General features: G+C 36.9%; 1 protein-coding gene across 3 annotated transcripts; it reads right to left on the bottom strand.

Moving 5' to 3' along the window:
- Positions 1–447: 447 nt before the first annotated feature.
- On the bottom strand, positions 448–77,680 carry C6 (complement C6). 3 transcript variants are annotated; one of them, XM_050793436.1, is made up of 18 exons: positions 77,495–77,680; positions 67,542–67,704; positions 66,014–66,170; positions 64,244–64,388; positions 60,153–60,294; positions 44,155–44,293; positions 39,425–39,625; positions 34,641–34,881; positions 30,421–30,543; positions 19,907–20,073; positions 18,359–18,584; positions 17,295–17,466; positions 16,891–17,002; positions 13,224–13,356; positions 12,063–12,251; positions 8,124–8,214; positions 7,400–7,641; positions 448–1,217 (listed from the first exon to the last, which is right to left on the bottom strand). In XM_050793436.1, the coding sequence occupies exons 2-18, from the start codon at positions 67,682–67,684 to the stop codon at positions 1,036–1,038; spliced, it is 2,805 nt and encodes a 934-aa protein (XP_050649393.1). In that variant the 5' UTR covers positions 67,685–67,704; positions 77,495–77,680; the 3' UTR covers positions 448–1,035. The 3 variants fall into 3 exon arrangements, with proteins under 3 accessions (XP_050649393.1, XP_050649391.1, XP_050649394.1); XM_050793434.1 differs by lacking the exon at positions 77,495–77,680 and adding an exon at positions 77,144–77,248; XM_050793437.1 differs by lacking the exon at positions 77,495–77,680 and adding an exon at positions 77,048–77,137.
- Positions 77,681–144,179: the final 66,499 nt, after the last annotated feature.

A 144,179-nucleotide genomic window follows, 5' to 3' on the forward strand; every position in this document is an offset into this window, starting at 1 on the left:
ACACCCTCTAGGTGATTCTAATGCACTCTAATATTTGAGAACTGCTGCTCCAAAGATGCCTCTCTTCTCCAATTCAAATTGACACCCTAGCCATGCTAATAAACTGGTTTCTTCTTTGTATGGCCTAATGAAAAATATGACTTACCTTAAACATTATTCCTTCAAAATTCTCTGACAATTTTCCATCCATCACACACTTCAGCCTAAAACTTTCTGATGCACTTTAGGTGAGGCAAAGGGAATCTCTCTTCTACTTTCTGAGAGAATAGAACTCCAGAAGTTTATCCTTAACAACTTTATACAAGATAATTTCCACTGGAGTTCGATCATCCTTACAGTGATGTTTATTGTTATGGAATATTTCCTTGCATAAGATGACAATTAAGGATGGGACTCACCCTTCCATGTTGTGTTTTCTCCAAAACAATTATCACCATGAAACATGCCACATATTTTACCTGTTTATTTCATTTTTTGTGTGTCTACCCCTGAATGAATGTATGCTTCACGAAGGCAAAGGCTTTTGTCTGTTTTATTATCTGCCGAGTTCTCAGGACTTTGGTCAGTACTTGACATCCTGTATGTACACTCAGAAATTATTTGTTGAATGAAGACATGAAAGTTGGGCTTCAAGAATGTGTTTTAGAGGTTCTGGAGATTTCTGTTTATTAACTCATTGAAGAAAATTATGGGTTTTATTCTTATTTCTAATTGTGAGAATGCTTAATGTCACAGGCTACATAAGGGTCTCAGAAGTCACATTATTTTTGTGCAATGTGAACAGGAGGATTTACCAGACTGCTGTAGAAGTTGGTACCTAGGGGTATGCTACAGGGCCTCATGAGCTGGAACTGAGTAAGACATGCCCAAACAGGAGAGTCAGGGGAGAATAATGATCTCAAACTAACACAAAATAATTTTTGTCAGTAACTTTGAGCATGCCAGTCTGCTGTTTGTACAAGAATTCTCATTTGTAGGAGCTGGTTCTTCTGGATGGTAAATCTGTTAATTGTGCTGGGCCTAGCAGTAATTGTGCTAGGCCAAACACTTTCCAGGATGCAGTATTTCCACCTTCCTGTTTGCACATCTTATAGCTCCCACTTCACAGATGTTCAATGTTTTCTCACTTGTTGATGATCCCATCTTGACACAGTAGAGTTGGTTTTCACCCTTGAAGCACTGTGGGGGCAATAGGCAGACACATTTGGAAGTGGAGGCTGTAATGAGAGAGAGAGAGACAGTGTGACTCACCACAGTACATTAGGGTTTGGTTTCATCTAAATCATCCCCAGGGTGGCGAGCTCCTTGATGGTGTTAAATTAAGTTTGGTCCAAAGCTTTCTCTAATGAATGAGAAAGCCAAAAAATAAAAATTGAAAACAAAACAAAACAAAAACAACAAAACAACCCACCAAAGGCAATGACCCCAAAGACCCAACTGTGATTGAATAGAGAGATCTGTATATAAGAGACTAGAGGGCACTAGTAAGCCAATAAGCTTAAAGAGTTGGCCTATTTTGGGCAGTTCCCCCTGTCTCACTGTCCACATCCAATGAAGATTTGCGCTATCTCTGGCACCTCCCTCTCACTCACTGCCTACATTCAATCAGGCACTAGTCCTATCAATCCATTTCTCCAATGTCTTCAGCCTGTCCTTTTATTTTATTTTCATTTTTAATGTTGGCATTGCCTAAGTACCTTTATAGTTATCATTTGTAGATCATGTACTGTGAAGCCACACAATATGCCAAGCATTTTATATGCTTAATTTTTTCGAACCCTTACAACAAATGTATGAACTAGGCTATCATAATAATTCTACAGAAGAGGAAACTGAGCTCAAGGAATTTAGGCTCTTTGCCTATGGCCACACAATTTAGTAAATGGTAGAAGCAGGATTTAAATAATACATGACTCTCAGGCCTGAGCTTTTTAACATAACTCTATATCACATTTGTTTCTTTCTTTCTACAATATTATTGGGTTATACCTGGGTATCTGTATTTTTAATAGGCAGTTAAATTGGGTGATTCTCCTATGAGGCCTGCTTTTGGAATCACCAAAGCACTTCATAATTCATTTAAGTCTTATGTTCATGAAATAGGTTTAAAACAATCATTTAGGGATAAAGTTACCAAAGCTGAGTATATTAAATTAATTTTGAACAAAGGTTTATAGGCTTATATATTCTACATGCATGTTTTAGTCAAAGGTCAAGGTTCTCCACAGTTGGGCCTCAACTTCCATTTTCAACATTGTCTTTTTTACTTTCTGCATTTCAAGTAGATTAACTGTCTGTTTCCCCAACAAGATCCCAAAGGTATTCCAGTTTTTGTCCTTTCTCCCATGTCATCTGCCTCTTTTGCCAGACTGATGTGCTCTTTCCTACTTCTCCCCACATGTCTAGTTTCTACAAGTCTTGCCTCCTCAATGAAGCATTTCATAGCAACATAACCATATTCTGATCTTTTGATCTTTTCTTTTCTTTTTTTTGAGACAGAGTCTTACTCTGTCTCCCAGGCTGGGGTGCAATGGCACAATCAAGGCTCATTGCACCCTCGAACTCCTAGGCTCAAGAGATCCTCCCACCTTAGCCGCCCGAGTAGCTGGGACTACAGATGCACCCAACCATTACTCTTTGTAGAGACAGAGTCTCATTATGTTCCCCAGGCTAGTCTCAAACTCCTGAGCTCAACTGATCCTCTTGCCTTGGTGTACCAAAGTACTGGGATTATAGGCATGGACCACAGTGTCTGACCAGATTTTCTCTTTTTTCTTTTTCTTAACTTTTATTTTAGTTTCAGGGATACATGTGCTAAGTTTGTTATATAGGTAAATTGCATGCCATAAGGGTTTGGTGTACAGATTATTTCATCACCCAGAATAAGCACAGTGACTGATGGGTAGTTTTTAAATCCTCTCCCTCCTTCCACTATCCGCCCTCAAGTCGGCCCTGGTATCTGTTGTTTCTTTGTGTCCATATGTTCTCGTTGTTTAGGTCCTGCTTATAAGTAAGAACATGTGGTATTTGGTTTTCTGTTCTTGTATTAGTTTGCTTAGGATAATGGCTTCCAGCTCCATCCACGTTGCTGCAAAGGACATGATCTCATTGTTTTTATGGCGGCATAGTATTCCATGATATATTTGTACCACATTTTCTTTATCCAGTTTACTGTTGATGGGTATTTAGGTTGAGTCTATGCCTTTGCTAATGTAAATGGTGCTACAGTACAATACATGTGTATGTGTCTCTATGCTAGAATGATTTATATCCCTTTGGGTATATACCCAGTAATGGGATTGCTGGGTCAAATGGTAATTACGTTTTAAGTCCTTCAAGGAATTCTGTTTTAAGTTCTTTGAGGAATCGCCATACTGCTTTCCATGATGGTTGAGCTAAAGCATATCTTTTATTTGGCTAAATTTTAGTGGTGTAAACTTGTCAGTACCATATGTGACATTTTTGTGTACATTCTTAGTAGTTAGCTTTCATATGTCTTTTCCCCAAGACAATGAGAAGTGCTGTTTTGGAGAGCAGTGTGGCTCATCCGTCTGATCAGCTCTTAACAAGGCACTCAGTTCATTCTTCTGGATCAACTGATTTGAAATTCTGAATTGTGGGTGCAGGTATAAGTGTACAAAAAAGAAATTTACTTAATAGATCTGGAATAATTCATGTTGCCAAAATACCTGAGTCAGCGTGAGTATTAGCAATGAGGTCATGAATGAATAGCTTATTTTAGGTGACATCAATTCTTTCCCAGGTGTCTCAACTGATGGGAAAAAATAGGGAAAGGAAGTAGGGAGATACTCCTATGTACCACATGCCTGGGCATCTTGCCCTTGGTAGGAAACATTTTATGAAAAAGCATGCATTTCCTTACTATGCTCTCTGTCAACCAGCTAGAGAAGATACTTGTTCATTGTTGGAAAGAATGTTCCTGTCCACTGTTGGAAGGGACAGAGTTTGGTGAAAGATAGGGGACTGTTCCACCTCTGGTTAGGACATCCATTCCTTAGGTTTTTGGAAGGGCCATGGTCACTACTCTTTTAGTATGGATATAGCTTAAATGTTCTTTGCCTAATTATTTTCAGACTACCAGCACCAAAAGACCCCACCACCTCCACTAACTGATCCTTCAACACTCAGTTCTCACGCTTCTGTGCTTAAGAAACCCTTCAAGACCAGAAGATACTTCTCTCTTAAAGCTCTTATCGCATCCTGACTTGCACTAAAGTGATTCATGTAATTATTGTCTAACGTTACTCCTCCAAAAATTTGAGGGGTAAAAAGGGTGCCTCATCTTAAAACCATCATCATGCCTTGAACAGTGACTTATACATTGGCTGCTAAATGGATGTTGACTGAATAAATTTCCCCTTCCTGTTGGTTGGTGGTTGATATTTCTGAAATTCAGATAATATACTTAATATCTATAAAATAGGCTTCTGGGGCATTTCATTCATGTTGTAACTTTTGAAAGGTGACCTTCATATTACTTTGAAGTTCCGTTTTAAAGTTTTTAAAATTTCATTTTAGATAGAGAAGGAAAAGAGTAGCTAAGAGCGCAATGTAATCAAGAACACAGTTTAATCAAAGTGACATGCAATTGAACTGAAAATTACTAATATTTCAACTTCCCATGAGTGGCCTGGGTATAAAGTACATTTTTAGCTTTCTCTCTCTTCATAAATGCTATCATTTGTATGTTGATAATTTTCTACAGTGCTAATCCAAACAGAACCCTCTGAGACATTTACTTTTGCTCACCAGTTAAAGAAAGCTTGCAGAGACAGATCATATCTATAGGGGAAAAAATGCTTTGAGTTTCCTGATTGTGTGCAGAACCAAAAAATGTTTTAAATTGCCTAAATAAATCTTCTATTAAGAAATGTTCATGTGTGAGTTTGACTACCCAAAGCATTCTGTTAATTTCAGTTTTTAGTACTTTTTTTTTTTTTTTTTTTTAGCAAACTTAGACTCTTCAAGTATGTGATGATTTAGATATGTGTATAGCAAAGGGGTAATAGTAAAGACAGGTATTTTGATAAAATTGTCAACTGTTATTTTTCACTCAGGCAGATTTGAAAAAAATAATTTGTGGGAAGATAGCAAAAAAAAAATTATTTCCAATAGAAGAGTTCTCTGAAGACTGCTTCTCTACAATGAATAAGGAAGAATGGAAGGTAACACTAAATATAGCCCCAAATGCCTGACCTATCTATTACAGTATAGTCAGGGATTAGTTCTTACCTGCCCTGCTGACCAAATTTTATTTTCTCTATGTATTTTTGACAATAATGTTCTTACACTACATTTCTCAGATAAAAAGTTTATATTTAAAATAAAAATGATATTGTATATACTTTCAGCTCTTTTCTATCACAAATTATTGTCTGCAAGAGATGTCAGTTGAGTAATGGTGTTGATCAAGCATCAAAAAAATGAATAGTAGAGTTTTTGTTTAAAAATTATTTCATAGTGATTAGAATTAATATCAGGCCCTGGTTTTCTGTATGTTATATGGAATTGCCTTGTTTAGTCATGGCATGAAGGTTGAAAACCCCAGATACTGGCTTCCTGAGTTGTCACCATTAGATGCCAGCTATGTCCACCCTCTGTCATGCTTCAATCCTTGTCAAGGGAACTGAAGCTTGATAATCAGCTTGAAGTGGATCAGGAAAGACATGGTTTTAAGTAATAAGACCTCTCCCCTTTCCAGGACTGAGCTGAAGAACACTGGGCCACAAAGTCAAAAAAGAGTCAAGGGGAACAATATAGTTTTTGTCTTTCTTTTTGCAAAAGTAAGGTGGTTTCAGCAAACATTCCTTTGCATACTTTATGCCCCAATTTAAGATAATTTTTTTTTGGGAAAATGTTCCACAAAGGAAGTATCTCTAACTGCTTGGGTTCTGTTGTAATCTCCAATCCATCTTTTGAAAAAGATATAAAGCTTAGTTGGACTATTTCAGGGTCAAACTTCATCTTGGAGCAAATGTACTGCTGTGAAGTCCCTGCCTCGAAACAACTCACAAATGTAATGTCTATGGTCAGTAAACTTAGGAAAAATGGAAATAGAATGCTACTCCTTAAGTATTAAATTGGCAGAGATACAAAGGAGTGATAACTCCAAGGTTTGGTGAGAGTGTGGGAGAGCAGTCTTTATTATATGTTCTAGAGTGAAATATAATATGGCAAAAACATTTCTGGATAGGGAGCCAATATATTATATTTAACAATAATATTTACCTAGAAATATCCCTTTATAAGCTATATCTGAAGGACGTAATCTTAGATCACTGACTGATTTGTGATAGATTTAGGTATGATGGCACTATTTATGATAGCAAAATACAAGAGAAAATTTAAGTGGCTAACCAGAGATTGGCTAAATAAATCATAGAATACCTATATAGACTTTTGCAGACATTGAGAATTATGTGGCTGAATAATATATGATGATATGAAAACAGTTCCATGACACAGTAAGTGAAAAACAGCAATATATAGAATAACATGTAGAGTATGATCCCATTTTATATTTTTAAAATTTGTATTATATGCAGGGCCACTCCTGAGATGTTTGAGACCCAGGGACAAATTTTTTATGGGGTGCTTATCTATAAACAATTAGAGTCACCCCAAATTAGAGTGTCAGCATCATACTGGCTTTCTAATTTCAAGCAATCTTGAGCAAGAATGCCCTGCTGGCTAACAGGAGCAATTTGTTCACCAAGCTGTTTTCTGAGAATGAGGGTATAGCTCTGGGCCAGAGATGACTCCACAGGCATGAGCCCCAGAGCTCTTTGGGGCATCTGGCTGACCCTATGCATGGTGGGGAGAAGAAGCAGTAGAGAGTTGGAAAGTGTAACAGTGCTTGCGTTCGTGTGGGATGTTGTCTGGGCTCAGGGTGTCCTGCTTGAATAGTATTGTCAGCCTTGGCTTGACCCAGGCACTGAAAGAAGACTTAAAGAAATTTCAGGAAGATGCTTTGGCAATGCAAAATTCAGTCCTGCTTGGACAGCACTATTGGCCTCAGACAGTCCCAACACCAGAAGGAAACTTAGACAATTCTGGTGAAGGCCCTCTGAAGCTGGGACTGGGAGGGATGCTCGAAACATGAGATCAGGACAGGTGCTCTTCCCACTAGGGCCTAAGGGTGGTACTGATTACACATATGCATAGAGAAAAGATTGACAAGATAAACACCCACATTACTACCGAAGTTATTTCTACTTGTAGGTGATTATAATTTTCCTTTCTGTTTAAATCATGATTTTTTTTTACAATGAAAAGGAAATATTTTTGATTAAGGATAGGTTATTTTTAAGGAAGATGATGTTCAAGCTGAGATGAAGGTTAAGTGAGAGCGTTTAGTGTGGTCACCAGTGGAACTGACCTGTACATTTTTCCCAGTCGTAGCAGGTGTCATAGCCACAGGATTCTTTCTTTGTGCTGTTGGATGAAAGTCTTGTCCTTTCAAGACCCCATTCTAACTGGCGGCCATCTTGGCAGGAACCAATATGTAGAAAATGGAGTTGCTGATTATTTAAACATTTCTCAGCCAGAAACTGACAAGCAGGTGAAGTAAAGTAATCGTTGGAGTCTGTGTCAAACACACAGAGATCTTCTGAATAATGGCTGCCCAAGAGAAGAAAGCAAGCATTTCCATATGAAGATCAGAAAAAACAGGGGCACGTAGCCAATGTAGTGTGTTCACTCACCAACCAGTTTCCTTGTGCCTGTTTTCCCCGCCCCACTCCAAGCCCTGGGCTTGAGTGAGAGGAAAAGGAAGGTGTTGATATAACTGAGTTTAAAGTTTTTACATGTGCAGAAGTTAAGTCTTTATAACCAAAATGAAACTGTTTAAATAAACAATCTCATAAAAACGAGATTGTTTAAATAAACAATCTCATTTTAAACAGGGAACTGGGCTGAGAGATAATTAAGAAACTTGCTACCTAATGGCGAAGGAGGAATTCAGCAGAGCACAGGAATATCAGTTATGTGGAAATTTCATTTATTTCATGTCTGTGCTTCAAGAAGCTCAGCTCTTCCACCAAGTTTCTTACACTAGACTGGTTTTCCCAATTTCCAGACACAGTCTGTAGGGTATCTCTTACCTACAGTCTTCTTCTGGAGACATACAAATGCATTCAGATCCTGATTGTTTCTGTCCCAGCTGACAATGGCCTTTTAATTTTGTTAGACTATCTGAAACAAAAGAAAAAAGGAGAAAAGAACAGTGCACAGCATGGATTCTAAGTGATAAGCTTGAATTCAGAGAAGAGGCAGTGGTAACGGATTCATATTTATCTCTTGGAGTTGGAACATTCATTTTGGCTTCTCTAAATACATTGTCATTAAATATTCCATCTGAAAGGTCCTTTCCAGTGCACATGAGGTGTCATTTTCCAACCTAAAATTGCTATTATGTTCAGATAACTAAAGAAAATGGAACTGTTGAAATTTTTGTTCATTTATTTTTCAAATATTTATTGCATATGCATGATATTCCCAACACTCTGTAAGGTTCTGGAGAGAGTAGATTGAGCATAAACTGACCCAGATCCTGGGCTCACCAAGCTAATAGTCTTGTGGGTGCAGACAGACATTAATCAAATGAGCACACTAATATACATACAGAATTGTTGCCTTTCTTAGTGCTATTAAAGAGAAGCATATAATAAAAAAATTGATGTAGCTAGAAAGATTAGAAAAGGTAAAATGAAGAAAGAAAAGTGAGGCTGTTCAATGCAGAGGAAACATAAGGTATGGAAATGTTCAAATGGGAGGCAGTGGCCGGGCATGGTGGCTCATGCCTGTAATCCCAGCACTTTGGGAGGCCAAGGCGGGCAGATCACAAGGTCAGGAGTTAGAGTCCAGCCTGGTCAATATGGTGAAACCCCATTTGTACTAAAAATATGAAAATTAGTGGGGCGTGGTGGCATGCACCTGTAGTCCCAGCTACTCAGGAGGCTGAGGCAAAAGAATCACTTGAACCTGGGAGGCAGATGTTGCAGTGAGCCAAGATGGTGCCACTGCACCCCAGCCTGGGCAACAGAGTGAGACTCCGTCTCAAAAAAAAAAAAAAAAAAGAAAAAGAAAAAAAGAAAAAGGGAGGTAGCTTGTGAGTTTCCTGGAACTGAAAGAATCCAGTGTGGTTGAAGTGCTGAAAAACAAGAGCATGGAACAAGATGTGGCCAGAGAGGTACGTGTGTGGTAGGTTGTGTGGGGGACTAATAGGGTCTTTGAAGGGTTTTTGTCTTCATTTTATAAATAGTAGACAGTCTCTGATGGGTTTTAAGCAGGGAGTGTTGTGACAAAATCAGTCCTGGATTTTGAAAAAAAGAAATTAATTCTGGCTTCTGTGCAGAGAATGGATTTGAAGAGGCATGGTGGTCAATAGGGCTCCAGGGAGCTAATCGATGAGGTTATTGTGGTAGTTCAGGTGAAAGAGGATGATAATTTGGACCAAGGTTCCAGAGGTAGAAATGGAGAAAAGTAGATAAACTTGAGACACAGCTAGCAGGTAAAATACGTGATATTATCTATTGTGGGTAAGTTATGAGAGCTGCCAATTATATGATTCTTAGGTTTCTGATTTGCATAAGAGAATATACATTGGTGCCTTACCTGAAATAGAAAATATTAGAAAATGCTTAGTTTTAGGAAGGAAGGGTGATGAATTAAGAGTTCCCCTCTGTAGATGTTGAATTCATGGTATCTTTAAGACATCCAAACAATGTAGATATATAGGAATTTAGATATTCATGTCTAAATCTCAGTGGCGAAGTATGTGCTAAAGATTTAAATCTGTTATTAGTCTATGGGGGAATTACTGAAGCTATGCATGTGGGTGAGATTCTTCAGTAGGAGAGTACAGATCCAAAACTTGGGAAACGAACAGTGATTAATGTCCAAGCACTGGCAGGAGCCTGCCAAAAATAGAGGGCAACAGCCAGAAATTCGGAGGTAAACAAGAATATGAAGCCAAGGAAAGAACATACGTGCAGAAGGTCAACATTGCTGAAGGTTGCTGAGAGGTCAAAGAAGATAAGGAAAAAAAAAAAGTCCATTAGATTTAGCAATGTGGATGTGAATGGCTTGCAAGTCAGATTTTCTTACAAGAATCAATGGAGAAATGCAGCTCCTAAATGTAGGTATTAATCCCTGCATGACATTCTAGGCACTAGGACATTATGGTGGGGGAAAAAAAAAAAGAAAGGACAGATGGAAGAAAGGTGGAGGAGAGGAGAGGAGAGTAAAGGAGAGGAAAAAAGAAAGAGAATACAGATATTAATCAAATAATTATAATAATGGATTTATAATTAAGGGCTGAGACAAGTATTCTGAAGAAAGGGAACATGGTTTCAGGAGACCACATACCATAAAGACTCCAAATGGGAAGGGTAAGGAAGGATTCGTAAGGAAATTACACTTGAACTAAGATGAGGAACTGAATAGCATGTCGGTGAGGGAGGGGGATGAAAATAGAGGGAGTGACACTGGGGGTGTATTTATGAAAGAGGGAACCTTGGTTTCTTTGCTCATGTTGAGGCCCACCTAGAGAATCTGGACCTAGAGCCAAACTCCTGAGTCTATTGAATGAAACAAAATTTTTTGATCCGGATCTGACTATTCAGGCATCCCCAGAACCAAAAGGACCTCGTGAGCAAGTTAATCGTCAAGGCAGAACTGGAGGCTTAGCTCACTCTTCCTCCTCTTAGCTTATCAAGTAGAAGGCTTGATAAGGAAAGGTGGCTCATGTTAGAAGCAAAAATAAAGATATAAAAAATTCCTAGGTTTTCTTATTCACAGTTGTTTTCATTTCCTTCTATTACCCCCATGCTATCTGGTGAAACTTGGCCCAGAACTCTGGTGAACTTGGAGACCTATCCTTCCGGTAAGGCTTTAGCTACTATGGTTTACATTGTGGTGATATTGTTTACTTATGCCTCTTTGCCCTTTGTAATTCTACATTTAGGCCAGGGAGGAGCAGCAAGGTATACACTGTTTCCAAAAAGAATCAATCAGTTTTCAAGTGGAGCAGAGCCTTGCTCTTTCGCTACAGGTTTGAAATTGTCAATGATCTTATGCAAGGAATCTGCTCTTCCAATCAGCCTCAGGTTGAAGCAGTGCTGGGACTCAGCTGCCCACACCTCCCAACACAGGAGCAACAATACTGCACAGTCTGTAAAGTGCTCAGGGCAAGAGGATCCTCTGAAGGGCTACTGGAGGAGTCCAGGTCTGGGAGGAAGGAAAAAGTAACTGTGTGGCATCTCACATTTTTATGAAGCAGAACTTTTTCACATTGAAAGAATTAATAATGTTTCCCTGCCTGAAAGTGTCTTTACCTCACAGTGTCGGTTTTATTTACGATTGTCTTTCTCTTTCTGTGACTCCCTGCATTGGTCTTTCTGTCAATATTATTGGAGAGAAAGTATATGAAATAGGCTATGTGTTTCATTTATCTAGCGGTGGAACATTTCCTATTTCTCAGTTTGAATAATAATTTTAATGGAACATTTCCTATTTCTCAGTTTGGATTATAATTTTAATTTGTAATCTAAGGGGATGTGTGTGCACATGCATGCATATGCTCTGATGAGGATACTGCCTACGGTGTCCAAAAGATCTTAACTTTCTGAAGTCTATGGCTTCCACAAACATTCATTCCACTGACATTTATGTTCCTTGTAATTTATTATTATGATCAGGAGTCTAGTGAAACCAAGACACAATACTTACACAAAATTAGTTCTCACTAATTTCCATGAGATCTTTTTACTGATAATTTTATTTAAGGTTTTTCAAAAGGTTAACTTTCTCCCTTTATTTCACACATCATTAAAGCCCAGAAGAGAATAAAGGAGGCAGGATGGCAAAGAGCTTACGGAATTAGCAGAGCCATTGCATAGTTGCTGTTTGGCCCACACTGTCTAAACTTGTGTTTTATTTAGCCTCTCAGTGCTTAAGACATAGAATGGCTGTAGAGGCTATACTACCAATCTCAGGGTGCACCACCTTATCAGACCCCAGAACACTGAGCTGCTACGCACCTTTTTCACAGGTGAGTGAGTTTGAAATGGGTGGTGTCCAGGAATTCCCCTGGCATGTGTACCTCGATGGCCCAGCAACAACAAAGCCTTTGGGGCAAGTTAGCTCAATGGATTCACCAATTCTATACAATCTCTGAAATGGTGTAATTGTCAGAATTTCCTGCACAACTGGCTTGATGCACTCTGTCCCTGCAAGAGAGCAACATTTCATATGTGTTTAGTGGAACAGAATAAACAACAAATTTAGGCAAATTTTATGCAACCAAAGAGGTGATTTTGATGAGATTTACAGCATTTGTTCAACTGTGGTGCCTCCTTTTGATCAGAAAACCTGGGGGATAAGAATCCTGGGCTTTCCCTCAGACCCTTCATTGAAAAATTCCCTTTAGTTTCATTATCTGAAGTTCCCTTGCTAAAGAACTGGTTCCAGACACATCCAACTTTTATGAAATCATTGGGCCCTTTTCCTTTCAAGAAACACTTTCTTTTCTCTTATCCCTAGTGGATTTCTCCAAATGCAAGTTACCACGCTGTGAGTGATGCAGAGTGATGGGCATTCTAATTGACATTGGTCTCAACTCTGCTTCATGGTGCCCCAAAATAAGTCTTTGGAGTCCCATTCAAGCCTAATTTGAATCTTGGTTTTTACTTTACTCTAGCACAGATATGTGCAGAGCCTAAAGCTTATTCACTCTTTCTCAGCAAAGAATGTGAACATGCGCCAAGGAGTAGTGTCTTGGTGAAAACTGTATCTTACACAAAATCGCGTCTTACACAAATTCCCATTTCTGATACATAAAGAGTGTAAATATCATCTTCTTGAGACTCAGCAATTTGGGTCAATTTGAACATTGGGCAAGGCAGATATCTGTGGTTAGATACAACTTGCCGACTTCCCGGATTTCTTGCGAAGTGCATACTTCGCAGTCCTGTGTGTGTGACAGTAATATGTAGGAGCAGGAACACGGAAGTATGGAGATATCTGGAAATCCAGTTTTAGCAAATGAGCCCTCCTATTTATTTCCTGCTTCACAAACTCTTTCACCAGAGTTACTAAAAATGAGTAAAATGTATTGATCTAAGGATGTGATTTTACTGTTTTTATATTGGGCACATTCATTCTGTAAAGCTGTCAAGCAAAATTGTTTGCCCAGTTCTCACGTTGGCATTCCACATCCCCTTGTCTCCAGGTCCCGTCTGGTAAGCATCTGAAGTACTGGTATCCAACAGTTTCAAAGCCAGTAAGGCATGAAATTTCAACATCTTCTCCAACCGAGTATAGTTTCTTTTCATTCTTAATTAAAGCAGAAACCAGAAATTATTAATGCTACGAATAACACTCTCTAACTCTTTAGGCTCACACTGAGCCTTTCTATCCTTCACTTCTGGATCTACTCAGTCACCGAGTCCTCTCAATTTCTACTTCTGAAAACCTGTTAAAGTTCTCTCCTTCCCGTTGCCATCATTGTTTTTCTTCATGGTATTTATTGTTTCTTACTAGGGCAACTTTTTAACTGGTCATTCTTCCAGTCTGTCTCCCTGAATTGATTAGGGTTTTGTTTGTTTGTTTTTTAACTTGAAAACTTGCTCCCCTGCCAAGAATGGTGGCTCATGACTATAATCCCAACACTTTGAGAGGCTGAGGCAGGTGGATCACTGGAGTCCAGGAGTTTGAGACCAGCTGGGGCAACATGGCAAAACCCTGTCTCCACAAAAATACAAAAAAAGTGGCCAGAAGTGGTGGCATGTGCCTGTGGTCCCAGCTACTTGGGAGGCTGAACTGGGAGGATTGCTTGAGCTCAGAAGGTTGAGGCTGTGGTGAGCCATGATTGTTCCACTGTACTTCAGCATGGGTGACACAGTGAAACCCTGTCTCAAAACCAAAACCAAAAAACAAACAAACAAAAATCCCCAAAACAAACAAAAAAAAAAAAGAAGAAGAAACTAAAAATCTTTATATATGGGATGTCCTTCTATTGCTAGAATAGAAAACCATATGCTCACTATGTAGTGACTATAAACTGAATAAATAATATATCTTACATATAAAGCAAACATAAGCAGTTGCTATTGTGACTGAGTGCAGATCATTTAAAATTGTTACTCAATTCCTAGTAACCCACTGGTCATTATATATTTTCCCAATTAATGGATTGTACAACTACTATCATGTTGCCAGGGGTGGTGGGCTGGGGGGTAGTTCACTACAATTTTCAAGGTAAAGTCAGTCTTATACTTCTTAGATCAGAATATTTATTTTAACTTACTTTACCCCCCTCACCGCCTGCCATTTCCTCCCATAAAACCTTTGCTCTAGCAAAGCAAAACCCTGCCATTCTTTGAACATAAACTTCTTTTTCATGCCTCCATGTCTCCACGTGGCTGTTCCTTGTATCCTCAACACATTCTCTCTTCCCCTCAAGACCCAGCTCAACTAGACCATCCTTTGCAAAAATCTTCGATTTCCCTGGTTTCATGAGGTACAACGTCCTTTCAGTTCTGAGAGAAACTCATGCAAGGCTCTATTTTTATAGGGTTTATCACGTTTATCAGCCCCAGCCCTGACCCTTTAGTGTCAACTCCACAACCAGATCTCTGTCTCATAAATCTTTATATGGGCCTGAATTCTTTGCTGAAAGAATACAAAACGTTATCCTTCTTAAGGAGCTAGTAATGCAATACAATTTTCCTTTACTGAGAGGGGTAAGAGTACCAAGAATTGACTAAGCAGTTGTTCTCTGATAATCGAAGCTGGGAACTTGAGGGCGGTGAAAACTTAATTGTCAGCTTATGTTTACTTGGTCATATGGTTAAACTTGTCTCCTAGAAGATTCTTAATTTTTTGGATACAAAACTACCATTCTACTGCTGGTTATTACTGATATGGCTTTGTTTCCAAGGGAAATGGACTAATGATTTGGATGTTTTATTCAAAGGCTGCACAGTTTTTTCTTGCATTTCTTCTGAAATAAATTATTGCCTTAAACTTTTGTTTGTATTTCTTGTTTTTTTATGAATTTGTAACATATAAGTGTATGTTGCAATAATCAAAGTTAGGGAAGTACATTTGGTAGACTGACTAAACAAAAAACCTTGCCAAAAGTCCCTGTCACTTGCCTACAGAGGTTGGACTTGTCTGTTACTCATTAAATAAACATACTTGTGTGCAATAACATCATTGCTCTAGCTTGGAATTAGGCATATCTACCTCTATTTGAATCTATACAAGGGGCATTTTGCCACTAGAAATTCCAGAAGATGCTTATTAGGAAAAAATAAAATTTTATTACATTTGAGTAAAAACTATTGCCAGATAGAGACCAGGACTTTAGTAAAGAGCAAAATAAAATAAGAAATGAATTTATCCATGAAAATGGGAATATATAATCTAACCTTATAAAATGTGTTAGAAGAATCATGCATCACTGTTGAAAGCCTTTGTGCGTTTTTAAAATGAGAATGTCAATAATTTTAATGGTCTTTGTATGCAACCGGAATAAATAGATTAAGTTATTTTGGTATCTGGATCTGCCAATATGTGATTTTAAGGATAATGTTCTAGGGCAGGGGCCAGCAAGCTTTTCCTATAAGTGGCCTGGATAGTCATATGTAGGCCATGTGGCGTCTGTTGAAATTACTCACCTCTGCCGTTATTGTATGAAAGTAGCCATAGACGATATGTAAACATATGAATATGGCTGTGTTTCAATAAAAATAAAACTTTATTTTTTTAAGTGGCAGGTCAAATTTGGCCTTTGGGCCATAGACTGATGGCTCTTGTTCAAAAGAATTGGTTCCCAAAGTGTGGCTCCTAAACCATCAGCGTCTGTATTACCTAGGAATGTATTAGCTATGGACATTTCCGTGCCCTTCCCAAAACCTTCTGGATCAGAAACTCGAGGAGTGAGACCCAATGATCTGTGTTTTAACAGGTCCTTTGGCGCATTGTTGAGTTTGAGAACCTTTTTTCTAGAGTAAAGACTAATTAAAATTACCTCCCTCTGAAATATTTCCTCCCCATAAACTTTAATGTATGGTCCTTATGCATGGGCAGAAAAATAAGTGAATATGGAAGATACATTAGCCCAGACTATACTCCGTGAATAAAACTATTTGCTGACCTTAGAGAATTGAGTGTTATTGATCTTTTATCATAAGTGTGATACAGTTGGGAAAAGATTAATGTAATGATATTACTAAGTTTAAGAAAGGTAAAATGAAATAGGGAGCATGCCTTCTGTGATCAATTTTAGATATCATGTATCACCTGAACAATTTATGTCTAAGGGCGTAGATCTGTTTGACAAAAAGTATTCAGCTTTTAAAAAAGTCATAGAAACATACTGTGACTTAGTAAAAAAAGTTGAAACTTAAAGGTACGTGAAAATGGTTTTGACTGCGTAAGAACTCTACAGGTTTCTAACCTAATAAAACAATACAGAACAAACACCTCCTATGATTATAGCCAGTCTAGTGTGTTTCTCTAAACATTCCTTAGGTAAAGGTATCAGTTTGCTCAGACTCTGAAATAGCCAGATCTTACTTGCAAATTCTCACAAGTCATACAGTCTTATATTATATTGAAGTTCTATTATCTTTCCAAGAAACCCAAGCAATCTGCTATCCTTTAGTCTAACAACTGGCTATGAAGACATCTCTAGGAAATTCAAGATGGAAGAGGGGCAAAGTGTTTCTAAATATTATTTTGTACTTTTAAAGTCAACAGGAGATTATTCGAATAGGAAAACAGTAACTCTAATTAAAAGACAATCTATACTTTTCGAGGTTTTTAAAACTATAAATCAAAAATGAGGGTTAGGATGCTGACCCGGATAAATCCATTTTCTGGAGGAACTGGCTGAGGACACCCAGAATCTGCTTCTATCTCAGGAAGATTGACCTCTTTCATTTCTTCATCATCATTGATACATGGTTGCCCACTAAAAGGGAAACATAAATATGCGTGTATATGTATGTACACACATTTACATGTGTGTATATGCTTATGTGTATACATATGTACACATTACATACATATATGTATTAAATAGAAAACATTACACACAGAAAAAGGCACAGCAGCAGACCCAATGGCTCATTAATATTCTGTGTTGGTATAGGTAAAGTTCTAATTATTTCTTTACTTAGCAGTAGACTAATAACCATTTGAACTCTCAATGTTATTGAGAGTTAGGGCAAAATGACCCATTCTTTTCCCTTACCCAGTCTTACTTGTTTTCCATGATTGAAAATGTGCAGTCTTCCTCTTGTCGCTTCTCCCCCTCACAGCGTTTCCCTCCTCTTTCGGGGGCAGGATTACTGCATTCTCGGGTTCTCGATCTCTTATAAGTAGCATCACAGGTACTCCAGGAAGACCAACAACCCCAGTGTCCATCTACTGCATCTGGAACAAAGGAAGACTCACCCCCATGGATCACGGTGCAGCTGAATTTGGGTTTTGAAGCGAGGCCAACCTGGTTTCCTCACTTTTTAGCTGAGTAACTTCCTTTGTGGAATATGATAGGGTTCTTCTGAGGATTAAAAGAAATTACCTGTGGAAGGGGCCTGATACATTGCCTGATTTCCTTTTAGACTTTGTTCCCATAAACTTAAATAAAATGGCAACAAATGGCAACCATTATGAATTATTTTCAACTGTTAACAAACCTTTTTATTCTTTGCTTTGGAGACCTTTTAAAAATGTGCACTCATATATGTATAAACATGAACATCTTCTTAATAGGATGCATATTAAATTACATTTTTAAAGGTAGTAGAATACATTCTTACTCCCATGCCTTACCCTGTTTCTAAGGAGGATTTGAGGTAACTGTGAACATTACTTAGTCCTGTATGAAAACTTTTGTTGTGGCTTAATTCATCTTTTATTACAAAGTCATCCTCCTTCTATATTACAATACATAAGAGGCTTATAATATCAGTATCATATATTTTATTTAATGTTATGTTTGATTTTTTATGTTATGAGCATTGTGCATGTACTCTTGATATACAAATACTTATATAATATATTCATATTCCTTAGATAGATACTGGTGTTATCCTCATTTTATGGATGAACAGATTGAGGCATAGGAAAACTAGGTAACTTTCCCAAGGTCACATAGTTGGTAGGTTACACTTGAGATTCACACTTTTTGCAGGTTTATCTTCTCTCTGAGCCTGTACAAGGTGGAGGCTGCTGATAGAAGTTTTGTTTCTTTTTAATTGAACAATTTAGAATACTCTTTGGAAGGGAAAACGTATCTACCTCACAATAGATTCCTGATACTTACTGGATTTGTAATCTGGAGATCGTCTCTCACAGTTCTCACCATAGGTGCCGCTCTGACACACACACAGACATTCAGTGCCAGAGAGGGTGGGTCGGCCATTATTAGGGCATGGAGCACACTGGCAAGGATCGAACTTGGCTGCATACTCTTGGAAAGCTTTCCTGAGATTGTTCCGTTTTGTCACTGCACAGGGGATGTTTCTTACCAAGTCCACGATGGGGGCAAGCTAGAAGCAAATGGGAGAGAGGAGGTCCAGTCACATCCACTTTGGTAATAGGTTGCCATTACTGCCCAGTTCTCATGAGATGAGAGGGAAAGCCGGAAAATTCTACACTTCAAAGGGATTATTGCAGAATATAGTATTGGCACCTGTTGAACCAGTAGGCAAAAGCTTTCTACCTGTGGATCGGTGTGATGTATATGGCACTTACCTGCAATTTTACTGTGAAGGAAGTCACATGGGAGGTGTTGCTTACTTGGTTGTATGTTATGTTATTTATTAAGTATTCTATGCATGCATCAAAGCACTGAGATTGGTGACCAAGAGTTTGGCAACTCTTTACTGCTCTGCTGAAACCTTATTAAATTTGATTTAAGCTACAAAAAATCTAGAGAGGATAAGAGAAGCTTTCCATGTTCTTTTTTTTTCCAGGGACAGTTTTGGCTTTTGTTGGAGTTAGATGAGAAAATATGGAGTGGGAGAAAATGAAGAAATAAACTTGCCAGTAGGATGAATGGAAGAATTACAGTAACAAATAATGGGCTAATGATAAATCAGGGCTCATTTTATTAACATCGTAAAACCTCAAAGAAATGACCGTCTAGTGCAATATGACTTGCAAGTACCCGGAAGGGCAGCTGGGTCTCATTTTTCTCCCATAACTTGTAGAGTTCAATACATCTTCATGCTGCATGTAAATGATTCTATTTTCATAATGATTGAACTCTTTCATCTTCATTTAAACGAAATGAACATAATAGCTTCTTTGGAGGCCTTTTAAAAATGTGGAATGTTTGGGGGAAAACAAGTTCTAAATGGCATATGGCTGATACGTGGGTAAAGCATTCCATAAATAATAAATATCACCTTTTAATGCAATTACAACAAATACAAAACTAGTAAATTCAATCAATAGTAATCGAAACAGGAAGTAAAATGGATCTAAAATCTCATTTATCTCACAGAGCTACAAATGAAGACTTAGGAGTGTTCATCAAATAAGGAGTTGCAAGAAGAATGCAGAAACCAGATTTATTGTATACATGGAAAAATAAGTACTACTCAAGGCAAGTTTGAGCATTTTTATTCACTAAGTTCCATTTCCTGGTGTTTCATGCATGCTAGGAATTCTAAATACTGTACTGTTAACAGCAAAAGCAATAGACATGCAATTTAACATTTTAAAAAGGTACATTGTGCATGAATACTAAAGAAAGCCATTTCTTTTATTGTCTGAGAAGAAAATGGAAAATAAATTGTGTGATGTGCAATTTGGGCCACTAGAGAACTACTTTAGATCTCTTACCTGGAATAATTTTTACCCTTACCTCAAAGTCAATCACAGCAGGATTTTCCTTCACTGATTCTAACCAGTCAGAAAATGTCTTCTCCTCCAGACCAGAGCTCCCTTTCTCCCATGCCAAAGCTGCTGCATATTCACTCCTTCCACCTCGAATCAGGGATATGGATTTCTCTGCTCCCTGCAAAAATGAACCTGCAAGGTGTTCCAATAAAAATGCCCACTTAATTTTAGTTTTTTTTTTAAAAAAACCAGCCTATTTGTACAGAAGGGAGAAGTAGATGGTACAGTATGTAGCTCCATTAAGTAAGCCAAGTGAAAAAGTAAAAGAACACTCCTCCTTCCTGTAGGGAGTTTAATAACAGAAATAATAATAACAGTACTAACAACTACCATTTATTAAGCATCTGGTAGATGCCAGGCACTTTACACACATCTCATATAATTCTCATGACAACCCTGGGAAGTAGTTATTATTATAAACATTGAAGTCAAAAGTAATTTGTCCTGGAACACATGGTTACTAAGAGACAGGACTAGGATGCAATTACAGCCCAGTCCTTGACTACTCTGCCCCTTACTCTTTAATGTCAACCCCCTTGCTTCTGACTTACGTTACATATGTTTTGGGTGCCCAGAATAAAATAAGTCACATGACTTCTGATAGCCAATCAATTGACTGTCACGGTGAAACTTCCAATTACAGGAAAAAATGATAGAATGATTTTAGATTTAAAGACAGAGGTGAAAGCACAACTAACATAGAAAAAAAATTAACCATCAGTTTAAGAGTTGGCACAATGTTTCCTTAGACACAATGACATTTACTGTTAAAGTATATAGCACAACTCTTTTATACAAATTTCCATAACAATTTCCCCTAACCAAATGGTAACTTTAATTAACAGGGATAGAGACTGAGTAATAAGGAATTGCAGTAAGAAATACTAGCAAATAAAAAGAAGACTAGTGATATGAGTGATAGTTAGTGGCATTAATTTGGTGTCTATCAGTAAGAATTAGCTATGCCCTCACTATTCAGAAATTCTATAGTAAAATAGTCTAGAATGATTAGAAAATAATGAAATCGTCTTCCTATGAAGAAAGTAGTATGGCTGCTTTTAAAGTGAAGTGCATAACAAAACACAGGTATAAGGATTAACAAAACAAAGGTATACAATGAAAATTTTAGAGGTTTTCATACTTATTTTTCATATAAAAGTAGAAGCGAAATTAGAGTTTGCCAATATATCATGTACAGACTGACAGTGGCTTTGTCATGTTATTTTGTATTTAGATTGATACCATGTATTTCATAAACGGATTGACACTGGTAATGGTTATCTGTGAGGGCAATGGGATCCTGAAGAAAGAGTAAATCTGTTTACTGTTCCATTGGTTTACTCTTACAAGTGAACAAGTGCCTTAAAAAGATTCCAGAAAGAAAATGCAGATTGAAGATAATGCCAATAATGCAAACAAAAGAAAAAAAGCTAGTAAAATACAGAATGAATATTTCTACTTACACAGTCTTCTCAGAAGCCGCATCATAAGATGAATACCAAAGCTGACCAAAAGCATGTAAAAAATTTCAAGAAACTTTTGTAATATATGGATTTATCAATGAACTTTTTAAATTTTTTCCTTCTTTTTTTTTTTTTTTTTTTTTTTTTTTTGAGACAAAGTCTTGCTCTATATCCCAGGCTGTAGTGCGGTGGAGCGATCTTAACTCACTGCAGGCTCCACCTCCTGGGTTTAAGTGATTCTCCTGCCTCAGTCTCCTGAGTAGTTGGGATTACAGGCACCCACAACCAGGCCCAGATAATTTTTGTATTTTTAGTAGAGACCATGTTGGCCAGGATGGTCTCGATTTCCTAACCTTGTGATTTGCTCACCTCAGCCTCCCAAATTGCTCAGATTATAGGCGTGACCCACTGTGCCCGGCCTGAATTTTGTTTTTAAGTGTGTGCAGCCAGCACTATGAGGAAGATAAAAATTCTGTTTGTTCCATATACGCTATTGAAAAAAAATTCCATTTTTTATATTTGCATATTTTAATGCACATTTTTGAATAATACATTTATACAATTCTTTAGTAAATATATACATATTAGTGATGTATCTTCAACAATTTTTAATGATATAATTACAGACTTGAGAAGTTTGAAGTCCAATGATTTACTTGAACTAGTTTAGGGTTAGAAATAGGCAAATCTATGTTCTCGTGTGTGTTTTGCTCTTCAATGTGTCTGTGTCTTTGACTTTAGGCAAATTGTCATCAGTAAATATTTGTTGAGAATCTTCTATATGTCAGGCCCAGATAAATATCAAATATCATGTTAAGAACTCAGACTCTCAGTGAGTATATGGAATAGGTATATAAATATATTAGCAAGACTATGGAGAAGTAAACAAGGATGGAAAAGAAGAAAGGAAGGAAGGTAGAAAGTGGCAGGGAGGGAGAGAAGGAGGGAAAATGGAAGAAAAGAAAGGAAATTAAAAAGACCAATAAAATAATTTTTGCTAAGTATTACTCAATGGTAAGAACAATGAACAATTAATGAGTTAGGAAAGTGAAATAATTCTGTCATCTTTGGCAATTAGGGAGGATGGCGCTCTGAAGGAAGACTGATGTGTTCCTGGAAGGAAAGCTGATTCCTATTAGGGAGATCATGGCCCTAATATTAGGGAGACAATGGCCGTCTAAGCCATGGGCACACCATGAGCAAGGACCTGGAGTCAAGATGTGCCATGGTCTGGAGACAGCACATACAGTCATCAGTTTGAGTTGAAGTGGAAGGTCTGGGGACAGGGAAGAACAGCAGAACTGAGAGAATCTGGATGTAAAGTCAAGGAAATTAGACTTCATTCTTCAGGTTTAGAAACAATTACGTTTCCTAGAAACAATGAAAGGTTTTGAAGTGGGGATTTAAAATGATTCAGGAATATCAGCAGTATTGTGTCATCTGGGTAGCAATGGGTAATTGAAAAACCAGTTTGGAGCCTATTGCAATAGTCTTTAACTTTGCAATGTCCTCTTGTTCCTACAGTCTGAAAACTGGGGTCCATATTTGATATTTTCTCACTTAAATTCCTCTACATTAACTCAGTTTCCTAAGTAGCCCTGATTCCAGTCTAGTATTTTCTTATATTTTAAGTAAACTTTTATACTGACGTATAATATTGACATAGAAATGTAAACAAATCATTAAGCATACAGCTCAATTAATTCGTAAAAAGTGAGCACACCCATATAATCACTTCCCACGCCTAGAAATAGAACTCTAGCAACACCCAAAAGCCTCCTTCATGCTTTTACCCAGTCATTATTCCATCCCCAAATGCAAACTCCAATTTTGTTATTATTGCTATAGATTAGCTTTGCATATTTTTAACTTTATACGTAAGATTACAAAACATGTACACTTTTGTGCCTGGTTTCTTTTGCTCAGTTTTATGTTTGTGACATTCATCTATCTTGTTTGCAGCAGTAGTGAATTCATATCGTAATTGGTTCATTTTACTCTTGATAGACATATGAGTTGTATCCAATAAATGAATAATGAGGCTTTTCTTATTTTTTGCTCCACGTTTGTGCATATTTTTGCTGGTACACACCTATTCGTAGAGTTTCTAAGTCATAAATATGTGTGTGTGCATTTATGTTTCACTTTAGTAGATATTGCCAAATAGTTTCCAAAATGATATTAACAATTTATACTCCTACCAGCAGTGTACGGCAGGTTGTAAAGTTCTACTGCCAATACTTGTTAATTTAAGTTTTTTCACCATTTCACGTATTTTATGGTTTTAATTTTATCTTTTTGATTCCCAGTTATCTTTATCATCTTTTCCTGTTTATTGTTTTTTAAAATATGTTCTTTTGTTAAGTGCTTATTCAATATTTTTGCTTATTTTACAATTTCAACTACAATTTTCCTATATTATATGTCTTTACTACATGCCACTTGTGCAACCACAAAATAGTTATAGCAGACATGAATTGAATAGTTAGTATAGGCTACGCTTTGTCCTCATCCATTTATATGGACTGTTTATTTAATTCTCACAATAAGCATAAGTAAATACTATTGTTATTTTTAATGTACTTACAAGAAGAAAGATTAAACTCTTGATGTTGATTACATAGCCAATCAACAGTGGAGCCAACACTTGAATGTAATCTAGCCTGAAAATTTAGTTGATATGCAATGAACTTAATACATCACAGCAATAAATAATTTCTATAAATAACATTTTACTTTCCTACTTAATAATTTTTACTGCTTTCCTACTGAATCAATCCAGTAAAGTGTTCTGCTCAACAGTAAGTCTCTTAATTTCTTGGTAAGGTATTTGAGGGAAAAACTGCACAGTATATCAGCTTCTTAAAAAATTACAATGTTCTTTATAATTTTAAAAGCTCTGAGAAATCCTCTTAAACACTGTTACACTCAAAAAGTTTTTCAATTTAAAGATGGAACTCCCTTTTCACATGCAGCACCTATTAACATTCTGTAGATCATATGTGGGATAGTGACAATATTTAATAGGATTAAGTCTAATTTTTTTAGCAAGGCATACAAGCCCTGTTTGATATGGACCAAACCTACTTTCTCAGCTTTATTTCACAAATTTATGCTCAAGCCAAATAGAAGTACTCATTTATTCACTTACACATTCATTCTTTTCCTCTCTATGTCTCTGTTTCCTCATCTACAAAATGGTGGTAATAATTATACCAGTCTCATGGGGTTGTTGTGAGAATTAGAAGTTAACACACACACACACTTAGGACAGTGCCTGGAGCATAGTAAGAGTTCAATAAATGTTAATTTTCCATTCATTTATTCTTTCAAGCATTCATGTGTTCATTGAGCACATCTATTAAACATTTATAATGTGCCAGACATGGTACGAAGTCTGGTACCATGGTACGAAGACATGGTACGAGGACATAAAGACCACACCACGGTCCTGAATTTGCATACCATGGAGGAAATAGAAAGTAAACATAATACAGTGTGATGAGTGCTATGATGTTGTGAATGCAAGTTGTAGTGAGTACGTATATGAGGGCACCTAACCTTAATTATGAACAACAATAGAGATGGTAATCAGGTAAGGCTTCTTGGACTGTCTGCTAAAAATTACAATTTCAAGATTTTGTCACTTCAAACTAGCTATTACATCTTTAGCATATTAAACACTTAAGCAACGCAGAAAAACACAATAATTATTCCCCTTGTTGTTTAGTCTTAGTTTTATATAGTAAATGAATCTATTTCTCATTGCTTCATCTTTGCTCACTGTTTCTTTACTCCTGGGCTCTATATTTATCTATTGGATTAATGTTTTAATATTAATTTTTATGTGCTTTTGTATTTTCTTTATTTCGATTATTTCTTTGATAATTGAAGCTGAATCATGGGTTTTCTACATGTACAGCCTCAGGCTGGAGAGAATCAAGAGAGAAAAAGAGTAAAATTTTGTCTTTTTAGATCTCAAGTACACTTTTATAAATCTAGCAAAAATCATAGATTTGAAGGCTAGGGATTTTAATGTTAAGGGCCAAGCTCTTGAGAGAGAAAAAGAATTCTTGAGATCTTAATGCTTGAACTAAAATATCAAGAGCCAAACATTTTAGGATCAGAATCATAGAATTTATAACATCAACCACAGAATGATAAAAAATGTATAAGATAGCCATTTTCCTTCTCAAAAGTAGAAAAGATTTTGAGCAGCTGGGAGAATGGGGGAATACTGGACATGTGATAACTAAAATATAGACTTGGTGGATTCCTTTGTGCAGGCCTAGGATTCTACCACTTTGGAGAAAGTCTTGGAAAGAATAGTTTGACAAGCAGAAGTTTGATAGAAGCTCATCAGAGGCTCTTCAATAAGTTAATGGAAAATGTGTATTATGAAAAGAAAATGCATGGCTTTCAAATTTTTTGCACAAAAATAAACTCATACTAACTTATTATAACATAGCTAAATAGGATCAAGTTTGAGGCACAAAGAGGGATAAGACATCACTTTGAAAAGAGTCCCTATCAGAGCAACTTGAAATCTGCTAAAATAGAAGTAAGATCAAACATCAAATTTATGGTAAAACTTGGGTGGAAGAATGGTGAACTCACTGATGTCTTAGGAAAAGTTTATGTGGACAATACTTCAAGGCAATCAGCAGTTAATAGATTCATAACTCATTGTAGGAAGGGAAGAAATAATGTTGAAAACTCCTAGCAGTAGATCATCTACATGAATTTGTGAAGAAAAAATTTACCTTATTCCTGCCCTAATTGAAGAGGACTGATGATTAACAGTGGGAACAAGAGCCAACACTGTAGATACCTCAATTAGTTCAGTTTACACAATCATAACTGAAAAATCAAAGATGAGTAAACTTTCCACCCAATAGCTGCCAAAACGATTGTGTGCAGATCAGCTGCAGACAAAAACAGAGCTTTCAATAAAAATTTTAAACATGTAGGATCAGATCCTGAAGCACTTTTTAAAAAGAAATGTACACAGGAGATGAAAAATGGATTTACTAGTATGGTCCTGAAGACGAAGCACAATCAAAGAAATGGCTACCAAGAGGTGGAAGTGGGCCAGGCAAAGCAAAAATGACCTAGTCAAGAGCAAAGGTCATGGAAATGGTTTTGTGGGATGCTCGAGGCATTTGCTTGTTGATTTCTGGAGGGTCAAAGAATAATATCATCTTCTTATGAGAGTGCTTTGAGACAGAAAAACTTTTAGCAGAAAAGTGCCCAGGAAAGCTTTACCAGAGACTCCTTCTCTACTGTGATGATGCTCCTACTCATTCCTCTAATCAAACAAGGGCAATTTTGTATGAGTTTAGATGAAAAATTATTAGATAGTCACCTTACAGTCTTTCTTTGACTCCTTCTGACTTCTTTTTGTTTTCTAATCTTAAAATATCTTTAAAATATCATTAAAGGGCACCCTTTTTTTCAGTTATTAATGCAAAGAAGATTGCATTTTTACAATCTCCAGAAGTTAAATTCCTAGGACTCTCAGTTCTTTACAGATGGACCAGATGGCTGGCATCATCACTAACAAATGAGTCTTGAATTTGATGAAACTTATTTTGATAAATAAAGTTCATATTTTCTATTTTTATCTTTTACTTCCAGTTCCCCGTGAACTCTCAAACTTTTCAAAGTCCTCTCATGTACATTGAATCTTCTCAAGTAGTAGGATGGGAATGGCAAGTTTTGTAGAGAATCTTTTGTATCCAACATGGCATGCAAGCAAGTAGTTCCTTGGTAGTCTCAAAGCCCTCACATTTCACTGTGATGTGCAGAAAACGCAGGCAGGGGTTCCCTAAAGCCTGAAGAAGGTGAGGAAGTCTCGAGAAAGAGTGGTAGACAAAACAGGGCCTGGCCTTTTGGTGAGGAAGATTTAAGGATATGAATCTAGTAACCGAAAGCTAAGGCAGGACCATCAACATTGGCAATAGGTGCCAGTGCGTGATTGTGAGAACCAGAGGAGGCAAATGACCTATCAGATGAGGCTAGCCAAGGCAAACAGAAACATGCTAACAAAGGTCTCATTCTTCCTGTGACTTTAGGATACTATCTGTCCACCCTTCCCCAACACATATGCATATGCACATGCATGTGCATGCATACACACAGACATGCACACACACACACACACGCGTGCTCTTAAATTATCCCTGACAAGCAGCAAAGGAGAAGAGTGAGGGAATCCTGAGTTTGACTAAAAATTGAAAACTGAAACCCAGAATGACTGGGTTACATTTCACTGGCAATTTTATACTTTTTATCACTTAAAAGAAATAGGAATTTGAGAGTATATTAGTTCATTGTTGCATTGCAATAAAGAACTACCTGAGTCTGGGTAATTTATAAAGAAAAGAAATTTAATTGGGTCACCATTTCACAGGTTGTACAGGAAGACTGGCAGGGGAGGCCTCAGGAAACTTGCAATCATGGCAGAAGGTGAAGAGGAAGGAGTCACGTCCTTCATGACTGGAGTAGTAGGAGGAGGGTGAAGGGGAAAGGGCTACATACTTTTAAACAACCAGATCTCATAAGAACTCACTGTCACGAGAACAGCAGGGAGGAAGTCTGCCCCAATGATCCAGTCACCTCCCACCAGAGACCTGCTCCAACATTGGGGATTACAATTCAAAATGAGATATGGGAGGGGATACAAATCCAAACCATATCATAAAGCTATGTTAAGTTCCATTAAAATATCCTAACTTTGAACATCTGAATTATTCAAATTGCTTTTTTATTCACCTCTTTGTTGCATGGATTTTATAAATAGTTTTTTCCAATAGTACTTAATAATGTATTTCTAGAATTTGTCTTGAAGTTGCATATTTGAACAATAGTTCCAATATATATAATCAAGAAAAATTTCTTCCTTTATTTCAGAGACATGTTCTTATATAGCATTTTTTAAAAATACAGTTTTTCTATTTCATTTATTGGGATCTCTTTTTCATGGATACTAATTTTCACATATTAAATTACATTTGTCATTCCATTTCCATTAAATTTTCTTTAATAATATCTAAATGTTTTTCTGTGTTGAGATTGCTTGGTATCTTTCTTGTATGTGATTAATTTGATTAATTTTATTTTTAAAGAATTATATTTTGTCCTTGCATTGTGATAATTTATTTATAATTATAATGATTATATTTCTCAATGTTTGTTTTTGTACCTCAGTTTTGAAATCTGTTTTAATTAATTCTTGTATTTAATCTATCTCTGAGTTCTTGATTTATTGAACTCATATTCTTATTAAATTATTCTACTACATGATAAACTTATACAGAATCTATATCTATATTTTGGTTAATATTACCAGATTATTTGTTTTGCATTCTATATACCTTTGTGCCCTCTTTTTCTTCTTTGCTATAATAGGAATGTGCAGTTGTCAAGCCAGTTCTTTTCATTTTGCTTATGCATAACACAGTCATGTATATGTAGACTATCTGTTCTGATATTGTATTTAAAATTATCTATTTATTATTACAGTAAATCTTATATTTTATTTGTTTCTTGTCTGTCTTCGCCATGAGAAGGTAAGCTTCAAATTTGGGAATTTCTGTGATTCTGCTTCCCTTTATTCTAAGTAATCAATCAAACTAAGGAAATAGAATTTTACAGAGAGGAAGGAGTTATTTATAATGGCAAGGCCTAGGAGAGAGCATGACCTGTTTAGGAGACTGCAGAAAGATTAGCTATGCAGAGAAGGACAGGAACTTATGCTTAAGGCCAAGTGGAACCTGACATGTTCCAAGTATGAAGATTTCATGAATAAGATTTTCCATAGAGAAGATTCCTCTCATAAAAATGTGTAGAATAGACTGGAATAAAGCAGACTACAAGCAGGGAGACCACTTAGGGTGCTTCTGAGATAATCCAAGTTGGAAATAATGAATGGATGGTTTGCCTTCCATGGAAGGTTTTATATCCATAGAAATAAAAATATGAAGACAACTTGCAGAGACATTCAGAAGGTAGAATGAATTATGCATGGTTACTTATTAGATATAGAAAGAGGGTAGAATCAAAGACAATAGCCAGGTTTCTGGTTCGACTGACTTAGTTGATGGTGATACCATCATCAAGCCTGGGACTGCTGAAGGAGAGGAAAGGTGAAAGGAGCCAACCACTGCTGGTCACCCTGCAAGGTTCCTTATAAACATCATGTCACAACAGTCCTATTAGGCTGTAAAGTAAAGGCTATGCTATTAGATGTGAGTGAGAACCAACAGCAGCAGGGAGAGAATACATAAAGCATTGTTGCCTAGAGACTTTCCGGTAGAGATGTTTAGTGGACAGTAGGTGTCTGGAGTTCAGAAGGGATGTTTGGGTTGGGGATTGGGATAGAAGAATGAAAGCCGATTGGGGATTGGGATAGGGAGTGAAAGCAGTGGCTAAAATTGGGAAAGAGTAAGATAATTCTGCAAAACATAACTTGTATCTTCTTTTTTCAGTATTTTTTGCCTGGATTTTCTTTCTCACTCTTTCCATTTGCCAAAGTCTTCAGCCATTTTTAATGCATGGCCCCAGAATAATTCTCTTTACAAAATCTGATGTATTTCAATTCCAGGATTTTCTTCTGCTCATAGTCCTTTATAGCCTTTTAGAAACTATACCTCTCTTAAACCCTTGTCAATCTGTATTTTTAATGGATGTTTATATGTTTCTTTACTTTGTAAGTTCCTGGTTCACAGCCATATGCACTTCACAATGCCTAATATTGAGTTCTTCCCATGAGCAAAATCAATAAATTATTCATTAAACAACCTAAGTATGAGATAAAGAAAACCTTAACAATTTCCTTTTTTAAGGTAATGCTAATGGTATTTTATTTGTATCCTCTGTCCCAACACACAGGGTTCTGAGGCAGAGAAATTAAATAAGTGAAAAGCTAAAAATAGCACAGTGACATCCAGTATGGTCTGTAAATGACAGCTAGGCTCAGGGCACACTGGATAAGCTGCTAAGAGAGTACTGTTACCTTCATGTTTCTCTGATAGCTTGTTGGTGGTGCACCTATGCTCCACTTTTGTTTTCTTAACAAATAAAACACGTTTCTTTGTTTCAATCCGGACACAGTGTTTGGTTTCTTCCTCGGTTAAACCTAGGAGATGAAGTACAAACAAAAACCACTGAGAGTGTACCATTGACAATTCAAAGAGGAACATGATGCTCTGGTCACTTCGGAGTTACAGATACTTTATATTAACCCCTTTCTTCCCCAATTCCCATAAACTTAAGTGGCAGCTCAAATTAGTTTTACCTACAGATTCAATCCTGCATGGGCAGAGAGATGGTCCTGAACTGAAGAATCCTGTGAGTGCCCATCATCTCCTCCTTCAACACTGACCCTCAGAAGCACATACGAGCCGTTGTGGCCCTTCCCATGGGGACAGTGATGTCCTGTCCCTGTTGCCTGCCCCTTGTTGCCACTCATGGAGCTCTAAGCTTTCCCTTTCTATTGGCCACTGCACTATGTAGCCCTGCAAATCAAAAGATTATGACATGCTCTGATCTGTTCTCTAAGACCTACTTTCTGGGCGACTGCTGATTTTGTGATACCTGAGTCCGCTTCAATTGCTTCCCTGTTTGTCACCTAAAATGCAAATCTTCTGGACCATGCTTCTTCCCTGAACACTCATTCTCATACCTCTCTGGGCTTTTTCTGCTTAATTAAGCTGCTCACTCAACCCCTACCTTAAAATCCTTTTTATTGTAATCTCAGAAATTCTGACTTCCTGACCTATGAATTATTTTCAAACTCCTCCTTGGCTGTTCTATCTCCCCATGTTAATTCAAGCCTGTATTTGGTACTGTTTCCACTGTCATCTCCAGCAGAAGTTCAGAAGGCCATATTCTCACCCCATTCATGTCTGGGAGTTGGGAATGATATCTTCCTAGTTTCCCACTGCTGCTTTCATTGGATGACTCCCCATGGCCTTACAACCTGCAAAAACCTTGATGCCCTGAGGCTCAGGCCATCTGGTTTTAACACCTTTAGTCCTCATCATTCTCCTTTACCAAACTCTCTAGCATCACTTGTTGAAGATTTGGGCATCTGAAACACTCCCGCCGCCACAGTCCTGTGATCATTCTCAATGGCCTCAGAATCTGTGTGTTAGTGGAAGAGTGCAGGCAAACAGATCTAGTATTTTTGTAGGCTGAGCTATACTGTCTCGGGTAATTGAGGGAAATCATTTTCTTTTTCTTAATAGCTTCCCAAGGCACCTGACTCACTGCTGGAAACATCAAAACTAAAATCCAGGTCTTTTGATGTTTAGTAAAAATTTGCCTTGCAAAATACAAGCACATGAGAGGTAGAGCTGTTAATATAAGCTCTTAAGCGCCTAAAAGCAAATACTAGTATTTGGGGTTACAGGTCATAATAGGCAGGGATGTGTGTTTTTAGAGCTTGAGGTTCTGATTACGTGTGATACTGAAATGGAAATCTGAAGGCATAGATTGCTGAGAAATGAGGCTGGGTAGATGTGAACTGGGTCTGTCTACCTCAGTTTTTTGGTGACAGTTTGAAGAGATGCATTGTTAGTTGGGAGTAAAAAATTCTTGGTTTGAAGCCCACATGTTTAGTTTGCATATTCAACTCTAACAAAAAGATAATTGTTTCAGTCTAGTTGAATAAATATAGTTCATTTTTCTTCTGGTAGGATTGTTTTTATAAGTGGGTTGTCAAATATTTAGGCCATACTTGGAATGTAATGCATTTATAGTGCATGACTCCTTAATCATTCATTAGGTTCCTATTATTATAAGTAATAATTAAATTGTATGTGTCCAGTTAATTAACTATAACATAATGAATTAACTATAACATAATGAATTAACTATAAACTTAATTTCATTTTTGAGGGCTATAGATGAATCGTTGAAGATTTGAATGATGAATATTTTTTATGACATTGGTCATGCAGTGATTAAAGTATCCGTGAATTTCTGTGCAACTCTTTTCTTCCCTGCAATATGTCCACTTTTTTGCTGCCGGACCTCTATCTATATGAACTAACAAGCCACTTGATACTGCAGTACCTCGTATCTTAAACCTGAATGTTCCTCTGCTGTGGGGTGCAGGAATGAGTATTTCAGTAATATCTTTAGCTACTCTGATGCCCAAAGACAAGATTGTTAGTTGAACATTTCATATTAATAATTAGTGTGGTGAATAATTTTTAACCTCCAATTCAGTGTAGAAGATGACTTCCCAACAAAAGGAGTTTAAAATGATCCTCTTGCATATTATGATATTTTTATTGTTTGATGTTTTCACTGTGTTTATGAAACTCTTTTCACCTTGCATACTGAAGCAATGTCAACTTTTATTCAAGGTTTTAACTTGACTATGGGACATTGAACAATAGAGAAATAAATCAATGCATGCAAATAAAAGGCAATTTAATTTTGTTTTCTTTTTCTTCAGGGAAAGAAAGTACTATGAAATATTCAAGTCATTTTTCAAAAATTAACAACAGGGAATATAATTCTTATTGAATAAAGCATAGAAAAAATTAAATCTATACTTTAGTTTCATGTTATGATGAGGTAAAAGGAGAGAGAATAGGAGGAGAGAAAAGAGGCGAGGCCAGAATATACATTTATCTAGAGAGTTGGGAAAGCCAGACAAGCACATGAACTGGAGAATTTCATTTTCTTGAGAAGTCGTTTCTGTCTGGGTGTGCTTCATTTTAACCACAATTAAAATTTTACAGATAAGTTATTACATATAAACTTATTGAACATGAGAATATCAAATACATCTTATTGAGAGCTTGTTTGGAGTTTCTAGCAGGGGAATGCAGCTACTAATATACCCTTGACCTAAGACCAGTCCTCCTCTATTGGGGATGGTCATCCTCTTTGACTGAGCATGCAGCTTTGGAGGGACACACATGAAGTGGTGAGGGAGGAAAGGGACACCCACCTAGCCAGCCAGATCAGCCAAATCAACCCTGGAGATCAATGAAGTGACAGATGTCACAGCCAGATCGTCCTCACATCCAGAATACATCTTACTGAATATATATCGACATATATTCAATACATATACACAGTGTATGTGTGTGTATGTATGTATTGTGTGCTTGCATGTATATATGGATATGCATGGGTATTTATTTATTTTGAATTTCTTATCACATCCCAAACTCTTCTTTCCTTCATTATATGTAACTGTCAATCTCTACCTCTACAGAGAAAGAGATGGAATGTGAGAAGGTTTCTGTAGGAAAGTATAACTCATCACTCTTCATTTTGGTTATGGGGCTTTAACTCTTTAAAGGATAAATAGTTGATTAAAGATTCACCCAGTTCTTAACTGACCTGAACTCTAAGCATTTAGGGGCTCTGCTCTGAATGCATGAGGATTATACTCATCAAGTGGGAAATTATTGTCTGGGCTATAGCAGAAGTGACCAGAATAATTTCATCTGAGGGTGAGACAAAACCAAGTCAAAGACCAGAGATTTCCCCTAACTACTCTTGCTCAGCACTGGAGTTGATACTATTTGCGGTAGCAGAAGACATCAAATGCATCATGCCAGAGTTGCTCCAGTGGAAAGGATAACTGAGAGGAAACATAAAGCATGCAGGCAGTATGGAAAGCCTACAATAACACAGATCTTTTGCATTTAGTTTCAAGTTTCATTGCCCGTAGGTGCTCATCTGGCCCACTCCAGCTTAGTTGTTTGTCAAGTTTCTAACTTTACTTTCATCATAGGTTTCATCTTGGCTTTTAGTTAAAACTATTATAAGAAAAAAATGCTATTTAATTTGTTATAAGGTATTGCTCTATGAAATTATATCCTATAAAATGTTATTCATAAATTATCTTTTAGAATTTAGTGCCAGTACAAACTTTGTTTCCCTTGAGATACTGGCATGCATCTTCCTCTTTGGGTAACCACTACTGCGTCAGCTTATGATGTTCCCAGATGTTAGGAAATTTAGAGACAAATATGATGCCTAAAATCACAGTGGTTAAGCATACTTATTTTTCTTATATTTTGGTCTTAGCTTTCTATTTTTGTTTTATTTATTTGAATGTGTATGTTTTTTATCATTCATCATATTTTGGAAATAAAGCAGGATCTAAATAAAGTCAAAGCAGAATAATTAAAATGACAGAGTAAGAGAAAAATGTACTGCATGCTCTCATACCAGTTAAAAAGAGTAAGGACTGAAGAAAGTTACCTGAGTTCTTTAGTTCCTCACTGCTAAACTGATAGAGGAGGTCATACACGCCCCCCAGGGAGCCAGAGGTGAAGTAATGAGTCCCAAAGTCATCGAATATTCGGCTGTACAAAGCAGAGTTGTATTCTAGAGGCAGATTGTTAAGTGCTTTCAAAAAGACATCAGAAAGGTACAGATCTTTAGCTTTCATTGTGAAGTTTAAGACTTTCATCACTTTATGGATCCTAATAAAACTAGAATCCTAAATGAAAGAAAGAAGTAAAAAGATGATTAAAGGTAATGAAAGTTTGAAGTACCAAGCATTTAAATGTCATTGATTTATCATTAGTTTCATTCCCACCATAGTATTACAATTCTCACTCTCTATTGCACGTTCTCACGTACAAGATTATAAATTTCATTTTACTTTCCAATACCAATGTTCAATGGGCAAAACAGATAAGATTATCTCAATAAAGTAAACTGTGTAATGGGGGCATGTGTTCTCTAAGAAAGAAGAATTCAACGATCAAAAAAGTCATCTTTCCCTCCTAATTGCCAATCGTGGCTGCATTTCTACTGTGTTTTTATTTAGAATGCTTGCTAATGTGAATAATTGAAAAAGGATTGTGTGAATTTTGAACTGGAAGTTATGCAACTCAGACGGAGGTTATGCAAGTGAGATTCAAATTACAGCTTTGTCACTCTGGAAAAAATGTTTCGATTCTCTAGACTTCAGTTGTCAAATGATAAGATGAGGGCTTGCACCTGGTAACATTTCAAACCTCCTTTCAACTCCAAAATGCTGATTCTAAATTACTTAGGGGGTGAAATCAAGTAAAATTATTTCTATTCTCTCTCCTCCACCCTTATGCAGAAATACATGAGATTTTTTTTTTTTGTTTACAAACTTATTTATTTATAATTTCTTTTTGTGTCAGTTTAATTTAGAATTAGCTGGTGGATATTATGCTTAAAATCTCATTTCCTCAGATTATCTTTCCACATAGCCACTGAGGTTTATAAGTGTATTTATGTATATTGTTTTAAAAAATTTTATATACTTTATCTGATCTCTCAATTTTAACAAATTGCAGTAATAGTAACAGAGTAAGGGCCATATTTTAGCAAAATAACTGTATTATAATTGTTAATTATTAACCATATTCCTCTTTGCTATACGTATGGCACAAGATGACTGCTGACGCAAGAGAAAAAAAATAATCACAAGGATGGAGAAAGAATCAGCATTAATCTCCCTTCTCTCTTTCCTTGTCCCTCTCCCTCTCTTCCTTCATTCCACCTTCTGGCCCTCTATACATTTATTGCCTAGCTATCTGAGATGCTGTAGATACAGAAGTAAAGAAGGCAGACAAAGTTCGTGCCTTTATGGAACTTACATTTTAGTAAGTGCTCATTAATTCTATTTTTAAGTTTAATACTTGAATTTTGTCATAGAACCATAGTTTCAAAAGTTGGAGAGCCCTTGTGCTTTTAATAAGAAGCACACTCACTCCCTGAGTATCTGAAGTGCCTGTTCTGGAAGGTTCAGCATTTCCAGGTTGCTTTAAAGTCTCAGTCATGGAAAATACAAGTTAAACTTTGGTAACTCAACTTAGCATAATCATTCCATGGTGTTCTACTTGCTGGTCCCTGATACCTGAAACTGGCTATTTTAGATTTAAAAAAAATACATTACTATAGGTTATTAAACCATATATAATCCATTTCAACAATGTGTGAGGTCTTACTTTATTTTAATAATATTGTTGTGGTTTCAGTTTTGTAAAGTATATCAGGAAAGTACTGAACCTTACTGAGTTAACTCGTATTTTGCTTGGAAACAGACTGTTTGCCCAACAAATGTCTAGTTTGATCTGTGATTGCCGAAACAGCTAAAGCATCATGCTCTACTGAAAGGCTTGGATTGATTTTCAATTTTGTGGTATCTTGTTTTCTCTACTTGAAGACTAAGAGAGGCTGCAGTAGAATTTTTTTTTCTTCCTTTTTTTTTTTTTTCTTTCTTTCTTTCTTTCTTTCTTTCTTTCTTTCTTTTTTTTTTTTGTGAGATGGAGTCTAGCTCTGTCACCCAGGCTGGAGTGCAGTGGTGCCATCTTGGCTCATTGCAACCTCCGCCTCCCGGGTTCAAGCGATTCTCCTGCCTCAGCCTCCTGAGTAACTGAGACTACAGGCCCCTGCCACCACATCCGGCTAATTATTGTATTTTTAGTAGATACAGGATTTCACCAGGTTGGTCATGTTGGTCTTGAACTCCTGACCTCAGGTGATCTGCCTACCTCAGCCTCCCAATGTGCTGGGATTACAGGCGTGAGTCATCATGCCCAGCCTCATTTCCTGTTTAGACTGAAATTCCTTAATTCTGTTCAGACCTAATCAAAGATGACAGTAATGATGTTGGATTGAACTGTATGAGGCTAACAATTTTGCTGTCGCCCAGGCTGGAGTGCAGTGGCGCCATCTCGGCTCACTGCAACCCCGCCTCCCAGGTTCAAGTGATTCTCCTGTCTCAGTCTCCTTAGTAGCTGGGATTACAGGTGCACACTACCTCACCCAGCTAATTTTTTGTATTTTAGTAGAGACGGGGTTTCACCGTGTTGCCCAGGCTGGTCTTGAACTCCTGAGCTCAGGCAATCCACCCACCTTGGCCTCCCAAAGTACTAGGATTACAGGCACGAGCCACGCACCCGGTGAGGCTAACAATTTTGCAAATCAGAAATGGTTGAATAACAGTAGCTTAATATGTTCCAACCTGATAATGTGAATAGCTCTAAATTTTTTTGCTTTGGGACAGACTATTAGAGGATCAAACAATAGTTGTTTATCTACATATAAGGGTTTTACAAATGTTCTCTAGCATGTTTGAAATACATATAAATCACATACGTGAAGCAAGACATAGGACTATAACTATGTCTCATTCAAACATGTCTATCTCACTCATCTTTGACTATGTTTATAAGCAGTTATTTCTAATCCTGCATGCTATATTATGCTGAGCTAGGGAGCTAAAAAAAGGCCATATTGTCATGCCCAATTCCAGATATTCTGAAATCAGTAGATTAAGGGAAAGGCCTAGAGATGTGTATTTTTACTTACAAGAAATTCTGGTAATATCTTGTCTTACAAATACAATTTGTTAAGTTTGGAGGGCACTATAGGACCCATAGCCCATTCTAAACTAAATTTTATATATATAATTTATACATAAAATGAATCTATTTCATTGTCATTTTTACATGTCTATATCACCAGAACTGTGTTCCTTCTGTAATTTGCTAAAATTATGAATAAATAAATAAATGAATAAAGAGTCGAATATCTTGAAGTGTAATGCAATGGATAAGAAAAGTAAACAAAAATAAGACAAATTGATTTCAGCTCCCAACTGTGGCATTTATTTACTGTAAGATCACTGGAAGTCACTCAGTTTCTTAGACTTCAGTTTGTGCCTGCCTCATGGTAGGTATTTGATAAATGTTTATTGAATTAAAAATGCATATATGAACTTCAATTTATTCATCTGCAAAATGATGTTTAAATATCAACTCTGATAATCTCTTAAATTTTCTGAAGATAAATGAAATACTTGGGAAAATTATCCATACAGTGCTGTTAGGTCTTATATTTATATAAGCGCATAAATGGTTCACTAAATAAAAGTAGAAGAGCAAGATGATAAAGATAGGAGCAACCATAATATGATTCCATGGTTCCATGATTCAGGGCTCATTCTCTTCATTCTTCTCTTGGGGAAGAGCAAATGCTACTTAGAGTGGTGGTTGTAGTAAGCAATAGACAGTATTTTAAAAGACCTTTGTAAATGTTTAAAAGTTTGCGATAGAAATCTGTCTCCTAAATCATTTAAGCACTGTGAGACATATCTAAGAGATTTAAAATGCAAGTAATAGGAGAAAATTAACAAGGGGAGTTGTATCTTTGTATATTAAAAGGGTTCCTTGAGTCCCTGGCAAGATTAACAGGCAAAGGCCAATACTTGGACATACCTTAAGTTCCAAGTGCAAAAAAATAATTGTAACTTTTTAAGCAGGGAAAAGAAAATGAAAAAATTTGCTCTGAATGTGATTTTTCTTATACAGCAATGGAAATTAGAAGACAGTTGAAAAACATCTACTATCTAGAGAAGAAGATTATGATACAGTCAGGATATTCTTTATATTTATTGCTCAGGGAAAAGGCAGGCAATGTTAGATACACAAAGATTTAGAAAATATACTTTGCATGTGTCCTATATGAGGAAAATACAGGAAAAAAAGGCAACTGAATGAGAATAGGGATTTCAAGAAAAGGATTATAAGAGGAAAAAAACAGAGATGGGTAAATGTGTGTGTTTACATAAATGTAACAAAATATACATTTTGTTATATTTTATATATGTATTTGTATATGTGTACAAATATATACATCTATACAAATATGTATATAGAATAGAACAAAAATATAAAATACAGATTGTCATATTACATGAAAGGTCGAAGTTCTGTTATTTGGAGTTTATAAGAAGCACACCTACAACAGTATGAAAAAAAAGTTAAGATAAAAAACACAACAATAGCAGTCAAATGCATGCAAAACGGAACCATTAATACACATAGTATTTCTTTAACTTTTGAAGTGAGATATAACCAAAAATGGGAAAATTACTTATATCTGTATTAGAAATCACACTGGTACAATATATAAACTCTCCTCTCCTTATTGTATGATTGCTAGAATTGGTGTTAAATTTCAAGAAAGAATAAAAGGTTAGAAACCATTTTTGATACCTTTTTGTGAGAGGCTTGAATGGCTTGTTTGAAGGCAGAATTATGGTTGATATTTTCACTTCTCTTGGAGGAATAAAAAATTGGTACCCTGAAAGAGCTCCCCCCCTGACTTGAAAAGGAGCCTTGTTGATTTTCATTGTGTCCAAGAGAAGTTAAATCCTTGTAGAAATCTGTTTTCAAATCATCTTCTGCAGTTTCTACCTGGAGAAAAATCCATGTAAAATAAAAAGTAATTTAGGAAATACTGGAGCTACTTGTGGATATCTAATGACATGATTTATTTATTTATGCACTCAGCCAATATTTATTGAGGACACATTTTGCTAGAGAACAAAGAATAGTGTTAGTTCCTGCACTGAGGAGTTAATAGTTTAGTTAGAGAGAGGGATAATCACAAACACTTAATATGGTAAGTATTGTGTGGCCAATGGAATCCCATAGGAAATAGAAGACCCTGAGGGGCAATATCAGGAAACCCTCCCTCAAGGAAATGCCACCTAAGCTGAGACTTAACAGGGTGATAAGCAGTGAGGGTTATTTTTATTATGCCTGTGATTTTGATGCAGTGTGCAATCTAACTAAGATACTTTTCAGTCCTGACAACTGGGCTTGTTCTTTATAACCAAGTCCCATCTTGTTTTATATTTATTCAAGAGATGAGTCTGACTTTAGGATCACAGTTTCTGAGGTTGGGCTTCCATTGTCTGCTCCCTAAGTCCCCAGTGATGCTCAACTCTTGACTGACCTTCGTGTTAGTCATAACGCTGTTTACAACTACCCTAGTCTCTTTCCGGGCACATAAAAAGCATGCATTTCCCTACTCTCTTTGGCCAATGAAATGTAAACATAAATGATATCTGTCACTTTAAGAGTTGATGGGCAATATGTCACGTTCCCTTTTTTTTTTTTTTTTTTTTTGCAATTCATCATGGAAGGATGTGTCAAAGCAGAATCCCTTAAGTCCCTTACTTTCTAAAGGACTATTATGAGTAGAAAGTACGGTATGAGTGAAACTGTTTTAAGACACTGACATCTTAGTATTGATATTGCAGTGTAACCTAACTTACCCTGATTGATAAAATGCTGGGTCTGGTGTCTGTATTCCCTCATCTATCCTGTAGTTTTTCTAAGGTCTTCTAACTCCCTGCCCAGTTGCCTTCTCTTCCCTTCATGAGCCTCTTTAATCTTTGTGTACCAGCGAGCCCGTTATTTCATCTATCTTCATAAGTTACAACACTACAAAAGAAGGGAAGTGAGATGCCTGCTATTTCTCCTCCTCTATTGTTTTCAATAAGGTATAGCTTAGGTTTGCACAGCTGCCTGCTAAGGCATGCCTAAAGAATGAAGTTATACAGAGATCAGTTAAAAGAAAACCAATAGCTCGTGACCTTGATTCTAGTCATTCCCAAATTTTTGTTTGAAGAAATACCACTATGACCTTCTTCAGCCATATCACTATGACTTCAGCCATACCACTATGGCATAGAGTTAAAGATTAGCTCAGGTAGCTTCATAAGGTTGGACAAATCTTAGAGCTACATTGATAAGGAAATGAGTTTAATCTGCTGTAAAAGAATTTTCAGGCTGTATTTCCTCATGTAACTTGTTATCCAGGCTTGTGTTATCAAACTTTGTGGGTTAACCCATTGATCTGTTAGTAAATGTTTAACAGCTAGCTCTCTGGGAAGGGGAAGAAAGCCCTGATTTACTATAACATTTGCTTTTTCCATTGTGTATATATTCCTACCACGGCTGATTTCAAGCTACCTATGTGATGTCCTGAACTCATACTTGGGAAGAGATGCACAGTAGCAAATTACAAAGTATTTTCAAAATACAGATCCAATAGATGTAAATAACCTCTAGAGCATGGATAATGGTAAAATGTAGCAAAATAATTGAAAAGTGATCAGTTTTGAGTAATTATAATCTTTGTTTTTAATACGTTTACCTGTGAGATAATATATTTGATACTTAATAATGACTGTGTTTTGACCAACAAATATACGAAAAAATGCTTATCATCAATAATCATCAGAGAAATGCAAATCAAAGCCACAATGAGATACCATCTCACACCAGTCAGGATGACTAGTATTAAAAAGTCAAAAAAACAACAGATGTTGGCCAGGCTGTGGAGAAAAGGAATGCTAATACACTGTTGGTGGGAATGTAAATTAGTTCAGCCACTGTGAAAAGCAGTTTGGATATTTCCCAAAGAACTTAAAACAGAACCACCGTTTGACCCAGCAATCTCATTCCTGGGTACATATCCAAAAGAAAACAAATTGTTCTACCAAAAAGTCACATGCACTTGCATGTTTATTACAGTACTATTCGCAATAGCAAAGACATAGAATTAACCTAGGTGCCAATCAGCAGTGGATTGGATAAAGATAATGTGGCACATATGTGCCATGGAATACTAGCAGCCATAAAAAAGAACAAAATCATGTCCTTTGCAGCAACATGAATACAGCTGGAGACCATTATCCTAAGCAAATTAACACAGGAACAGAAAAACAAATACTACAGGTTTTCACTTATAAGTGAGAGCTAAACATCGGGTACTCATGGACATAAAGATGGCAACAACAGACACTGGGGTCTACTAGAAGGGGAAGGGAGGGAGAGGGGCAAGAGTTGAAAACCTGTTGGGTCCTCTGCTCAGTACCTGGGTAAAGGTATCATTTGTACCCCCAACCTCAGCATCACACAATAAACCCAGGTGACAAACTTGCACATGTATTCCCTGAATCTAAAATGAAAGTTGAAAAAGAAAAAAAAAAGTCTATGTTTCACAACTGGATTCCAAAATTCCTGAAAATTTAACAGTTGACTCGTGAACTCAAAGAGCTGGCTCCAGCACATCCTTGTCTACCTTCATGGGGGATACATTTTAACTGATAGTTTATGAAGGTGCTCAGACTTTTAACCTACTGCGAGGAGTTTTAATGTCTTTCTTGATATACTATAAATGTCTCATCTAACATAGGCCGCCCTCGACTATAAGAGCCAGAAGCCAGGAGTTCTTATTTTTCTGTGCCATTTATTTGCTGTATAACTCTGAGAAAGTTGTTTAACTTCAATAAGCCTAAATTTTCTTTTCTTTTTTTTTTTTTTTTCTTTTCTTTTTTTTTTTTTTGAGACAGAGTCTCATTCTTTCACCCAGGCTGCAGTGCAGTGGCACAATCTCGGCTCACTGCAGCCTCCACCTCCCGGGTTCAAGCAATTCTCATGCCTCAGCCTCCTGAGTAGCTGGGACTACAGGTATGCACCACCACTCCCAGCTAAGTTTTGTATTTTTAGTAGAGATGGGGTTTCACCATGTTGCCCAGAGTGGTCTTGAACTCCTGACTTCAAGTGATCCGCCCCACCTTGGCCTCCCAAAGTGCTGGGATTACAGGTGTGAGCCACCACACCCGGCCGAGCCTAAATTTTCTGTTAGTAATGTGGATGTAAACAATTTGCTACCTTTCTGGGGAGGTTGTTATAGGAATCAAATAAAGCAATATACGAAAGTACTTTGAAGACTCTGAAGTATCATATAAGTATGATAAGTATGAAGTGTTATCTAAGCCTCAATTTGCTCCAATCTCATATACTTCCTTTAATTTGTTACTTGTAAAACTACATGAAATAGATGCTTGCTGAAAATGTAGGCAATATGCCTGTGTGAAATGATTGTATTTTGAAAGTAAACTTGTGGATTGGTTGTTTTGGAACTAGAAAGCAACTTCCATCAGAACAATATTATATATAAATGTTTAGGTTTTAGCTCTGTCTACAAAGCCTGTTCAATACAATACATCTCAAGAGCAGTATTATCAGTCTTCCCAGAGGTATTCAAATTTGACAGTTAGTTCCCAAAGACATTCCCCACCTATTAGTATATATTAGATGGTTTTAAATTGAGTGAATCGAATTGGAAAATGCCTGTATTTATATGTATATAAAGGTCTTTTTAAAGGAAGGATTAAATGACTTTTTGCTGAACTTATATTACCCATAAAGTGGTTCTCAGAAATAATTACAACTTTTGAAATTCTCTCTAGCTTGTCAAATTTCTATGCATGAATGTCACCATTAAAACTGTGTATTTTCTGTTCTTATCACAATTTAAAAGAAGCAGATTACTCACTTTAGTGCAACGAATATGGAGCACTTATGTGTAAAGTGTGGGTTAGATTCTGAGAGTAGGTAGTGTGCTGCTCATTATAATTTACTAAAACAAACAAATAAACCAAACCAACTAATAAAATAGGAATAAAAGTAAGAACTGTCTCATTAGACTGACTTATCATGATTTTTCTTATGAGCCTGGCACTTTTAAAAAAAAGTCTATATTTTGTAGTTATCTAAGAGAACTAAGTAGGTTAGGAGAAAATCTGAAGAAATCAAACTGTTTATCTGTGTGGAGCTATTTTAGAGCTGAATATTCACTGGAGAAAGCATGGATTCGAAGCAGGAAAACCTGGCCTTGAATCTCAAATTCACTTCTTGCTAGCTGTTTGACTTCTGGAAAATTAGTTACCTTAGATTTTTCATCTGTAAATTCATAACACTGGCCTCATTGGGTGTGCATGGATAAAATACAAACACATAACAGGTGATTAAAATTGTTCACTACCTTTTCATTCTGTCCCTTCATTCATCACTAATTTCGCATGAGAAATTTAGCTTGTAATCACTGACGGTGTTGAAGTTGCCACCATGCTAGACTGTCATACCTCAAAGCCGACATTTTCCAGATTGGCCGGAACACGGTATGGATTACTTGTCCTACTGCTTTTGACAGTTTTACATATTCCTCCAGTGAAAGAGTTATCAAGGACTTCTCCTCTGGGCTCTCCTGCCAGAAAATGAAACCTAGAAACAAAGTAATTTTCAGGAATTCAATAGATGTAGAGCAATCTTTAAAATTTATCTTAGTTACATGAAAGGAATTCCTCTTCTAAACATTTTTGACTGAAGACAAATGATTTGCAGGAACTCCACACACCCCCGCTTTTTTCCCCCTAGTCTGTGGTGAGGCACGCAAGGAAGCTGGAAAGCCCAAGCTCAGCTTTTCTGGCTCTATTAGGTTCTCCTATTCAACTTACTTAATTGTTCTTGGCTTTCAACATACAATAACATCTCAATTTATACTTTTTTATGACTTACAATGCCATCGCAAAGTTTGGAAGCAGATTATGAAATAAGTTATTATATAATAAATGCCATTCCGGGTCCACTTCTTTCTGAGTGGAATTCTAGTAGAGAGCTCATAATAAACTAGTAACAGCAATATTTTAATGGAATTGTACTAATATTATAGTTTTACTAAAAACTGACTATAATATTTAAAATATTTTTTATTTAACAAATGCTTACATACTATTTACTATAAGCCAAGCAATAGTAAGTGCTTTAAAGTATTAACTTAGTTAAGTGCTTTACTAAGTAACTTATATTTACTATAACTATGTGATGTAGATATAATTATTATACCTGTTTTACAAATGAGGACATTGAGGCACATAGAGATTAATTAGCTTAACATAAATCAAATATTTAAGAGATTATTTTGTTATAGATTAAAAAAACTTCTCCAAGATGCTAAAACTTTTCCAAATTCTAAGGGATATGTATTCTGTGAAAAAAGTAGTTTTTTTGTCAAACAGTTTGGTAATGCTATATTACATAGATTATAAAAATTGTTCTGGGGGTCGGAGCAATATGGCCAAATAGAAACAGTTCCAGTCTCCAGCTCCCAGTGCGAGCAACACAGAAGACAGGTGATTTCTGCATTTTCAACTGAGGTACTGGGTTCATCTCACTAGGGAGTGCCACACAATCGATGCTGGTGAGCTGCTGCAGCCCAACCACGGAGAGCTGAAGCAGGGTGAGGCATTGCCTCACCTGGGAAGCACAAGGGGGAAGGGAATCCCTTTTCCTAGCCAGGGGAACTGAGACACACAACACCTGGAAAATCAGGTAACTCTCACCCCAATACTGCGCTTTACCAAGGGTCTTAGCAAATGGGCACACCAGGAGATTATATCCCACACCTGGCTGGGAGGGTCCCACGCCCACAGAGCCTCCCTCATTGCTAGCACAGCAGTCTGCGATCTAACAGCAAGGCAGCAGCGAGGCTGGGGGAGGGGCGCCCACTATTGCTGAGGCTTAAGTAGGTAAACAAAGCCGTTGGGAAGCTCGAACTGGGTGGAGCTCACAGCAGCTCAAGGAGGCCTGCCAGCCTCCGTAGACTCCACCTCTGGGGACAGGGCACAGCTAAACAACAACAACAACAACAACAACAACAAAAAGCAGCAGAAACCTCTGCGGATGCAAAGGACTCTGTCTGACAGCTTTGAAGAGAGCAGTGGATCTCCCAACACGGAGGCTGAGATCTGAGAACGGACAGACTGCCTGCTCAAGTGGGTCCCTGACCCCTGAGTAGCCTAACTGGGAGACATCCCCCACTAGGGGCAGTCTGACACCCCACACCTCACACGGTGGAGTACACCCCTGAGAGGAAGCTTCCAAAGCAAGAATCAGACAGGTACACTCGCTGTTCAGCAATATTCTATCTTCTGCAGCCTCTGCTGCTGATACACAGGCAAACAGGGTCTGGAGTGGACCTCAAGCAATCTCCAACACACCTACAGCTGAGGGTCCTGACTGTTAGAAGGAAAACTAACAAACAGGAAGGACACCCACACCAAAACCCCATCAGTACGTCACCCTCATCAAAGACCAGAGGCAGATAAAACCACAAAGATGAGGAAAAAGCAGGGCAGAAAAGCTGGAAATTCAAAAAATAAGAGAGCATCTCCCCCTGCAAAGGAACGCAGCTCATCGCCAGCAACAGATCAAAGCTGGAGGGAGAATGACTTTGACGAGATGAGAGATGAAGGCTCCAGTCCATCAAACTTCTCAGAGCTAAAGGAGGAATTACGTACCCAGCGCAAAGAAACTACAAATCTTGAAAAAAGAGTGGAAGAATTGATAACTACAATAATTAATGCAGAGAAGGCCATAAACGAACTGACAGAGATGAAAACCATGACACGAGAAATACATGACAAATGCACAAGCTTCAGTAACCGACTCGATCAACTGGAAGAAAGAGTATCAGTGATTGAGGCTCAAATGAATGAAATGAAGCGAGAAGAGAAATCTAAAGGAAAAAGAAGAAAAAGAAATGAACAAAGCCTGCAAGAAGTATGGGATTATGTAAAAAGACCAAATCTACGTCTGATTGGGGTGCCTGAAAGTGAGGGGGAAAAGAAAACCAAGTTGGAAAACACTCTTCAGGATATCATCCAGGAGAATTTCCCCAACCTAGTAGGGCAGGCCAACATTCAAATTCAGGAAATACAGAGAATGCCACAAAGATACTCCTCGAGAAGAGCAACTCCAAGACACATAATTGCCAGATCCACCAAAGTTGAAATGAAGGAAAAAATCTTAAGGGCAGCCAGAGAGAAAGGTCGGGTTACCCACAAAGGGAAGCCCATCAGACTAACAGCAGATCTCTCGGCAGAAACTCCACAAGCCAGAAGAGAGTGGGGGCCAATATTCAACATTCTTAAAGAAAAGAATTTTAAACCCAGAGTTTCATATCCAGCCAAATTAACTTTCATAAGTAAAAGAGAAATAAAATCCTTTACAGATAAGCAAATGTTTAGAGATTTTTGTCACCACCAGACCTGCCTTACAAGAGACCCTGAAGGAAGCACTAAACATGGAAAGGAACAACTGGCACCAGCCATTGCAAAAACATGCCAAAATGTAAAGACCATTTAGGCTAGGAAGAAACTGCTTCAACTAACGAGCAAAATAACCAGTTAATATCATAATGGCAGGATCAAGTTCACACATAACAATATTAACCTTAAATGTAAATGAACTAAATGCTCCAATTAAAAGACACAGACTGGCAAACTGGATAAAGAGTCAAGACTCATCAGTTGGCTGTATTCAGGAGACCCATCTCACATGCAGAGACATACATAGGCTCAAAATAAAGGGATGGAGGAAGATTTACCAAGAAAATGGAGAACAAAAAAAAGCAGGGATTGCAATACTAGTCTCTGATAAAACAGACTTTAAACCATCAAAGATCCAAAGAGACAAAGAAGGCCATTACATAATGGTAAAGGGATCAATTCAACAGGAAGAGCTAACTATCCTAAATATATATGCACCCAATACAGGAGCACCCAGATTCATAAAGCAAGTCCTTAGAGACTTACAAAGAGACTTAGACTCCCATACAATAATAATGGGAGACTTCAATACCCCACTCTCAACATTAGACAGATCAACAAGACAGAAAGTGAGCAAGGATATCCAGGAATTGAACTCATCTCTGCAGCAAGCAGACCTAATAGACATCTACAGAACTCTCCACCCCAAATCAACAGAATATACATTCTTCTCAGCACCACATCACACTTATTCCAAAATTGACCACATAGTTGGAAGTAAAGCACTCCTCAGCAAATTTACAAGAACAGAAATTGTAACAAACTGTCTCTCAGACCACAGTGCAATCAAACTAGAACTCAGGACAAAGAAACTCAATCAAAACCGCAAAACTACATGGACACTGAATAACCTGCTCCTGAATGACTACTGGGTACATAACGAAATGAAGGCAGAAATAAAGATGTTCTTTGAAACCAATGAGAACAGAGATACAACATACCAGAATCTCTGGGACACATTTAAAGCAGTTGAAAAGATCGACAAAATTGATAGACTGCTAGCAAGACCAATAAAGAAGAAAAGAGAGAAGAATCCAATAGACCCAATAAAAAAGGATAAAGGGGATATCACCACCGACCCCACAGAAATACAAACTACCATCAGAGAATAGTATAAATGCCTCTATGCAAATAAACTAGAAAATCTAGAAGAAATGGATAATTTTCTGGACACTTACACTCTCCCAAGACTAAACCAGGAAGAAGCTGAATCCCTGAATAGACTAATAGCAGGCTCTGAAATTGAGGCAATAATTAACAGCCTATCAACCAAAAAAAGTCCAGGACCAGATGGATTCACAGCCGAATTCTACCAGAAGTACAAGGAGGAGCTGGTACCATTCCTTCTGAAACTATTCCAATCAATAGAAAAAGAGGGAATCCTCCCTAACTCATTTTATGAGGCCAACATCATCCTGATACCAAAGCCTGGCAGAGACACAACAATAAAAGAGAATTTTAGACCAATATCCCTGATGAACATCAATGCAAAAATCCTCAATAAAATACTGGCAAACCGAATCCAGCAGCACATCAAAAAGCTTATCCACCATGATCAAGTGGGCTTCATCCCTGGGATGCAAGACTGGTTCAACATATGCAAATCAATAAACGTAATCCAGCATATAAACAGAACCAAAGACAAAAACCACGTGATTATCTCAATAGATGTAGAAAAGGTCTTTGACAAAATTCAACAGCCCTTCATGCTAAAAACGCTCAATAAATTCGGTATTGATGGAACGTATCTCAAAATAATAAGAGCTATTTATGACAAACCCACAGCCAATATCATACTGAATGGGCAAAAACTGGAAGCATTCCCTTTGAAGACTGGCAAAAGACAGGGATGCCCTCTCTCACCACTCTTATTCAATATAGTGTTGGAAGTTGTGGCTAGAGCAATCAGGCAAGAGAAAGGAATAAAGGGTATTCAGTTAGGAAAAGAAGAAGTCAAATTGTCCCTGTTTGCAGATGACATGATTGTGTATTTAGAAAACCCCATTATTTCAGCCCCAAATCTCCTTAAGCTGATAAGAAACTTCAGCAAAGTCTCAGGATACAATATTAATGTGCAAAAATCACAAGCATTCTTATACATCAGTAACACACAAACAGAGAGCCAAATCATGAATGAACTTCCATTCACAATTGCTTCAAAGAGAATAAAATACCTAGGAATCCAACTTACAAGGGATGTAAGGGACTTCTTCAAGGAGGACTACAAACCACTGCTCAGTGAAATAAAAGAGGACACAACAAATGGAAGAACATACCATGCTCATGGATAGGAAGAATCAATATCGTGAAAATGGCCATACTGCCTAAGGTAATTTATAGATTCAATGCCACATCCCCATCAAGCTACCAATGAGTTTCTTCACAGAATTGGAAAAAACTGCTTTAAAGTTCATATGGAACCAAAAAAGAGCCCGCATTGCCAAGACAATCCTAAGTCAAAAGAACAAAGCTGGAGGCATCATGCTACCTGACTTCCAACTATACTACAAGGCTACAGTAACCAAAACAGCATGGTACTGGTACCAAAACAGAGATATAGACCAATGGAACAGAACAGAGTCCTCAGAAATAATACCACACATCTACAGCCATCTGATCTTTGATAAACCAGACAAAAATAATAAATGGGGAAAGGATTCCCTATTTAATAAATGGTGCTGGGAAAATTGGCTAGCCATAAGTAGAAAGCTGAAACTGGATCCTTTCCTTACTCCTTATACAAAAATTAATTCAAGATGGATTAGAGACTTAAATGTTAGACCTAATATCATAAAAACCCTAGAAGAAAACCTAGGTAATACCATTCAGGACATAGGCATGGGCAAGGACTTCATGTCTAAAACACCAAAAGCAATGGCAACAAAAGCCAAAATTGACAAATGGGATCTAATTCAACTAAAGAGCTTTCTGCACAGCAAAAGAAACTACCATCAGAGTGAACAGGCAACCTACAGAATGGGAGAAAATTTTTGCAATCTACTCAACTGACAAAGGGCTAATATCCAGAACCTACAAAGAACTCAAACAAATTTACAAGAAAAAACAAACAACCCCATCAAAAAGTGGGCAAAGCATATGAACAGATATTTCACAAAAGAAGACATTTATACAGCCAACAGACACATGAAAAAATGCTCATCATCACTGGCCATCAGAGAAATGCAAATCAAAACCACAATGAGATAGCATCTCATACCAGTTAGAATGGCAATCATTAAAAAGTCAGGAAACAACAGGTGCTGGAGAGGATGTGGAGAAATAGGAATACTTTTACACTGTTGGTGGGATTGTAAACTAGTTCAACCATTATGGAAAACAGTATGGCGATTCCTCAAGGATCTAGAACTAGATGTACCATATGACCCAGCCATCCCATTACTGGGTATATACCCAAAGGATTATAAATCATGCTGCTATAAAGACACATGCACAGGTATGTTTATTGTGGCACTATTCACAATAGCAAAGATTTGGCATCAACCCAAATGTCCATCAGTGACAGACTGGATTAAGAAAATGTGGCACATATACACCATGGAATACTATGCAGCCATAAAAAAGGATGAGTTTGTGTCCTTTGTAGGGACATGGATGCAACTGCAAACCATCATTCTCAGCAAACTATCACAAGAACAGAAAACCAAACACCACAGGTTCTCACTCATAGGTGGGAACCGAACAGTGAGATCACTTGGACTCGGGAAGGGGAACATCACACACCGGGGCCTATCATGGGGAGGGGGGAGTGGAGAGGGATTGCATTGGGAGTTATACCTGTTGTAAATGACGAGTTGATGGGTGCTGACGAGTTGATGGGTGCTGACGAGTTGATGGGTGCAGCACACCAACATGGCACATGTATACACATGCAACAAACCTGCATGTATGCACATGCACCCTAGAACTTAAAGTATAATAATAATAAAAAAAATTTTTTTCTACAGGTGATGTCACAGACTTAAAAATATAAATTTTCAATCTCCAAATACATTTGACCATATAACCTTGTCTTTCATAGAATACATAGTATAGTTCTCCAGAATATTACTGGAAAATTCCATGTAGCAGAAGGAATAGCACCAATGACCTTCCTTTCTCATGACCCTTCAGTACAACCATCCTTTCTGATAGTTGTGGGGGCTCAAGTGAACTCTAAACATCCTCAAGAATGTCATCTGCCACTTACATGTCTGTTTCCCTTGTACTTCTATAGCGTTAACTCACAAGACAAAATGTACCTGAAAGGCACCACTTTTACCAGAAGCTGAAATATTAAGTTTTGTAACTATCACAAAGGTCCGAAAAAAAGACAAATAGACTCATCCATTTGTGAGGGAATCAAGAAGCAGTTCACTATGCGAGGCTTTTTTGATCTGCTATTAGACATTTGGATTTAAAGTAGAAAATTTGATCGATTACTCAGGTACTTCTAACCAATGGACACAATAGTTTATATCAAAGAGGAGCAAGGATAGTTTGAAAAGTGGTAAAGTGATGGTAAAATACTGAAAAGAAAGTAAGGCTAATAGAAATACTTGTAAATTCTCTACCAGTAAAATTGTGCTAATGTAAAAATACACACACACACACACACACACACACACACACAGCTTTTAAGTTTCTGAAAAGGTTTCTTCATTTGAAAATGGAGCTAATTGCTTTTTTATAGTAGTTGTGGAAATTAATAGTGATTAGCACAGGCCTGGTCTGCCCTATGAGAGGAAACAACACATACCAACTCTCCCAATTTTTCCACCAGGGAAAGTATATTTTAATTTTATTAAAAGGTTGCATACTAAATTCAAAAGTAATTGCTTGCAGAAACAAAATCAACAAACAAAAATCAAATGTATTTCCATACAAATGGCAACGAACAATCCAAAAATAAAATTAAAGAAACAATTCCATTTCTAATAGCCTCTCAAAGAATAAAATCCTCAGGTATTTATTTAACAAAAGAAGTCTAAGACTCATATACTGAAAAGTATAAACAATATTGAAAGATATTAAGTGAAATGTCAATGAATAGAAAGACATTCCATATTAATGGATTGGCAGAATTTGTATTGTTAAGATAGCAGTACTTCCCAAATTTATCTATAGATTCAAGACAATCATTATCAAACTCTCAGCTGCCTTTTTTTTTGTAAACATTCACAAGCCAATTCTAAAATTCAAAAGACCCAGAACAGCCAAGACAATCTTGAGAAAGAAGGACAAAGTTCAAGGAATTACCTTCCTGATACACAATTTAATTCAATATTAGGGTAATCAAGACAGTGTAGTAGTACTGGCGTGAGGATAGACAGACATATAGACCAATGGAACAGAATTGCATCTAGAAATAAACCCATACATTTATGGTCAATTGATTTTCAACAAGGGTGCCAAGACAGTTCAATGAGGGAAAATAGTCCTAAATAAATGATGCTATAACGACCGAATAGTTATATTGCAAATGAATGAAATTGGGCCCCTTTCTCACATAATGCAAAAAAAAATTAATCAAAATAGATAATAGAACCTAAATTTAAGAGCTAAAACTATAGAACTTTTAGAAGACAATATAGGACTAAGTATCTGTGATGTCTGGTAAGGCAAAGCCTTCTTAGTTATGACATTAAAAGCACATTCAATAAAAGAAGAAATAAATATGTTGAACTTCACCAGAATTAAAAACTTTAGCGCTTTAAAGGACACCAACAAAAAAGCAAAAATACAACTCATATAATGGCAGAAAATATTTCCAAATCACATATCTAATGAGGAACTTACACCCAGAATATACAAAAAATGCTTGGAACTAAATAATAAAAAACAAATTACTCAATTAAACAATGAGCAACTAATTTGAGTATCTAAATATGTATTTCTTTAAAAAATATGAAAATGACTAATAAGCATATGAAAAAACGCTTAATGTTATTACTCATTAGGAAATACAAATCAAAACTGCAATAAGATACCATTTCATAGCCATTAGAATAGCTTTAACCAAAAGATGAACAGAAACAGTTTTGATGAAGGTGTGGACAAGTTGATTTTCAATCATATGTAACTGGGGGAAATGAAAAATGGTGCAGCTATTTTGGAAAATAGTTGGGAGTTCTTAAAAAATTAAACATATAATTACCATAAGACCCTGCAATTCCATTCCTAAGTATATATGCGAGAGAATTGAAAATATATATCAACGCAAAAACTTGTGCATGAATGTTCAAAGCAGCGTTACTCGTACTAGTCAAAGTAGGATCAAACCAAATGTTCATTAGCTGATGAATGAATCAACACAATGTGACAGAATGATACAATGGGTTGTTATTCTCTCATACAGTGGAATGAAGTATTAGCATATGCTTTATATGGGTGATTTTTAAAATTATGTTTTAAAAAATTGTCACATAATTGTACATATTTATGGGGTATGTAGTGATGTTTAGATACATACAATGTATAGTAATAAAAGCAGGGTAATTAGCATATTCATCACCTCAAATATATGATTTGTTTGTGTTTGGAACATTCAAAATTCTCTCTTCTAGGTATTTGAAAATATGTACTAAATTATTAACTATAGTCACCCACAATGCTATAGAACACTAGAATTTATTCCTCTTATCTAGCTGTAATTTTGTAACCTGTAACCAACATCTTCCTATCCTCTCCTTCCCCTACTCTTTGCAGTCTCTTGCAACCCTTATTCTACTCTACTTATTTATTTATTTATTTATTTATTTAAATTTATTTATTATTATTATACTTTAAGTTGTAGGGTACATGTGCATAACGTGCAGGTTTGTTACATATGTATACTTGTGCCATGTTGGTGTGCTGCACCCATCAACTCGTCAGCACCCATCAACTCGTCATTTACATCAGGTATAACTCCCAATGCAATCCCTCCCCCCTCCCCCCTCCCCATGATAGGCCCCGGTGTGTGATGTTCCCCTTCCTGAGTCCAAGTGATCTCATTGAGATGAACTTTTTACGTTTCTACGTGTGAGTGAGAACATGTAGTATTTATGTTTTTGTTTCTGGCTTATTTCACTTAATATCTTCCAGGCTCATCCATGTTTCTCCAGCGACAAGGTTTCATTCTATTTTATGGTTAAATAGTATTCCATTTTGTATATGTACCATGTTTTCTTTATCCATTCATCTGTTGATGGACACTTAGACTGATTCCATATCTTGGTTACTGTGAACAGTGCTGCAAATAAACATGGAAGTGCAGATACCTGTTCAGTATACCGATTTCCTTTGCTTTGGATGTATGCCCAGTAGTGGGATTGCTGGATCATATGGCAGTGATGTTTGTAGTTTTTTGAGGAATCTCCATACTGGTCTCCATAAGAGCTACATTAGTTTACATTCTCACCAACAGTGTGTGAGTTTCCTTTTCTCCACATCCTTTCCAGCATTTGTTATTTTTTGTCTTTTTGATACCAGTCATTTCAACTGTGGTGAAATGATATCTCATTGTAGTTTTGATTTTTATTTCCCCGATGATTAGTGATGTTGAACATTTTAAAATATATTTGTTGGACATTTTTATGTCTCCTTTTGGTAAATGTCTTATTAAGTTCACTGGTGAACTTAATCCATTAAATCGGATTATTTATTTTTGCTGTTGAATTGAGTTCCTTACGTATCCTGGATATTAACTCCTTGTCAGATGAATAGTTGGCAAATACTTTTTTCCACTCTGTATGTTGTCTTTTCACTGTTATTGTTTCCTCTGCTGTACAAAAAGCTTTTTAGTTTGATATAATCCCATTTGTCTATTTTTGCTTTGTTGCTTCTGCTTTTGAGGTCTCTTTTATAAAACATTTTCTCACATCAGTGTTCTAAGGGTTTTTCCCTTATATTTTTCTCTAACAGTTTAATAGCTCTGGAATTTTACATGTAAGTCTTTAATCTATTTGGAGTTGATTTTTGTATAGTGTGAGTGATGGGGGTCTAGTTTCATTCTTCTGCATATGGATATCTAGTTTTTCCAGCACCATTAATTAAGGAGACTCTTGTTTCCCCAGTGCATGGTCTTGGCACCTTTGTCAAAAATCAGTTGGTTGTAAATACATGGCTTTGTTTCTGGGTTCTGTATTCAATTCCATTGGTCTGTGTGTCTGTTTTTATGCCCATAGTATGCTGCTTGGGTTACCATAGCTTTGTAACATGTAACACATGTAACAAGTATATTTTGAAAGGTGGTAGTGTGATCCCTTTGGCTTTTTTTTTTTTTTTTTTAAACAGGGTCTTTGTGTGTTGCCCAGGCTGGAGTGGAGTGGCATGATCTCTGCTCACTGCAACCTCCACCTCCTGGGTTCAAGCGATTCTCTTGCCTCAGCCTCCCAAGTAGCTGGGACTACAGGTACCCACCACCATGCCTGACTAATTTTTGTATTTTTAGTAGAGATGGGGTTTCACTATGTTGGCCAGACTGGTCTTGAACTCCTGAACTTGTGATCCACCCACCTTGGCCTCCCAAAGTGCCGGGAGTACAGGCACGAGCCAACACTCCTGGCCTGTTCTTTTTGCTCGGCTATTAGATTGCTCGGCAAAGATTGCTTTGGCTATTAAGGGATTTTTGTGGTTCCATATGAATTTCAGAGCTTTGTTTCTTTTCTGAAAAGCATGCCACTGGTGTTTTAATAGGGATTACCTTGAACTTGTAAATTTTCCAAACTCATTCTTTGGACAGTTGAGTCACTTTAACGTATTAATATTCCAGTCTATAAAAACAGGATGCCTTCCCATTTCTTTTGTGTCCTCTTCAGGTTCTTTCATCAGTGTTTTGCAGAGATCTCTCACCTCCTTGGTTAAATTTATTCCTAAGTATTTTTTTTTTTGTAGCTATTATAGATTGCTTTCTTGATTTCTTTTCCCTCTAGCTCATGGTAATATATAGAAATGCTACAGATTTTTGTATATTGATTTTGTATCCTGCGAACTTTACTGAATTCATTTATCATTTCTAGGGCTTTTTTCTTTTTTGGTGGAATCTTTAGGATTCTCTCTATATAAGATGATGTCATCTACAAACAGGGACAATTTGACTTACTCCTTTCCAATTTGGATCTATTTGTTTCTTTTCCTTGCCTAATTGCTCCAGCTCAGACTTACAGGACTATGCTGAATAACAGTGGTAAGAGCAGGTATCCTTGTCTTATTCCAGTCCTTGGAGGAAAAGTTTCCAACTTTTCTCTATCCAGTATGATGCTAGCTGTGGGTTTGCCATATGTGGACTTTATTGTGTTAAATTTCTTCTATTTCTAATTTTTGAGAGTTTTTATCATGAAAAGATGTTGAATTTTATCAAATACTTTTCCTGCAACGATTGAGGTGATCAGATGTTTTTTTCTCTCTGTTGATGTGATGACATTATTGATTTGAATATTTTGAACCATCCTTGCATCTCCGGATTAAATGCTACTTAATCATAGTGGGTATCTGGGATGTACTGTGGGGTTCTGTTTGCTACTATTTTATTGACGATTTTTGGATCAGGGATATTGACCTGTAGTAGATTTGTTGTTGTTGTTGCTGCATCTTTATCTGGTTTTGGTATCAGGGTTATACTAGTGTTGTAGAATGAGTTTGGAAAAGTTCTCTTTTGATTTTTGGGGATATCTTGATAATAATTGGTATTAGTTCTTACAAAATTTGGTAGAATTCAGCAGTGAAACCATCCAGTCCTGGGCTTTTTTTTTGTTGTTGGGAGAATTTTTATTATTGATTTAATCTCACTATTCACAATTGGTCTGTTTTCTATTTCTTCTTTATTCAATCTTAGTAAGTATTTTTTGTATCCAGGAATTTATCCATTTCTTTTAGATTTTCAAATTTGTTGGCATATTGCTGTTTATAATAGTCTTTAATGATCCTTTGTATTTCTGGAGTACCAATTGTGAGTATATGGATGAATCTTAAAAACATTATGCTAAGTGCAAAAAGGCAGACACAGGCTGCATTTTGCATAATCCCATTTTTAAGAAATGTCTAGAATACACAAATCTACATGAACAGAAAGTGAATTAGTGGTTTCCTAGGGTTAGGAGTCAGGTAGAAGGGGGAAATAAATGAAGCTTGATATCTAATATGTACAAACGTTTTATTTTGGGTATGTTGAAAACATTCTAAAGTTGTATCATGGTGATGGTTATACAAGTCTGTGAATATGCTAAAGATGATTGAATTAGATACTTTCAATGGGTGAATTGTATGGCATGCGAATTACATCTCAATAAGGCTGTTTTTTTAAAATGAGTGAATTCTGTGGGTTGTCTAAGATGCATATTATATTCAAATAGCTGAAAGCATAACAGTGAGGACTAAAAAACTATTGACCTTATGCTGCTTTACACTATGTACTTGTGTTTGTACATAAGCGAAAAAAGGCGTGAGAAAAATGGCTTTCAGGTCACGAGGAATCTACGAAGGTGACCAGCTATTTGTGGAGAATCTGAAGATAGGATTTTATGGAGGTATTTCCAGCAGACCATGCCTGAGAAATCTTTTAGGAGCTAAGCAAGCTAGGAATAAATTTTCCGTTATATTCTTTCCTTCCTCCTCTCAAGTTGTTGATATTGACTTAAAATAATTTAGTGTTTCACATACAGTGTTGTTTCTAAAGTGCTTTGATCTAAACTGATTTATGTGTCATACTTTGTAACTTTTTGAATATAACTAGAAATATATAAATAAAAAATATATATTTGTGTGTATGCATGCATTTTCACATATGTATGTGTGTGATCCCTACTCACAGGTCTCAGTATTTTGCCACATAGATGAATGTGTCCTTTCAACTGTGTGTGTATCAATACACGCACTAAGCCTGAGTGAAAACAAATAGCGTGCTATTATTGCCTGATTCTTGCTTCATATTTAGGACCTAGTGACTGATGTTGGCAATGTAGAAATTTTTCTCTCTTGTTAAAATTTTTCATGGAGAAGTATCATTTAAAAAGAAGGACAGTCACTCAGGGAGCTACTTTTATGTGGTTAGAAATATGTTGGGGAGCAGGATATAGAGGAGAGGCAGAGATTCTAAGGCTAGCAGATTAGAACAAGATTACAGTAAGCAATTCTCAAAACTCTCAGTCCCTGGGGAGGCAAGGAGAGGACTGGTTGTCCTGAGCCAGCAGGCTTTGCTCATTTCTGAGAATCACTGGGACAACAGCTCTGGTTGGCAGAGGGCCACATGGTCCTTCAGCCAAAGTACACATAGCATGTGGTCCTCCCCATCTGTAACTCTAGAGTTTAGATCAACTGAACAAAAGGGTGATTTTGTAATGTCACCCTTCATCAGTCAGAACATTAGAAGATGTGATTATCAGTGGGAGTTTTTGGCTGACGTTTTATTGTAGGCAAACCAAGAGAAGTAAACCATTTCTGCACAGGGATAAGAACATGTTGTTGAAGCACTTTCATCGAAATCAGCACTAATTAGAAATTCTTAGAACAGAACCTCACATCAGTTTATAGTCATCCACCATATAGATGAGGAAACCGAGGCCCAGAGTTGTTAAATAACTCAGCTGTGGTGTAGTGACATAATGTAGAACTGGTTCTAGTTCTACATTAGAACCAGCTGAGTTATTTAGAACCCAGCTCCTCTTACTTTCAGACTAGTGGTTTTTCCATTTTACTGGTGTCCTTGGGTTTGGTTCAATATTTTCTGGGTTTTATTCTAAATCAAATGAGGTTGTATTTGCAATTGTGGCTGTTTGTCTTTGGTGCCTCGAGGTTTCATATTATGCAACTCTGGCAGCATTAAGTGAAGATTCTAATTTTTAAAAGTCCAGCATGAAGCAATAGAAATTGATAGCAAACTTCGGCCTTCTGGCCAAACATTTAAGAGGGGTTTCTTTATTATGTAAAGGGAAGAGGATAGATTATCTTTACTGATTTTTCTTATGCTTCAAATTTAGGCTCAGTTTTTCTGTTTTGATAGCCTTCTCTTATATTTCCTAACATCTTTCAAGACACTGGTTCAGTCTAATGAATTTACAACCCCTTGTAAAACCCCCACTGTGTTCATAATTCGGCATTCCTGTAGTAGGAACAATAGGAGAAAGAGCTATGTGATCTCCTGAGGTTTCTTCCAAAATGTCTCATTTGTAAGGTGGATGTAGTCCTGAGTCAGCATGAAATGGTGAGAAAAGCCTGGGTTTTGAAGTCTGGTTTTGAAACCTGGTTCCACCATTTGCTCGTTGGTAGACTTGGTCAGGTTATTTAAGCTTTCTGGGACTCATTTCTCAGTTTGTAAGCAGAGACTGGATAGTAATATAGGTCTGGCCTCTGCCATTGGGCTCTACTGACCTACCCACACATCACACAGCCTATGGGAGAGAATACCTAGCTATATTCACTTCACCTCCTACCCTCTTACGTTTTCACACCCTTGTTGCTTAGCCCTCTCTTTTTTCTATGTTTGCTTAACTTCTTTCCTTTTGGCTTTACCATTCATTATTGGACTCTGGGTTTGCTTCTCATGCTGGAAGACTGGTTTTGTTTCTCTAGTGTTTGGCTTTCAAGCCACCCATAGGCATACTTTTATCACACCTTCTTCCTACATTTGCTCCTGACATTTCTGAGTGGTTACTCACCCATTCAAGGCCTAGCTCCAGGACCCCACCCTGGTACCTCCTGGCTTGGGCTTTCTACCAGTCTGCTCTAATCCATTCCAAAGCTTTCCGAGAGATATATGAGAAATAAAACAAGCCATGTTTATGAAGGGCTCATAGCATTGCCTGGCACAAACTATATGTGAAAATGCTAACTTTTACTTCTCAGGAGTGAGGATCATGGCCTCTAAGTATCAGAGATATGGCTGGTAGGAGTAGTAAGAAGTTAATGAGGAAGATGGACAATGATGTATCTTATTGCTCCTTCTGACTCATTTATTCTGATACCTGTTCTCCCCAAGATGATAAAAAGACATTACATACCCATTGCCCATCAACTGTACACTGGGGATGGGATTATACTTCCGTGCACATACTGCCTTTGTCCTCCCACAGTCCCTTTCATCTGAATTGTCTCCACAGTCATTTTCTCCATTGCATTCTAACTTTCTGGCAATGCAGCGGCCTAGTCAAGAAAAGCAAACATCATCATTGCAACAAATTATCATTTTAGAAAATATTTATTAATTTGAAACACAAATGCTTTAAGTTTCAAGGTGAAGTTGAAGGCAAGTCTTCACTATTTTTGATAGAGTTTTAGGAGCACATAAAAATGGAGTGATAAACTGATAAATTTCCACTTGTAAGATTAAAAGAGTTGCCACAGAATTATTTAGTTGCTATGGGCCGATTGTCTTTAAAAAGAGAAGTACACTTAGAATATCATTGCCATTACAGTGAGATGCTATAGAGATCATGTTTCTTAGGAGAAAATTAACAGGAGGTTCAAAATTTTGTTTTGATCCAGGATGGGAGACTCAAGGTCATTGTTTTGATTTAAAAACCTGTAATTTTATAGACACACACACAGATGCACAGTCACGCACAATAACATGGTTGGATCTCTCAAATTTTATGTTGGGTGAAAAAAGCCAGACACGTGAGTCATGTCATGTGATTCCTTTATATAATGTCCACGAAGAAGGAGGGGGAACTAACTAGAAAGGAGGAGGGAACTTTTTAGGCTTATGGGAATTTTCTATATCTTGATATAGAAATCTGTATTTTCTATATCTTGACATAGGGTTGTTTACATGATTGTATAATTTGTCAAAGCAAAATCGCATACTTAGAATCATATTTTACTATGTATAATTAGTACAGATTTTATTAAATATATCTACTATGTATTCTACTATATATAATTACTATACATAATTGTTTTACTGCATATAATTTGCTGTATCTATTTTTTGGACAAGTTAAGTCTCTAAATACTACAGTAGCAAGTTGAGTGAGCAAATTTAGAAAATGGTACAAATTCAATGTACCCAAATAATTACCTTCCGTTTTTGACTTACTGAATTTCATAAGGATCCTTGGAATCAGTGTATAACTATATATTACAGAAATTGAAATACTTATGTGCAATGACAGATATCTCCTCTCCTGCCTTTTACCTTCTTGCCTGTAGTCAATGATGTTGGCATCTGTACCCATATGTACAGGTCCAACTGACAATGATTAAAGGTTTTACTTGAGATTATCTGGTGGATTATTTTAAGATGTGATTAGCATCTCACTACAATTGTGCATGACTATTTTGACTAAAATGCTCGGCAAAATTGGGCATTCTGTTGAATTAATTCTTTTTTAATTAATAGCGGGTTCCCAAGAAAGTACTTGGTTTCAACTTTTTGGTTAGTAATCTTCACTTAGAAGGTAGAGTGTAATTAAAATAATTACATCTTCCATTTTGCATTATGTCAGGACTATTATTATAAAGAATTATAGCTACGAGAACCATAATCACACAGGACTGAAAATACAGATTGAATTGAATGTCTGTTCATCCCATGACTTAACCTGAAAGATGCTCTATTTTTAAACAGTGCATTTCTAGCTTTTTTTTTGTTTTGTGTTGTTTTCAGAGCAGAAGAGAATGGGCATTTTAGGTTGAAATAGAGAGGCTATTTGTTAAAATATGAATCTATACATATTACATTTTTAAAAAAGTTTTGCAGCACACCAACATGGCACATGTATACATATGTAACAAACCTGCACGTTGTGCACATGTACCCTAGAACTTAAAGTATAATAATAATAAAAAAAAGACAAAAAAAAAAGTTTTGAACCTAGCACTTAAAATTTAAGCAAAGGTTTATTTTTGATATGGTTACACTAAAATCACATTTTATTAGACAGAAAGAGGGATACACATGTATAATATAGTTCTCATTAGCTTAGTTTTGTGAGTAGAGTACCAGATTTGTGAGAATAAAGAAATTCTATTCATTTAGTACTTATAGTGATATCTTAGAGAGTCCATTAGCAAGGGCAGGGATGAAGGGAAGAGGATACCTCTTGAGTGATGTTTAGGAATAGGCCTGACGTGTCATGGTTGAGAATGGTTTCAGGCCATAAAAACTCTATGGAATAGAAAGCATAAGGGGAGAGATATTGTAAGCCATAAATATATTCTATACCAAAGAAGGAATGAGAAATTAAAGGATAGTTTGAATATTGCAGGATTTGCAGAAGTCAGCATGCTTAGCCAGCACATGCATATATACATTTGTACTTGGAACCATGCAATCACTTAGAAATTGCACGTTTTTCCTATCCATTGGAAGCGATTTGTGTCACTGTAATACTGTATTATTTTTTAAAACCAGCTGCAAATTCTCTAACCTTTTATGCTTAAAATTAGGGCTCTGAAAGAAGAGTTGGTATATTGCATGGGAATTAACCTAAAGGGTAATTCTTAAAAATCCATGTATATATCAAAATAATCCATTTAGTCTTGGGGACTCTTGGGAGACTCTGAACATCAGTCATAATGGAGGAAAGGCAAGATGGTCAATCTTTTCAGGAGAGATAGTTCTTTGTTAATTGAGGGCCAAGTATCATCTTGAGTCAGAAAAACAATCATTCATAAACCTCTTATTCCCATTGACAGTGGCATTAGTAGACGCAAAAGCAAAAGGAGAGCAAAATAGTATACCATCTTCAATGGAATATTTGACAACCAAAAGCCTAAGGCATCACCCAGTCAGAATGTATGCCAACTATATCTGTGCCAGGGATTTACCAATCAGTTCCTGGATCATGAAAATATCTAGGGACTTTGGGCTCCGGAAAGCAGGGCATGGGTTACTCAGGGAGTATGGAGTAGCAGCTGCTTACCAATCATTACAGACACGTCTTCATAATACAGTTATTTGAAAATCAGTGGTTATGGACATAACTGTTGATGAACTGGTGATCAGCTGTGCTTACATTGCTAACCTTTCTAAAATTGTTCATTATAAATTGGTGACCCATTGATGCATCTCAAGGCTTCTCAAACTTTGAGAATTTTTGGCCTGAATGCAGCTCTTTTGTAATTTTTCATAGATTTATCATCTACTGAATAAAAGAGTCTTTTTTGCTTATATGTGGTAAAAACCATCTTTCAAGCTTCAAATAGTTATACTTCAGTTCTAGATCTTGATTTTGACACTCTGGATATAATGATCAGGTCTGTATTACCCTCGGCCATTGTCATCGGGATTTTGCTCTGATTTCCTCTGTTGTCAATTTGGGACATGACCTTATTTATATAAGCACAAAGTATATCTCCCCACCCAAATCTCACTCTCATATTCCAGGTTTGGGGTGGAGGTGGATAGAGGAAAACCCTGACCCCAGCATTCCTGTCTGACATTCAGAAAAAGCTGGCAAAGCTGAGGGCAGGAGGCAGGGAGTAAGAGGGGAAAACATGGGTTCCAAGGTCTTGGGTCAATTTTCTATGGAATTGGAAATTTGCTATCTAGTTATAAATACTTCACTTTTCAGGATATCTCAGAGCACACAGAAATGATAGACATTTCATTCATCTGAAATTTAATTTTATTGTAACTTTAAGTTGACTGTTTAGATAGGAGGTCAATGACTACGGCCTGTGGGCTAAAACTAACCTGAACTATGGCCGCCTGCTTTTGTAAAGAAAATTTTATCAAAACACAGCCATGCTCATTTGTGTATGTGCTTTTGACTTACTCGTTTGGAATTAATTTTAGAGCCAGTCAAGAAAGTTTTGTACATCATCTCTAGTCATCTTCCACCATGATATTTTAATATTCTTGTCACAATAAATTATATTAAAAATCTTTTAAAATACGTGATTTCTTTTAAAATTATCCTGATTATAGATTTGTGCCTATCAGGTAAGTGGTCAAAATGGTATAACTGAAAAGCCATAATTTTACGGTGGAATATCTTGGAAATTGGCAGCGTAACACTCCATTACACTCTGCTTAAAACGTGGTGGGATTTCTCTGTGATGGATTCTACTGTTAGTCAATTGGAGTAGCTTTGATTTAGTTAAGCTGTTTTTAGTGCGGACTGAACATTTCACAAAAATACATTACCACTGTCACAGCGAAATTTATTCTTGCAGTCAGCCTCTTCAATTTTGCAGAGCTTAGATGGAATGCATGGCTGAAAGACTACCAGAGGCTCAGTGCATGGCTGTCCCCCAAACTGACTGGGACGCAAGACAGATCTAACTTTAGACTGAAAGGAAAGAAGAGAAAGATAAAACTCTGAGGCAGGGTCAAGGTCAAAATGTATCTAAGAAAACTGGGCTTCTCAGTCACAATAGTGATTTTTCTTGTAGTAACCTTTCTTAAATTTTACTAATGATTCTTCAAATTCCATTATTATGCTCCCTTAGGGAAGTAACCACCTCTGTGGGCCTCTGTTTCCCAACCAGTAAAATGAGGAAGTGAGTCAAAAAGGTTTCTAAGGCTTCTTATAACTCTGAAACCATATGGGTTATACATTTTCAAAATAAAATGTATAAATGTTTGCTGAGAGTCTCTTGAGTACAGTAAATTCCTCTAGGCCATAACAGTAGCCTTTCCTAGATCTTAAAGATAATGTCAAGGGATAAATGTGAAATAATTTTGAGGTTCTTTTGCATAAGAAAGTCCCTGTGAAAGCCAATGCTAATGTAGTCTACACTTTAAAAAGATTTTAAATGGTAAGTAAAAAAATGGTGAGTCAAGGGAGAATAGAAATATGATAGGACTAAAAAGTACTGACTTTGAAGTCAGAAAAATTCAATTTATTAATTAATGGGTGTATTCTTGGGCAAATTGCTTAACCCCAAATGAGCAATAACGTTTTCATCTGTAAAATGGTTAGAGAAACCCAATATGATGTGAAGTTTGAATAAGATGACACATGAAAGGGAGCTAGAACAGTTCCTGTTAGAAAGTAGGTGTTCCACAGATGAGTTTCTTTTTCTTCCCTGCTATGTAAACGCTCAGCACAACCCTGACTGTGGTTCACATTGGCCAATGCCCTTACAGGAATGAGCGTGTGGTGGGTAAATATTCCAATCAGGAACAATAAACAAATTGAGGGACTGCTGTGAGGAGAGGGAATGTAGAGGAAGGGCAAGGAGTCAAGGTTTTGATTCATTTCCCTCATTTCTGTCTGGTTTAAAACCTTGGCCTAAAACCCAGTTTTTTTTGTTTTGTTTTGTTTTGTTTAGTACGAGTTGAGCATACCTAGTCTGAAAACCCAAAATCCAAAATGCTCCAAATCTAAAAATTTTTGAGTGCCAACATGATGCCACAGTGGAGTATTGTATATATAAATACTTATCATAAATTTGTTTCATGAACAAAATTATAAAAAATATTGTATAAAATTATCTTCAGGCTATATGTATAAGGTATATATGAAATATAAATGAATTTCATGTTTAGACTGTGTCCCATCCCCAAGCTACTACATTATGTATATGCAAATATTTCAGAATTCAGAAAACATCCAAAATCCAAAACACTTCTGATACTAACATTTCAGATAAGGATTACTCAATCTGTATACACTTTTGCTTTCAGAATTCTCAGAAGGCACAGGTAGTAGAATTCAGAACTGTGTAAGTACAATACCAATACTGGGAGCAAAATTTCCTTTTTGTGTTCATATGACAGTAAAATACACAAATAAGTAAATCCCCTCTTCCCCCCACAAAAGTGTTAAATGGAATTTTCCCTCAATAGAAGCTGGGACAATTGATTTTCAGAAATTGAAGTAATTCAGCATTACTGTGCTGTTAAGCGTGTCAGGGAATCAGAGCCCTCTACTGTGACTTGTATTTCCTGGAAATGCCCATGATTGCCTACCTGTTTTTCAACACAAGGGTCACAGTCTGACCATGGTCCAAAATCTCCCAGGAGGCAGTTGATGGGGCAACTTTGCCAGTTACATTCTCTAGTCTCCTGCTTGCTGCAAATCTGTTCACAAAAGTTTTCCTGGTAGTACTTATCTACTACTATTTGTCTGTAACAGTGAAGAAAAAGTTGCTTAGAATGAGTGTATTCACCATACATCCTGCTCCATAATCAAAGTATCATTGAGCATTAACTACAATAAATAGAAAAGAAAGAAAATTTTCATGGAAAAATTAGGCAGGTTGGCATATATGCAGTTCTCATCACTTAATAGAACTCAGGACATACTTTGTGAGACTCAGTATAAAATGAAAATAGGAAACCTCTTGCTCAAAACTAAGAACTTCAGGGCAGCAATGGCAGATCATTAAGCCAAGCACAAAGCCCTTCTAAGTGTGGGACCTATGTGACTGCACATGTTACACTGTGAAGCCAGCCATGCTGGAGCTCCTCGAATGGACTGGAAGGCAAGGAAAGATGAAAGGAGAGAAAGATCCTGCAAATTGCTTTGAGGAGGACAATACAGGGTGCTGTAGGGCTAAAGATTCAAAGAGAAATTGACATGAGAGAAACATCCTGAATAATTCACATGAAATCTCCAGGTAACAGAGGGAAGGGAATTTGGAGGAAGTGACATGTGCAAAGATTTGAGGTAGAAGAGAGCATGTCCAGGTAGCTCTCCAGGGAGGAGCTTGTGTGACTGGCCAGGAATATTTGCTGTTCTTTGTAGGCAGCAGGGAGCTACTGAGGAATATTGTAACAAATCTGTTTTCACATATGTAGTAGATAGTTTATTGGGGAAGTCAATCGGTAATTTTAATGAGATTCACACTACATATGTAAACATAATTTTCTAAAATAAGGATCCTAAAAGATTCTGTAATGGTGAAAACACATTAAATGTATGTTTTTCTCTCCTAACATGTGAGCAACTCCATGGTAAAGAAACATTTAACAGAGTTAAAGAAACTGTGGGGGATGAGAAGTCTGAATTGGTGAAAAGACTGAATTATTAAATGTTATCAAGAAAGAACAGTTTTGTTGCCATTTTGTATATGCCAACAATCAAGCTAATAGCTAGCAGTTCTGCTCAATTGAGGTCCTGTTAGATTTGATTTAATGAGTAGAAAATTCTCTATAATTAACTCACTAACTGTAGGCAAGCAGAGTTGTATGCTGATTGAAAAAAGCTTGGGTAGTGATTCTAAGCAAGTTGAATAGTCAACTGAAAGTGTTGCATGAATTCTTAATTAAATTTCTTTGAAAGCCTTCGTTTTTGTAGAGAGAACAAAAGTAGACTTCCTTTCAACCTCATAAGAGAAAAACTTCAAATTTCCTCCAAATTTGTAAGTTCTTACATTGAGATATATATATATATATGTTTTTTTCCCCCATTGCTTAGTGTGGCACTTCTGATGTTGCTGACTTCATCCTCCAGTCCTTCCAGGGCACAAAGAAAAGCTACAAAGCTCACACCCACCTGTGTCTGCTCTGGGTTCCAGAATTGCAGGTTTTTGAGCAGCTGGACCACTGACTCCATGGGTAGTGATCACAGAAGCAGCCTTGGCCCTTGTTGATCAGAGCACTCAGCAGGATGAAGTACAAGATGGAGTGTCTGGCCATGCTTGGAGAGCCTCCAGGCCCTAAAATGAAACAATATATACCACATATCAAATGCTTTTTTGAGGGTAAACCTTCACAAGTCATCCTGAGTCACAGATTCAAATGTGATTTTAGAAAATATATGCATTTTTCTGCCTTCCTTAAGGCAAGTCAACACTTACAGATTCACATGCTCATGAGTACAAATCCTATTTTTAAAGATTTTTAGTGTGGAGATTGCCATAGGCACAACCTACAGTACTAGTAAGTTTCTTCAAACGGTTAGTGATAGGCTACAAGACAAAGTATGTAGCATGTATTTGTAATCCATTTCATTCCAAAAAGTATTTTAGGCTTACACAATCTTATCCTTCTCAAAACACCTGCTCCTTTTGTGTGGGCAATAGCTTCAAGTACATTTCAGCTGTTCCTACTTTTCTGGGACTGGGAAAGAAGTTTGGATCATTCTTCTGGATGCTCTTTTTCATTTCCTGACATGCTGGAAACCTGCTAAAGAGAATGTTCACTGACTCCATATAGAGCCAGAGAAATAAGAGCTGGAAAGGGTCTTTGAAACCTCCAAGTCAAACTCCTTCATTTTATGGAGATAAAATGAGGCTCAAGGCAGTGCAATAGTGTTGAGGCTGCAGGTCAAGTAGGAGCTCATGAACCCTGGTTCTTGAACGAGGTGTAGCCCTTCACTGAGTTTCTAACAATCCTAAGTACTGTGTTACTGGAGCATCAAGATGCCTGGAGCTCCACCACTCAGACCACAAGAGGTTGAACAGAAAAATCTTTGACCAGTGGTTCCCATTTATGGTCTTGAAGATCCATGAGTTACTTGCAAAACCATACCCACTCCCCGTTATTTCCAGTTTGATCGTTATATCCCTAATGAAACATGCAACATGATTATATATGTATATGTCAATAATTCTGCTGTAATTAATAAAGTAGTAACTTTTACTTTAAAGAGTCAAATACCATTCACCTAATTTTTCTGTCTCAGTTTCACTATCTATAAAATAAGAGTAATACCTACCTCATAAAGCTTTTGTTAGGATTAAGTAAGAAGGTTCATGTAAAATGCTTAGAACAATTATTGGCATAGAATCATTACTCAATAAATACTAGCTTTTCAAATTAGTAATAACTTTAAGAATGTTACAGATTTAATAGTAGCTGTTGGTCACATATTTTTAATAGATATTTCCAAATTGCCCTGCTAAAATATGGCTCTCTCATGTCTCAGAGGATGAGTTTCTGATTATATTCGTGTGTGGTTAGTTTATGTTTCTTAGTTTTGATGAAAGGATATCTCGGTAAAAATAAATGGGGTTCATCATTTGATAAATCTTGGTTTAAGCCAAGAGCTTGAGATCAGATATAAAAATTGTTTCTTCAGTATGTTCAGAAACTAAGGTATTTCTTGTTAATAAATCAGTAAGCTTTTTAAACTCTTCTACAAGCTCAAAGAAAAATGTCAGAATAAAAGCAACCAAATCCATTGACATATGGCTGAATATGTCTTTCAATTTAAGATGGAATGAACACGTATTTGAGTATTCATTGTGTGCTGCTAGGCATTGAATGAGACACAAAGAAATAGAAGCCTTTATCACTGTCTGGGAGGGTAGACAGAAATTGAAAATACTACCTATGCTTTTTACCCAAGTTTTTTACTCCAACTCATAGATATGCTGCTATAGCCCTAGACTATTTCAGTCATAAAAATGAGGGGCTTTTGGGCATTATTCAAGATGGCTGAATAGGAACAGCTCCAGTCTACAGCGCCCAGCATGAGTGACACAGAAGACAGGTAATTTTTGCATTTCCAACTGAGGTACCAGGTTCATCTCACTGGGGCTTGTCAGACAGTGGGTGAAGTCCACGGAGTGTGAGCTGAAGCAGGGCAGGGCATTGCCTCACCCGGGAAGTGCAAGGGGTTGGGGAATTCCCTTTCCTAACCAAGGGAAGCCGTGAGAGATGGTACCTGGAAAATTGGGACACTCCCACCCTAATACTGCACTTTTCCAATGGTCTTAGCTAATGGCACACCAGGAGATTATATCCCATGCCTGGCTCAGAGGATCCCACACCCATGGAGCCTTGCTCACCGCTAGCACAGCAGTCTGAGATCGAACTGCAAGGCAGCAGTGAGGCTGAAGGAGGGGCGTCCACCATTGCTGAAGCTTGAGTAGGAAAACAAAGTGTCTGGGAAGCTCAAACTGAGTGGAGCCCACCTCAGCTTAAGGAGGCCTGCCTGCCTGTGTAGACTCCACCTCTGGGAGCAGGGCTTAACTGAACAAAAAGCAGCAGAAACTTCTGCAGAATTAAACGTCCCTGTCTGACAGTTTTGAAGAGAGTAGTGGTTCTCCCAGCATGGAGTTTGAGATCTGAGAATGGACAGACTGCCTCCTCAAGTGGGTCCCTGACCCCCGAGTAGCCTAACTGGGAGACACCACCTCCCAGTAGGGGCCGATGGACACCTCATACAGCCAGGTGCCCCTCTGAGACGAAGCTTCCAGAGGAACAATCAGGCAGCAACATTTGCTGTTCTGCAATATGTGCAGTTCTAAAGCCTCCACTGGTGATACCCAGGCAAACAGGGTCTGGAGTGGACATCCAGCAAACTCCAACAGACCTGCAGCTGAGGGTCCTAACTGTTAGGAGGAAAACTAACAAACAGAAAGGACATCCACACCAAAACCCCATCTGTACATCACCACCATCAACAACCAAAGGTAGATAAAACCATGAAGATGGGGAGAAACCAGAGCAGAAAAGCTGAGAATTCTAAAAATCAGAGCACTTCTGCTCCTCCAAAGGAATGCAGCTCCTCACCATCAATGGAACAAAGCTGGATGGGGAATGACTTTGACGAGTTGAGAGTCGAAGGCTTCAGATGATTGGTAATAACAAACTTCTCTGAGCTAAAGGAGGATGTTTGAACCCATCGCTAAAAACCTTGAAAAAAGATTAGACGAATGGCTAACTAGAATAAACAGCATAGAGAAGACCTTAAATGACCTGATGGAGCTGAAAACCATGGCACGAGAACTACGTGATGCATGCACAAGCTTCAACAGCTGATTCGATCAAGTGGAAAAAAGGGTTTCAGTGATTGAAGATCAAATGAATGAAATGAAGCAAGAAGAGAAGTTTAGAGAAAAAAGAGTAAAAAGAAATGAACAAAGCCTACAAGAAATATGGGACTATGTGAAAAGACCAAATCTATGTCTGATTGGTGTACCTGAGGGAGAATGGAACCAAGTTGGAAAACACTCTGCGGGATATTACCCAGGAGAACTTCCCCAACCTACCAAGGCAGGCCAACGTTCAAATTCAGGAAATACAGAGAATGCCACAAAGATATTCCTCAAGAAGAGCAACCCCAAGACACATAATTCTCAAATTGACCAAAGTTGAAATGAAGGAAAAAATTTTAATGGCAGCCAGAGAGAAAGGTCAGGTTACTTACAAAAGGAAGCCCATCAGACTAACAGCGGATGTCTCAGCAGAAGCTATACAAGCCAGAAGAGAGTAGGGGCCAATATTCAACATTCTTAAAGAAAAGAATTTTCAACCCAGAATTTCATATCCAGCCAAACTAAGCTTCATAAGTGAAGGAGAAATAAAATATTTCAGAGACAAGCAAATGCTGAGAGATTTTTGTCAACACCATGCCTGCCTTACAAGAGCTCCTGAAGGAAGCACTAAACATGGAAAGGAACAACCGGAATCAGCCACTGCAAGAGCATGACAAATTTTAAAGACCATTGATGCTAGGAAGAAACTGCATCAACTAATGGGCAAAATAACCAGCTAACATCATAATGACAGGATCAAATTCACACATAATATTAACCTTAAATGTAAATGGGCTAAATGCTCCAATTAAAAGACACAGACTGGTAAATTGGATAGAGTCAAGACCCATCAGTTTGCTGTATTCAAGAGACTCATCTCACTTGCAGAGACGCACATAGGCTCAAAATAAAGGAAGGGAGGAAGATCTACCAAGCAAATGGAAAACAAAAAAGCAGGGGTAGCAATCCTAGTCTCTGATAAAACAGACTTTAAGCTAACAAAGATCCAAAGAGACAAAGAAGGCCATTACATAATGGTAAAGGGATCAATTCAACAAGAGGAGCTAACTATCCTAAATATGTATGCACCCAATACAGGAGCACCCAGATGCATAAAGCAAGTCCTTAGAGATCCACAAAGAGATGTAGACTCCCACACAATAATTGGAGACTTTAACACCCCACTGTCAACATTCGACAGATCAACAAGACAGAAAGTAAACAAGGATATCCAGGAATTGAACTCAGCTCTGCACTAAGCAGACCTAATATACATCTACAGAACTCTCCATCCGAAATCAACAAAATATAGATTCTTCTCAGCACCACATCACACTTATTCCAAAATTGACCACATAGTTGGAAGTAAAGCACTCCTCAGCAAATGTAAAAGAACAGAAATTATAACAAACCGTCTCTCAGACCACAGTGCCATCAAACTAGAACTCAGGATTAAGAAACTCACTCAAAACCGCTCAACTACATGGAAACTGAACAACCTGCTCCTGAATGACTACTGGGTACACAAAGAAATGAAGGCAGAAATAAAGATATTCTTTGAAACCAATGAGAACAAAGACACAACATACCAGAATCTCTGGGACATATTTAAAGCAGTGTGTAGAGGGAAATTTATAGCACTAAATGCCCACAAGAGAAAGCAGGAAAGATCTAAACTTGACACCCTAGCATCACAATTAAAAGAACTAGAGAAGCAAGAGCAAACACATTCAAAAACTGGCAGAAGGCAAGAAATAACTAAGATCAGAACAGAACTGAAGGAGACAGAACAAAAAACCCTTCAAAAAATCAAAGAATCCAGGAGCTGGTGTTTTGAAAAATCAACAAAACTGATAGACTGCTGGCAAGAACAATAAAGAAGAAAAGAGAGAAGAATCAAACAGACGCAGTAAAAAATGATAAAGGGAATATCACCACTGATCCCACAGATATACAAACTACCATCAGATAATACTTTAAATAACTCTATGCAAATGAACTAGAAAATCTAGATGAAATGGATAAATTCCTGGACACATACACCCTCCCAAGACTAAACCAGGAAGAAGTTGAATCCCTGAATAGATCAATAACAGACTCTGAAATTGAGGCAATAATTAATAGCTTAACAACCAAGAAAAGTCCAGGACCAGAAGGATTCAGAGCCAAATTCTACCAGAGGTACAAAGAGGAGTTGGCACCATTCCTTCTAAAACCATGCCAATCAATAGAAAAAGAGGGAATCCTTCCTAACTCATTTTATGAGGCCAACATCATCCTGATACCAAAGTCCAGCAGAGAAACAACAAAAAAAGAGAATTTTAGACCAATATCCCTCATGAACATTGATACAAAAATCCTCAATAAAATACTGGCAAACTGAATCCAGTAGCACATCAAAAAGCTTATCCACCATGATCAAGTTGACTTTACCCCTGGGATGCAAGGTTGGTTCAACATATGCAAATCAATAAATGCAATCCAATATGTAAACCGAACCAAAGACAAAAACCACGTGATTATCTCAATAGATGCAGAAAAGGCCATCAACAAAATTCAACAGTCCTTCATGCTAAAAACGCTCAATAAACTAGGTATTGATGGGACGTATCTCAAAATAATAAGAGCTATTTATGACAAACCCACACCCAATATCATACTGAATGGGCAGAAACTGGAAGCATTCCTTTTGAAAACTGGCATAAGACAGGGATGCCCTCTCCAACCACTCTTATTCAACATAGTGTTGGAAGTGCTGGCCAGGGCAATGAAGCAGGAAAAAGAAATAAAGGGTATTCAACTAGGAAATGAGGAAAACAAATTGTCCCTGGTTGCAGATGACATGATTGGATGTTTAGAAAACCCCATCGTCTCAGCCCAAAATCTCCTTAAGCGGAGAAACAACTTCAGCAAAGTCTCAGGATACAAAATCAATATGCAAAAATCACAAGCATCCCTATACACCAATAACAGACAAACAGAGAGCCAAATCATGAGTGAACTCCCATTCACAATTGCTTCAAAGAGAATAAAATACCTAGGAATCCAACTGACAAGGGATGTGAAGGACCTCTTCAAGGAGAACTACAAACCACTGTTCAATGAAATAAAAGAAGACACAAACAAATCGAAGAATATGCCATGCTCATGGATAGGAAGAATCAATATTGTGAAAATGGCCATACTGCCCAAGGTGATTCATAGATTCAATGCCATCCCTATCAAGCTACCAATGACTTTCTTCACAGAATTGGGAAAAAACTACTTTAAAGTTCATATGCAACCAAAAAAGAGCCCATATTGCCAAGACAATCCTAAGCCAAAAGAACAAAGCTGGAGCCATCACACTACCTGACTTCAAACTATGCTACAAGGCTACAGCAACCAAAACAGCATGGTACTGGTACCAAAACAGAGATATAGACCAATGGAACAGAACAGAGCCCTCAGAAATAATATCACACATCTACAACCATCTTATCGTTGACAAACCTGACAAAAACAAGAAATGGGGAAAGGATTCCCCATTTAATAAATGGTGTTGGGAAAACTGGCTAGCCATATGTAGAAAGCTGAAACTGGATCCCTTCCTTACACCTTATACAAAAATTAATTCAAGATGGATTAAAGACTTAAATGTTAGCCCTAAAACCATAAAACTCCTAGAAGAAAACCTAGGCAATACCATTCAGGCCATAGGCATGGGCAAGGACTTCATGACTTAAACACCAAAAGCAATGGCAACAAAAACCAAAATTGACAAATGGAATCTAATTAAACTAAAGAGCTTCTGAACAGCAATTGAAACTACCATCAGAGTGAACAGGCAACCTGCAGGATGGGAGAAAATTTTTACAATCTACCCAACTGACAAAGATTATCTAATATCTAGAATCTACAAAGAACTTAAACAAATTTACAAGAAAAAATCAAACAACTCCTTCAAAAATTGGGCAAGTATCTGAACAGACACTTCTCAAAAGAAGACATTTATGCACCCAGCAGACACATGAAAAAATGGTCATCACCACTGGCCATCAGAGAAACAAAAATCAAAACCACAATGAGACACCATCTCACACCAGTTAGAATGGCAATCATTAGAAAGTCAGGAAATAACAGGTGCTGAACAAGATGTGGAGAAATGGGAGCACTTTTACACTGTTGGTGGAACTGTAAACTAGTTCAGCCATTGTGGAAAACAGTGTGGCGATTCCTCAAGGATCTAGAACTAGAAGTAGCATTTGACCCAGTCATCCCATAACTGGGTATATACCCAACAGATTATAAATCATGCTCCTATAATGACAAATGCACACATATGTTTATTGCGGCTCTATTCACAATAGCAAAGATGTGGTACCAACCCAAATGTCCATCAATGATAGACTGGATTAAGAAAATGTGGCACACATACACCATGGAATACTATGCAGCCAAAAAAAAAAGGATGGAGCTGGAAACCATTATTCTGAGCAAACTATCGCAAGGATAGAAAACCAAACACCGCATGTTCTCACTCATAGGTGGGAACTGAACAATGAGAACACTTGGACACAGGGCGGGGAACATCACACACTGGGGCCTGTCGTGGGGTGGGGGAAAGGGGGAAGGATAGCATTAGGTGATATACCTAATGTAAATGACGAATTAATGGGTGAAGCCTACCAACATGGTACATGTATACATATGTAACAAACCTGCACATGTACCCTAGAACTTAAAGTATAATAAAAAAAAATGAGGGGCTTTTTTTCCCACTCCACTTGCAAGGTGATTCTAGTTCACCCGTAAGTAACTCGCATTTCCTGGTTTTCCACAGCAACAGAGAATCACACGGTATTGGGACAGGAATAGCCAGATAGAATTTAGGTTTTGATCAGACATATGATGTGAGTCCCAAACATCCAACCTGAGTTCAAGATTGGGTGGTGTTTCACTGGCTTCAGGGCCCTTGGGAGCTGAGGCTCCCAAATAATGTGAAGCTTTCCTTTCAACCACTAGATAGAGTAGAGAAACCACCTCCCTATACCCTTCACCCTTGCTTCCCACTGCCAAAATTGGAATCTTCTCATACAGGGATCTTTTCAGCAAGAAAAACTAAATAGATACTTTTTTGTCTAATTTTTTTTTTCTTTTTAGATGTTGGATGAGACAGATATCTTCCAGAATATTTCTCTCAATTCTAGACAAAACAAATTCTTAAAGCCTCTTGTGAAATTTTCATGTAAATAATTTGGAGAAGTTAAATTGCAAGAGATTACTAGTTCTCAGTTCTCAGCAGACACTATGTTTTAACTTCCAAAAGCTTGAAATGTATGGGTGAGTTTTATTCCAATTATCATCAAAAACTGCAAAAACAGAACCCTTATAAAATATTCTGATCTCTCTTTAAGCTGTAACTGTTTTGAGGCAATATAGAGCCTGATATAAGATGGAAACATTAAAATTTATTTGACGAGGTACTAATGAAAGAGCTAATTGGTAGCTTTTCTTTTTTAATATTCTATTGTTAGGAAGAAAAACTGTTTTATGTTAAAACAATTTTATTTTTATTTATTTATTTTTTTGAGACAGAGTTTTGTTCTGTCACCCAGGCTGGAGCACAATGGCGTGATCTCAGCTCACTGCAACCTCAGCCTCCTGGGTTCAAGCAATTCTCTGACTCAGCCTCTCAAGTAGCTGGGATTACAGGCACCTGCCACCATGCCCAGCTATTTTTTGTATTTTTAGTGGACTTGGGGTTTCACCACTTTGGCCAGGCTGGTCTGGAACTCCTGACCTCGTGATCCACCTGCCTCAGCCTCCCAAAGTGGTGGGATTACAAGCCACCATGCCCAGCAACAATTTTTATTCAAATGAAAATAATTACTTCTCTGAACTTTTTTGTTATGGTGACTTAGCATATCGTATCATATGGTTTCTTATTTATTAATTTCCACATCTCCAGGCATTTTGGTGGTATCTAAAATTACATGCAGGCATTTTACCCATTACTATACAATTTCCATACAAACACAGAATAAAAGAATGTTCAGTGAATAGAGGAAGATAGGAAAAAGTCTTCCAATTCAGTGCCATGGTAGAAGAGCAGAAATTCTGCATTTTTCTCATAGTTGCCATACTCTCTTGAGTTTTCCAAAAATCAGTGATCCCATTGAACCATTGATGATAGCTTTATGAGCATTTAGAGAATTTCAATTAAAATGAAGCCCATCTTATTCTAACCTGTCACCTACTAATGTATTTCACTCACATGAACCATTTGTCTGCAAGGCAGTTCAGCATATCTTACCCAACAGATTTCAGAGGATGCTCTAGTTTATCCCCAACTATAGATTCTTGCTTGACATCTCCATTTACACGTACTAAATTTCTTATTTCTTCTTACTTTTTTTGTTTTTGTGCATGCCCAGAGGCTCAAGAAAGGATATTTACTATAGCCAAGGTAAGCTGGGTAGTCCAGGTGCATGACTGACCTTGGCTAAAGAGTATGTTTGCTTTACTTTTAACTAATTTAACTCCTAGAGAAACTTGATCTCAAATGTCCTCTGGAATGACATTTGTTTAAAAAACATGACCTCTGATTCTTTTCAGATTTAAGCAAAGCGATTATAAAAAAGAAAGACAAAGAAATGGTTATAGTCTGAGTTATGTATTTTTATGAATGGTAATTTTGTTGGAAACATGATTAACAATTTTGAAATATTAAGATTGAAAATGAAATCATCATATTACTCACGTTTAAGGAGAGTTTGTGGTGTCCTCCGACCTAACCTGTAAATTATTTAGGAAAAAATAGATATGCACAATGAAGAGGGTATATATGTTAATCCAAACAAAGCTTCTTTTCTTATTGCTAGCTAACACAAGGTAATGCTGTCATATCCCAGAGGCCTAGCAACACCTAGAGTGTTGTCAAAATAAATGTTCTCTGGAACTTGAACTTTGCAAATGATTACACCAATCAGCAGTAACCCTGAAACCCTGGGTGTTGGATGTTACACAGAGTCTTGAATTTTCAGTGAGTTTTCAAGTCAAGGGTTACTGTAGTAGCTATTGCTACTGCATAGAAATCTCTCAATTTTAAAGAATCCTTTAGATTAATTACTTAAAATTGCTGCCTCCCTTAGGAATGTATAGATTCTTAGTTTTTGATTATAGAATATTTATTGGTAACTATTTAAGAAATGTTATTTGTAGACAATGTGATTGTGTATGTAGAAAATTCAAAAGGATCTACAAACATTAGAATTAATAAATGAATTTGGTATGATTTATCTACACAAGTTTATTATAGGAAAAAGTGTTTCTATATGCCAGCAAAACCAAACAGAAAATTTAATTTGGAAAGAATTAAAATAGCAATGATCAAATGGGCTCTTTATATGTAATGATGATTATGCTTCTCTGAAATGGTTGCAATATAACTTGAGATTGACTAAAATGGATTTCATCCTAAGGTGAAGCAGAACAAAATAGTGCAATAGAAAAGAAAAAACTATAGAGAATGAGAATGTGGATACATATTCTGGTCTTGTTTCTGCACTGAGCAGCTACCAGCTATGCGAGCTTCAATAAATCACTTTACCTCATTGGAACACTGGTCCCTCATTTGTAAAATAAGTGCTTTTCAAACTTTTTTCAAATCAGTAGAAAACAGCTAAAACAAATATTCCTTAGACAACTTGAATTTTTATCACATGGTGGGAAATGATGATCTCAGCAAGTCTACAGATTACTTGAAGCATAGCTGGGAAACCACCACTCAAAGGTCATATACTTTAACATACATGGTAGTAACTTTCCCAAGGACAGAGTGAGTCAGAACCAGAAAACAGACTATCTGATTTCCAGTCTTTTTTTTAACTCTCTTATACTACATTGAGACTTTAAAGATTGAAATTTGAGCCTAAAGAGGAAAGTAGAGTGGTGTGCTGCAGACCAGTGTTGAAGCTAGTTTGGGGCTGAGATGGCAGTTTCACCCTTTATTACCAGAGAAGATAAATAGGAAAAGAAATCTTCGGTGACTGGACAAGAATATATGTCATTTAATTTGCATACTTCTTTCTTTAATTGGTCTTTGAGGCCCTAAAATAAAATTCATTTGTCCTGAGTTCAAAGTGTTTGGAGCTAAAGGCAAATTCTAGAAGTCTTAATACAGAGAGATGGAAAGTTAGTTGCCAGTAGGATGATCTTAAAGAGGGCTTTATTTGTGTGGGCTTTGAGGAGGACAGAGAAGTAAGACTGCGTGCTGTGGCACTGGAAAAACACAGGTGGAGAGAGTTAAGGGTGGTATGGGGGAAATCCTGGAGATGGAATGCAAATGTCTGTGATCCAAACACTAGAATTGAGCCAGCACCAACTGAAAATCTAGAATTTTTCCAAAAATGTACTTGGGTTCTCCATCTTGAGTTCTTTTGGAAGGTTAAATGACATATCCCACTCGTGAGTCCTTTTCTTTTCTTTTTTTTTTGTTTCCATCCTTTTATTATTATTATTATTTTATTATACTTCAAGTTCTTGGATACATGTGCGCAACGTGCAGGTTTGCTACATATATATACATGTGCCATGTTGGTGTGCTGCACCCATTAATTCCTCATTTACATTAGGTGTATCTCCTAATGCTATCCCTCCCCCCCACCCTCTCCCCACAATAGGACCCGGTGTGTGATGCTCCCCTTCCTGTGTCCAAGTGATCTCATTGTTCAATTCTCACCTATGAGTGAGAAAATACAGTATTTGGTTTTCTTTTCTTGTGATAGTTTGCTGAGAATGATGGTTTCCAGCTGCATCCATGTCCCTACAAAGGACATGAACTCATCTTTTTGTAATGGCTGCATAGTATTCCATGGTGTATATGTGCCACATTTTCTTAATCAGGTCTGTCACTGATGGGCATTTGGGTTGATTCCAAGTCTTTCCTATTGTGAATAGTGCCGCAATAAACATACGTGTGCATGTATCTTTATAGGAGCATGACTTATAATCCTTTGGGTATATCCCCAGTAATGGGATGGCTGGGTCAAATGGTATTTCTAGTTCTAGATCTTTGAGGAATCGCCACACTGTTTTCCACAATATTTGAACTAGTTTACAGTCCCACCAACAGTGTAAAAGTGTTCTTATTTCTCCATATCCTCTCCAGCACCTGTTGTTTCTTGATTTTTAATGATTGCCATTCTAACTGGTGTGAGATGGTATCTCATTGTGGTTTTGATTTGCATTTCTCTGATGGCCAGTGATGATGAGCATTTTTTCATGTGTCTGTTGGCTGTATGAATGTCTTCTTTTGAGAAGTGTCTATTTGTATCCTTTGCCCACTTTTTTGTTGGGGTCGTTTGTTTTTTCTTGTAAATTTGATTGAGTTCTTTATAGGTTCTGGATATTAGCCCTTTGTCATATGAGTAGATTGCAAAAATTTTCTCCCATTCTGTAGGTTGCCTGTTCACTCTGATGGTAGTTTCTTTTGCTGTGCAGAAGCTCTTTAGTTGAATTAGATCCCATCTGTCAATTTTGGCTTTCCTTGCCATTGTTTTTGGTGTTTTAGACATGAAGTCCTTGCCCATGCCTATGTCCTGAATGGTATTGCCTAGGTTTTCTTCTAGGGTTTTTATGGTTTTAGGTCTAACATTTAAGTCTCTAATCCATCTTGAATTAATTTTTGTATAAGGAGTAAGGAAAGGATCCAGTTTCAGCTTTCTACTTAGGCTAGCCAATTTTCCCAGCACCATTTATTAAATAGGGAATCCTTTCCCCATTTCTTGTTCTTGTCATGTTTGTCAAAGATCAGATAGCTGTAGATTTGTAGTATTAATTCTGAGGGCTCTGTTCTGTTCCATTGGTCTGTATCTCTGTTTTGGTACCAGTACCATGCTGTTTTGGTTACTGTAGCCTTGTAGTATAGTTTGAAGTCAGGTAGTGTGATGGCTCCAGCTATGTTCTTTTGGCTTAGGATTGTCTTGGCAATGCGGGGTCTTTTTGGTTCCATATGAGTTTTAAAGAAATTTTTTCCAATTCCATAAAGAAAGTCATTGGTAGCTTAATGGGGATGGCATTGAATCTATAAATTACCTTGGGCAGTATGGCCATTTTCACAATATTGATTCTTCCTATCCATGAGCATGGAATGTCCTTCCATTTGTTTTTGTCCTCTTTTATTTCACTGAGCAGTGGTTTGTAGTTCTCCTTGAAGAGGTCCTTTACATCCCTTGTCAGTTGGATTCCTAGGTATTTTATTCTCTTTGAAGCAATTGTGAATGGGAATTCATTCATGATTTGGCTCTCTGTTTGTGTGTTACTGGTGTATAAGAATGCTTGTGATTTTTGCACATTGATTTTGTATCCTGAGACTTTGCTAAAGTTGCTTATCAGCTTAAGGAGATTTTGGGCTGAGACAATGGGGTTTTCTAAATATACAATCATATCATCTGCAAACAGGGACAATTTGATTTCTTTTCCTAACTGAATACCTTGATTACTTTTTCTTGCCTGATTGCCCTAGCCAGAACTTCCAACACTATGTTGAATAGGAGTGGTGAGAGAGGGCATCCCAGTCTTGTGCCAGTTTTCAAAGGGAATGCTTCCAGTTTTGCCCATTCAGTATGATATTGGCTGTGGGTTTGTCATAAATAGCTATTATTTTGAGATATGTTCCATCAATACCAAATTTATTGAGAGTTTTTAACATGAAGGGCTGTTGAATTTTTCAAAGGCTTTTTCTGCATCTATTGAGATAATCATGTGGTTTTTGTCTTTGTTTATGTTTATATGCTGGATTATGTTTATTGAATTGCATATGTTGAACCAGCCTTGCATCCCAGGGATGAAGCCCACTTGATCATGGTGGATAAGCTTTTTGATGTGCTGCTGGATCCGGTTTGCCAATATTTTATTGAGGATTTTTGCATCGATGTTCATCAGGGATATTGGTCTAAAATTCTCTTTTTTGGTTGTATCTCTGTCAGTCTTTGGTATCAGGATGATGTTGGCCGCGTAAAATGAGTTAGGGAGGATTCTCTCGTTTTCTATTGATTGGAATAGTTTCAGAAGGAATGGTACCAACTCCTTGTACCTCTGGTAGAATTCGATTGTGAATCCTAGAGGAAATGGATAATTTCCTGGACTTTTTTTGGTTGGTAAGCTAGTAATTATTGCCTCAATTTCAGAGCCTGCTATTGGTCTATTCAGGGATTCAGCCTCTTCCTGGTTTAGTCTTGGGAGACTGTAAGTGTCCAGGAAATTATCCATTTCTTCTAGGTTTTCTAGTTTATTTGCATAGAGGTGTTTATAGTATTCTCTGATGGTAGTTTGTATTTCTGTGGGGTCGGTGGTGATATTCCCTTTATCATTTTTTATTGCATCTCTTTCATTCTTCTCTCTTTTCTTCTTTATTAGTCTTGCTAGCAGTCTATCAATTTTGTTGATCTTTAAAAAAAAACCTGCTCCTGGATTCAGTGATTTTTTTGGAGGGTTTTGTGTGTCTCTATCTCCTTCAGTTCTGCTCTGATCTTAGTTATTTCTTGCCATCTCCTAGCTTTTGAATGTGTTTGCTCTTGCTTCTCTAGTTCTTTTAACTGTGATGTTAGGGTGTCAAGTTTAGATCTTTCCTGCTTTCTCTTGTGGGCATTTAGTGCTATAAATTTCCCTCTACACACTGCTTTAAATGTGTCCCAGAGATTCTGGTATGTTATATCTTTGTTCTCATTGGTTTCAAAGAACATCTTTATTTCTGCCTTCATTTCGTTATGTACCCAGTAGTCATTCAGGAGCAGGTTGTTCAGTTTCCATGTAGTTGAGCGGTTTTGATTGAGTTTCTTAGTCCTGAGTTCTAGTTTGATTGCATTGTTGTCTGAGAGACGGTGTTTTATAATTTCTGTTCTTGTACATTTGCTGAGGAGTGCTTTACTTCCAACTATGTGGTCAATTTTGGAATCAGTGCGATGTGGTGCTGAGAAGAATGTATATTCTGTTGATTTGGGGTGGACTCTATTAGGTCCACTTGGTGCAGAGTTGAGTTCAATTCCTGGGTATCCTTTTTAACTTTCTGTCTCATTGATCTGTCTCATGTTGACAGTGGGGTGTTGAAGTCTCCCATTATTATTGTATGGGAGTCTAAGTCTCTTTGTAAGTCTCTAAGGACTTGCTTTATGAATCTGGGTGCTCCTGTATTGGGTGCATATATATTTAGGATAGTTAGCTCTTCTTGTGGAATTGATCCCTTTACCATTATGTAATGGCCTTCTTTGTCTCTTTTGATCTTTGATGGTTTAAAGTCTGTTTTATCAGAGACTAGTATTGCAACCTCTGCTTTTCTTTGTTTTCCATTTGCTTGGTAGATCTTCCTCCATTCCTTTATTTTGAGCCTATGTGTGTCTCTGCATGTGAGATGGGTCTCCTGAATACAGCAAACTGATGGGTCTTGGCTCTTTATCCAATTTATCAGTCTGTGTCTTTTAATTGGAGCATTTAGTCCATTTATATTTAAGGTTAATATTGTTATGTGTGAACTTGATCCTGTCATTTTGATATTGGCTGGTTATTTTGCTCGCTAGTTGATGCAGTTTCTTCCTAGCATCCATGGACTTTACATTTTGATATGTTTTTGCAATGGCTGGTGCCAGTTGTTCCTTTCCATGTTTAGTGCTTCCTTCAGGAGCTCTTCTAGGGCATACCTGGTGGTGAGAAAATCTCTAAGCATTTGCTTGTCTGTAAAGGATTTTATTTCACCTTCACTGATGAAACTTAGTTTGGCTGGATATGAAATTCTGAGTTTAAAATTCTTTCCTTTAAGAATGTTGAATATTGGCCCCCACTCTCTTCTGGCTTTGAGAGTTTCTGCTGAGAGATCTGCTGTTAGTCTGATGGGCTTCCCTTTGTGTGTAACCCGACCTTTCTCTCTGGCTGCCCTTAACATTTTTTCCTTCATTTCAACTTTGGTGAATCTGACAATTATGTGTCTTGGAGTTGCTCTTTTCGAGGAGTATCTTTGTGGCATTCTTTGTATTTCCTGAATTTGGATGTTGGTTCTTCTTACTAGGTTGGGGAAATTCTCCTGGATGATATCCTGCAGAGTGTTTTCCAACTTGGTTCCATTTTCCCCGTCACTTTCAGGCACACCAATCAGACACAGATTTGGTCTTTTCACATAATCCCATACTTCTTGGAGGTTTTTTTTTTTCTCCACACTTCTTGCTTCATTTCATTCATTTGATCTTTAGTCACTGATACTCTTTCTTCCAGTTGATCGATTTGGTTACTGAAGCTTGTACATTTGTCATGTATTTCTTGTATTATCATTTTCATCTCTATCAGTTCTTTTAAGGTCTTCTCTGCATTGATTATTCTAGTTATCCATTCATCCATTCTTTTTTCAAGGTTTTTAGTTTCTTTGTGCTGGTCACGTAGTTCCTCCTTTAGCTCTGAGAAGTTTGGTTGACTGAAGGCTTCTTCTCTCAACTCGTCAAAGTGATTCTCTGTCCATCTTTGTTCAATTGCTGGTGATGAGCTGCCTTCCTTTAGAAGGGGAGATGAGCTCTGATTTTTTGAATTTCCAGCTTTTCTGCACTGCTTTTTCCATCTTTGTGGTTTTATCTGCCTTTGGTCTTTGATGATGGTGATGTACTGATGGGGTTTTGGTGTGGGTGTCCTTTCTGTTTGTTAGTTTTCCTTCTAACAGTCAGGACCCTCAGCTGTAGGTCTGTTGGAGTTTGCTTGAGGTCCACTCCAGACCCTGTTTGCCTGGGTATCAGCAGTGGAGGCTGCAGAAGATAGACTATTGCTGAACAGCAATTGTTGCTGTCTGATTCTCACTCTGGAAGCTTCATCTCAGGGGTTTACCCCACCGTGTGAGGTGTGAGGTGTCAGTCTGCACCTCATGGGGGATGTCTCCCAGTTAGGCTACTCAGGGGTCAGGGACCCACTTGAACAGTCAGTCTGTCCGTTCTCAGATCTCAACCTCTGTGCTAGGAGATCCACTGCTCTCTTCAAAGCTATCAGACAGGGGCATTTACCTCTGCTGAGGTTTCTGCTGCTTTTTGTTTAGCTATGCCCTGAACCCAGCGGAGGAGTCTACAGAGGCAGGCCAGCTTCCTTGAACTGCAATGGGCTCCACCCAATTCAAGCTTCCCGGTGGCTTTGTTTACCCACTTAAGCCTCAGCAATGGTGGGTGCCCCTCCCCAAGCCTCCCTGCCACCTTGGAGTTAGAACTCAGAGTGCTGTGCTAGCAATGAGGGAGGCTCCGTAGATGTGGGACCCTCCGGGCCAGGTGTGGGATACAATCTCCTAGTGTGCCATTTGCTAAGACCCTTGGTAAAGTGCAACGTTAGGGTGGGAGTTACCCGATTTTCCAGGTATTGTCTGTCTCAGTTTCCCTTGGCTAGGAAAAGGGATTCCCTTCCCCCTTGCACTTCCCAGGTGAGGTGATGCCTCACTCTGCTTCAGCTCTTGCTGGTCGGGCTGCACCAGCTGACCAGCCCCGATTGTCTGGCACTCCCCAGTGAGACGAACCCAGTACCTCAGTTGAAAATGCAGAAATCACCCATCTTCTGTGTCACTCACGCTGGGAGCTGAAAGCTGGAGCTGTTCCTATTTGGCCATCTTGGGCGCACCCTCATGAGTCCTTTTCTAGAGCAGGGATTGGTAAACTAGCCTACTGCCTGTTTTTGTAAATAACATTTTACAGGAATAAAGTCACATAATTGGCCATTGTTTATGGTTGCTTTTGTGCTACAATGGTAGAGTTAAGTAGCTGGCAACAAGACTATCTAGCCTAAAAAGCCTAAAATATTTACCGTCTGGCCCTTTATAGGAAAAGTTGCAACCCAGAGGCAGATATTGCTGGTCTGATACATAAAACACAGTGTCCAGTGGCTTTGGGAAGTAGAAGTAGTCTACTTGGGACTGATGAGTAGGTGACTGTTTCAGAGCTAGGAATTGAATACTTGTGTGTGGTTGTGCTCAGGTCTGACTCTGCATGCAAAGAATATAGGCATTTTCTAAACAATATTTAGATGTGTGCTGCTGAAAAACAAAGTCTGCTATGAAGTTTACTGACTGAGTTGCTTCAGCAACTGCAGGCCTTCTAAAGTTCTGGCTGGTGACACGGAAGACCTTCTCACACAAAATCTCCTGTTTTCATAAGTTGCTATTGACTGACGAGTAGAAAGCATATAATTGTAAAAAAAACCAGAAGGGTGCAGGAGAAAATGAGGGCCAGGACGTGGAGAGTTAAGATGGAGCAATTATCATTTTACCAGGAGGAGAATATGTATTCTGTTAGAAACCATTATTCCTCTTTTAACGATAATAGATTCATAGCCAAAAGGTATTTTCTGCCAAGAAAATAACCACAAATATAAAATAATGAACAATGGAAGCTGCTATCTGAAGGCTTTTTCACATGCTAAGTATTCACATGCCAACTTATCATTATAACAAAAGTACTATAATTTCTCATTAGAACCAAAGCTAATGATCCCATCTATTTCAAAAACTCTTCAGAGTGTGCTTTGTCAGTCAATATGTGAGCAGACAAAGTGAAACAGCAAATCAAACTCTTTCACTTGGGGAATCATAGATCAAAACTCTCAAATATGGAGGAAATAGAAGGTATTTTGGACCTCAGGCTTCCATGCTCTTTATGTCTTCTCTTTCCTACTACAATTATTAGAAAGATAGTCCAAGTTGACTGCATTTAATGTTGTGCCATCTACTCCTCAGTCACTTCACTCTGAAATCTGTGTGATAAATACCACCAGCCTACATGAACTATTCTCTCAATGACCACCATTAACCTCCTAATTGCCAAACTGAATGACCTCTTCTCAATCCACTATTGTCTTCCTGGACAAAATATAATACATGTATTTCTCTGAACACTTAAGCAATTTCTCTTATGCCTTCATCTATGATTCTCCTCCTACACCCATCTAGGATTTTATCCTCAGCCTCTTTTCTTTCATTTGAGATTTCATCTACTTCCATGGGTTTATTGATCACCTTTGTATTGATTGTTTCCTAGTCCACCTGTCTTAGTATTCTAATGTTCAGACAAGATAATAGAAACACCATATCACAGAGATCACATCCTCACTCCCTGACTCCTCCTATCCTTTTAGATGCTAAGATATGATGCAATTTTATCTTTTATTTAGCTTTTATCTTTGAAGTATCTCATCTGTGCATTCCTCATCTTCCCACCTTGCCATCATGCCTATGGCTACAGCTCCACTTCCAGCCCTTATGATACCATACCTTGAAGATTGCATCAGTGGCTTAGCTGGTCTCTGAGCTTTAGAACTCCTCCTGTAATTTCTTCTAATCTACTCTGTAAGGATATTCTAAAGTTCACCTCTCAGTGACACAACCCTATTCAAAATCTCAGTGTTATTCTTTTAAGGAAACCACCAAATTAGTTACAAAGTCCCAGTCCCTAATATTGGAAACCTTGAGCAATTTTACTCTCTGTTACCCTTTAGACTCATTTTCTGTCCTTCCTTTTGCACAATCTACCATCTAACCAAATTGGACAACTTGCTGATCCTCAGAATGGACTATGATTTCTCTTGTTACTGTATTTTCTCCCTTGAAAGTTTCTCTTCCCCAATTCCAAATGTGGTGTATTGTGTACCTGTTCTTCAGAGGCCATTCCAAATGTGTTCCTTTCTTAAATCTTTTCTGTATTTCACAACCATTTTCACACTTTAGATCAGATGCTACATGATTCCTCCACCCTTTAAACGTATGAACCTCTTTTTACCTTTCATACGGAACTCACTTTCTATTGCCGGATATCGTGATCATTGTGTGCTTTATTATTGCCCACTCTTGGTCCACTTAATAGATTCAAAGTTCCTTTATACTGAGACTGAATAATATTTATCTTTATATTTGATAAACATAAAAGTTAAATCAATGTTGATTGAATTGAGTTGTCTACACACGAGTTTATGAGAAAATTGCTGAATATGCCTCTACAAATGTGGCCTTGGGTAAATTCCACTATGTAGATTCTCATGGGTTTGGCAATGAGGTAGCAGTCTTTCATATAGCAAAATGCTCGAAGAATTGCTTTTATTTATGTTTGTTGAATTGTTGAACAATGCATAATGATGATATTAAATGGAATAAACTCTCTGGTGATTCTTTGGAATGGAAAGAAAATGAGCTACAATTTAGTCTCAAATCTAAAATTGGTCTAATCTAGTTTGAGACAATGAAGCCAAACTTTTGCAAGTTTTGCCCCTTCTAGGATTATAGAGAAACTTAGATTGGAGTCTAATTTAGACCTTTGTGGGAAAATGTAGAATAAAAAGGCCTATTGAGGTCAGACGAATTGTACCTAGACTCTTGGGTCAGCTTTCTACTTTGTTTCTTGTCCTCCAATTGTCCCAAACATCTGGAATACTGTGACTAAGCTATTTTTTTCTAAAGCACTACTATAATGAAAATCACAATCTAATATTTGGGTAGCATTTTATGGCTTGCAAAGCACTCTTCAAAGTGCCATAGGAGGAACACTATCTTGATTCATCCATTTCACTCAATTCACAAACATTTACTGATTATATACCAGTCATTATGCTGGGACTTAAGATTCAAAGATGAATACTTTTGGTTAGTTCTTTCAAGAACTTCACCTCATAGTAATAGTAGTTGGATAGAAAAGAAAAAGAATGTTAAGAAGTACTAAAAGTTATAAGAAATTCATCTATTCACAGAAATTGTAACTTCCCTTGTTCATGCAGTCACTTATTCTCTTATCTTTTAATCATATTCACTGTAATTACCACTGTTGTCATTATGCAAAGGTTTTTATTCACGAATTTTGCAAAAATTTACTGCAAGGAACTGTTCTAGGCACTTGAATAGTAAACAAGACAGAAAAAAAATCCTGCCTTTGTAAAATTTGCAATCTCCATAAAGAGAGGAGAGAAAAAACAAAATAAATAAATGAATTATATGGTTTTAAAGAAATGTTTCTTTAATATTTATTCAACTTTTGTGTCTTCTTAAAATGCGGATCATTCTTTCTGCCTCTTTTTTTCCTGGGTCTATGCTTTATTGAAGAAAATCTGTTCAGCCTGATCTCAGAAAATTTAATCCTGTAGGACCCACTGAGCTGGTTTCAGATCTCATGATCCTGCCCCTTGGACAAAGGTGATAGGCCAGGATTGGGTATGGGTCATTAGGATTGCATGTGCCAGGGCTGGGGAGTGGGACTTGGAGATATTAGTTAAATAGAATGTGAAGCTTGCTTAAGCTGCATGCAGGGAGAAGAGGAGAATGCCTGTCTGTAGAGAGAAAAAATAATGAAGTAAGGACTTGAAGAAATGTAAGTGTGAGAACATATGGCCCTGGAGAATGCAAATATTGTCCCTGTGAAGCTCAGCTGCACTTCCTTCCCTTGTCTTTCACAAGGTCCACCTTTTCCTTTTAGTAAACTATACTTTGAATACATTTTTGTTACTTGCAAGGAAGTTATCCTAACTAGGATGTCTTTTATGGTTTTCAAACAATTGCAAACAATTTCAGAAAAGATACTCCAACAATTTCACAAGTGGCACTGCTTAATGAGAATGGATGCTGTCCAGTTTATTCAAGCCACACGTGCTGGCTGATGTCAGCCCTGAGCTTGATGCACAATTATGTCACACAATCTCCAGCAATTGTAGAAATTAATAAATTAATTTAATTAACCAGGATTCTTTACCTCCTTGGGTGGTATAGAAAAAGGAAGCTGGAAATCATGCTTCCAAGTCTGGACATCTTATTTGAGATAGGGTCATCTAGATTTGTCTGTAGGATGGAAGTGGGGAGACTGAGAAAGAAAGGCCGTTCTGTGGTCAGATAAAGTTGTTGAGAGCGCTTTGGGAGGGCTGTATTGAACCCCTTTGTTCTCTGGGGTATAAGTAACTAGTACATGAGGCAATGCAAGCAATGAAGGGAAATGTGAAGTCCTTGAAATAACTCTGACAAAGTACTTTGAGGGAAAATTTTTATTCTGAGTTCTGAGGTTGTGGGAAACTACTGAAAAACTAATGATAGCAGTGATGTGATCCTGTGGGCAAAGAGCAATACCTAAAGCATGATGAAAAGAAGGAAGAAATAATTCCAGGTCAGAGGTTATTGAAATCTTAGCTAAGTTCATAGTAACAAGGCAAAGAAACACATGCTGTGTTGTCATCTAAGCAACTCCAAGTTTTAACGACATCTAAGGGAGAAAGGCAGTGAGAGGTAGAAAGGCCACTCTTTGAGACATGAATCACACAAATAAATATCAATTTTTAAAAGTTCTTCCAGGAGAAAGATTGTCTCAGTCAAATGCTTGAATGCGTGACAATCCCATTAACATCATATGCTCTGGGTATTGAATCCTGCATGGGAAGACAGCAGTTTCCAATCATCTTTCTACATATTATTAGGAGTGTGGCCAAAGTAAAGAGGGAAATGAAAGAATAGGAACAAATTGAAAAGTGTTTGAGGAGGTCATTTTTTAAAATAATCAAACTCTGATGAATAGTTGTATTTTTTATTAATGATGACAAGAAATAATCTCACAGTAACAAAATGTCAACATCTACTGACCTGGGGTGGTGTGTAAAACAAGGACAAACAGTTTGCTGATTTCTTGCCATGTGTTTCAAACACTTGCAAAAATGAGGCTGGCCATTTAGCTGTGTTTATTCGTTTTATGATAAAAAGCTACTTTTTCTTACCAATCTGTCAAAATTTGAACTTAAGAGAGCTGAAAATGAATCCAAAATATTTCCCAACCCACCTTCAAACTAGATGTGTTTTAAAAGTCTATTTTTAGGTTCAGTTAAAACCCTAATATAATTATGAATAAAACAAATATAATCCTTCCTCTCATAAGTGTACTTACGGTATATTAGGTAAAAACTGATATTATTAAATAAACACACAGAAAAAGTATATAATAACAAATTTGCTAAGTGCCATAACAATTATAGAGTACTATGAGAAAGTATATGGAATAGATCTGGAGGTCAGGAACGGATGGAGGGCAAACATCTAAGCTGAGACCTATTAGATAAAAAAGAGCTTAATAAGTAGAATGGAGGCCAATAGGTAAAGAGTAGAAATTAATGAATTATTTTCTTCAAGCCTAAAAGGACTTTGAGAGCTTCCCTGGACAGCCCTCATTTTTATGCAGGTAATGAATTATTTAAAAAGGAGAATCTAAGGCTCTGATTACTTAAACAATTAGTCAAATGAATGCAACAAATAAATGATGGAAGAGAAATTTGTGGTCTTCTGCTCTCTGGTGGAAGCTGTTTTACCTTGTTCTTTATTATCTTCCCGTATTCCCTGGCTCCCTCAAACCATCCTGTTTTGCTTATTTTCCTTCAAAAGACTTACTAAGGTTTTGTGTGTAATCAGAAAGAAGGCCGTTATATAAACTAGATTTATTTTTCATTTGTTTTTTTTTACTGCCCATCTTTTTTTATTATAACCATACGAGTGAGGGTGCAGTCATATCTCATTTTGGTTTTGATTTACATTTTTCTAGTGATTAATGATGTTGAGCATCTTTTCATGTGCCTGTTGCTCGTTTATATATATTCTTTGGATTGCTAATTTTTTAAAAAGGGAGTTCAACTTTTATTTTAGATTCAGGGGGTACACATGAAGGTTTGTTATATGTGTATATTGTGTAATATCGAGGTTTCGGGTACAAATGATTTCATTATTCAGGTAGTGAGCATAATACCCAATAGGTAGTTTTCCAGCCCTTTCCTTACTCCTTCTTCCATGACTCAATAGTCCCCAATGTCTATTGTTCTCATCTTTATGTCCCTGTGTGCCCAATGTATAGACAGATTTTTAAAAAAGAACAAGTATCTAATATATGTTCTTGGCAGTTTAATTTTAATATTTCATTAAAATGTTATCTTTTAAAACTAATCTATTTATGTAGCTAAAAATAGAAACACAAGACTTAAAGCAGCAAACCAAAGCCACTGCTCCACCCTGTCCCAGCCCTGCAGTTTTCTTCCTAGTACACTTTCAAACTGAAGGTTTTTTTTGTTGTTGTTGTTGCTGTTGTTGGTTTTCATCTCCATATTTCATAGTACTTGCTACTATGTAGTTTCATTTATCCTGATCCCAGGCCTTTATGCTATAGTTTTCATGAAAACTCTACAATGCACTGCCGTGATTTTTGCTTTAAGGTATACATTCTCAACAGGGATGATATTTCCCTCCAAAAGGATGAAAATTGGTTGTTCATGGAGTTCCTGAACTATTCTCAGCTGTTACAATGGTGTATGGCCTGTAAAGTTCAACCCTGTCTGACACAATCTCATTCTTTACAATTTAATTTCTCGTGTTTGGTTTTCATGGGCATCCCATGAGCAGCATTGACATTGAGTTCATGGAAGATACACAAAATGTATATAAGATCAGTGCTACAGGGAGTAGCTAGCTTTCTTTCCTTAATAGATTGTAAGAAGTGGCCTATTCAAGTTTATTGGCTGCCATTGGCTACCTTATGGATGTTGTTTATGTTTGATCCTCATTGTTTTGATGTGTTACTAGGACTTTGAGAATTAAATAAGAATAGTGCTTTAATAGTTATTCAATAGTTATTTGGAATAATTATTCAATAGTTACTCAAAAGAGTTATTCAAGTATATAAAAGTTATTAAATCCATCATTATACAGGTGCTGAAAACAAAAAAAGTAACAATATATAAATGAATATCTGGCAGCTAGTTAAGTTAAAAGTTATTTTCTTATATTGAGCAGAAGTTAAAAGTTAAGGTCACTGGCCAGGCGCGGTGGCTCACGCCTGTAATCCCAGTACTTTGGGAGGCTGAGGCAGATGGATCACCTCAGGTCTGAAGTTCGAGACCAGTCTGACCAACATGGTGAAACCCCGTCTCTACTAAAAAATATAAAAATTACCTGGGCATGGTGGTGGGCACCTGTAATCCCAGCTACTTGGGAGGCTGAGGCAGAACAACTGATTAAACCCAGGAGGTGGAGGTTGCAGTGAGCTGAGATCACGCCATTGCACTACAGCCTGGGTGACAGAGTGAGACTCCATCTCACCAAAAAAAAAAAAAAAAAAGTTAAATTCACTAAAAATAAACTTTAAGAAATTTAATTTTGTAATTAGTTTACTTTTGCTGAAAATTAATAGTTTTGAAAACTATTACTGTGTATTTATATATGTTGCTAACTTGTATAATTATATAATTAAATATATTAAAATTTGCAATAATCATGCAGTTACAAAGTTGTTATATGCTAATAGTTTTTTAATTTTTTTTTTTTTTTTTCTGTTTGAGATGGAGTCTCACTCTGTCGCCCAGGCTGCAGTGCAGTGGCGTGATCTCGGCTCACTGCAAGCTCTGCTTCCTGGATTCACGCCATTCTCCTGCCTCAGTCTCCTGAGTAACTGGGACTACAGGCGCCCACCACCACGCCCGGCTAATTTTTTGTATTTTTAGTAGAGACGGGGTTTCAACAGGGTTTCGATCTCCTGACCTGATGATCTGCCTGCCTTGGCCTCCCAAAGTGCTGGGATTACAGGCGTAAGCCACCAGTTCCAGCCAGTTTTATAATTTTTTAAATATTACATTTAACTTGTAAAATTTAGTCATTCTGAAATTTGCATTAAACAAAAAACTAAGTTTTATATTTTTTATTTCGATGTATAAAGCACAGATATATCTATAACATATAAATAAGAGCACAACGTATCTTGGGTATAAAAATGTCAAGGAAGGAATGAATAATTACAGTGAAAAGTATCTAAAAGTTTTCTTGGGGGGAAATAATGGAAAAAAGTTGGAAGATTTAATTTAAACTATTGCATTACTTTAAAGAAATTAAAATAAAAATATTTATTTTTATGAATCTCTATATATTTACTATTTCTGATACCTTTTTGCATATAGCTTCCCCTGCTCTTATGAGTCAAGTAGTAGTCTACTGCTTTCTGTTTTCCAAAATTTGTTAAAATATTATGTTTACTAGGATCTCCTCTATTCTCCTAGTCCTTCGGGTTTATAGCATTTTATTTCTTTTCTCTTGTATTGAAAGAGTAATGAAATAAGTCCACATGGCTAATTGCTACGTTCAATAGAAATTCATGTAGTCTTTTAAGTGGGAATAAATTTAATCTCTTAACTGTATTCATTTAACCAGAAACTTTCCCTATCCCCGCTCCCATTTTAAACTTTAACATGCTTAAATTCTCTGGAATTTCTATTGTAAATACAACCTTCCAATTTGTTTTGATCACAGATCTAAATAATGTAATTTATGTTATTGTGAGGGATAGATTTGTACTTAGCCTGGAGCTGAACTTACTTCAGGTACCACTGTAATAAACAAAAGCTTGGTTTCTATGGTTTCTCCTATAGCTAACATTTAGAGATTAACAGGTATTGTTACCACACTGGGCACTGGGGCGATATATGTCAGGGGAGGCAGGAAACAAAGAAAGCACCAGATAATTAGAGTTTAAAAAAAAAAAAAACTGTGATGATTTCATTATTCTACAAGGACTAGATGGTTGAATAAACCTATACTTGGATAAATATGCTTTTTCTGCTCTTCTCTCTGGAGTAATTTAAGAGAAAACCAAAGAGGAACAACAATTACACAATAGGCTGGGTGGGTGGGGAATCTCAGGTCCCAGGGTACCAAGCCAAACTCTCAATCTGGCTTGGACATGGTACCTTCCTAGCCCTACTCCACAGTAAAGGATAAATTGAAATACCTTTTCTTGACATCATGGAATATGCTTAATTGGCCTTTTGTCTGACTGTATTGGCTTAATCTTTTCTAATTTGTTAAGTTGGAGGTGGATGAGAAGCAGTTTATTTTAATAAAAACCGTTCCATTAGGCTTAGATGTATGAAAGACAACAAAAATACATGTCATTGAAGGAAATTCAGTTTATTTATGCAATCTACTCTTAAACCAAGTATAGTCATCAAATTTAGAAAAGTTGGCAACATATACAGTACTTTTATTTAATATATGGTTTGTTTTGTTCATATTTCAACAACGTTTCTTTATTTTCTTTTTCCAGTACAGGATCCAGCCCAAGATCACATTTCATTTAGTTATCATATCTCTCTATCTCTTTAATACAGAGAGCAGTGGCTAAATTTTCATTGTCATTCTAGACATTGTCAATTTTGAGCAATAAAAGCAAATTATGTTTAGAATATTCTTTACTTTGGGTTTGTCTGACAGTATCATATCCAGAAATAATATCAATAAATCTATTACAGTTAATTTTATTTAATTGACAAAATTATACATATTTGTCTATATTTACAGTGCACAACATGATGTTTTGATACATGCATACATTGTCCAATGGCTAAATGAAGCTAATTAACATATCTATTACCTCACTTATCATTTTGTTTTTTGTGGTGAGAACAGTATGTGCTTTCAGTAGTTTTCAACTGTAGAGTACATTGTGACTAACTATAGTCTCCATGTTATACAGTAGCTCTCCTGAACTTATTCCTCCTGTCTAGCTGAAATTTTATGTCTCGTGAACAACATCTCCCCATTCCTATCACTTCTCTCCTGTGGCCCCTGCTAACCACCATTCTAATTGCTGCTTCTATGGGTTCTACTTTTTTAGATTCCCCACATACGTGAGATCACACCGTGTTTGTCTTTCTCCGCCTGTCTTATTTTATTTAGTGTAATGTCCTCCAGGTTCATTCATGTTGCCTCAAAAGATGGGATTTCCTCATGTTTTAAGGCTAAATCATATTCCTTTGTGTGTGTGTATATATATATGTACACACACACACACATATACATATATATATATGAAGGATTCTTTATCCATTCATCTGCCGATGGATACTTAGGTTGGTTCCATATCTTGGCTATTGTAAATAATGCCACAGTGAACATAGGAGTACAGATATCTCTTTGACATACTAATTTTATTTCCTTTGTATGTATACCCAATAATGCAAATGCTGGATCATATGGATTTCTCTTTTTAATTCTTTAAAGAATCTCCATACTGTTTTCTATAATGTCTATACTAATTAATATTCCCACCAACAGTATGTAAGAGCTTTTTTCCTCCACATTCTCATCAAAACTTATCATCTTTTATCCTTTTGATAATAGTCAATTTAACAGGTGTGTGGTGATACATCATTATGATTTTAATTTGTATTTCCCCAATGATTAGTGATGTTGGGCAGTTTTTCAAATTCCTGTTGGTCATTTGTATGTCTTCTCTTGAGAAATGTGTGTTCAGATCTTTTGCCCATTTTTTAATTGTGTTTTTTTTCTAACTATTGGGTTGTTTGAGGTTTTTTATACACTTTGCATATAAACTTTTCATCAGAGGTATGGTTTGAAAATACTTTCTCCCATTCCGTAGGTTGTCTCTTCACTCTATTGATTGTTATCTTGACTGAGCAAGAGATTTATAGTTGGATGTAATCTCACTTACCTATCTTTGCTTTTGTTGCCTGTGCATTTGGGGTCATATCCAAAAAAATCATTGCCCAGACCAATGTCATGGAACTTACCCCTGATTTCTTCCAGTAGTTTTATAGTTTTAGAGTTTTCTTCCAATAGTTTCAAATCGTGTGTGTAAGTCTTTGATAACTTTTCAGTTGATTTTTGTATACTATGTGAGATAAGGGTCTACTTTATTTCTTTTCATGTGGATATCTATCTTTTCCAACACTTTATTTAAGAGACTCTCCTTTCCTCACTGTGTGATATTGGCATCTTTGTGAAAATCAATTGACCTCAAATGTATGGATTTATTTCTAGGTTCTCTATTTTGTCCCACTGGTCTATGTATTTGTTTTTACACCTGTGCCTTTCTGTTTGAAATACTATTACTTTACAGTGTATTTTGAGGTCAGGTAGTGTGATGCCTCCAGCTTTGCTCTTTTAGCTAAAGATTACTTTGCTATTTGAGGTGTTTTTGGTTCCTTACAAATTTTAGCATTTTTTTTTTCTGTTTTCTGTGAAGAATGCCATCATGATTTTAGTACAGATAGCATTGAATCTGTAGATCAATTTTGGTAATATGGACATTTTAACAATATTAATTCTTCCAAATTATAACATGGGATATCTTTCCATTTACTTGTGTCTTCTTCAGTTTTTTTCAGCATTAATATATAGTTTTCGGTATATAGCTCTTTTACCTCCTTGGTTAACTTTATTCCTTTTTTTTTTGTGGTAGCTTTCGTAAATGGGATTATTTTCTTGATTTCTTTTTTGAATATTTGTCATTGGTGTATGGAAGTACTATGATATTTTAAATGTTGATTTCATATTCTACCACTTTACCAAATTTGTTTATTAGTTCTAATAATATTTTAAGTGCAGCCTTTAGGGTTTTCTTTATATAAGATTGTGTCATCAGCAAGCAGAGACAATTTACCTTCCTTTTCCATTCAGATGTCTTATTTCTTTCTCTTGATTAATCTCTCTGGCTAAGACTTCCAGTACTCGACTGAATAGAAGAAGAAAGTGGGCATTTTTGCCTTATTCCTAATTGTTGAGAAAAAGCTTTCAATCTTTCACTGCTGAGTATGATTTTAGCTGTGGGTTTGTCATATATGGCCTTTATTGTGTTGATGTACATTCTTTATACACCTAATTCATTGAAACTTTTTATCATGAAAAGATGTTAAATTTTGACAAATGTTTTTTCTGCATCTATTGAGATGATAATATGGTTTTTGTTTTTCCTTATGTTAAGGCACTGTATTACATTTATTAACTTCCATGTGGTAAATCATCCTTGCATCCTGTGGATAGCTTCCACTTGATCATGGTGAATGATTGTTTAAATATACTGTTGAATTCAGTTTGCAGGTATTTTATGGAAGGCTTTTGCACCTACGTTCCATGGGAATATTGGCCTGTAGTTTTCTTCTTTTGTTGTGTCTTTGTCTGATTTTGCACTTAGGCTAATGCTTACACTGTAGAATGAGTCAGAGATAATTCCCAGCTACTCGGGAGGCTGAAGCAGAAGAATCACTTGAACCTGGGAGGTGGAGGTTGAAGTGAGCCAAGATTGTGCCACTGCACTCCAGCCTGGGAGACAGAGCGGGACTCCATCAAAAACAAAAACAAAAACAAAAACAAACAAACAAAAAAATCAACTCTTAATTTTATTGATCATGTTAATGTTTTTTTTCTATTTTCTATTTCATATATTTCTCCTCTGATATTTGTTATTTTCTTCCTTCTGCTAAGTTTGGGCTTATTTTTTCTTTTTCTTGTTTCTTGAGGTGGAGTTTGTTTATGTGTGATCTTTCTTTTTTCTTTAATGTAGGTGTTTATTTCTATAAACTTCATTCAGAACATTTTTACTGCTTCATCCATAAGTTACAGTATGTTATGTTACCATTCTCATTGTGTCAATATGTTTTTAACTTTTCTTTTTGATTTCTTCTTTGACCTGTCAGTTGTTCAGAACTGTGTTTAATTTACACATATTTATAAATTTTCAAATTTTCCTCCTGTTACTGATTTCTAGCTTCATATTATTGTGATCAGAAAAGATGGTGCAATTTGATTTCAGTATTTTTTTTAATGTGGTAAGACTTTTTTTTTTGTGGTCTAACACGTGATCTATTCTCAATAACTTTCAGCGTGTGCTTTAGAAGAGTGTGTATTTTGTTGTTGTTGGATGGAATGCTTTGTATATGCCTTTTAGGTCCATTTAATCTGTAGTGTTATTCAAATCTTTGGCTTCCTTATTTATTTTCTATCTGGAGAATGTGGTTATTGTTAACAGTGGGTATTAAAGTTCAATACTAATCATATTGCAGTTTATTCTTTCAGTTCTGTTAATATTTGCTTGATATATTTTGGTTCTCTGATGTTGTTTCCATATATATTTACTATTGTTGTATCTTTTTGATGGATTAACCAATTTATCAATAATAAATTCTATTTAGTGTCATCTAAGTATAGCCTTTCCTGCTCTCTTTTGGTTACTATTTGCATGGAGTATCTTTTTCTATTCCTTCACTTTCAATCTATGTGTGTCTTTAAAGCTAAAGTGACTCTCTTGTAGACAGCATACAATTGGATGTTGTTTTCTTAAAATGTATTTATTGTTTATCCACTTAGCTACTCTTTTAATTGAAGAATTGAATCCATTTATGTTTAAAGTAATTATTGAACGATACAGACTTGTTTCATTTTTAAAATTGCTTGATATTTTGTAGGTTTTTAAAAATTCTTTCTTTTGCTGTCTTTGTGATATTTATGATTGTTTTATGATGGTATGTTTCATTTCTTTTTCTCTTTAATGTACATACTATATGGCTTTGCTTTATGGTTACCATGAAGCTTACAGAATTCATCTTACAGTTACAGTTAAAGTTGCAGATTCATCTTACAGTTAAAGTTACAGAATTCATCTTACAGTTAAACCAGTCCAGTTTTAACTGATAATGGTTTAATTTTGTTCACATACAAAAACTACACTTTTGCTTCCTCTATTATCTTGTGTAATCATAATATATGTAATATCTAAGCTAACATGCTATTAAAACCATCTAGTTTATTTTTAATTGGTTATATTTTTCATTTTTAAAAAATTCTTTTTAAAAATAAATTCTGGTCCTCTGGTAAAATTCTCCATTTTGACATTTTAAAAAAATGTACTAATTAGACTTATTTTAAAGTCAGTGGTGTACCTATGATTCTGTTTCTAACATGTTATTCCCCTCTTGTTTGACATTTGGTTCTGTGTCCTGTCTTGCCTGGTGATTTTTTTTTTAAACGGTAGACATTGTGCATGAAAAAATCATGTGTTCCTAATTAATAATTTTATTTAATATAAGAATTTCTTTAATACACTTTTTTTTTTTTCCTGGCACAGTTACAGTAGTGACAGATAATATTGCTTTACTCAGTGATTGGGATAATTTGTGCTGAATTTTAGTATCTGTGGGGATGACTATATCTGTTTTTTTTCTGTCTTCTTAGGGTTTTACCTTTTAAGAATCTCAAAAGTATGTTGTTCTTGTTAGGACTCCTAATTCATAGTTGTCTTTGTTGTATCCACAGAACTATGAGACTTTCAAAAATTCTTCTTAGCTTTTTTATCTATTGCTTTCTGCTTTGTTTCTCCAACTCTTAAAGTGTTTCTTAACCCTTCAGGAATGAGGAAATATTTGAAGATAAAAGCAGAATCAAATACTGAGTTTACTTCTTTGTATGTTTCCCCCTCTCCCTATCCCTTGAATTGTGGCTGTCTTAGTAGTCCTTACTCACTTCTGTTTCCCTACTACACTACTCTCAGATAGTGGAAAGCTCTGATCTGCTGCTCTGTGCTAAATCTTTTGGCCTACTTCAATTATCAGTTAGTAAATCCCTTAAAAGAAAAGTGGCAGAGATTTTGTCTTAACCACATGGATTTTTCTTTCTCAGGTTTCTTGATTAGTAAAGTATATTTTGCCTTGACTATTCTCTTTTCAATTTTAGCTTTTATGGTTGCTTTTGCTAGGAAGTTTGGTAGTACTAATAAGTATTCCGTCAGTCAGAATCAGAAGTCAAACAAGGTTGTTTCTTAAAAAGCAGCTATGCATTGTTTCTGATTAGTAAAGTTGTGTGTGTTTTCTTAGAAATTTGGAAACACAGAAAAGTAAAAAAAAAAAATTTAAAGTCATTCACGATCTTTTTTGCTTCATTATCCTCACTTGATTAATTCCTAATTATTTTTCTATTTTCAGTCTCGATTAACTTCCTCAGAGTCAAATCAACTCTCATATTAATTAGATGCTATTCACAGCACCTTTTTTTGTTCTTTCTTCTCATATTGTGTTGCCATGTTTCTTTTTGTGTTTATTTGATTTGCATTTATATCTCTCTTTATATTATTAGTTTTACTGTGGCAAGGACCATGTCTACTCTTTCTGTAAACCCAGTATCTATTACAGCCTTAAACATAGCAGATATTTTATATTTATAGAATCTGCTGCACTACCATTATTTCTGCTTTGTATGCATATCTTTTCAACTAATATTCTATTATGTATATAATTTTCATGTGTATTACTATATTTTCTATATTTAAAAATTAATTTGATAACATATTATAAACATTTATTCATATAAAGTTTTGTTTCTAATATCAGCTCAGTCATCAATTATTTGATCTTGGAAATTTTAATTAACATTTTTAGGAGTCAGTTTTCTTATCTGTAAAATAGGGAAATGATAACTGCTGTAACTACTCATTCTGGTCTTTTTCAAAAGTAAATGAGACCACTGATCTTCATGGATCTTGTGGCATAAAAAATATTGGATATGAAATGGTTAAACAATAATGTCTTAAACTATTGTTACCATTGTTTCTTGATGGATAGTCTACAGAAAGTGTAAGTGGAGTATTTGATGTAAAATTCATGTTTACTTTAGAATTCTAAGGCATAATTCTTTTTCACTATAGATGGAGAAGCTCTTCACATATAGAATATTTACATGATGGCAAAAGGAAGACTGTCAGGAACAATTGTGTAAGAAAACAAAATAAAGCTAAAACAAGATGCAACTATTCTCATTACAGCAAAGTAGGCAATAAGCTTTTTGTAGAGCACTTTGGAAGGAGGCAGACACATTTGTAGACATGTAATAAGCACTCAGTTGCTACAAGTAAGTGCATGAGCAAACAAATAGTTGCAGTTATTAATAAGAGCTGAGAATTAAAAAAGCTATCCTATCTTAGAAGATTTGAAAGAAGAACACTGAGACAATCAGCAAAATCCAGATGAGACCTGATCATTTGCTCTAGCCACGTTAAATTATTGGCGGGCTATATGAGAACTCCATCTGTCTCTATAGTTACAGTTTATTTATTTCTTTCATAAAATTTTTTATTATTTTCTTTTGATCATAATAAATATATGACAGCATTAATAGTACCAAATATTGCTTAAATGATTTCCACAAATATTTCTGTTTCCATAATAAATCTGTGATATTAAAATAAAAACCTTCAAATATTGCTATATATGATACCTAGATGGGTGAACTTTGCTTAACCATAGTCAAGGTTTTGGTAGCCAGAATTTATAAAACAAGTTATATAATATTACCTACAGAATCCTTTGCCACAGGGATCATTCTTTCCAGGTGGATCTCACATTACTACTTTTGAAGGAGAAAAGTAGAAAACACTACGTAATTGCAGTGTATCAATATCGATAACTTCCAGGTGAAGTAAATTCGTTGTAACAATAATAGAAATTCCACTTTTCAATAATGTTCAGGGGAAAATCCTAGAATTTTCATGTGGGATACTTTGTTTTTCTACCTTTTTTTTTTTTTTTGCTTGGAAAATGTTGCATAACTTAGTGAATGGAAATCATTTTGTCAGATAATTTGGCAATAAACATATTTCCCAATGCTTGGTCATGTAAATCCTATCTGGCAAAGTAGCCATTTAATCAACAGAGTAAGAAAATAAAAATTTAATCTAGAAAGCAATTGAACTAGCACTGAGTGTAGAAGCTGGACAAAAATGGAAATATCATTGCTCTGTAGTTTCTCCAATTTTATAAATGATTATTAACGAGTAATGAATCAATTTCCTAGTTCCTCTGTACAATTTGGGAAAACAGAAGAGCAGAAAATCCTCTGCCTTGAGACTGCTGTACTATGGTGATTACAAGGGAACACAATTAGTGATGTTCACTAATAACTTGTTAAATCAAATCAGCTTTATAATCATGAAAAACTAAGAAAGTTATGAGGAGCCAATAATGCCAAGGTGAGAAAATATGAAGGCACATTTGTAAATGTGAATTATTCAGAACATAAGGTAGATAATTTATTGTTACTTATTCCTATAATAATTCCTTACTAATGAGACTTTATTAATTTGGAATTTGAGATGATTTGGAATCTTGGCTGAGATTTGTCCTTCTATTCACTGTGAAAATGAGATTTGGAAAGCAAGTTAGTAGCCAAACAATAAGGATAATATTTTTGAAAGTTCAAGTCCTACATTCTTATTCTTTGTTAATAAATAATAAATGGCATTATTGCCTTTTTTTTTTTTAACCCAGAAGAAGAGGAGAATATGGGGCAAGTCTATTCACACCAGAAGCAAAAGTAATAAAACCCTTAGACCACTGGAGAAAAGAGGAAGAGAACAGACAAAGGGTTCAGGAAGTGAGGGACAAGAGGTGAGACATGAGCAGTGATGTGCTGACAAATGATTAACAATTGCAGCATTTGATAATTTTTATGGTGTAATGTCTCACATCATGAATAAAATTTCAAGTTACCAGTCTGATGTCATTGAATGTAGAATTAGAAAGATAAACTATACACAAATGACCTGAAGGGCATAAATATTAGTAAAAATTAGTAAAAATGTACTAAAATTATTAGAATATGGTGAATTAAAGTTTTTATTACCTTTGTTTTTAATATAATTAATTTAAATGTAGGTTCATATAATTTAATTTAAAAGAACTTATGTGTTTAACAGCAGGCTAACAACATTCCTAAAAATCTAAAAGTCAACTTCTTTGAACTTTTACTGATATACAATGTTTGTACATACCTATGGGGTAAATGTAACATTTTTTTTTTTACATGCATAGCATGTGTAATTATCAATTCAGGGTATTTTGAGTATTCATCATCTGGTGCATTTATACTTTCTTTTCCTCTTTTTATTTTCTTGGAGACAGATTCTTGCTCTGTCACCCAGGCTGGAGTGCAAATGGCATGATCTCGGCTCACGGCACTCCCGCCTCCCAAGTTGAAGTGATTCTTCTGCCTCAGCCTCCCCAAGAGCTGGGATTACAGGCCCGCACCACCATGCCCAGCTAATTTTTGCAGTTTTAGTAAAGATGTGATTTTGCCATGTTGGCCAGCCTGGTCTCAAACTCCTGACCTCAGGTGATTCACCTGCCTCAGCCTCCTAAAGTGCTGGGGTTACAGGCATGAACCAACATGCCTGGCCGAGCATTTATCATTTCTATGTGTTGGGAACATTTCAAGTCATCTTCTCTAGCTATTCTGAAATACACAATACATTGTTGTTAACTATAGTCACCCTAATCCGCTATCAAACATTAGAACTTATTCTATCTAACTGTATATTTATACCCATTCTCCTCATCTCCCACCCCTCAAAACACCTCCACACCCTTCTGAGCCTCTATTAGCTATCAGTATTTTATATCTCTCTGTAAGTTCAATTATTTTTAGCTCACACATATTAGCAAGTTTATTTTCTGTGTTTTGATAATAGCACATATCTTCCTTTCACTTCTGGGTGTTGTACTCCCTGAAGCACATCTTTCAGGTCTGGTTTAGTGATGATAAACTCCCTCAGTGTTTGTTTGTCTAGCAAAGGCTTTATTTCTCTTTCATTTATGAAAGGTAACTTTGCTGGATATAGTGTCCTTGTCTGGCAATTTTTCTTTCATCACTTTGTATATATCATCCTATTCTCTCCTGGCATGTAGGGTTTCTGTTGAGAAATCTGCTGTTAGTCTGCAGGATTCTCTTATATGTGACTAAACACTTTTCTCTTGATGTTTTTAGAATTCTTTTTTTTTCTTTGACCTTTGACAGTTTGACAATAATGTGTCAGGGAGAATCTTTGAGTTTCCTGTATCTGGATTTCTAAATCTCTTGCTAGACTTGAGAAAATTTCTAGCTATTATTTTGTTAAATAAGTTTTCTAGGCCATGGATCTTCATTGGTCAGAGTGCATTGTTAGTGGAAGCTCTGGTGAGATTTTGCTGGGAACAGGGACACCTGTCCAGTCTTGTTGCCCCATAGGTGCTAGTGGTGGGCCAAGAGTGCCTGTTCTTGGACCCCTGAGCAGTATACATAGCCACTAGTGTTAGCAGGTTTAGGCAGGCCAATTCTTGAGCCTCCAGGTGGCTTGCCTGGGTGCCAGTAGGAGCAGCTGTGGATCTAGCAGATGGGTGAGTCCTTGGGCCCCTGAGCAGCATGCATAGTGTGGGTCATGGCAGTAAGGTGGTGGGATAACTCTTGGACTTTCAGACAGCATTCCCTGGTATTAATGGTGGTTGTGATGGGCTGGGTGGGTCATTCCCCATTCCCCCAGGTGGCACATGTGGATGCTGATGTTGGTGGTGGCGGCAGGCTGGGCTGACCCATCTTCAGGCCCCTGGGAGGACTGCAAAGATACCAGCAGTGGTAGACAGGGTGAGGCGATCCTCAGGCTTTCAGACAGCACGCTTGAGTGCCAGCAGCAGATTTTCTGGGCTTGTGGTTAGGGCCCCTGGTGGTGCACACATGTGCCTAGAGTGACCGATAGGGTGGAGTGATACCCCAGGTCCCTTAGTGGCATTCTTGCATCCTAGATGGGGAATACCAGGTGAGGTGGGCTTCTCTTTAGGTCCCCTCTCCGTAGAGTGCATAGGTGTAAGGTGTAGTGGGCACAGTAGGGCAGTCCTTGGGTCTCCAGATTGTGTGTTTGGATGACAGGCATTATTGGGCTGTTATTAGAGTCCCTGATGCTATGTGTGTGCACCTGGGGTAGCTTACAGGGCAGGACAACTCCCCAGGTCCCTAGGGAGTGTGCTCACGGGAGTGATGGTGGTGCCAGCCTGGGTGTGCCTGGTCTGAGGCCCCCAGTGGCACACACAGGTACAGGCTGTGGTGGGCAAAGTGGGGCAATTCTCAGGACCTGGTTGGCATGTCCCAGCAGCAGCAGCAGCAGCAGCAGCAGCAGCAGGCTATCCTCAGCATGTATGCAAGTGTGTGGCAACCTTGCTGCTGGAGGCGGGGTGGGGTTCTGCCCGTGGCAGCCAATCTAGGCAGGTGGCTCTCAGGCTCTGTGGAGCTCATGCTACAGTTCTCTGGCAGTGATAACAGCAATGGTAGTGGGTGGGAAGAGTCTAACAATAAAATTTTATGAGCTTATATAAGCTGGCTCTAGCACACCACTGAATCTTGGCTTCATTCTATACCAGGGTTGAGCCCCTGGGAGATAGTAAAACATATCCAAATAAATTTGGAGGAATCAAAAAATATTGTACATTGAACTGTGATTCCCTGGACATAGACTGAAGAATTTACAGGTCTTGCAGAGAAACCATGAATTCAGAATGGCACAACAAGCAACATGGTTGCAGAGCAAGAAAGCAGCAATGTTGGCGGAAGTGAATGGATATAGGGTAATATTTCAAATTTCATAAAGCCTACATGTGGTTTCCACAAGGTCAGTGTGCTAGTGGGGTGACAAAAAATTGTGAGAAAATTCATGTAACAGAAGAGACCTTAACTAGATGCTATGATGGGAAACATGGGTTTCAAAGTGGATGTTACTACATATAAAGCTTCAAAAGACTAGATAGCAAGACTGGTTCAAGATGGATATTGTTTGAGGATGCTTAGTACTTAGGTAGGACAGAACACTTACAATAGCTGCCAGCATAGTGTGAAATGACAGCAGGTGGACCAGTGTCCCCATCACACTTCTTCCATGAGTATTTGGATGAATCTTGAAAAGGAGAAGGTAAAATAAAAAAACCTATAGCAAGACAAAAATAGTCCCAATAGGGAGTTTGAGTTCATTAAATAGTTACCTTGAATAATATTAATTGAAAAGTTTAAGACTTTTTTCCTCATTAATTGGGATAGGAGTAGGAAGGAAAGAAAAACTTGGAGAAAATAAGGTTACACTTTTTGGCGTATGATATGGTTTGGCTGTGTCCTCCCACCCAAAATCTCATCTTGAATTGTAATCACCACAATCCCCCTGTGTCAAGGGTGGGACCAAGGGTAGAGGTAATTGCCTCATGGGGGTAGTTTCTCCCATCGTGTTCTCGTGATAGTGAATGGGTCTCAGGAGATCTGATCATTTATAAGCATCTGGCATTTTCCCTGCTTGTACTTACTCCATCCTGCAGCCCTGTGAAGAAGGTGCCTGCCTCTCTTTTGCCTTCTGTCATGATTGTAAGTTTCCTGAGGCCTCCCCAGCAATGTGGAACTGTGAGTCAATTAAACCTTTTTCCTTTATAAATTACCCAGTCTTGGGCAGTTCTTTATAGCAGTATGAAAATGGACTAAACAGGGTACATCTGAGTTCTAGCAAAAGTTACATTTTAGGGTACATCTCAGTTTCAATTTCTCTGTAGTTAGCACACACTTATAAGGATAATGTTTTCTTAATTAAGAAATTGTTTTCAAAAATCTTTATATAAATTATGTTTCATTTCAAAATAAATCTCTAGCCAAAATTTTTCTTTCAATTCTCTCATGTTTGCAACAACTTTAGAAATCCCACATTTTTGCTTTCCTGTCACCTTCAGAATGGCACGTCAACAGATGAATGGATTAAATATATACACACACACACACACACACACACACATATACTCAATGGAATACTATTGAGCCTTAAAAAAAGAAGGAAATTCTATCATTTACAACATAAATGGAACTGAAGAACATTATGCTAAATGAAATAAGCCAAGTACAGTAAAACAAATTCTGTGTGGTTTAACTTACACAAGGACTCTAAAACAATGGAACTCGTAGAAGCAGAGAGCAGAATGATGGTTGTAGAGGCTGGGGATGGGAGGAGGAATGGGAAGATAATGGATAAAGGATACAACATCTCAGATGGGAGACATTTTCTTTTCTTTTGAGTTCTATTGCACAGCTTGGTGAATATAGTTAGTGTGAATATAGGATAGTTTACATTTCAAAATTGCAAAGAGATTAAGTTTCAAATGTTCTCATCACAAAGAAAGTTAAGTATTTGAGATGATGACATGTCAACTAGATTGATTAACTAGGTTGATTTAATTATTCCACATTGTATTCATAAATCATAACATCACTTTACCTCCACACATTTGTACCATTATAAATTATCAATTAAACATTTTTATTGTGTGATTTTTATGTTGACACTCATATCTTATGATTTGTGAGCACATTGTTTTCTCTTATTTTGTGCCATTACAGGCATTGCAAATAACTGTTCCCTTAGTGATTCATTATGTTAAAAAAATTTTTATTCTAGGCCTTTTAAGCTTGTATAGTGCTTCATAAAAATGCATTAGGCTTTTTGAGCAGAATTTCTTGACTCTAGCTGCTTTACACATTGTTTTAAAGTTCTTTTTGATTTATAAAGTTTCTTTGGGAACAATGAAACTAGTTACTAAACTTGACATGACTGTTATTACTTAGTATATCCTTCCTAGAGTGTGCATGTAGCAATAGCTGTAGGTGGTCCATCATATCCCCTTAGCTCTCACTTCTACACACCACAGCCTACTTAATTAAATCTCTGCTACTCTCTGCCTGAGGGCTTTTTAATAGCCTTGGGGAAACTCTTAGCATATGTAAAAGACAACCCAGAAATAACAGAGAGTTAATGATGCTACAGTAGCACTCAACCTTGGACAGTTGGGGAGTTGGTAGAAAAATACTCCCACTTTCTCTTTCCTCAGTTGGAGTAACTTTGAGATGTGTTCTACATTGTCTTCTAAATGTGGACTTAAGTCTCATTTGCCTACACTAAAAACCAAGGTCACAACACACAATATTGGCTTCATTTCTTTCCCAGTCTTATAACCTTCCATTCCATACCATTGTTTCTTGGATCACCATCCATGTAAACTACATTTATCTCTTTGACTCAGGACCTGCTTTTGAGAAAACATAATCTAATATTAAAAGGGGGTCACAACTATAGAGAAAGATACTTTTGAACTTCATGTACAAAAAATAAACAGTTTTATAATAAAGATGCAAAAGCAATGTTATAAATATGAATGTTCTAAACCAAATAACTTATTATAAGTTCTTCTCTTCTTTTTATTACATTTTCTTTCTTTCAAAATAATAATAACAGCAGCAAAAGCTAAAATTTTTATGGTGTTTAGTAAGTGCCAGGACATGCTCTAAATATTTTACACATAAAATTTTGTTAATTCTTACAACATCTTTGGTGTATCATAATGGTAGGCATACAGAGAAAAAGTGAGAAGTTGAATTTCATGTCCAGGATCATAACTCACAAATGGTAAAGCCTGGGTCTAACTCAAGCAGTGAGATTTCAAAGCCCATACTAATAAATACCATGCTATGTAGCTTCTATGCAACCTAATCTGTAACGATTACTTCAATAACTACCTGCACAGACATGGCTCCCAAATTTATAATTCTAATCTATGCCTTGTCTATGACCTCCAGAACCGGAAAACCACTGTCCCCCTTGGAAATTGTTGTTAGATGTCTCCAGGGGGAGAGCACTTCAAAGCCAATGTATTAAAAGTCAAACACATTTTTTTTCCTTTAAATGTGATTCTCTTCTACATACTAAACTTTAGTTAATATCCCAAAATTCAATGAGTGAATGTAAAAAGGGTTCAGGATATCACTTTATCTTCTTAATTTTCTGAGAGTTTTAAATCATGGATGAGTTATGAATTAGCAATGAATTTTTCTAAATGCTTTCTCTGCATCTAATGATCTAATGAAATGATTGTATGGTTCTCATTTTTTCAGTTAAAATGGTGAATCATATTGATTGATTTTTTAATGTTAAACTAAGTTCATACTCCTAGGATTTATTGCACTTGGTCATGGTTTATTTTCCTTTTTGTGTTTTGCTGAATTCTATTTGTTAACATTTTTTATAATTATTTTTGTATCTATTTTCATTAGTGGTCTGTGATTTTCTTTTATTGCAGTATCTTTTCTCATGCTGGTATCACAGTAATGTTGATCACATAAAGTAAGTTGTGAAGTTTTGCCACCTTCCCTTCTTTTCTGAAAGAGTTCATGTAACATTAGCATTTTTTCTCCCTTAAAAATTTAACAGCCATGCGTGGTGGTTCATGCCTGTAATCCCAGCACTTTGGGAGGCCGAGACAGGCAGATCACCTGAGGTCAGGAGTTTGAGACTAGCCTAACTAACATGATGAAACCCCATCTCTACGAAAATACAAAATTACCCAGGCATGGTGGCAGATGCCTGTAATCTCAGCGACTCGGGAGGCTGAGGCAGGAGAATCACTTGAACTCGTGAGGCGGAGTTTGCAGTGAAGTGAGATAGCACCATTGCACTCCAGCCTGGGCAACAAGAGCGAAATTCCATCTCAAAAAGACAAAAACTATTTAATAAGATTCACTAGTAAAGCCATCTGGGCCTTGAGATTTTTTTCCTGTGGGTAAGTTTTTAGTTAAGATTTCAATTTCTGTACCTTGATTTGCAAAGTGGCTTTCAAAAAAATCACAATCAGTTATCTAGTTCTATCAAATGCTTTTCCTTCATCAGTTGAGGTAATCATATTATTGTCTCTTTATTGTATTACTATAAGACATTACATTGATTGATTTTTTTAAATCTTGGAATTTAAAACTCGGAAACCTGGAGTAAACCCAGGTTAGTTGTCATGTATTATCTTTTTAAACTACTGAAAATCCTTGTTTGGTGATATTTTGTTTAGGAGTTTTGATATTTATTCATGAGAGATGTTGGCCTATGATTTTCCTTTTCTTAAAGTAATGCCATTTTAGTTTGGATGTCACAATTATTTTGGCCTCCTAAAATCAGTAGGAAATTATCCCTCTGAAGAAGGTTTCCTTCCCTTTAGGAAGGCATTTAGAGTAGAGGTAGATCATCTTAATACCCTCGAAGGTAAAGATGAGTCAAATAATTAGTCTTTGACAAGGTTAAACTTGACTCCTATGATGTTTACCAGGGCCTCCTTTTCGGCAAGCCATGAACTCCAAATTTTAGTCCCAGTCTAAAACTCTGCTACTCTCTCAGGCTCTTGGTGCTACGTTTCTCTTGGATTCCATGCCTCTTGGCTTCTTTGCTGTTAGATCTCTCAGTTTCTAGTCCATTGCTTGTAAATCAACAGATGCCTCCAGGTTTAAAGCTAGGCCAAATGCTGGGCTCATTTCTGCACTTTGCTTCTCTCTAGGATCTTGGTCTTTCACATCCTCACTGATGCCTTCACACAGATGTTTTTGAAATTGCATCCAACTATTCTAATTATTCTTAGTAGGAGTGCTGATCTGATAAAAGTTTCCCTGCCATATGTGCAGGCAAAGAGTGTCCAAAGTCATCTTCAGGTGCAAAAAACATTAGTCATACCGCTTAAAGCAGTATTAGCTGCATCAGTGTGACAGCTCAGTCATAGGTGACTCATTGGGCCAGGCTGCATCTAACCAAGAGTTGTTGAAAAAGCCTGGAGACACTGTGGAGCCCGTAAACCAGTCCTGAGCAGTCTAACTCTTGGCTGTTGCTTTGTGAGAAAAAGATATTCTTATGTGTTTATATTATTGTGGTTGGATGATTACTCCCAGCAGCTAAATGCAATTCCTATTTGATTCAGAAGAGGACAAGACAAACAAACTTATTTGATGAGGACAAAAATGATGACTATATGTTTGAGCTTGAAAAGGAAAATTTGGGATAAATAAGAGCAATACATCTTTACCTCTGGGAACTAATTCAATAAAAAAATTTACCTCTAGAAGTAACACAATAAATGTATATGGTTATGAAACCAGATTCAGAAAGAGTTAATTCCATGCAATAATGACAGATATCAGTTAAGTATTAATAATAAAAATTTTGGTTAGATATTATGCTCTGATCATTACTTAGATCAAATGTGAGAAAACCTATCTTTCCATTTGTGCCTATATGCCATATAAAGTGTACTAGGCTGACTGTGCACAGTATTAGGCCTAGATTATGCTATGTTTATGCTGATTCTACCTCTCTAAATAAGCTAATTCAAGGAAGTCCTAGCCAGAGCAATCAGACAAAGGAAAAATAAATAAATAAATAAATAAATAAAAGGCATCCAAATAGGAAAAGAAGAAGTCAAACTATCTCTCCTCAGTGATAATATGATTCTATACCTAGAAAACCCTAACGACTCCTCCAAAAGTCTCTTGGAATGACGTCAGTAAAATTTTAGGGTACAAAACCAATGTACAAAAATAAATAAATTAGTATACATTAATAATGTTCAAGCTGATAACCAAATCAAGAATGCAATCTAATTTACAATAGCCACCAAAAAAAATAAAATAAAATATTTAGAAATAGATCCAACCAATTTGGGTGGATCACGAGGTCAGGAGATCGACACTATCCTGGCTAACACAGTGAAACCCCATCTCTGCTAAAAATACAAAAAATTACCCAGGCATGGTGGCAGGCGCCTGTAGTCCCAGCTACTTGGAAGGCTGAGGAAGGAGAATGGCGTGAACCCAGGAGGTGGAGCTTGCAGTGAGCCGAGATCACCCACTGCACTCCAGCCTGAGCAACAGAGCGAGAATCTGTCCAAAAAAAAAAAAAAAAAAAAAGAAAAGGAAAAGAAATATATCTAACCAAGAAAGTTAAAGATCTCTACAAAGAAAACTTGTACAAGTGAAAACAAAATACTGCTGAAAGAAATCAAAGACACAAACAAATGGACAAATATTTTATCCTCATATATTCAAACCAAAAAAGAGCCTGAATATGTAAAAAGAACAAAGCTGGAAGTATTATATTACCCAACTTCAGATTATTATGTAAACCTACAGTAACCAAAAAAACATGGCACTGGTACAAAAACAGACACATAGACCAATGGAACAGAACAGAGAATGGAGCTTGCATGCCTATAGCCATTTAATCTTCAACAATGTTGACAAAAATAAGCAATGAGGGAAGGACCCCTTATTCAATAAATGATGCTGAGATAGCTGGCTAGCATATGCAGAATAATGAAACTGGACGTGTATCTTTCACAATATACAAAAATTAACCCGTTAGATTAAAATTTTAAATGTAACAACTCAAACTATGAGAATCCTAGAAAAAAACCTAGGAAACACCATTCTGGACATCAGCCTTGGGAAAGAATTTATGATTAAGCCCCCAAAAGCAATTGCAACAGAAACAAAAATTGACAAGCTGACTTAATTAAACTAAAGAGCTCCTGCACAGCAAAAGAAACTATCAACAGAGTAACCAGATAATCTACAGAATGGGAGTAAATATTTGCAAACTATGCATCTGACAAAGGTGTAATACCCAGAATCCATTAGGAACTTAAACAATTGAAGGAACAAAGAACAAATAACCTCATTAAGAAATGGGCAAAAACATACAGACGCTTCTTAAAAGAAGACATGCAAGTGGTCAACACACTTATGAAAAAATGTTCCACATCACTAATGATCAGACAAATTCAAATCAAAACCACAGTGAGATACCATCTCACACCAGTCAAAATGGCTACTATTAAGAACTCAAAAACCAATAGATGCTGGAGAAGCTGTGTAGAAAATGGATGCTTATACACTACTGGTGGGAATGTAAGTAGTTCAGCCACAGTGGAAAGCAGTTTGGAGATTTCTCAAAGAACTCAAAACCGAACTACCATTTGACCCAGCAATCCCATTACTGGGTATATAGCCAAAGAAGATAAATCATTCCACTAAAAAGACACATGTACTCACATGCTCACATGTTTATTGCAGTGTTATTCACAATAGCAAACATATGGAATGAATCTAGGTGGTCATCAATGGTGGATTGTTATATATACACTGTGGAACACTATATAGCTATAAAAAAGAAAGAAATCATGTCCTTTTCAGTAACATAGATACAGCTAGAAGTCATTATTCTAAGAAGTTTAATGCAGAAATAGAAAACTAAATACTCATATTCTCACTTCTAAGTGGTAGCTAATCATTAAGTATTTACATAAATATGGAAACAATAGACACTGAGGGACTACTAGAAGGGAGAGGGAGGTAGCAGGACAAGGGTTGAAAAACTAACTGTTGGTATCATGCTCAGTACTTGGGCGATGGGATCAATTGTACCCCTTAGCATCACTCAATATACCCAGGTAAGAAAACTGCACATGCATTCCCTGCATCTGAAATACAAGTTGAAATTACTTAAAAAAAAAAGTTAATTCAAGTTTTTAAAAACATAACAATAATACTTGAGTATTTATTTTATTTTTTCCCAGTAGTTAAAATAATAAAAATTCAAATGCTTGTAAATACTGAAAATGATAGTAGAACTATTATATTTGTATTTGCGCTTATAGATATCCAATCCCTACTTCACTTTGATGTAGTAAATCAACTTTAATTTTAAAACTAATTTTGAGAGCCACAGAGGAGACTTTATTTCATCCACAATCTTTCTGCTACAACCTCCAGCAAAGCATTAGATAAATTAGTGTTAGGGATTAGCTAGATGTGTTTTGAATATTGGCTAAATTGTTTTCATAGCTCAATCTATCATACCTTTGGCTTTATTTGAGCTCTCCCTTGCTGATGAGCTGAAATTTTACATGTGGGTGCAAAGTGTATTTTATCTGAAAGCCAGGAGTCAGAACTGAATAAAGCCATGGATATTGATTATTCCTCATTAACGTTGAGTTCTTCAAGCAAATAGCTTCATTTCAGATCCAATCCATGCTACGGATAGAACGACTAACTTACAGGAGTACTCATAAGAAAACTGACAAAAATGTGTTTCAAAGAATCATGTTTAAAAAAAGCAAAAGAAAGAAGAAATAAAACCATGGATGGACAGCTTTTAATAAATAATGTACTACTCTCTTAAATGGAGATAATTATATGCTCCAAATTCTTTAGGTGGGTTTAGATTTGGACTTTTTCAGCTGCATGCACAAAGTCAATTCTTTCTCACCTTGTGGTCAACAGCTTTTAACCAGGGACAATTTATCCATAGTTAATGGTATCAGGGGAATTTAATATGTGGCTCTGACTTTTCCAGCATCATGCCCTATTTAACAGACTAGACTATACTTTCCAGAATAGAAAATTCCACCTCCACTCTCACCCTAGGCTCGAGGAGACACCGGAAGTTATGTTACCCAATAGTGGCACCAAACTCTGAGGGAATTTACATATGTCACATAACCTTGTGGGTCTCAGCTTTCCATCCTTTAAAGTTACCTCCATGGATTGGATGATTTCTAAGGATGTTTTTTAGAGCTGTTGTCTATCTGTGGTTCTAGAATTAATAATTCCACTCCACAAATATCCTTTAAACACTTATTTTGTACCCAGTTATATTTTAGACCCTGAGATGAAAAAGTAAAAGTTATTGTCTCTATCTTCTCTGTCCCATTCATGTTGGGCCTAGTCAATGGAATGTGAACTGACCTGAAGTACAACCTATCTGAGCAGGATTTAAATGTCCCGGCAGAGTTTGATTTGGCTTCTTGCATTCCTGTTATCCACTACACACACTATACAAAGTGGCCCCAAGAGTCACTGGCCCTCTAGCTGGACCCCAGAATGAGATCACATAGAATATACCCAAACCTGAGCCCAAATGACCCCAGGTGAGCCCAGGTAAGCCACAGCAAACCTTCAGACTTGTGAGCAAGGAACAAATATTTCCTGCTGTAAGCCACTGAGATTATGTAGTTGTTTCTTGCTACCTCAGAAGCGAAGCTGACTAACATAATAGCTTATTATTTAGTAGGAAAGAGATGTCATCTTCCCAAAAATAATTTTAGTGTAATGTGAAAAGATTCTATGTTTAAAGCCTTTCAATATCTTAATTTGGTATAAAGAAAATAATTTGACACATTATTTTATTTAATTGTCAATCATTTGATCAGGCTGTTTTCTCTACTTTATATCTGAAGACCTTGAGGTCAGAGAGGATTTATTACTGGCCCCAAATCAACCATCTTGAGTGGGGAGAACCATGATCAAATCTAGAACCTCTGAGTTTTGAATTGAAACTTTAGGTCCATCTTATATATTATTCTCCTGCCTCTGGCATAAGTATTTTAGTTATTATGTATTGAATCAGGTTTACATGCAAGTTCTTAAATAAATTGATGGTAGCTGATTCAGGCCAAAAGGAACTTATTTAAGAAAAGGATGAGTAGTCCAAATAAGCAACAGGCAGGCTGAAAAACCTGGATAGGGGCAGCCTGAAATTGTACCCCAAATCATCCCAGAACCATGCTTTTTTTTTTTTTTTCTACCAAGTACCAGATGCAATAGGTTGGATCACTGGCACCACTGGCACTAGACATTGAATGCTATTGCTGTTATTAGTGTGGCAGGCATATTGTCCTTGAAAACTTGATCTTGTTGCCAATAACCCTGTAGTCATGACCAAAGACAATTCTTCTTGATATCCTCCTCTTTGTGTCCCTTGCCCTAGAAGAAAAGTTTGGAACAGCTGAATCTTAGGTCAGGGACCTAGGTGTTCACATTTTCAGCTTTATGCTTACACTAAGGAGTTTCTCCCAAGTTAAGAAAAGGGTTCTGATGCTAGAGAACTAAAGCAATGACAAACACTAGGCAAATATAAAATACATTTTTGCAAATGCTCTTCTTGAAGCTGCAATGTAGGACAGACTAGGCTGTATGTGCCTTTCATTCTGGGATACTAGGCAGTTCAGGGATTTTACTGGGCTGGAGTCTCTGCATCAAGGCTGGGTATATGGGAGAGGCAAATTTTATCTATGGTTAGAAACATGAAGCAAAAAGCAAGTAAAGTCTCTTTTAAGGGAAAAGATGAGCTTGGGAAATAAAGGGGCTGTAAATGCATGAAACTCAAGGAGAGAGACAAGAAGCTAAATCCATATCCTAAGTAAACCTTATGGCAAAAGATTTTACAGTGTGGCTGTCTTTTCTAGATTCCTGGCCCACATGTGTGTGCACAGATTTGTTAAGGTAATGTGCAAATTCAGATACCTAAGACCATTTAAAGGTGGTTTGCAAATATTCTGTGATTGACGTTCAGACTTGGCCCTATTTTAACTAAATAGACATCCCTAAAGCATTGGAAAGCATGAGCATTGTGTATTCAAAGAAATATGTTAACTTCATTTGGCTGGTAGGGATTCCAGAAATAGGATGTAAGCCAAAAATTAAATTCTTAGCCTTCCACCAGTCTGCATGGATGGCCCCACCTTGGCCAAGATGATCTCAAAGAATAATTAGTTCAGGCCATGCTGGGAGGGGAGGTCAGATATGCCTATTATTCCCCCTCCCTTTAGAGTTGAGGCATAACTGACCAGCACTAACATTAAAATAGAGACCGTAAGACCTACAAGACAGACTCTTTGTAGCAGTAAGATACCCAACTCCAACCTGATTTTGACATAGCATCTTATGGCAGATAGCAGGTCCTGAAGAAAAGAAAAGTATTTTATCCCCAAATGTAGTTCTTTGATATATTTTGAAATGGCCCTGCAAAACCATCTCTTTTGGGAGAATTTTACCTTCTGCAGAGAGTCTCCTTCCCTTTCCCAGTCTTTTCCTGATTCAGGGGAAATTTAAGAGTTTGATACCTTTTAAGTTCTGATAAGAGACATTTACCATCTATTCTTTCTGAAGCTTGCTACCTGGAGGCTTCATCTACATAACAAGAACCTTGGCTTCCACAGTCCCCCTTATCTTAACTCTTTCAACTAATTGCCAATCAGAAAATCTTTGACTCCACCTTTGGCATGTGAGTGGGTTGAACCAATATGTATCGCACGTTTATTGATTTATGTCTTTGCCTGTAACTTTTGTCTCCCTAAAATGTATAAAACCAAGCTGTAACTCAACCACCTCAGGCACATGTTCTAAGAACTTCTTGAGGCTGTGTTCTAGGCCATGGTCAGTCACATTTGAGTCATATTTGGCTCAGAATAAACCTCTTCAAATATTTTTGAAGAGGGGAAGAAGGCATGGGCTTGAATTGAAATCTAATTATATGTTAAGAGTGACATGTAATTGTTTTAAGCATTTGATTATGAAGTCACTTGGTGTACTTTTCTTCATTTATGTTATGCATGGGGTTTTTCCTTTCTGGCTGGTAGGAATATAAACATCCCTAACCTTGTCTGAGCTCTGTGGTTTGCACCTGTAATCCAACCTCTTGGGTGGTTCTTTGCTGGGCCTCGGGTGGTTTCCTCACACCTGTGAGATGACTGATAATCATCCGAAGGCTGGAGAAGGGCCGTCATCAAATTTTTATCTCATAAATCCCTCTCTGTGTAGCTCTCTCCTTTTTATTACCCTGCCCTGTGAACTCTAGTTGGCTGTATGTCCTTCAGTCCCAACTCTGTTTTCTTAACTCTGGGAGACTCCCAGGCTCCACTTGGGATTTTCCTCCTTTTCTTGAAGCCTAAAAACTTTTATCAAGGCTGTAAACTAGGGCAATTGTAGGACCCACCTAATTTGTTTTCTCTCTCCCAGGAATCACTGTTCTACAGTGTGTAGGGTCCAATGGCTGAAAAACCATTGTTTTATTTAGCTTGTTTTTAGGTTATTTTGGCTTGTCCTTGTTACACCTTCTTGATCCAGAGTGAAATGTAATTGTACGGATAATTTGTGCTATTGTTTATATCAACATCAACAATAAAGTAAGTGTTTTTTAAAAATATGGTATTTTATTGTTATTTCTCCAAAGCTGTAATTAAATTGATAGTGCTTCCTAAAGGTGTTTTTGAGTTATAAAAAATACATTGAATGCAACAGTGAAAAAATATATTGATAATTATGCCCAAAAGGCAATGTGTAATTTAGGATTTTATAACATTCCAAGTTCTCAAAGTCTAGATTCCAACCTTAAAAGTTGCAAATATGGGCAAATTTCACACAGTTGGCCTTATGTATTAATAGTACATGTTTCTAGGTATGATTTATGTATAAAAGTAAGTCCCTGACTGCAATATACATAGGAAACCAGTATTACATAGAAAAGAAAAAACAGTTTTGGCTGGGCATGGTGGCTCACGCCTGTAATCCCAGCACTTTGGGAGGCCGAAGTGGGTGGATCATGAGGTCAGGAGATCCAGACCATCCTGGCTAACACAGTGAAATCCCATCTCTACTAAAAATACAAAAAATTAAATTAGCTGGTGTGGTGGTGGGCACCTGTAGTCCCAGCTACTAGGGGGGCTGAGGCACGAGAATGTTGTGAACCCTGGAGGCGGAGCTTGCAGTGAGCCGAGATTGCGCCACTTCACTGCAGCCTGAGCAACAGAGCAAGACTCTGTCTCAACAAAGAAAGAAAAGAAAGAAGGAAAGAAGGAAAGAAGGAAAGGAAGGAAAGGAAGGAAAGGAAGGAAAGGAAGGAAAGGAAGGAAGGAAGGAAGGAAGGAAGGAAGGAAGGAAGGAAGGAAGGAAGGAAGGAAGGAAGGAAGAAAGAAAGAAAAAGAAAAGAAAGAAAGAAAGAAAGAAAGAAAGAAAGAAAGAAAGAAAGAAAGAAAGAAAGAAAGAAAAAGAAAGAAGGAAAGAAGGAAAGAAGGAAAGGAAAGAAAGAAAGAAAGAAAGAAAGAAAGAAAGAAAGAAAGAAAGAAAGAAAGAAAGAAAGAAAGAAAGAAAAGAAAGAATAGTTTTATAATTTTTGTCTTCTCCTTAGCTAGTAAAATAGAGTTTCTACAGAAGTACCTACATCTATAGCCTCCATTTCTTAGGTTTAATTAAAATATTACTTATAGATTATATCACCAGCCTCATTATATAACTACCAAGTGGAGAGTGAAGAGAACCTTGATAACTCCGTTTGTAGAACCTTCACAATTATTCTAATTATTATCTGATAGATCAGAGATTACCGCTGTGTATTTCAGCTCAATGTAAAGGTTAAGAAATTCCCTATAGCAAGGAAATCATAATACAGTGTTGGAATAGACTTTAATCAATTTGACAACATTTTTTCTTTATAATTTTTTAACTGAAGAACAGTTGCAATCCAGAAAGCAAGATTTACAGGAAGCACACAGTGACTAGTGCTGCAAGAGTTTATGGGACTTCGGCTACTATGGATCTCAGTGAAAGCATTTTAGTCTCCTAGATAATTTTGCAAATGAGTAGGCAGGTCTCATAGAGGGATTGTGTCACTTTAAATTTTGCAAGAAATGGTGAAGACCCGGTGTATAATGCACAGGTGTTCATGTCCCATTCCTGGTCATCCACATCAACTTCCCAGAGAATAAATGCTTTGAGGGGCCAACTAGAAATTATCTTTAAAAAAGGGTAAGCATCTTGGCCAGGCATGGTGGCTCATCCCTGTAATTCCAGCACTTTGAAAGGCTGAGGTGGGCAGATCACTTGGGGTCAGGAGTTCAAGACCAGCCTGACCATTATGGTGAAACCCTGTCTCTACTAAAAATACAAAAATTAGCCGGGCATGGTGGTGAGTGCCTGTAATCCCAGCTACTTGGGAGACTGAGGCATGAGAATTGCTTGAACCTGGGAGGCAGAGGCTGCAGTGAGCCGAGATTGTGCCACTGCACTCCAGCCTGGGAGACAGAGTGAGATTCCATTAAAAAAAAAAAGTGATAAGAGTCTCAACATGGTTCCACAGGATCCACTTTCATTCTTTCACATTCTTGGTAGAAGGGAAATCTGACTCTTTGGGCTGCAAGTAATGGAGACAAGGGCTTATTAGTAGGATATGTATATAGCAGTACAAGTGTGTCTTCTGGAATCAATGGCAGTCATGAAGCCAAGCCTTGGGAAGGGGCTCTAATCAGGAAATGGGAAACTGTGAAGCCTCAGCACATCTCCACTTCTCTCTGAGTACCATATGCATTCTTGTACCTGCCCTGATTAGCTTTTGCTGTATGCAGTCTATGAAGGGAAGACAATGTTTCACAACTGAATTTATGTGCTATGGGTCTGTCAAAAGTAAAAACAAATTGGCAGTTCCAATTCTTAATTCCCAGAGAAGGGAATATGAGTGTTCAGCTTGGTCAGGAGTTGACCTGTGGTCCAATGAGGAGATTATATTACTGTAAAAAGCCTATCTTTATAGTTCAGCCTCTACAGAGGGAGTAGTTCCCAGGTAAGGCAAAATCATTGTGAAAAGATGTTTAAGCATCTGTGAGTGGATATGTGCTAATGGAAAGGAAGTAGGGGGTTACATTCCCAACTTTTAAGAAGTTTACTTTTTATTACTTAAAAAATAAAAACAACAAAGAAAAAACCCACCAGGCATGGTCCTCACAAGCAAAAATTATATTGCTTTAATTTCTCTCATCATGAGGTTGCTGTGCAGTGAGAGCAAATGTCCTGTTAGATGTAATTTGGGGTTACGAGTCTCAGATTCCACAGGCCTCAGGCTGGACTGCACCACCCAGACTGCTAAGCTTCCCTTAACGCCACCTTTTCAGTTACTGAGATCAGAGGGCCCCACTGCTGAGGGAATTTTGTGCTTTGATGTCAACTAATCTTTGTATCACACAGGGGTTTCTCAATGTTGGTTTTAAGTTCTCTGGTATAAAGTTTGCCTGGTTTTATGTTATGATATCCTGCCCCTAATGACCTCAATAATGTTACCAACTGCATCATATTCCAAACCAACCTTCTTTTTTCTGGAACATCTGTACCTTATGAGCAGATTGAGTCTCTTATTAGAGAAGTTGAAGGCCAGTCAGCTCCTTGATAAAAGGGAACACATTTTATAAATGGGTAAAGGAACAATTGCCTCATGGTGCAATATTAGTGGGAAGTTCCCAAACCCACCTCCCATCCCCAAGTCCAATGTGGTGTTTTGTTTTCTGAATGAGGTAGGCTTTCTGCAATTTGGATGAGGCTTTTATCTTTGTTTACACTAAAAATGCCACAGAGAGTACTTCCAAATCTTGTTTATTTTTATTTATTTATTTATTTATGTATGTATTTCTTATTTTTCAACTTTTATTTTAGATTTAGGGACTACATGTTCAGGTTTGTTACATTGGCAATTTGCATTTCACTGGGGTTCGGTGCACAGATGATTTTGTCACCCAGATAGTAAGCATAGGTAGTTTTTTGACCTTTACACTCCTCCCACTCTCCTCGCTCAGGTAGGCTCTGGTGCCTATTGTTCCCATCTTTGTGTCCATGTGTAACCAATGTTTAGCTCCCACTTATAAATGAAAACATGCAGTATTTGGTTTTTCTGTTCCTGCATTAATTCACTTAGGATAATGACCTCCAGCTGCATTCACGTTGCGGGCAAGGACATTATTTCATTTTTTTATGGCTACATAGCTTTCCATGGTGTACATATACCACATTTTCTTTGTTCAGTGCACTGTTAATGAGCATCTAGATAGATTCCATGTATTGGTATTGTGAATAGTGCTGTGATGAACATATGAGTACATGTATCTTTCTGGTAGAATGATTTATATTTTTTGGGGGTACACACCGAGCAGTAGGGCTGCTGGGTTGCATGGTTATTGCACTTGATGAATAAAGTGTTTGGGAGTAGACTTCAGGCTTCTTTAGGTTTAAGGAAGGGTTACCACTATGAAAATAGAAGCTATCAGAATGGAAAGCTACAAACAACTATATCACATCTACTCACCTACCTGCTTTTGTGGGCACATACTCTGCCCTCCCTGTTGTTAACAATCTATTCTCCCAGCTAAGGCTGACATATATACTACTTCTTAGTCCCCTCATGCTGAATTAGGAAGATTCCACCCACATATTTCTCTTTTTATTTTTTTGGCTAGTTATCCAATTTTCTTGCTTTTCTGGATTGTCCCCATGTACATGCATGCATTTGATATGATTTACTTGAAAGAAGCTTAACAACCATCAGCACAAATTTTTTAAATCAAATTTAAAATTTCACACAGAAAAAATCTTTTTACATAATTAACTCATTTTTTTCTACCAAATCATAAAACTTTACTTTTTATGACTTTAAAACAGCAACAACAAAGAAAAATCCCACCAGGCATGGTCCTCACAAGCAAAAATTAAATTGCTTTAATTTCTCTCATTACTCTACAATAACGTAGTCTTGGTATTATCCAAACGTCGGTTTAAAATTCTTGTTAATGTATTATGAGGAAAGGTAAAATACATCTGAAAGTCATTGTTATTGCTTTGCTCTACAGATCTAAAGACCCAAAGGTGACTTGTGAAGTCAAATTTTATAAACTTCTTCTTTTTTTTTTTTTAATATTATACTTTAAGTTCAAGGGTACATGAGCATAACGTGCAGGTTTGTTACATATGTATACTTGTGCCATGTTGGTGTGCTGCACCCATCAACTTGTCAGCACCCATCAACTCGTCATTTACATCAGGTATAACTCCCAATGCAATCCGTCCCCCCTCCTCCCTCCCCATGATAGGCCCCGGTGTGTGATGTTCCCCTTCCCAAGTCCAAGTGATCTCATTGTTCAGTTCCCACCTATGAGTGAGAACATGCGGTGTTTGGTTTTCTGTTCTTGTGATAGTTTGCTAAGAATGACGGTTTCCAGCTGCATCCATGTCCCTACAAAGGACACAAACTCATCCTTTTTGATGGCTGCATAGTATTCCATGGTGTATACGTGCCACATTTTCTTAATCCAGTCTGCCACTGATGGACATTCGGGTTGATTCCAAGTCTTTGCTATTGTGAATAGTGCCGCAATAAACATACGTGTGCATGTGTCTTTATAGCAGCATGATTTATAATCCTTTGGGTATATACCCAGTAATGGGATGGCTGGGTCATATGGTACTTCTAGTTCTAGATCCTTGAGGAATCGCCATACTGTTTTCCATAATGGTTGAACTAGTTTACAATCCCACCAACAGTGTTAAAGTGTTCCTATTTCTCCACATCCTCTCCAGCACCTGTTGTTTCTTGACTTTTTAATGATGGCCATTCTAACTGGTGTGAGATGGTATCTCATTGTGGTTTTGATTTGCATTACTCTGATGGCCAGTGATGATGAGCAATTTTTCATGTGTCTGTTGGCTGTATGAATGTCTTCTTTTGAGAAATGTCTGTTCATATCCTTTGCCCACTTTTTGATGGGGTTGTTTGTTTTTTTCTTGTAAATTTGTTTGACTTCTTTGTAGGTTCTGGATATTAGCCCTTTGTCAGATGAGTAGATTGCAAACATTTTCTCCCATTCTGTAGGTTGCCTGTTCACTCTGATGGTAGTTTCTTTTGCTGTGCAGAAGCTCTTTAGTTTAATGAGATCCCATTTGTCAATTTTGGCTTTTGCTGCCATTGCTTTTGGTGTTTTAGACATGAAGTCTTTGCCCATGCCTATGTCCTGAATGGTACTACCTGGGTTTTCTTCTAGGATTTTTATGGTATTAGGTCTAACATTTAAGTCTCTAATCCATCTTGAATTGATTTTCGTATAAGGAGTAAGGAATCCAACTTACAAGGGATGTAAAGGACCTCTTCAAGGAGAACTACAAACCACTGCTCAGTGAAATAAAAGAGGACACAAACAAATGGAAGAACATACCATGCTCATGGATAGGAAGAATCAATATCGTGAAAATGGCCATACTGCCCAAGGTTATTTATAGATTCAATGCCATCCCTATCAAGCTACCAATGAGTTTCTTCACAGAATTGGAAAAAACTGCTTTAAAGTTCATATGGAACCAAAAAAGACCCCGCATTGCCAAGACAATCCTAAGTCAAAAGAACAAAACTGGAGGCATCATGATACCTGACTTCCAACTATACTACAAGGCTACAGTAACCAAAACAGCATGGTACTGGTACCAAAACAGAGATCTAGACCAATGGACCAGAACAGAGTCCTCAGAAATAATACCACACATCTACAGCCATCTGATCTTTGACAAACCTGAGAGAAACAAGAAATGGGGAAAGGATTCCCTATTTAATAAATGGTGCTGGGAAAATTGGCTAGCCATAAGTAGAAAGCTGAAACTGGATCCTTTCCTTACTCCTTATAAACTTCTTTATTCTATATGAAGTGAAGAAGGATTCCGACACTTATTCATTTTTTTTTTTTTTTTGGCTGAAGTCTCTATACTGTAGTATTTCCATGATTTTGTTTAATGATTTTATTAGCTGAAATATGAGACAACCACATTGAATGAAAATAAGAAGGTTATATATTAATAGAAAAAGCTTCAAACTAGAAGGCCGACCTGCCCTTTTCTAAATGTCAGACCTTGGAACCCAGTCCTTTAAATGTTTTAATGCTGTTTGGGTGCAAAAAAAAATATTTTTGAAAGATCTCAAAGAATTTACTTATATTGAACAGGTCTTAGAGGGAAAGACCTGTTGAATGAAAATAACCATATCTATATGTGTTGTATTAGAGATTCTCACGCTGCTATGAAGAAATACCTGAGACTGGGTAATTTATAAAGAAAAGAGGTTTAACTGAATCACAGTATCACATAGCTAGGGAAGCCTTAGGAAACTTATAATCATGGCGGAAAGCACCTCTTCACAGGGTGGCAGGAAAGAGAATGAGTGCAAGCAGGGGAAATGCCAGACACTTATAAAAGCATGAGATCTCATGAGATTCACTTATTATCACGAGAACAGCATTGGGGAACTAACCCATTATCCAATTACCTTTATCTGGTCCCACCCTTGACATGTGGGGATTATGAGGATTACAATTCAAGGTGAGATTTGGGTGGGGACACAGAGCCAAACCATATGACACATACGTATACAGTGAGACCAACTAACATGCTTATGGGTTTTAAGTTCACTAATAATGAACTGGACTCTGGGTCACTGTCACAGATGAGAAGTTTCATTTTAAAAGCTTTAAAAAAGAGAATGTAATAAATTGGGGTTGCCTTTAGGGGATCTTGCTCTAATGTACTTGAAAACATTTACTTATTCATATTCAAAATGATTAAATCAAATGTTTAATGAAATTATAAAAAAGATATAAATCTAACCTTAGTTCTTCTTAATGGAGAAGCAAAGAGTAAAAATAACTGGCAAAGTGTGAACTAAACACGTGGCTTATTTTACTTTGCATTCCTTGGTGAATGTATATGGGTTTCTAGAATCTCTTGTATTTTATTCCATTGTTAATATAAGCAATGATGTCCAGGCTCTTGACAATGTTAATATCAATTTTAAATTCTATTTTTCAAGTCAGGTCCAATGCCATTAAAAACTGCATAGTTGTTCCAAATTTGAGTCCTTGAAATTACAAAAAATAATATTTTGTTTTCTGAGATAATAGCACTATTTTCCTACGACAAGATTTGAACTGTTTTCAGCACATTACCCTTTACAAAAATCCAATAAACCCGTTGGCACAAATACTGCAAATTTAAATTACCAATTGCTTACAAGTGGTCCTTAACTCTAATTTTAGGAAGAGGAGGTTTCTGTTTCCTAATTAGTTCACGTTATTGGCCTGAGGCTGCACTTAAAAAGAATAAAATTATCCATTATGTTTTCCTAATATCTCCCATATGTCGTACCTATTAAGAATACGGACACCATCAGCTTTCAATAGGGGTGCTATTGGCATTATGATGTGTCAATTCTTCCTTAAACCAGAATGTCTCATAGAAATTGAGGATTATTTGATACGTCTGGTCTGAACCCACTAAAAGCCTGGGGCTATCCCCGCACATTTCCAAATGTCCTGTAGAGAAAAATCCACTCTCAGCTGGAAATCTAAACACCTCTGAGGAGAAAGAACTATTTTATTCAATGTATCTGCTTATTATCCAGTTATGGATAATGATTTCTAGGTTATTCATGAGTTGCAGTCAAAGCTTCCTATAGTTTAATTTTTTTCCTCAAAAGTAATTCAGATGAATATTTTGCTTTTCGTCCACTACAAGGCTATTATAAGGTATAAAACACAAGCTGATTATTTTTTAAATTTTTATTTGCCTAGGCAAATGAAATAGTAACTTGAACACACACACACATCACAAACACACACACACCACAAACACACACACACACCACACACACACATACGCCAGCTTTGTGACTCAGTCACATAACTTTCTTCAGAAAAAGGACATATTGCAAATATTGGAGGCACAGAATTTCAAACACATTATATGAAGACTTGTAATTAGTGCTTTCAGATCCCTTCTCTTCAGTAAATCCAGAATTGTTGAGTAAAAACAAACAAACAAATAAACCCCCCAAAACAAACAAACAAAATGCTGCAACTGCTGGTGCGGTGGCTCATGCCTATAATCCCAGCACTTTGGGAGACTGAGGCAGGAGTTCGAGATCAGCCTGACCAACATGGAGAAACCCCATCTGTACAAAAAACACACACACAGAAATTAGCTGGGCATGGTGGTGCATGCCTGTAAATTCCAGCTACTCAGGAGGCTGAGGCAGGAGAATCGCTTGAACCTGGGAGGTGGAGGTTGTGGTAAGCTGAGATGGCACCGTTGCACTCCAGCCTGGGCAACAAGAGAGAAACTCCGTCTCAAAATAAACAAACACACAAACAAACAAACAAACAAACTGCAACTTCCCTAGTCTTAAACACACCAGTCCTACAGATGGATACTGTAAGGAGAAACAGCATGAATGAAAATGAAAACATGAACAAGTTAGATTTGACAAAATTACACTTCAATTAGTAATGACAAGATACTATACAAAGGTTCGTTTTCCAAATGTGAAATCTCCATTGACTTCACAAAGACATTGTCACACAGCAATCACATATCATAAAAGGTACCATCACAAATGTACCCAAAACCATATCCTATACAACTAAACTACTGCCTTTGTAAACTTTCATCTGGAAATCTTTTAACCGGCCATTTCAAGAAGCACCAACCTCATATGCATGCCCACCAATTAAAAAAAAAAGACGAAAAAAGTAGAAAACTTACTATGCATCTATGACTTGAAGAAATACCAGCAGATACTTCATCACATCAAATTCCAAGTCCAGAGTAACTGGTTTCATATTTCTTATTATGAGCTCTCAGCAGGAATCTTATTATATGCTGAAATATTTAAGCTAGAAACATTTCTCTTTAAAAGTATTTCAGTTTTTAAGACTCAGTTTCAGAATAAAATTTAATAAATGTTATGTTGAAGACATACAAAATTAAGAGAGATGAGTATATTTTGGGGAGAAACTCCTATGTATGATAAAACGGATTGAGAATCTCTACATTTTAGTTTCTTTTTTAAACGAAATTGCAATAGAGACTCAATGCAAATCCAGATACAACTGTGTTGTTCTGTTTTATCTTCCTACCCCCATCTCCTGCTTATTTTTATCTTTTAGAACTTTTTCACACAAATTAAACATTGCAAAAACTTTCTATTTCAATTTTTAAAAAATCACAAATTCAGAAAGATTGGGGTTGCATCTCAAATATTTAAAATCAATCTTACTATTAAAATTTTCAAATATAAACAGTAGTTTAAAACTTATTTAATTGTCACTTATCAATCCAAAATTATTATTATCTTTCACTTCATTTTTAATGAGATTGATTTTCTTTTTTGAGTAGCAATGTCACTACATCAGAATGTGGTGATTTTTGTCTGCACTCAAAATACTTTCAAATTCTATGTTTTTGACAGGTTTTTAGAAAACACAAAAAATTAATTAAAAAATTCTATTGAATAAAATATACTGAATTATATGATAAGCAAGACACATTCCTTTGGAGGATAAACTGCTGGCAAAAAAAAAAAAAATCCTGTGTATATATAAGTGAGCAAGAAAATTCTTTCTCTTTTTTCTTTTTTCGTCTTTTTCTTTTTTTTTTCTGTCTCTTTCCCTTCTTTCCTTCCTTCTTTCCTTTCTTCTTTACTCTCAAAATACACTTTTCCTAAAGTATGTTCCACAAACCTGGAATTGAGAATTAAGGTGGGCAGGGAGGCCGGGAAAAATGAACAGATAAAATAAAGAGGGATGAAACCATAGCAAACAATTTGTAAAGGCTACAGTCACACTCCAAGATGGTAGACACTGCTTGAAGTAATTTGAAATGCAGCAAAAGCTCAGATTTTTATTGTGGTATGAGGATCAAGGAGAAATTTAACACCTGAAACCATTGTGCCTTTTCATTGCACGTGCTGCTTCCTCCTTCCTGCCTCCACAGAAAGGACTTTTTATTTCACTATTTCTTCCTCTTTGAGATCCTCTAGGTGTGCATAGTGAGCAGGAAATTTGTGTCTTCTGGGATAACTCAAAAGATATCTTAAAAGTTTCATTTTTTGACTGTGTACATCTGTATGGATAGGGCTTGTATAACTGATTTCCCAATTTTGGGGTGAAATTCAACATTTTCTTTTGTTTCCATTCAACCTTCTCTTTTGTTTCCATTCTTAGAAAACATGGAGAGGCATTCTTTGACTTAGAAAAATTGAGATTATTAGAAATTTTGCTTTTCTGTGTACTGTAATCCATTTGGTTATGACAAACTTCATACGTGACTGCTGTTTGGAGTCAGTGTGCAAACAAACATTAGCATATTATGAAGAGATCTAATTAACTAGGTAATATGTTTCAACATCCAATACAAGGTGAAGGCTGCAAAACAAATTAGTTTTACCCACTATCTGAAAAGCATTCCTTCAAACGGAGGGATTTTCAACGTACTTGATTCTTTACTCATACATATATCAGGTGGTAAAATAACTAGTTTTACTTTTTTTATTTTGACTAAAGTGTTTTTATCTTTGCTACAACCTAAGGAAGAAAGCTATTGTAATATGAGTATACGACTGGATAATTTTTTGTCTTTGTTTTTGTAATTGAGATTGAATTTAAGCATGATGTCATTTACAAGGGTGTAAAGTGACCAAACTTGGAAATAAGCCATGGCCATCTCATGGAATTGGTTCCCCAACATTTACAGTTTTTGCAGTGACCAATAGAACAAGTGACCACGTGCAGGTAATTTATAGGCTGATAGATAGTTCACTATTCCATGTGAGAAGGATGAATCAAAACTTAAGGTACATTGGGTGAAAGATGTTTGCTGTTTTTAAGATTATTTGACTTTTTAAAAACTGTAAATACAAATTTCAAGTAATTTATTTGAACAATGTCTACTCCTTGCTAAAGTCATTTGATTTCCTCAAAATTCAAGATCAGACAAGGTTAAGCTTCAGCCAAGATTTGCTTTTGGTCCCATCTTACCTTATCTCTCCTCACCACCATCACTCTCAACTTTGCCTGGAGTTCCCCTCCTCCTAGACCTCTCAGTTGTTTCTCCCTAAACATTGCCTTGGTACTCAGAATATGTATGACAGCTGCTGAGTGTATAGTGTCCTTATTTTTACAACATATAATATCTGACCTGCTTAGAAATCTTTCCTGGTTTCCTCCTCTGTCTGACAATCTTGCTTCTCTTTATGGCTTTAGATTCAGGCTACCCAATATTAACAAAACCTGTTAAAGTATTCTTTGGGAGCATCAGTAGGTTGGTGTGTGTGTCTCCCTGTCTAGGTAACATTCTTATGTTTTCATAGAGGTCACTGGAACCAGAGCACTTAAGCTCAAATATAGACTGTACTCTCCTCCCTCAATATCATGGCACAAATAGGTGCCATTGGTCTCAATAAGGACCAACGGATGCAATATATTAATAAATGATTCTATTTCCATCCCCATCACCCATAAGTAGCATGAAATACCTGCTTTTTCTGATGTATGATTGTGAAGTTATGGGATAGGGTTCAGCAAAAGCATTAATAGCAACAGAAAGCAAACTATTTATTCCTCTTTCATAACATGAACCAGAATCAAATAGTTGGAAGCCAATTTTGAATCTGAAGCAGATAATGTTTCCTGTATCCTGCTATTATTTTTCTCCCCAGCATGTGTTCAATGAAGATAAGTCCTGTGAATAATTATCTGACTCCATAAAAACCATTAGGCCAGAGTCCAATGAGGTACCACAGCTGTGCTAGGGACCAGATAATAGAAAAAGAACAGCATTCAAAGCTTTTCATATTATCCATGTATACTATGAAGAGGGTAGTGGACAGAAGACAGGACCCAGAGTGATGTGGTCCTGACTTCCCTGGGCTGGCATTGAGGTACTGGGGATGGGATTGGAGTTGGAGCCAGCTAGAAAAGTTATTTAAGGAAAGAGCCAAGAGAACTGTTCTATGTTATTTATCTCCTGAAACCTAAAGATTGGGATAGTTCTGTTTTTCCTCATGTTACTGTGGAAGAGTAGGATGCAACCAAGATGTTACAGTAAACTTTAGGCTCCTAGATAAAGCCAAAAAGCAGGATGAGATTGATGGTTCAGGGGCACAGACTCTGAAGTTATTTGTCAGGAAGTGCCTATCATAGGTTGAACTAAACCAAGTCATTAGAACATGTGTAATTCTATCCTAGTAAGGCCTAAAAGTTGGCTAATGTGCTGGTGCCTATATTGCTTCCTCTGGCCAAACTGCAATGTTTGATTTCTTTAATTGCTGTCTTTTCATTAAGCCTGCTGACACAACCAAATGGAGATTTCTCAGCCTGTCGAAAGGATAAGTCTGACCTCTGTTTGTCTATGTTCTTGAGGCTAGCTTTTTGCTTAATTTTTTAAAAGCTGTCTTAAAAATATGACTTTAGGCTACATTAGTAACAGAGGGAAATATTGGCAAATCTCACCGACAAGAGTGAGTGAGAGCCTCAGGGGTTTGTGCCCCAATGGCCAGGTTTCATCCAAGAGCATTTGTGTCTAAGTGTCAGAATCAGGATATTTTTTAAAACGTGCAGATGTTTTCTTCATGATTAGGTCAAAAGAGATCAGCTCTACTTACTGGGATCCTATGTTTTAAATAATGAAATGTTTTCTATCTAACTCAAAATGCACAGTCAAGCTATGTCTATATACCATCAGTACATAGAGAATAAAAGTGAAATATTTACTCCTTCTCTTAGATGATTTGTTTTTATCCTATAAACATTTGTGGTGCCTAAATATTGTTCTATCTCTTAATAGATTTGTACTGATACTTGTAAGAAAGAAGATGTCAGAAAGATCATGGTAAGATGAGTTAAATGTTCAGAAAGAAGAATGAACAAAAGAAGACGACTTAGGAAGATGTAATGGTCTCTTAGACCTAAATAAAGAGAAATAACAAAACGACCACATATGCAACCACTAAGCACAAATGTAGTCACAACTGCTGCAATGAGTGGCTATCCCCCACGAGTTTTTGCTTTGGTTTACAGCATGTTTACACTAGTCTTGGCTGAAATTAAAGGAAGATCTGGTTTGCACAAATATTTATTACTAAAATATAATATCAACAATTCCTTGATTTGGAAAAATATGAGGAAAGCATCTGTGGGCAGAAAACAATGGCTCAAGGAATTTTTAGAGCAAACAATTTTGATATTAGCAATAAATTATTGAAGCAAAAATGGAAATGTCACTCCTTTGTCTTACTTTTTAAAGAGAAGTGGAATGTTTACCTATTATCCAGGGCATACCTTTGTAGACCAAGTGAATCACTCGAGAAGAAAACGTCCCTATAAATAAAAGGCACAGAGGGATTGGAAACTGTTCCTTGATATATGGCAAGCACTAGCATTCCTTTCCTTTGGAAGAGAATGACTTTAATCTCATAAGGATTCCTCCCGGTACCAATATTTTGGAAATCTATATTTCTCCCTGAAAGTTCAGAGAAAGAAAAGAAAGCTCATAGAAACCATGTCTCTAGTACATGTCCTGTTGGTTATGGGTGTTAAAAAATAAAGATAATACTGTGGTTTGAGTAATGAAGACATTGTTATGCTTGTGAACAATTGTGTTTTCTATGCTAATGTCCAGTTAGGAATTACAGGACAAATAGAATTAGAATTTGTGGTGGTATGCTTAGTGTGTATATAATTAGGGACTTTTTTCCATGGCCGAAGAAGTTATGTCAACATGTCACAGCCTAATTTCCAAAATTTGTGAAGCAGAGATATTAAGATGTTCTCTTCATTAAAATAGCACAGGAATTTTGGAGAAGATAAACAAAGTACAATAATACTTACAGGGCTCTGGGTTTTAGCACCTCAGTGGGAAAAGAGATGCTGGACCAAAACATCTTCATTGGCAGGCAGATCTGTGAGATGAAGAACATGCTGGCCTGGCCTGCCATGTAATGTAAACAAGTCCCTTAGCCTCTTTGTGTCCCAGATTCCTTGTCCATGAAAGAAAGGGTTGAATATCTTATCTTCTTAGTCACTTTCAGTTCCAGAGTTTTATGACTGGTTAAGAACAGATTAAAATGTGGTCAAAGTAATAATATAAACAAGTTGTATGGATGCATATTTTAAATTCTTAAGAAAATATTAATAAGTTCTTCAAAGACATTCATGTAAATACGAATTATTTACGAGCTAATTAAAACTTATAGAGTCACATCACTTCAGATATGAAAGAAACCTTGAGTGTTCAACACATCACTGTATATCATGATTATTTGTGAATGTGTTCCTTCCTTGAAAGCTTTTGAGGACATCGTCTATGTTTCTTTGTGTCATCAGTGCTTACACCAGAAAGATATAGCGTGTTTACTAAATAAAGAGTAGTTAAATAAATTTTACAGATAAAGAAACAGAAACCTGAAAATATCTGCTCAACTAGTCAAAGTTACACACATAGCTAGAATGAAACTTCTCCCTCTTCTGATACCCGATGCAGAGACGGTTGACTTCTTCTTAAGGCCAAATTGTGACGTTTTCTAAAAAGTATCATCAGTAATAACATTTACTTATAAAAACAGGCCTTCTAAGGACTTTAAGGCAGGACTCTGAGCAGAGACTAAGGCACACAAGAAACATTCAGTAACTATTGATAGATTGAAACATGAATCAAATTACTCTTATGTTCTTAAAAGTAATAAAATTATCTCTCTGTGGTAGCCGTCCCAAGATGGCTGCCTTTCTTTCTCCTGTGCCTGTATTAGGTGCTATTCCCTCACCAAGAGATGAAGCTTATTCCACCACATCCTTGAATCCCACCCTGCCACTGCTTTAACCAGTAGAGTACTGACGCTGTATCAGTTCTGGTCCCGACCTTTGGGAGTATAACAGCTTTCACGTTGGTCTCTTGGAGGCCAGAGCCACCATGTATAAAGTTCAACTTCAGTGCTGAAGAGGTATTTAGACTACATGGAGAGAGAGGGGCCCATCTTAGACCAAATTTCCAGCCACCCCCACCCTGGCTCTTGGAATGCGAAGAAAGCTGTCTCGAATCCTCCAGAACAGCTCATCTAGATAAATATCACAAAGTGACCACAGTCAGTACCGCAAGGAGCAGAAGAATTATATAGCTGAGTCCTGCTTGAATTGAAGTCAGATAAAATCTTGAGATATAATAAAAGATTATTATTTTAGATCACTTAGTTTTGGGGTAGTTTATTATGAAACAATAAATAACTGGAACACTTCTTTATTGAACAAGTATATAATTTTACTTTTCTATTTTTCTAAATTAGGAAATTAGAAAATAATTCTAATTTTCTAAATGTAAAACTTTGCTGACTCCCTACTCTTATCACAAATGAATACAAGTTAGAAAGATCTAATAATGCTAATTCCAAGCTTTGCTATGTTAAGAATATGTCCAGGATATCAGCATTAAGAAAAGCCATAGCTAGCTTCTTTATTTTGTAGAAAGGAAGTTAATTTTAATGTGATTTATGGTGTATAAGCTACAGTATCAATTTCTTTCCCCATAAATGAGCCCTACCTTTTATAGAGAAGCCAATTGAAGCAGTAAAATTTATCTTAGTACACGCATTTATTTGGCCAGAAGAATCCTGAAAGAATGACTGTTGTAAGTTGTTTCAGTGCCTTTCTTCCCCTTTTCCTTATCCTTGATTTAATATTTCCATTTTCATTTTAAACTCCTCACTCACTTATGTGTGGATTCTTTCAGGTAATCTTTATTGAGTCCCTGAATTCCTGATACAGTCGTAGGCACTGGAAAAAAAGGATATGATTAACAAGTGATAGACATGTACATCAAAGAACGTGAATACTATTACAGAAGAAAGATATATTAATACCCAGTGTCCACAGGGTACAATAAATGTAAAATAAGTCTAAAATTGAAGTCACTGGGTACAATAAGGGTAAAATAATTCTAAAATTGAAGTAAGTGCAAAAGTGAATGGGAACTTAGTGCCTACAACAGTAGGGGAAGTTATCCCACAGAAGGTAAAGTTGGGTCTTGCAACATAAATTTTGCAGACAAAAAAACAATAGAGGCATTTCAGGCAGAGAGAATGACATCTGTAAAAGCATGAAAAAGTAAGGCGAAAATGGCGAAACTTCCATTGTGAATATAGCAAAGGATTGACAGGAGGGCAGGGGAATAATAAGAGATAAATAACGGACTACAACAGTTGTGGGCTGAGGGCAAACAGTGAAGAATGCATGCTATGAACCAACAGTCAATTAATGTTTACCCAGTGCTCCCTATGGGGCCTACTAAGTGGGTAGTATGCCCACCACCACTTCCCACTGATTAGACCTGGCCTGCAGCTAGTCCGTCTTTTGGCTTGAATGTGATCAAGCAGTTTCTCCTTTTTGGGCATTTGCCTTATAGATGAGGTCAATGACTGTGCCTGGCCATACAGTATACTGAATTGAATGGTTATGTAGGCATGAGATCAGTTCTGGAGTCATGGCAAGCCAGGACCACAAGCAAGTGGGCAGCAGAAGTGCTATAGCCTTGCTGAGTCTGTGGATAGGAAAATGGAACTGACATGCTGAGAAAGGCAGAAATGAAGAACCATGGGATCAGAGTAAAAATTAGAGCGAGGCAGAGCTGTTAAAACATCCATGAGCAGAAGATCATATCTGGGGGAAGGGTGTGAGATTACACAGGCCAAAGGTAGCAGAGACATCAGCCAGATGGGGACTTGGTTTCATCTATTGGCTCTGACAGTTATTTCTGACTTCAGAAACGATGCTTCTCAGGTAAGCTGATGTGAGAATCCAGACACTACCATTAGGATCTCTGAGTCTACATGGAGTGTCTGTGAAATAAGGCAAATAAAGTATAATGTATACTGATGATTTCCTATTGACTGAGGTAATGGGGAATGGCTGCAAGGATGAGGAAATTCAAAGCATGTTCAAATGGGCCACCTCTCTCTAAGTATGTTATGATGGGCTGGCCTTTCCTTTCTTCCACTCAAGTCCTCCTAATTTGAAGAATGATTTGAGCTCTCCATTCTTCTGAGATATGTTGCTTTCGCTTTTATCAATGATCACAGCTAATGCTGGTAATGTTCCATTGACTTAATCTACTTAAAACTCAGCAAGGGCTGCTTGGTGTAATGGTTTGCTTGAGGCCAGGAGTTTAAGACCAGTCTGGGCAACATAGTGAGATCTCATCTCTAATTTAAAAACAAAAACCAAAACAAACCAATAAAACTCAGCAAGTCCTCACTTTAGTCTAAGTAGTGTTCATATATTGAAATATTGGACATGGTACCTCAGAAAACTTCACTTTTTTAAGGAAAATAGTGTAGCATGAGGCTGGGAAAAGTTGGAGTGAAGTAAGCTAGGTTTTGCATTGTGATTTTCCTACCCTTGGGATCTTCAGACTGTGGTTCTGGAGGGTGCTTCATGTAGGCTATGGTTGCGTATCTAGTAGAACAAATGCCTAAAATATAACAAGACATTTCTTGTTGATGGGATAGTTGTTGATGCCTTATCCACAGCTGTCCTTGGATTCTCTTTCTTCTGGTGATACTGAAGAGCAGGAAGAATGGGTGTAACAAGTAATCCATGGGAGCAGCAGGTATCTTTAAGGGGGTCCAAAAGCTGCTTGAGACCCGCTGCCTATTGTCGTATCACCTCCACCCTTCAAAGGATCCAAGGTCTAAAATCTTTGAGAAAACCAGTTCTTGACTTTAGAGCAACAGTAGAAATCTTTACTTCTTTTCCAATACAGTTTAGAAGAAATTAGAAAAAGGGGGAAAAAATTAAGCAACGAACAATGACCAAAGGAAGGAAAACAACAACAAAAACAACAAAAGAATGTCCTCTGAGGAAGATCAGAGTTGAGTTTTATTTGTTTATTACTGGCTGAGATATAATGGCACTTGAAACCACGGAGCTGCTTTCCCTAGTTGATATATTAGCCAAGTCCGTGGAGTCTGACTGCCCTTTGCTTACCACCAGGGTGCACCAGTGCACACACTATTCCAAACTTCTAACTCATCAGGGTTTGTTAGCCTTTAATAATTTGGCTAGTCAAAAGTTACTCACTTTTAAAAAGACCATTGGGAGGGAATTGAACCTGTAAGATACTGATTACTAAACCGCAATTCTGAAATCTTCTGGATTTTAAAAATGACATCTACAGTCTGTTTGCTACAACATGTATTTTAAAATGAAAATTAACTCACATGCAATTGGTAATTAAGGAAATTGTGTTAGCATAACAGGGCAGACAAATTGAACCAAACATGACTTTCCCAGTATGTTCATCATTTGACATGATCAAGGGTAAGTTTCCTCACAGTTAAATAAAATAAAACAGTAATGATATTTGCAGATCTTAAAAAAAAAAGTTGAAACATCTCAAAATGTCTTCTGTTTAGTCCAAGATACCAGCTGGTTAATGGCCTTAAGAGCTGCTGTGCTGTCCATTGTGCTAAACTATCTGAGGGTAGTGTAAGTGAAAATTAGAACCTGGAGAGACATTTCCCTGTGTTAAAACAAAATGACAACAACAACAAAATACATTCCTGAATCACATTTTTATTTTAGATGTAACTGGCCTGTATTAAAGCAACTTTTTTTTTTTTAAGTATACTAAAGTCCAGGCTTTATTTTTCTGAGTAAATGACACATTCTATAATTCTGGAGTTGCAGGTTTTTTGTACATTGAAGTTCAACAGTTGAATTTTGAAGACCTTCCTGAGAGACTACACTTGTCATATTTCTACTTTTCTGAAGTTGTTCAGCATTTATATAACATCTTATCTGTTACCATGAGCACAGATAAATTACCCCAAATAGGATGGAATTTTTGAGACAGCCTCATAGTGATTGCCAGTATAAAAATCTTTTTTTTTTTTTGAGACGGAGTCTCGCTCTGCCGCCCAGGCTGGAGTGCAGTGGCCGGATCTCAGCTCACTGCAAGCTCCGCCTCCCGGGTTCACGCCATTCTCCTGCCTCAGCCTCCCGAGTAGTTGGGACTACAGGCGCCCGCCACCGCGCCTGGCTAGTTTTTTGTATTTTTTAGTAGAGACGGGGTTTCACCGTGTTAGCCAGGATGGTCTCGATCTCCTGACCTCGTGATCCGCCCGTCTCGGCCTCCCAAAGTGCTGGGATTACAGGCTTGAGCCACCGCGCCCGGCCCAGTATAAAAATCTTATATGCAGCCATGAAAACTCATTGGTGTATATTCTGCAATTCCTGAGACTTCAGAAGGGAAGGCAAGTCATTGCTTTTCCCATGAACTATTCTATTTCTGCCTTTTCTTGGCATTTGTACAATACATACAGGCATTGTTTCTTTTACACAACGTATTTCTCAAATTACATGGTAAATCGCCAGAGGATGGGCATCCTGACACTATCTTATTATATTATTTTTTATATGTTTATTATTTATATATTTTTATTATATGTATTTTATTATATATATTTTATTTTACTTATTTTTTTCTTTTTGTATTATACTTTAAGTTCTAGGGTACATGTGCACAACATGCAGGTTTGTTACATATGTATACATGTGCCATGTTGGTGTGCTGTACCCATTAACTCGTCATTTTCATTAGGTTTTGCTCCTAATTCCCCACTTCCCCCACTTCCAATAGGCCCCAGTGTGTGTTGTTCCCCTTCCTGTGTCCAAGTGTTCTCATTGTTCAATTCCTACCTATGAGTGAGAACATGCGGTGTTTGGTTTTCCGTTCTTGAGATAGTTTGCTGAGAATGATGGTTTCCAGCTGCATCCATGTCCCTACAAAGGACATGAACTCATCTTTTTTATGGCTGCATAGTATTCCATGGTGTATATGTGCCACACTTTCTTTTTTTTTTTTTTTTTTTTTTTTTTTTTGAGACGGAGTCTGGCTCTGTCACCCAGGCTGGAGTGCAGTGGCGCTTTCTCAGCTCACTGCAAGCTCCGCCTCCTGGGTTTACGCCATTCTCCTGCCTCAGCCTCCCAAGTAGCTGGGACTACAGGCGCCCGCCACCTCGCCTGGCTAGTTTTTTGTATTTTTTAGTAGAGATGGGGTTTCACCGTGTTAGCCAGGATGGTCTCGATCTCCTGACCTCGTGATCTGCCCGTCTCGTCCTCCCAAAGTGCTGGGATTACAGGCTTGAGCCACCGCGCCCGGCCAATGCCACATTTTCTTAATCCAGCCCATCACTGATGGACATTTGAGTTGGTTCCAAGTCTTTCCTATTGTGAATAGTGCCACAATAAACATACGTGTGCATGTGTCTTTATAGCAGCATGATTTATAATCCTTTGGGTATATACCCAGTAATGGGATGGCTGGGTCAATATCATACTGAATGGGCAAAAACTGGAAGCATTCCCCTTGAAAACTGGCACAAGACAGGGATGCCCTCTGTCACCACTGCTATTCAACATAGTGTTGGAAGTTCTGGCCAGGGCAATCAGACAAGAGAAAGAAATAAAGGGTATTCAATTAGGAAAAGAGGAAGTCAAATTGTCCCGGTATGCAGATGACATGATTGTATATTTAGAAAACCCCATCATCTCAGTCCAAAATCTCCTTAAGCTGATAAGCAACTTCAGCAAAGTCTCAGGATACAAAATCAATGTGCAAAAGTCACTAATATTCTTATACACCAATAACAGACAGAGAGCCAAATCATGAATGAACTTCCATTCACAATTGCTTCAAAGAGAATAAAAAACCTAGGAATCCAGCTTACAAGGGGTGTGAAGGACCTCTTCAAGGAGAACTACAAACCAGTCTTCAATGAAATAAAAGAGGACACAAACAAATGGAAGAACATACCATGCTCATGGATAGGAAGAATCAATATTGTGAAAATGGCCATACTGCCCAAGGTAATTTATATATATATATCCAATGCCATCCCCATTAAGATACCAATGACTTTCTTCACAGAATTGGAAAAAACTACTTTAAAGTTCATATAGAACCAAAAAAGACCCCGCATTACCAAGACAATCCTAAGCCAAAGAACAAAACTGGAGGCATCACGCTACCTGACTTCAAACTATACTACAAGGCTACAGTAACCAAAACAGCATGGTACTGGTACTGAAACAGAGATATAGACCAATGGAACAGAACAGAGCCCTCAGAAATAATATTACACATCTACAACCATCTGATCTTTGGCAAATCTGACAAAAACAAGAAATGGGGAAAGGATTCCCTATTTAATAAATGGTGCTGGAAAAACTGGCTAGCCATAAGTAGAAAGCAGAAAGTGGATCCCTTCCTTATACCTTATACAAAAATTAATTCAAGATGGATTAGAGACCTAAATGTTAGACCTAAAACCATAAAAACCCTAGAAGAAAACCTAGGTAATACCATTCAGGACATAGGCATGGGCAAGGACTTCATGTCTAAAACACCAAAAGTAATGGCAACAAAAGCCAAAATTGACAAATGGGATCTAATTAAACTAAAGAACTTCTGCACAGCAAAAGAAACTACCATCGGAGTGAACAGGTGACCTATAGAATGGGATAAAATTTTTGCAATGTACTCATTTGACAAAGGGCTAATATCCAGAACCTACAAAGAACTCAAACAAATTTACAAGAAAAAAAAAAAAAAAAAAAACAAACAACCCCATTAAAAAGTAGGCAAAGGACATGAACAGACACTTCTCAAAAGAAGACATTTATGCAGCCAACAGACACATGAAAAATGCTCATCATCACTGGCCATCAGAGAAATGCAAATCAAAACCACAATGAGATACCATCTCACACCAGTTAGAATGGTGATCATTAAAAAGTCCGGAAACAACAGGTACTGGAAAGGATGTGGAGAAATAGGAACACTCTTACACTGTTGGTGGGATTGTAAACTAGTTCAACCATTGTGGAAGACAGTGTGGTGATTCCTCAAGGATCTAGAAAGCTACTGTTTTAAAAGTCCTCCATTTCCAAGAAGAAAGCTTTAGACACTAGTGGGTAAACTGATTCAGGTTCTAGGGCAAAGGCAAGTGGAGATTTAACTCTGCTAGTATTTGCTCTAGGATTGTTATTGCTTTTGTTTGTGCCCTGGTCAAAAAGTGCTGTAGGTTTTGAAGGATCTGTTTTTAACACTGTTTTTCTCCATGAACCTTATTATGTTTAATGTATGATTTTGAAAAATGTGAGAATGCATATATATATATATAGTGATATGGCAGAAACACCTGTGCTGAGAATTTTTCTTAAACATTTGCTTAACCCTTACTAAATACCATTTTTCAAAATATTTTATATACATTAACTCGTTTAATCCTCAGAACAATTTAATGAGGTTGGTTCTATTACTATCTTCTTTTTTACAAATGGGCAAAATAAGGCAAGGAAGAATAAATGAACAGCAAAAAATGAGTGTTTTAAAAGGATGTGAATCTGGATGGGTAGGAGGAGGAGGTCCTATTCTTTAAGTTATGCCCATGGGAGGGCTCTCTTAAAAGGTGAGTTTGCAGGGAAATAAGGTTTCATTAGAATGAGGCTATCATGTAGAAGGTAGCATACAACGTCACCTGATGAAAACTGGTTTTTAAGTTTTGCCACATATGTTTAAATGCACAAGCCATTTTGTTTTTAACTCAGTGAGGTACATATTCCTCTTTTCAAACTTTTCATCAAGTTGTCAGTAGATATTCCATATGAAGTAATGTTATGTGTGATGAACTACAGTGATTGTACAAATTCGTATCTCTAAAACTGGTTATTATGGTAAATTAGAGTTAATTAATTGCAACTTAATTCCTCCCTCCCTCTCTTCCTTCCTTTTAAACTCCTAAGTTAGATTACCTACTGAGATTGGCTCAGCACAAAGTCAGGCCAGACATGGAATATGGAGAACCCATAAATCTCTTGTATATAATCTTGTAAAAGGCTCACTTGCTTACATCTTTACATGGGAAATTGCTGCTTGTAAAGAAATTTTTTCAGAAATTGATTTAATGTGAGTAAATAAAATTTTAATGGTAAATAGGCATTGTTTGTGAACTGTCTGAGCTATCTATGGTGCAGGCTTCCGACGCCAGCAAGCAGAATGTGGAAGGTCATATTATTCTAAGCTGCCTTTCTGTGAACCTGAAGATTACTGAAAACCATTCTTGTTTCCATAATGAGTTCATAATGCAACAAAGAATGACAAGAGTTTACCATATCTCTCTGATTGTATTCTGGGACTCTGGAAAGAGAAAATTCCATCATTGAATTACCATTTTATTTGGCATTTCATAATGAAGTGAGAATGCATAAAAATAAGAAAATAATGCATGTAAATTTATAAAGAAAGAAAAGTATGACATTGTATTGTACAATTCTCCCTTCCATTCTTTGTAACAAAACACTTTTCTGATTTATTTTTATATTTTCCATTTGGTGCCAAGTACCTGAGTATATACTGCCAAGAACCTGAGGGTTAGCTACAGTTTTCTTTTGAGAACAAATTTGGACTTTAAGGCATCCCAGTAGTTACAGATTAGTGTTTAGCAAAATGTAGGCTAAGGGTTATGTCTATCAGAATCACCTGAAGTGCTTGTTAAAAAAAATAAATTCTTAAACCAGAGTCCTATTTACTAAGTTACAATATTTGCATGCGGGGATCTAGACCTGAACTTTTTTTTTTTTTGAAACTGAGTCTCACTGTGTCGCCCAGGCTGGAATACAGTAGTTGATAGTGGCTCATTACAGATTCCACCTCCCAGGTTCAAGTGATTCTCTTGCCTTGGCCTCCCAAGTAGCTGTGGCTACAGGCACAGGCCACCATGTTCGGCTAATTTTTTGTATTTTTAGTAGAGATGGTGTTTCACCATGTTAGCCAGGATGGTCTTGATCTCCTGATCTTGTGATCCACCTGCCTCCGCCTCCCAAAGTAATCCTCAGCCTGGGATTACAGTCGTGAGCCACTGGGCTCGGCCTACCTCAGCATTTTTAACAAGGTTCATATGGCTTTTACACACACTAAAATTTTGTGTGCGTAAAATTTGGGTTTAAATCACTGATTTAGAAAATCCAGAGAATTTACAATAGGTATAGTTGTTGCTGCCAGGCAAAAAAAGCCATTGGCTGATTAATTACTATAGATCCCAAGTTTTTTTTTCGGATTGGACAAGCTTTGTGTCTTAATACAAATTAAGAGAGTCAAATAATCTACTTAGTCAGTTGAAGACTGAGGACCAACTGAACAAATCAAAGTTCAATTGTGCAACCAATGTCAGAGGCCTTGTTTGACTGGAAAATGACATTGTAAACAACCTATACCCAAAGGTTCTCAAGATAGTCAAATTGATTTATGAGTGCAGAAATAGCCTTAAAACAAACACTACCATCAAGATTGTAGATATGTTTAGGTTTATCCTAAAATCTTTAGTTGCAGAAGAGGAAACCTCTGAATTAAATATTGATACATGCAGGACCATGCTAAGTATAAGAGACTCTTTTCAGTAGTTGTTTGACTTCTAAGCAGACTTTTGAAATTGCTGAATACTCCTTTTTGAAACAGTCTCTTATCTTGGCTTCCGTGATTTAATGTTGTGTATGTGAAGGTGTCTGCACTTGGTGGTTTAATATAATAAAAGTTTATTTCTCCTCCTGTTAAGTCCAATAGTGTTTTTCCCCAGGGGATGGGGGAGTTTTCTGGCTTCTTTTGGAGGCTAACATGAACTAACTAGATGGAGAAGAGAGAAATTGTTATGGGAAGATCTTATGTATCAGCTTTGAGAGTGGTATTTATCACTATTGCTCTCATTCCATTAGTTAGGATTCAATTGTATAGCAATACCTAACTGCCTGGGAGGCTAGGAAATACAGTCTAGAAAGAAAAGTAAGCACATTGGTGCTCAGTGAACAATTTCTGCTAGACAAATTCACCTTTTCTTTCTACCTCTTTTATGCTCTTTCTCAGATGCATCTGTGACTTTTTTCACTACCCAACCCTAAAACATTGATTTTCCTTGTGGCTCTGTCCTAAGTTTCCACCCTTTTGGTCTTCAAACTTTTCCTGGGCAATCTCGTTCTTTCACATGACTTTAATGTGCCTCTGTAACCCTGGGAGCCCCCAAAGCAAAGTCCAGTTGCTACTGAATCTCTATCCCCCAGTGGCTCAAAGGTATGTCAGTCTCAAATGTGCAAAAGTGAGCTCTTCAGCATCCTGATTCTTTTCTCCTTCCAGCCTTTTTGGACACAGTAAATGGCAAAGATCTGTTTCAAACTGCCCAAATCAGAGACCCAGGAGTGCTCCCTGACTCCTCCTATCTTTCCCTTCATCATTGAATTAGTCATTAAGGTCTGATGATTCTAGTTGCTGAATATCTCTTAAATATAACCATTACTCCATGTCCATCTCTGCTATCCTAGTAAAGTCCATCATCTCTTTCCTCTTTTCCTGGTTACTGCCCACAGTCTTGCTCCCCCTCAGTCTACTCTCCACATTGCCACTAAAGTTATTTTTATAAAATTAAATTATTTATTTATTTCTCCACTTTAACTCTTTCAATGAGTTTTCTGTGTCATCACAA

Source organism: Macaca thibetana, chromosome 6 (genome assembly GCF_024542745.1).
Source record: "Macaca thibetana thibetana isolate TM-01 chromosome 6, ASM2454274v1, whole genome shotgun sequence".
NCBI classification, from domain to species: domain Eukaryota; kingdom Metazoa; phylum Chordata; class Mammalia; order Primates; family Cercopithecidae; genus Macaca; species Macaca thibetana.

What these genes read in the sequence shown, in the direction of transcription:
- C6 (XM_050793434.1), bottom strand. An exon ending in ACCCTTGTGTTGAAAAACAG is followed by an intron (nt 64,389 to 66,013) that starts GTAGGCAATCAT and finishes CTTTCCTTTCAG; the next exon opens with TCTAAAGTTAGATCTGTCTT. An exon ending in CAGAAAATGGATTTATCCGG is followed by an intron (nt 13,357 to 16,890) that starts GTCAGCATCCTA and finishes GCTTTAATTAAG; the next exon opens with AATGAAAAGAAACTATACTC.